Source organism: Xenopus tropicalis, chromosome 8 (genome assembly GCF_000004195.4).
Source record: "Xenopus tropicalis strain Nigerian chromosome 8, UCB_Xtro_10.0, whole genome shotgun sequence".
NCBI lineage: Eukaryota > Metazoa > Chordata > Amphibia > Anura > Pipidae > Xenopus > Xenopus tropicalis.
The window spans coordinates 52,553,444-52,697,622 of record NC_030684.2 but is presented as its reverse complement, the minus strand read 5'-3'; the positions used below and the strand labels follow the sequence as shown (position 1 = coordinate 52,697,622).

General features: G+C 39.2%; 1 protein-coding gene across 1 annotated transcript; it reads left to right on the top strand.

Annotated features, from left to right (window-relative positions):
• Positions 1–78,258: 78,258 nt before the first annotated feature.
• tnmd (tenomodulin) lies at positions 78,259–138,954 on the top strand. Its single transcript, XM_031892082.1, has 8 exons — positions 78,259–78,473; positions 78,858–79,001; positions 79,102–79,239; positions 110,075–110,215; positions 114,443–114,544; positions 120,054–120,207; positions 123,993–124,159; positions 137,127–138,954. The coding sequence occupies exons 2-8, from the start codon at positions 78,960–78,962 to the stop codon at positions 137,334–137,336; spliced, it is 954 nt and encodes a 317-aa protein (XP_031747942.1). The 5' UTR covers positions 78,259–78,473; positions 78,858–78,959; the 3' UTR covers positions 137,337–138,954.
• The last annotated feature ends 5,225 nt before the right edge of the window (positions 138,955–144,179 follow it).

Genomic DNA, 144,179 nt, shown 5'->3' with positions numbered 1-144,179 from the left:
ATCCCTTGTGCTGTTCACACCTTTTAATCTCTGTATTGTTCACCCACTGCATTGTTCACACCTCAGACTCAGGCTGTAATCACCCACATTGTTTACTCACACCCTAGACTGTATGAGCAGTGCCAGCATTGTGTCACTATATGTACTGTGTATGGCACACACAAGCAGCATAGGGCAGACAGAGCATGGCACACACAGGCAGCATACGGCAGACAGAACATGGCACACACAGGCAGCTAAGGGCAGGTAAAGTATGGCACACACAGGCAGCATAGGGCAGAGTATGGCACACAGGCAGCATAGGGCAGAGTATGGCACACACAGCAGCATAGGGCAGGCAGAGTATGGCACTCACAAGCAGCATAGGGCAGGCAAAGTACTGCCTGTGTGTGCCATACTCTGCCTGCCCTTAGCTGCCTGTGTGTGCCATACTCTGCCTGCCCTATGCTGCCTGTAGGAGGTGAACCTGGCAGATGTTTTTATCATTTTACTAAATTATTACAACATAATTTGGCACCAGGACAACAATAACATTCTTGTTCAGTGTTCCTGCCCACATGTGAAATCAATAGGCCATGTCACTGACCAAGAAGGAGATATGAGATTCTAGTACACAATTGGAGGCCAGAACATATAAAGAGGACCCCTTCAACCATGCCCCACAGGTGCATTCCTAGGGTGCAATGGTGGGGCGCATTAGTCAAGTACTTCTTCTGCCTACCCCTAGTCCAGACTCTCTTGCCCCCACCGCCACTTTTCACCACATGCTTCCCCCTTTCAACATCACCACATATGTGTGCACTTGTTAGCCAGGGATGGAGGGGGCCAAGATGGCCAGGTTGCTCAGAGTGCTGGCCAGCTTGTTGGTGTTTTGGATCAGTACAGAGTGCCTATATAATACTAATAATAATACATGGGCACCACTGGATTTAACCTTTCCTTGTCCCTGAATTGTGAATAAGTTATTAAGAGAATTTTCTGTAGGAAAATATAGCCAACCGGGACCATGACAGTGTTTCTAATGTAATAAATATACAGTATGCATCCTGTGAAATTAAAATATTAGCATTCTGGGGGGGAAATGCTATTTTTTTCTCTTTGATAAATATTGTAATGTGTCATTATATAGCAAATGACATGCTTATCATACATGTGCAGCCTAGGAAAAAATGTATGACATAAACTGCAATGTGTTCAACGTAATTATATAGAGCAGCACATTCATTATAACTCTACAGCTTTCATGAAAACACTATTATACAACTCATCGCACTAAATTAGAGGGAATGATATTATGCACCACAAGTCATTATAAAGGTTAGATTTCCTGCTTCTTTACATAGCATAGTTATATTGGTGTATGTTTAGTATACTGTATACATAGTAGCACAGTTGATGCCTGTGTGTTGCGACTGTGTATATGGCCACTCATTATCAATGTACAATGTTATCATCCTATAATTGCCCTTTTTATTACCTAATTTAAGACCCTGAGATATTTCAGTTGTTTTATGTTTTTTTTTACACAACATTTTTCACCTAATCCAACTCTAATACATATATGGTCAGGCAGTTTGACTGGTTAGGGTGCATCTATGATCACCATTGTACATAGATTGTTTAGACTGTTTTGCAATATCATCACATTGTTGCTGAATTGACAGGACTAAAAAATCTGATCTGCCACTGCCTCTTCTCTGCTCTCCTTACTTCCATTCCGCTTGCTCGCTCCATCAACTAGATGAAAATATTGGTGCGGATGGCTAAATCAGCCAGTACCTTACAACTCAACCAGTCAGGTAACTGCAAAGTTAGCCCAAGCATGGCCACCTGCGTAGTGTTTTGAACTAAAACAAGCAAATGCCTTAAGGTGGCCATACACGCACCGATATTATCGTACGAAACCTCGTTTCGTACGATAATCGGTGCGTGTATGGCATGTCGGCGAGTCGACCGATATCGCAGGAAGCTGCCGATATCGGACGACTCGCCGATTGGACAAGTTTGAAAATTTTGATCGGGCGCCATAGAAGGTGCCTGACCAAAATTCTCCCTTCAGAGCTGAATCGGCAGAAGGAGGTAGAAATCCTATTGTTTCTACCTCCTTACCTGACGATTCAGCCCTGAATGGTGTGTGGTGGATCTTACGATGTTTCGTGCGACCGATGGTCGTACGAAACATCGTCAGATCGCCACGTGTATGGCCACCTTTAGGGATTTATCCTGTCACATGCCCTGAGAGACTGTAGCGCTAATTCTAAACTATACTAAGGATTGCAGCTGTAAAGCAAGGCAAGAAACTGATAAGGCTCTGAGATGCTGGATTAGATCTTTGTTTTCTTATGCTTTTGTTGATTTTGTTGATTAGTGCCTAATGAGATATGCATGATCGATTGCAGAAAATGCTCTAATATGACTTGTTCTACTAAAAAAACAAAAAAACAATAAAAATGTAAGTTACAAAAAAAAAAGAGGGGTAATTGGAAGTCCCCATGAAATAGGGACCCATGGTAACCTTAATCTTGCATCCAACTTGTAAACATGGGCACACTTAATTACATGTTTTGGAGAAGACACGTGTTGCTGACTACAACTGTTCTGAAATCCTGGGACACATGCTGCATTGTTGGTAAAAACCATGGAAAATGCCTCCAAAAACGGCACTTTGCTCATTCACAAATCTACCTATATAGTCACCAATAGGCAGCTATAGTGTTTATGATATTATGATATAAATGTGTCACTGATGGGTTTATCTATATATGTAGAGAGATATTAGGTGAATGCTGTCGCCCTCACCAGTGCTCATTAAGCATTTCATGGCTCAGCAGACTAACTTATAGCTGCACCGTTCAAAGCTGTGATGTCCGCAGACAGCAATATTAAACTCTGTGAGCCCCTTGGGTCGAAGCTGTTGGATGACCACAATCTATCAGAATGTAGAAAGCAGACAGCATAGCCTGTATCTGGTGTGTTTCTAATCTGTATCTTCACTGCTAGGTGACACAGGGATGCAACATATAACAAGCATTACTATAATAGAACAACCTACCGTCATCACCAGCTGTGCCACTTTATATATCAGAGGGGCAAACACCCTTATTTTCTCTTCTATTGATTTTAATTTGGTTTTTATTGAATGAAACCGGATGAAACAATAACCATTGAAGGCATGGTATGTAAGCTTGGTGCTGACCCATGGAGCACACTATTTGCACAAAAATGCATACTAAAGTGTTTCTGTTTCAAAATATGCTGTGTGTGTCAGCCTACAGCCTGACGCAGTGCAGACACTGGAGCAGGATTTGGCGAGCAGTTCAGCTTATTGGTGTTTATATGCAGAGAGAGCTACATGTGAGTCTTAAAGGGGACCTGTCACCAGAAGCTGCATATTAAAAGTTCTTTTCAAATTAAACATGAAACACAAATTCCGTTTTTTATTAACAAATCTATACCCAATATAAAGGCATTTAAAAATCTCAGCTGTCGATCTTATATTGCATGCCCCCTTAGAGGCAGGGCTGACAACTTCTTTCAATTTCCATTCAGCACTCACTTTCTCCTTCCTTCTTCACTGTCTAACTGTGTAGCCAGTGCATGGGCATGACCATCAGGTCCCCCATTCTGGCACATACATAAGATTTTGGGGTGATAAAAAGCTTGCCTTAATAACACAAAAAATGTCCACAAAATGGTGCCTGCCTGCTTGCTGTGATTCTGTAATTCCAAGACTGAAAAACACAAGATTAATATTAATTACATAGTGTAAGTGAAGTTTATTTTGCTTTACAAACACAACAGGGAATAATTTGTAATTATTTTTAGGGTGACAGGTCCCCTTCAAATCCTATACTGTCCTTGGCCCTGTGTATTTTATTTGTATTAGCACCTTGGTTTTGTTGCTGCACATAATAAGCACCTACAGTACTTATGTTTATTACAAAAGAGTTATGAATAACTTGTCCTTATAAATGGTGCTTACCAATGTCATTGCTTATAACTGGGGATGTCACTTGTGCCACATGGTCATCGGAACAATAAAAATAATGTACCCCCTATTATGTTAGAATTTGCCGTTATACAGTATGGCCATGAAACTCCTAAGTAAATTCAAATATCCCTATATTTTGCATTATGGAGTATATTATTATTATTATTACATATATAATAATATATATGTAATATATAAATATACAATACACAGTGAAACCTCAATTTTACATACCCTGATTTTAATTTTTGACTGTCTGTCTATCTATCTATATATTGTTTACTTATTAAAAGAAATTGTCAGCTGCATTCTCTCGCCTCCCATTTGCTATATATTATTCATCCTCCTCCATTTTACATGAGTAATAAGCAAAATTCCTGCTATTGTAGCCATTTTTATAGCTGTTCACACAGTGAACTGCAGCGGTTACAAAAGAGAAAGGCGAAAAAAAATTCTAATTACAACAAGACGCTGGAAGGGTTTTGGGTTTTGGTGCCGTTACACAGCACTTCAGAAAACCATTTCGTCGCAGGAAGTGGTTAGAAAGTACTGCCTCTGGTGTTTGTGTTTTGCTTAAATAAATCATTTTACCAGTAAGGGAGTAAAGGGGAAACTTTCTCTGCGTGTGGTTGTTGTTGTTTTTTTTTTCCCTGAAACCTGCTGAAACATAGAATTTAAAGATTACAGATTATCGACACAGGACAGGTTCTTCTTTGATGCAGAATTATTTTTTGAAGGTATGCAGAAACTCCAGCGATTCCATTCCACATCACCTGCAGGCACAATAAAATGGCTAGCCTCTGATGGGTTTCCAGAATCGCTAATTAACTGCAAGCACTTGGGTCAGATGTTCGCTAAGCTGATTTAATTACCAAACCAACATTATACCGCGCCTGTCAGCAGTAAGGGGAGCAGACGCCGTGCTGTTTGTGTGTGTGTTGTGAAAACTAAATATTCAATAGTTCTGCTCCCTCCAACCTTCCTGAGGTTTATTGTAGAACGGGGTAGGAATGGGTGGCTGCCAACAAAAAATATGGCTGGGAGATCAGCTGATGAATCGAGAACAGAAGGAAATGTGAAAGTTGGACAATGGGGGATAAGGGAGACAATTGGATCACTAAGCTGGAAACCGCTTCTAATTACAGTGTGACTTGCTGATACTCCACAGCAGCTGCTAATGAAGGGCTAGTTTATGAACACACAGTATATTAAATCTGGCCAGGATGGAGACTTAGCAGTCTATTTGATCAGCGTGTGAATATAGAGCAATTTTAATATAACTATTTGGATAAATTGCTCATTGGGAAGTATACAGATCTAACACGATAAAATAAATGTACTGAAATGTCTAATTCACCTATGTCAAAAAAGTTTTCTTCATATGCTTAGATTTCAATAATCTAATAATCATATTATACCAACTGGATACAATATGTCCCAAACTGTTGATGCAACCCAAACCATCAATCTGTAATTTTGCCTGGGCAGACATTAATGATTACCTAGTGTTCCTTATAGCCAGTCACCGCTGTTAGTCTGCATTAGGCATTGGCTGTCTAGACTTTTCTTGATCAGTGTTAAGGTGGTCATGGTAAGATCGCCAAGCAAGCGGACGTTCTCCCAATGTCCCCAACCTATGGGTGGGCGATATTGGGCTAACCCTGGGGCCAAACAATTAAATTAGTATGGTGGTTATAAGCACATGGTGATTGCACCCAAAATGGCTCTCCTGGATACACCTGAAGCCCAGCTTGAAGGTCAGTTAGGGTTAGATCCTAGCGTTCCCTAGGATATGCTTAGGGACCAGGCCCGGATTTGTGGAGAGGCCACAAAGGCCCGGGCCTAGGGCGGCAGAAGTTTAGGGGCGGCATGCCGCCCCGCCGCAAGAACATTTTTTAATTTTGCTCCCATACGGAGCAGTCGGGACCTCTCCCCACTGCTCCGTATGGGAGTTAAAAAGAGCGTTCGCGCATGCGCAATGGGGAGCTGGCGCATGCGCAATGGGGAGCTGGCGCTTTGCGCATGCGCAGTGGGGGCGCGTTCGCGCATGCGCACCGGGGTGCGCGTTCGCGCATGCGCATGGGGGACTCCCACAGGGGCGGCCTCGGGGCGCACCGGAGAGAAATCCGGCCCTGTTAGGGACTCTCACATGCAACTCCAAACTGTACTGTTAGAGGGACAGATGAGTTTTTCAATTGAAAGGTAAAAGCTGTTGCTCTGTAGAGAGGATTAACTAAACTGGGTTAAGCCCTAACCTCTTGATGAACCATTCTGAGGCAACAATATTTCATAATGGATATATAATTTAGAAATACTGGCTAGAATGAGGGTGTCCCATAATCCTAGCTGGACAGCTTCTAAATGATATTGCTGAGCATTTGTCAAAGGGTGGTGTTTGTAGCGAAAGAGATATCACCTAATACAATGCTCTTCTCTAGGTCTCATTTATCAAATGGAAAGGGAATTTCACCGTTAGTTAAACTAATACCATGAGTTAATAAGTCAGTGGTATTTTTTTTATATCCTCTGGGACATGAGAAGTTCATTATGGCATTGTCTCATTATGACTTTTTAAGAAAACAATACTGCAATTTTATTCATCATTAAACTATTTTTGAACAATGTTTTGTGGCTTTATGTTTTATCATTATCCCTGTTTTAATAAAATTGTATGTATTTTTAATTACAGTGGTCTGGTTTATTTCTCCCAATCTGCCACTCTGCTGTTTTATGGCATTAGAGTCTGATTTAACCCACACTGCTGTTCCTCAGTTAATGAGCAGGAAATAATATTCATCATGTAACCATATAGTAAAAAAGCTGCTGCTTGTGCAAAAAAACAGAGTTGTCATCACATCCACTAAAAGAAGAAAATCAGTTTGCAGAACAGAAACAGAAAGTCATATGCAGTTTTGGATAGGGGTGCCAGGGGCCCACCAGAAAACCTTAGACTGTGGGCTCACTCTCCTTCTTTCTTCACTCAACTTCCCTTCAGTTCTTCTCTTATATAGACATGGGGAATGGTATAGACATACAAAGCAAATAGCTGGGTGGGCAGGAGGGCCCACTGGGAGTCTTTCCTGGGTCCTGGTATTTGCTTTTATGATTTGTCTGACAAGATATTAATTTTACTAAAAGAGAGCCATGCAGTAACAAAACCTTTAAATATTGTCCTAAAGTAGCACATTACTGGGTGCCATGCTGGACTATGCTGGACACTACCATATGTATAGGAGCAGGCACTCAATGAGCAGTCCTCAAGGCAGGAATACTTTAATAAACTGACCTGACTTTCAAATTCCTGCCTTGAAGAGTTCTCATTGAGTGCCTGCCCCAGTACATATGGTTGTTTCCGTTACCCTAGCAGGGCAGTGCACCTGGGCCTCCTTCTGACTTTGGTGACTTTTGGATCAATTCATCTTGCTGGACACTATTTTATATGTAACATTACAAAAAGACCAAAATATCACATTTGATTTTAAAACAGTTTTCTTCCTGTTTTGTTACTTATACCAAGGGTCGGGACCTGAATTTAAAACTCTGTTTTCTATTAAGCAACAATCAGCTCCCTTTATGATACATGCATTACTCACCTCCACTATTGAATATATTGAAATTTCCTTTGTTATAGTTCCAAGCTGGTTTTAACAGGCTCAAGGAACATCACCTTGCTGCTTCTTTTGAGAATTTCCTAAGCTGAAATTGAATGCTTGGTCCCTAGGTTTCCCTAGTACTGTGCAATTATTCAGCTCAGGGATATTTTTCACTGGCTATAAGCCACATTATTGCTACCTGCCCAATCAAATTCCTGCTGTGATTACTTCGACCTGACTGTTTCTTTTCAGTCACGGCTGATATCATTAATCCCTGGAGACCCATTCGTTTCGGTAAAAGGTAGGCTAATATTCACGTTCTTTTTAACATGAGACAGCACAGCACATTGTTGCATTCATGGAGAATAAAAACTTTAATAAATTTTAAACTCTGGTTACTTTTATTTACTACTGATCTGAGGGAAGCACTATCTAATTGCATTATATGTGCACGTTACCCCAAAAGTCACAAGATCTGTATGCTAAATATATTCTTCCCAGGTCTGGACTGTTATTCAAAATCGGCCCTGGCATTTCAAGTACACAGAGGCCCAAACAGGGGAAACCCCAGGTCCCAAGCATTCTGGGTAATAGGTCCCATACCTACATACCCCTTAAACTATGAGGCTACAGGCTACCCAGCCCAGCAATCTGTACATGTGTGTTTTGGAGCAGTGGGTACATATAGATCTTCAGTCTATTTTAATGTGGGCAGGAGTAAGCACAGCATGCGGATTGCAAGTTGTGCACCAACTGTAAATAGTGTAAGGCTCATTCGGAAGTAGACATGGAATTGTCTTTCAAACCTTGAAGAAGAAAAGATAGGTTGGTGAATAAAAGGGTGAGGATACTAGTTCCCTGTTATTGCTTGCCTAGAGATTTTGTTGCTACTTTTATAGTAAATCCCATCTGCTTGAGTCATTTTTGTCATCCGGAACATCAAAAGACCCCTGTCTGCCAACAATTACGCTGCGATTATAGATGTGATCAAAATGTGATTTTGCCCTAAAGGATTTAAGATAAATATGCTCTCAACTAAGATGCCAAAAAAATGTTTCTCCATTTTAAAAGTGCTATAAGGTATATAACACCCACCTTATATATATATAATATATCTCTATTACTCTGCAGCCGCCTTAGCTAAAATGACTGCACTGATCTAGGTCTACAAAAGATTTAAGTAAGAAGCTACATAGGTCCCTGGTAAGGCCTCACCTATAGTATGCAGTGCAGTTTTGGACCCCAGTCATTAAAAATGGTTATTTATGAGCTGGAGAGAGTGCAGAGATGTGCAACTAAACTGGTAAAGTTGACGGAAGATTTAAACTGTGAAGGTTGGGGTTGTTCTCAATGGAAAAAAAAGGCACTTGAGAGGGGACATGATTACTCTGTACAAATACATTATAAGGGATTATAGGCAGATAGGGGATGTTCTTTTTTTTACCTGCACCAGAGGCCCCCATTTTAGATTAGAGGAACGGAGCTTCCATTTGAAGCAGCGTAGGTGGTTTTTCACGGAGAGGGCTGTGAGTTTGGGGAATGCCCTTCCTAGTGATGTTGTGATGGCAGATACTGTTAATGTCTTTAAAGGACATGTAAAGCCTACATTTTACTACAACGTATATATGCTGGGCACATCACTCCCACCCAAATGGTATCATGTGTACTGCATATATCCCCTCTGTTTGCCAGCAGCATCACATTTTCCTCTTACCAATAGCAGCTTTCACCTTGTGGCCATATTACCTCTGACACATTATCAGTTACCTTTAAGTCTGCAAACAGCATTCCTGCACAAAAAAAACCCCTATTTAGTGTACATTTTATCAAGAATGCAGGCTCACACAGACAGAACTTACTTTGATAAAAAGTTCTGTTTGGATTGAGCACTGTAACGGTTAAGCTGAGCTCAGGAGAGTTGGTTGGGAGAAAAAATAGGAGCAGACAGCTAGAGCTGAGTTTCTATGGGAAACAGCAATGCCACGTATTCACTGGCTGCTAGACTGGTGGGTGTGTTTAGTAATCTGAGCTAGGAAGAACTGAGCATGCCCAGGAGCCAACAGCCAAAGTAAATTCCTGAGGGGGGGGCCGAGTGGGTTACTGGAGGAGAAGGAAATCTAAGTGATTATGAGGATGCTGCAGCCTTACTATTAACCTTTGAACAACCGGAGTGTCGGGTATTTAAACATTTCAAAGAGGCTTTCACTGATTATATTTTTGTGTGTGGGGTTTACATGTCCCTTAAGAGGGACCTGGATGAGTTCTTGAACAAGCATAGTATCCAAGGCTATTGTGATACTAAAATCTACAGATAGCATAAATATTGGTATATATAGTTTGTATACGCATGTGTATATATAGATCTGTATCAGTATGTGTATATATGTGCACTGGGGTTAATTTATAAGGGATGAACTTTGGTCTTTTTAAACGAACTTAACTACGTAACTATGCAATGCAGGGAATTGAAAAAAAAAAATTGTCAGTTTTTTATTTTAATAAAGGCATAATATCTTTCCGATCTAATTAAAATATTTTACCTTTTTGTTCACTGTTAGAAATGACAACTGACAATAGAGCACAAATGAGCAGGGAACCTATATCAGATAATTCTGCCCAAAGCCAAGTGTTGTTTGACTCCTCTAGACTGTAGCCAGTGATCTTTACACATACTGTATACTCTTTTTCTCCCTTTTTTCTGATGCTATGCCCCTTGTAATGATAACAGACTCCTGTCTAGAGAACTCAAAATGAGGGAACCTTAATTGGGAGTTTGCCTGTGTCTTGAAATAAACTGAATGAGACAGTCTTGTTACCTCTGTCATAATGAGTTGGACTGAAAGAGTGTTTGTTGAAGGTATTGAGCAGTATTGTCAGTGTGGATCTCTCATTATTTCAACTGTGTTTGCAGGATCTGATGCAGATTGTGAAACGCGTTTCAGCTACCGGTGTGTGTCAGGGCGAGAGTGAGAAACAGGAGGAGAAGGTAGGAGGATGACGTTTTTGGCAGCATTTTGTTTATTAGAACATTCTTCCTTGGACTCGGTAACCCATAAGAAGTATGGTTTTGTTTTTATCTCTTGAAATGTAGATCAGACCATATTACTAATAAATACAGTACTGCATTTTTCTTGCCAAGCATAATACTGAGGCTTCTGCAAACATCTTGTTCCTTGTTTCTTGACTGTGAAGATAAAAAGCCACGTCTGTCTGGCTTCTTGAATTTGGATTGAGACTAACTTATTAGAAGACTAGTCTCATTTTTTTTTTCAATGTGACAAATAATTCCGACTTCTAATAAGTTTTTCAAAAAGCGTAGTAGTTCTGTTCCAAATAAGTTGATATGACCTTTTGCAAAACATGTTTTGTTTCATAACGTTCTAAATAAAGGCTAAAAACATCTCAACAATAGCTTAATGGTAGTCATATTAGACCCTGGGTGTGGTTATACTTAAGCCGTGATGCCAGGGGATCTAATAGTCACAAAGGACAAACAGGACTGAATGTAAAGCATGAGCATTAAAGTCATTTTGGCATTTTACTGCCAATAGATTTGCCACATTAGTGCCATCTAGAACACTATATTTATTCTGCAGAAAGCATTACCATACTTGAGTAAAGAGCCCTAGGAGCTTTCTCTGTTTGTTTAAGATTGCAGCTGCCATTTTAGCTTGGTTCATAGATTCCTGCTGCAGCTATAGATTTTTTAGCTTAGATTACACATTCCTAAGGGTGGGGGAGTGAGTTTTATGAATTCTTATGGGAGGGGGGAGCAGGAGCGGGGAGAGAGTGGTGCAGACTCTGGCCCCGGGAATGAAGGATTTTTCTGAGATAGCAAGTCAGATACCCTAAGAACATGTTTACAAAAAAGGAGACAAGAAATCCTGTGTTTCTTTTGATAGAGAACTCATTGCAGCTTTTCTTTGAGTGCTTATGGCTGTATTTTAGTGATGAGCAAATCTGATCTGTTTAGCTTTGCCATAGAATTCGTGAAACGGCACAAAAATTTGCAAAACAGCGGAAAATTTGCGAAATGCATCTGTCACACAATTTTTTTGTTGCCCACGTCTTTTTTGTCGCCCGTGTCTATTTTTGGCGCCCGCATCTATTTTTTTGTCGCTCGCGCTGTCTTGACGTCACTGCGCCTTTTTTACGTGACTGCCCCAATTTTGACGTGCTGCTACGTAAAAAAAAATTCCGTGCAACGAATTTTCCCGTGCCGAATTTTCACGGAAGTTTCGCGAAACAATTTGCCAATGGCGGAATGCGGAAATTCGCTGCGAATCCATGCCTGGCGACCAAATTCGCTCATCACTACTATATTTACATAGAGCTTTCTGACAAAGCTTACTTAGTTTTTTACCTTTACTTGTTTAAATCGAGAGTTGAGAATCTATGTTCAAGCAATAGTTAAGCTTTTGCAGATTGCTGCCATATTTTAAAAAAAGTCTGGTTGCAATACTGGAAACTTATTTTAGTCAAGAAAACCATGGCCAAGAATTAAGTCAAAGAAGAGGAATCAGTAACATCATGTTTTTATCCCATTTTTTTTATTTGTAAACCTTTAATTGCCCAAAGAATTGAAAGTGTTGCTTTACAATGGCTTATCTTAAAGGGGTAAGATGAAATCACCTCCCTCACACACCCTGGCGCTCCAGTAGTAGAGCGCACAATGCTGGAGGAATTGGCACCCTCCCAAGCAGCAATAAACAGGAAAAAGCATTGGCACTCAGAGCAGGTACTAGCAGGGCAGGTCCTTGCAATGCACTTCCGCAATAAAATTTGCAAGGGCTTGCCCTGCTAGTACTCTGAGTGCCAGTGCTTTTTTCTGTTTATTACCTTAAAGGGGACCTGTAACTCTAATTAAAGTTTACTAAATTATTTGTTTCCTTCAGTCTTGGGATCCACAATCACAACATGCAGGCAGGTGCCATTTTGTGGGCTTTTCAGTTCAGCTTTGTGTATCCACCCATGCCTAGGATATACAATTGTAGCCAACGAGGAGGGAGGGGTAATGTAAGGAGTGCAGAGACATTTACAGTAGGAAGTGCTGAATAGAAAGTGAAAGGAATTGCCTGCCCCACCTCTATGCCTGAGGTACAGATGCAGGGCAGGCAATATATGATTGACAGCTCAGAATATTTTTATACAGTTTTAACAGGTATGGATGTGTTAATAATAAAAATAATTTGTGTTTCATGTTTTATTTGCAGAGGACTTTTATTATAGAGCTTTTTATGTGTGGGTAACAGGTCCCTTTTAATGTTAATAAACTATACGTATTTATAATAAATTATATTAATCGGCATACTGTATTCCAGCACAAGCCGTGTTTATTGGGCTCAAGTTGGACATACTGTTCCTTTTATAAAAGTAGAGCTATAAAGTGAAAATAGTCCTGAAGAATTAGTTCTAAAGAAGGATAAGAGAGATTTGGAGGTGATATAGGATTTAACAACAAGCAGCAGAGGTGTTTAAGAAAGTGAGAAATTGAACATACTTGTGCGCTTATGCAGTCACTGGACTGCTGTGGTAAGGAAAGATTAAGAGAGGAGAAAGGAGGGAGTCATAAGAATAGAATAAAACTGAATAGAAGACATATCTGAAAAGAATAAGGGGGTAAGGTAAAAACAGGTACAGGTGTGGGATCTGTTATCCAAAAGCCTTTTATCCAGAAAGTTCCAAATTACAGGAGGCCATCTCCCATAGACTCCATTTTAATTAAATAATTCACATTTTTAGAAATGATTTCCTTTTCTTATGTATTAATAAAACAGTACCTTGTACTTGATGGTAATTAATCCTGATTGGAGGCAAAACAATCCTATTGGGTTTATTTAATGTTTAAATTAGTTTTTTTTTAGTAGCCTTTAACATATGATGACTCAAATTACGGAAACGGGTCCCCTACCTTTTTCCACTTCTACTGTAGTTAACACATAGGAGATACAAAGAACTGTTGGCTTTCAAATAGCTGACTAGTATATGTTACGTGCGTATTGTTTAATATTGTTTAATGTTCTCAAGTCTTATGAATGGCTGTATCTTGGCAATATGTTTTCCTCAAGCCAATAAAATATATATAAATCATTATGAGGTGCTTTACAATAGGCAGTTACTCTCCTTCCACAGACATGTAGAAATGATCCAGCAGACTCTTGAAGTTGTCAATCAATGCAGAACCTGGAAGAGGGAATTCTCTACTGTGTGACCCTGAGAATTTGGCCGCACACATTACAGATGGCAGATGTGCATATAAACTACTTTTTGCAGCATGGTTTATGTACAAGGAGCTCATTTTGCTAACACACCAGTTACTTATTCTTTGTTACCATCTGTGTGGTTTATCATAGTGGCTTTGTCTTTCCAACTCTCATGTATGAATCTTTCTACTCTGGCCTTCCTTCCAGAATTCCTTGCCATCTGTTTTTATACACTGTTACATAAATTTGCTTTCCCGCTACTTATATTTTTTTTCGTGAACAGTTGTTTTTGCTGTACAGTCTTACCGTAAAAAAGAATAGATTGGTGCTTGTGATGCATAAAGCTATAATGGTGTTACTTGGGATCTATAAAATAAACACTTCAGATTACATCCAAACACTCAGAACAACCATTAACAAATGTGAGTGAATAAAGCAACTTACAGAGATCTCCTATAAACTCATTAAACATTACTGTGTATGGCAACAGAATGGTTAACTCATGTCTCTAGTGTGGGATTAATGTAATAAAAGGTTAAAAGACTGATCAGAAGGTAGCATTTCTTGGCTTGCAGTTTGAAAGTAAATATTGGATTGGTTGTTCTGGATCACATTACATTATCCCACCTACCCATGTTCTTCCTGAGCATTGCCCTTGATTAGTTATAAGCACGCAACTTTTTTTTACACATGCATTATTTTTTTTTTTTCTCACTCCAAATACATTAAAGTCAGTGGGCTTCAATATTTTTTGTCACAGCGAATTTCTGTAGCAGTTTCGCAAAATAATTTGCCAATGGCGAAATACGGAAGTGTGCTGGCCAAAGCACCAAGGGAGAACATATATTCATGTATTACATTCTCAGATGCTGTGCAGGAGAATAAATGAGAACCCAAATGTCCATAGGTTGTCCTGTTTTACAAATATTTGAAATTATTTATAAAACCTCTTGAGGCCCCTTTATACTTCTGGGCCCCCCTGCAGCTGCAGGGTCTGCTTCCTTTGCAGTTACTCCCCTGCAGGGGCACCTCTGGATCTGCTGCGCATAAATAAAAACTGCAACATTCTGCATTCTTACCTTAAGCAATTAGGGGCTGTGATCACAGGTATAAAAAGTGCAAATGAGCTCTTTATAGTAAATACAAAAGGCTTAAAGCAGGTAAAGTGCTTACTGGGGGCAGGCATTTTTACCATCATCATACCGTGCACCATGGTTCAATAGGCATTGCATTTTCCTGTCTTTATTCTGACATTTGTCATTTACCTGTTTTGCTGTTTTTTCCTGAGTTAGCCTTTTAACATTGCTATTTGACAAGTAAGAACTTCACAGTGATTGGTTCATCTGGCTCACAGACGCAATAGCCATGTACAATATGCTGTAATTCTTTATAAATCTAATAGAAAATAGCAATAAGCATTTCACATGGACATCCAGCATTAGGCCTCTCCTATATTGAATAAACTGAATGATGCCCTTTAGCACAGACTGAAATGACAAGAACAAATTGCTGTTTGGGACTATACAGTATAAGGCTCCTATGTAGTGCCATTTATCATTGTTGTTATACTGTAGGCAAAGGAAGGCAGGGCAGAGACTGTAACCCCTTCAACACTTTCATCTTGCCAATATCCCTTGCTCCTGTCCTCTCCTTGTTCCTGTGATTCACCCTATCTCCATACACTCTTTTGACCCAGTCTTTCTAGCCTTACCGTGGCACTCACACATGTAAAATGGTAAATGATCCACTGGGGAAGGCACCTCTACTAACAAAGCTAGAACATGCGGAATTCCTGCATTTGGCATCTTTGTAATTGTTTCACAATCTGCAAAGTAAATAGAAATTCTTTTTTTCCGAATTGCTTCACCAACAACAAACCACGGAAAGTCATCAAATCTTGAAACTGGATGAATCCTTTGCAGTCACATTTAGCAGAGAGTAAGAGGAGCAGAGAAAGCATTGCCAAGGCATTATTGCGAGCCTACGTTTGTGAGGGCATTACTAAAAACTGTGCCAATGATAAAAACTTATTGTCACAGTACTGAACACTGCTGGAAGCCTTTTATATACTGCCTAGGATGTCAACCTTCTATATCTATGAACTATTCTTATGCATAACATTAGCAGTAAGTCTTACTTTTACCAGACAGCCAGTAAATTACAGGCAAGGTGGCAACCCTGCGACTAGTAGATAACAATGAATCTTTCTATGCTCACTGTATGCCCTTGGCTCCACCAAACATTTGTCCACAGGATGGCATTGTTTTATTACTTCACAGTCTTTGAATGTAGTTATTTTTTTTTTTTTAAGAAACCGGCCTCTGCTCTCACTTAACAGAAATGCACATAATTTACTGCTATCTATACTAAATATCCTAGAAAAATACTGTATGGCCAAATTAGGACAACCCTCCTAATTACTGCAATTGGGCATATAGGTTATTGCTTTGCTGACACCAGTGCCACATTATTATATAATAACATTCTTGACAATTTTGCCTCTTCTGTAACAGGTGTATGGGGTGGGAGTATACCAAAATATCTATTATTGCTGGTTGGTAACCTTAGACCTATTCAATGGGATTCAACTCCTGCTATGGCACATTGTGCCAACAGACTGATGAAGACCCTTTTCTATTTCAGTAGGAAAATTGTATTGCAGACATGGGAATAGAATAACACAACTGGGAAGCACAAAGCCCTGACCTAAAACCAACTGAAGACCTGTGAGATGAACTGGAAAGTGTATTTGAGTCGGACACGATTACCCAGAGTCACTAACCAACGTCTAACTTGTTAATGCATGCATTCATTTGGTGGAATTCCTTGCTGGAAGAGTCGAGGGTATAGATGGGAGATCATTCTACCTATTAATATATTTTGTTTTGTTTGTTTTTGGTCGTATTGTATTCCTATAGCTTTACTTTGTCGGAACAGTACCAAAAAGCTGATACTTTAGTTTGCAATGTCAATACCCAGCGGAACATAAAAACTGTTTATTTGATACAATATACTTATATGTATATATATATTTATATGTCACATACATTTTAATATAGGTAAGGATTTTATTGTTCCATAACTGAACAGGAAATTAGTGTCTAAAAAAAAAGATAAAAGAATTGTGTTATTATCAAGCAATTTACAAGCAATAATATGGTTACCTGATTTATTACTGAAATGAGATAAAATACCTTATGAATCTTTCCTCATCCGTGCATCATTTAGAATTTAAATTGTTTGCCTTCTGGGGGGGCTATTACTATAATTCTTCTGTGTTGCTATTCTGTAAAACAGCATATACTGCATTGCTAGTTAAGAATCCAGAATAAGCGATTCTCACAGCTGGTATACTAGTGCTTCTGTGTGATGTCTTTTGTGTGGATAGTAGATACAATGGAACAATAGTGCTATCCTGGAGTGTTGGTGGTGGCATAAGTATTTGAGTCTATGATGGCACTCATTGAAAAAAATTGTGGTTGTACATTGCTGCTTTAGGACATTGTGCAGTCGCATAGGTTGACCTCAGCCCAACATTTGGCTCTACTCTCACCGCTGAGCATGATAATCTTCCCCATATGATCCCAAACTGCAAGGACCTCTCAGTTATCATCCCTGAGAGATATGCACAGGGTTTCGAAATAATGAATCATTCCAGGGGTCCCAGTGGATTGGGGCAGATTGGGGTTAATTAGAAGGGGGTCTGAGACCTTTGCCCTGCTAAAAACACTATCTCTGTCGTATTGTTATAAAATAGATAGGTAATAAGATATTATATGCAATTCATTGTTTGAAAACCCTCTGAAAAGACACCTGCAGTTAATGTATGATTTAATTTAATTTTATTGTTTAGGTTTTTTTCCCCCCAGAATACCTGAAGCACTATTATTTTGTCAGTTCTGGAACTACATTCAATGGGAGTAACCCCAGTAAGAGGTGTGTTACATTTATTTGGATTGCAAGTTCTTAGTTTGCTCAGACTTTACCTGTAGATGTGCATTAGTGCATTAAACTATAACCCTACACTGCAACAAGAATTTCAGAGCTTTTAGTAAAAGGTCACACTGTCCTTGACTTGTAAGTGATGTTTTCTGCTATTTTTACATAGAAACCCTGAAACTGACATTGCACTATGGATACCTGACAAATCCATTAACCCAGGGATCCCCAACCTTTTATTGCCGTGAGCCACATTCAAATTGAAAAAGTGTTGGCGAGCAACACAAGCATGAAAAATGTTCCTGGGGGTGCCAGTAAGAGCTATAATTGGCTACTTAATAGCCCCTAAATGGACTGGCAGCCTACAGAAGGCTGGGTTTGGCATTGTACTGGGTTTTTATGCAACCAAAACTTGCCTCCTTACCAGAAATTCAAAAATCAGCACTTGCTTTGGGCCACGTGAGCAATATCCAAGGGTTTGGGGAGCAACATGTTGCTCACGAGTCCCTGGTTGGGGAACACTGCATAAAGCAGTTCCTAATATGGATGGGAAAGGTTAGAGTTGGAGTTAGCCTTTTTGCATTATTAATTCAAATAGCAACATTTAATATCACATAACAGTGAAGGAAAAGCCTGTAATAGTCTTTAAATCCCTTAGTCCCAACAGTTTTCATCTGGGTGAGGATAGCACCCCCCTATATGAACCTTTGTGACCCCCATACCTCTCTCTAACTGCTGCTCGATCTGCGTGTCGCTTTCCCATGCTTTTATCTGGGGGCAAGTGTATCTTTGCTCTTATGTCCTGGGGTTTATAGCAGTTTGTGTTCATTTACCATTTTATTTGTCCCTTGTTAAACAATGGAATTAAACACACTGTGTGGGTTTGTAATTCATTTTTTTTCTGTTAGAAAAAGAAACTCTGGGTGGTTTGAATGGTCTGTAATTTGTTAAAAGCTATTAAGTCGAAAACTTTATCAACTACAACCATTTTGTTCTTTTCTTCGAACGGCACAGCAATTAATACTTTGTATTTCGCAAGTCTAACAGATTTCCCTTTGGTTTCCATTGATTTTGCTCCAATACTTTTGTACGCTATGAGTGAGAAGGATTAAATTAGCATTAATTTGTTCCATTACATTTATGCCTCTACTCTCCAAGGCGTGTATGTGATTACTTCATGCATAAATGAGCTGGGCTAAATCCACATAAAGCATTCACATGTCTGTATGTGAAAAGGGATTGTTCACCTTTGAGTTAGTATGATGTAGAGAGTAATATTTGCAATTGGTCTTCATTTTTCGTTATCTGTATTTTTTTTAGTTATTTCACTTTTTGTTCAGCAATTCTTCAGTTTGAAGTTTCAGCAGCTATCTGGTTGCTAGGGTCCAAATTACCTTACCAACCAGGAAGTGGCTTGAAGGATAGGCTGGTATATTAATAGGAGAGGTCCTGAACAGAAAAAAGAAGTTATAAGAAGTAACAATAACAATAAAACTGCAGCATCACAGAGCAATAGTTTTTTGGTTGCTGGGGTAAGTGACCCCCCATTTGAAAGCTGCAAAGAATTAGAAAATGAAGGCAAAAAAAGGATAAAAAATAAATAATGAAGACCAATTGAAAAGTTGCTTTAAATTGGCCATTCTATTACATACTAAAAGTTTACTTAAAGGTGAACCACCCCTTTAACAGGTATAAAAAATAGCTTTTGCAATGGCCTTTTTTACTTTTTATTATGGAAAATTAATTTTCTAACACATTGAAAGCATTGTTAGCAGTTTTATAAGACTTGGACTTTGAAAGTGAACAACCCCTTTAATTACTCAGAAGCAATGACAAACCTCCGCCTTTCTGCCCGTACTTACACATTTTTATAAGAAACCGTAACTTCTCAGTTGGAACAATATTACTGGACAGGGGACACATTCTTAGGTAACAGGGGTGATTTTATGGTGATACAAAGGGAATGTGGGAATGTTTGTTTCCCTAGTTCTTACTAGCATGCCATGTTGTTGATTAAAGGATGGGATCATCACACAGAGGATGATGTGTGATTTAGAAATGATGACCAGATGGCTTTCTGTTCAGTGTGACATATTGATGCCGTTTTTTTTCCCTGCCAATTGCAATCATATTGCATTTTGGTTTGTAACCAACCAGCTCATTCCCTCCCAGTTCATAAACAATAATCGGTGCCAGTTCTCTTCAGAAAACTACCTTTACTTGTATCTGTGCAACTTACATGGTGCCGAAGTATCTATAACTTAATATGTGCAAAACAGTGTATGTTATATATATATGTATGTTTAAAATGCATCTAATCCATTTGCATCAGAACAGGTACTGTATTTAATTTCATTATTTTCTGCAATGCAATTCTTCTTATAACCCTAGAGCAGGACATACATTACTCTCCAAACACTATAATTACTGTAGTTCTATATATCCTGAGGGACAAATTTACCTGAAAAATGATCCACAACAAGAATATACTTCCATACCTCCCCTTACCACATATAATTTATAGTCTCTCCCCCCACCACCAATACTATGGGCAGGTTATAAACACAAACATACATATATACACCCACACAGACACAAACAGACACACACACAGACACATACATACACACACATACACACATATACACATATACACACACATATATATATACACATACCTGCTGCTAATCTCTCTGTACTACATGTAAAGGGTAGACATTGCCACCTTCTTATAAGCACACCCTCTGAGGATAAGTTGGTGCTGATTTTTACAATTTGCACTCTGCATTTCACGCTACATCTATATTAATTTTATATTTATTTCTATATTACTCACAAGTACAACTATAGCCCTCTTCTGCTACTGAGGGAAGACCTGTAATGGTTTTCCTTTTTGGCAATCTCCTTTAGGGCTCATTTACAAGTGCAGTGCACTTTACCTTCAATGCATTTTCCCTCAAAATTCCAGTGTATTTGCAGGTGAGCAAAGATGTGTGCCCTCTATAATTGTGCCTATGTTAAAATGTGCACAGTTGCAGTTTGTGGAATATCAGATGCAATTGTGTTCAAGATTGTCGGGATGATGTCATTTCCGGCATTCAGTGTTATTATTAGTGTTTTATTTGCGCCGCACCCTTTAGGCATAAGTCTGCTGCACCTATTGACACAACCTGCAATGGGAACCTGAAAGATAGTGGTAGCTCCAGGGTTCCCCTACATCAGTAGGCACTTTTGCATATGATTCAACCCAGCAGACTAGGCCAGCAAAATGGTGCTTGAACAGATACGCGCTAGTGTAGGGAGCATGTTTAGACACAAGTCTTTTGCACTGAGACTGCAGAGGTTAATGAGCCCTCTGGGTCTCCACTAAAAGAGAGTGCAGGTGCAAATATACATTGGTAGTGATGAGCGAATCTGTCCCATTTTTGCTTCACCATAAAATTCGCGAAACGGCAAGAAAATTCGCGAAACGCGGAAAAATTTGCAAAAGGATTTTTTCGCGTCTTTTTTTTTTTGTCGCACACTTCTTTTTTTTTGTTGCCCACAATTTTTTGATGCGACCGTGCCCAATTTGTGCAGTGATCCCCAACCAGTGGTTTGTGAGTAGTGATGAGCGAATCTGTCCCGTTTTGCTTTGCCATAAAATTTGCGAAGTGCCAAAAAATTTGCTTTCAAAACACATTTGTTATGCCTTTTTTTTTGTCGCCCACGGTTTTTTGACGTGACCGCGCCCAATTTGACGCTAGACAAAAACAAAATTTATGCGCTACAAATTTTCACAGAAGTTTCGCGAAATGCGGAAATTCGCTGCAAATCCATGCCTAGTGAAAAAATTCGCTCATCACTATACATTGGCATGTCTCCATCCAGGGTCAGGGCAGACTATGCTATTATATGCTATTAAAACTTCTCAGTTTTTCACTTTATTACAATTACATTTTTAGAAAAATTCTGCTTTGACTTCCACTTAGATACATTACAACCCATACCAGTACTAAAAATTGCATAAGGGTTATGTTTAACATATAAATGCAGAAACACTGATCACCCATGCAGTCAGATTGACCCATTGGGGCATGGATGTAGTCCTCAGCCAAACAGAATTTTTCTTCTAGACCAATATTTAACTAAGCCTTAATCAGATATAGATAGTGACAGACATCAATTTTGGGAATACTCACAAGCTTTATGGGCTGACATTGATACCAGAAAAGTCTATGTTGTCAACCATAATCTGAATGTGTATGGGCACCTTTACGCCTTACACCTTTACTGTTTTTGAGCCAAAAGGCCAGTAGCATCAGTAGAAGTGCTTCAGATTAAATCTTACTGTTTCACTCATCTAAAGCGCATGTGTCTTATTTTTGCTAGCAAGTAATTGATCACATGCCCATATATACATACCTGTATTACTACAGTATATCATGTCATCATTTCTGTGCATTTTACCAGCGTATGGCCTACTATTACTGCTTTAAAAATAATTTAAGCTTTGTTTCATGCATTTCATTTAGAGAGAAACTATTTAATTGGCCAATTAAAATATACTATGGATTAAGTTTGATTCCATATCAGTGACAGACATCTCCCCATACCTTCCATAACCTTCTGTCCAGATGTCATAGATGACATTTATTTAATGCACTTAATTCTATTTATAAATCATTAGTTTGTCCGGTGCAGCACTACTGCAAGAATTCTGGTGAAAATAAGGCGCTTTCTGTTAACCTTGGCCAATCAAAAGATTTATAATTGTTGAGGGGCTGCTAAACTGGAAGTAAAGATTTTCTCTGTTTGGTACCTTGGATACAGCACTTGTTAGAGTTTGTGCAGATGCGAGGGCTGCAGCTTAAGGACATTATGTGATTATTCCAAAAGCAACGCTGCACTCATTTGCTCTAATGCTTAAAATATCTGCATGTGACAAGTTCATTAGAGAAACATTAAGTGAGGTAGAAAACACATGAGCATAATTGCTTGCACCAAGGAGGCTGCAAACGACTCTAACAAGGCTCAAAAATGTAAAAGGGCCGCATTAAAAATATCACTTAACACACTGTAAGAGTGTTGTTATACAGCCAAAAGAATGGATTTCTTTTCAAACGCTTAAAAGGCAGATGTTTCAGCTAGGCGTTTCCAGTTTTCGGCTTAAAGAGAAATTGACACTGACTGGCTCTTAATAAAGGTGCCAATTTCCTCCCCAAGATCCCATGCTCACATGTCTTTAATCAATCCTTCTTTGGAGTGGTACAGTTGCTTAAATATCAGCCCACAACATCCTACCACAGCCTCTTCTCATTTTACTTGTGTTTATTAAAGTTGTTGTTTGCATCTTCTTCATCGTTATCCAAGGGTTTTGAATTATTCAGCTTTTTGTTCAGTTTGGCTTTGCAGCAGTTGTCTGGTTGCTAGAGTCCAATTTAACTTAGCAACCAAGCAGTGGTTTAAAAGAAAGACAGGAATATGAAGAGAGGATGGCCCATATAGAAAGACAAGCAATAAAAAGTAACAATAATATTAAAATTGCAGCCTCACAGAGCAATAGTTTTTGGGCTTAGGGGGTCAGTGAACCCCATTTGAAAGCTGGAGTCAGAAGAGCAGTGATCCCCAACCAGTGGTTTGTGAGGAACATGTTGCTCCCCAACCCCTTGGATGTTGCTCCCAGTGGCCTCAAAGTAGGTGCTCATTTTTAAATTTCTGGCTTGGAGGCAAGTGTTGATTGCATAAAACTCAGTGCAAAGCCAGACAGAACCTTCTGTAGGCTGCCAGTCCATGTAGGGGCTACCAAATAGCCAATTATAGCTCTTATTTGCACTCCCAGGAACTTTTTCCATGCTTGTGTTGCTCCCCAACACTTTTTCCATTTGAATGTGGCTCACGGATATAAAAGGATCCCTACAGAAGAGGAAAGTAAATAATTCAGAAACTATAAAAAATAAACAGTGAAGACCAAATGAAAAGAACAGGCCATTCTATAAAATACTAAAGGTTAAACTGAAAATGAACCACCTCTTAATGTAGGTGGTCAAGGGCATTACTTGACTACACAGGAGGGACCCCATCAATAGTTTATTAGGTCTGAACATACTAATAACTCTGCTTTAGGGGGTCAGGCTTACCCATTACATTTTCAAGAAGAGCTATTTTATTAGTTTATTTGTTTTTACTGCCCCCTCCAATAAATAACCCCAGGATACTGCTCCACTGTTTATGGATTGTACCCTAACTCTATAGATATGCCAAACCTGTAGGCAACACCATAAAGTAACTGCATAGGACAAAGGTAGGAGTCCTAATGACTCTTTTGCATTACTCCACTACACACAGCATTAGACAATTGAGGGTCAAGAGCACCAACTACCCACCTTACTGCTTATACGGGACTCTGTATCTTCCCCAAAACCCAGCACCACCAGACAAAGGGTTGGTGGTTAGTGATGAGTGAATTTTTCGCCAGGCATGGATTCGCAGCAAATTTCCGCATTTAGCCATTGGTGAATTGTTTAGCTAAACAACCGTGAAAATTGGGCACGGAAAAATTTGTTCGTACAGAATTTTTTTTCGTTGCACGTCAAATTGGGCACGGTCACGTCAAAATTGCAATCAGTCGCACAGGGACCAAAAAAATTGTGCAACAAATGTGTTTTGCAAATTTTTGCGAATTTTATGTCGAAGCAAAATGGGACAGATTTGTGCATCACTATTGGAGTGACTTAAAGGACAGTGAGTTTCACATGTGCACATTTAAAAAAGTTTTGTTTTTTTTAAATAAGATATTTTGTTAAATGTTAGTTTTCTGGTGGTGGCCCCTAGGATACCAGACAGACACTGCTGAAAACATTCAGGTTCTCAAAACAACCAGAGCCCATTGGCAGAAACTGAAAATGATGTGAAACCAAATAAATACATTAGCATGTGTCTGTTTCATTACCGGATTGAGGTTTAAATGTTTCAGCTCTTTGTTACTTAACATACCAAGGAATATTTTACATCACAAAAGTTACAGTAGCAGTAGCAGCTGGTTTATGAGTGTATATAATGTGCATGAATCCCTTCGCTGTGCCGCTCTGTGGGTCTCTTCTGTAGTAAAGAGATTTAAATATTCTTCATTATTAAAATTAGCTTCTACAACATCTGGCTAATTAAATGTTATGATGTTGCTTTGTTGGCATTCTTGTCATATTTTCATTGATACCTTTTTGCTTGAGAGACACTTCCTCATTGTAGTTGCACCGAAGCGTAAAGGAATTCATTTTCGGATTTTAATAAACCGCGGGGTCGCCGGGTATTTGTCTGATTTAAATCTTACAATACGTGGAAAAGACCAGCAGCTGAAGTGCCAAAATGTATGATCTGAGCTGTAAAAAACACTACAGTGTGAGGCCATGCATCTCAAATTTGGGGTCTGAGACTTCAGTTTCATCTCATAAATATGCATAGGAATGTATATTTGTATTTAGAACGTGCCACCAATGTGCAATGTACTTCTCAGAATGAGACAATGCAAATAACCGAAAGGCGGGAGAAAGGTAAAAGGAACACCATTAAGCTTGTATACCTTCTATAGGAAAATACATTTATTCTGGTGTTCTAAACCAATTGCTAATATGTGTACAGATCCATTTACTAACAATGGTCAAATATGCCCCTGTGCAGCAACCCATAGCAACCAATCAGTGATTTACTTTCATTGTTATATCTGGAGTAAACTGATTTCTTATTCATGGCTAGAGGGTGTTATTAGTATATAATCATGGGATCCATTATCTGGAAACCCATAATCCAGAAAGCCCAGAATTACGGAAAGGCCATCTCCCATAAACTCCATTAGAATCAAATAATTCAGGTTTTTAAAATGTATTTCCCTTTTCTCTGTAATAATAAAACAGTACCTTGTATTTGATCCCAACTAAGATATAACTGATCATTATTGGAGGCAAAACAGCCCTACTGGGTTTAATTAATGTTTTATTGTTTTTTTTATTAGACTTAAGTTATGGAGATCCAAATTATGGAAAGATCCCTTACCCAGAATATTCTTGGTCCCGAACATTCAGGATAAAGGGTCCTATATTTGATACTACAGTGTGATGCTCAGAGCCATACACATACACAGAGTTCACATTAGACACAGTTCCAGGGCTTATAATAAGATTATATGGAATTATTATCACAACCAATGTTTCAGCTGGCCCTCCAGTCATTACCAAGGTTGCTGAGCTCCTGTAACATTTCAATTTTGTCTTTGTTTTTAGGTTTGTAGAAGTCATACATTTCTCTTCTCTGTGGACTGATGGTTATCTTCAGTATAAGTTCAGCTAAAGCCTGAAATGTGAGAAAATGTAAATAAAGTTAGCAGCCAAGTTAGTTGCTGTATAAGACAAACATATCCAGCTGGCTATTATATCTCCAGAATAGACTCAATGGATTGAATAGAAGTGCATAATGATGTAGTGCCCTGAGAACAGAAACTATTGGTTAGTGAGTGAGATTGCTCTAAGGGGTATATTCATCATGCTGTGTAAAAAGTGGAGTGAGGCATTACTGGTGATGTTGCAACCAATCAGCATTTAGATTTCAATAGTTAGAAAAGCAAAGCATCTGATTCGCTGCTATGATCAACATCACCGATAATGTTTACTCCACTTTTTACACAGCATATATACATTATATATACCCCTAACAGTCTGGCTAACACATATTCCATAACTCTGCACCTATGTGTAGTTATTTGGGAACATGTGCTAATCTGCAACTTAAAGGAGAAGGAAAGTCATTATGCCATTTTACTGCCAACAGATTTGCCACATAAGTGCCACCTAGAACAAAATATCTATTCTGCAGAAACCATTACCATACCTGAGTAAACAGCTTTAGAAGCTTTCTCCTTTTGCTTAAGATATCAGCTGCCATTTTAGGTAGCTTCCTTCCTGCAGTCTCTAGCCATTATAGCTGAGATCACATATTCCTAAGGAAGGGGGGAGGGAGTTCTTAGCATTATGGTGGGAGGGGGAGAGAGAGAGGGAACTGCACAGACTCTGGCCCCAGGAATTAAGGCTGTTTTTGAGGGAGCAGCATTACTGTAAGTACAGTGCAGCACTACTGTAAGTGCTTATGGCTGTATTTACATAGACCTTTCTGATAAAGCTTACTTAGTTTTTACCTTTCCTTCTCCTTAACGTGATGTTAAAGTCTGCATATGTGCAACAAATACAATGATATCAAAGGACAAGAGGTGGCATAGTTGTTTCCCCATGTACATAACACCTGGCCCAAGGAAGAGAGTATCGATAATCCAACACTTCCAACGCTGCATATGTACTGTACAAAACCTACAGCATTAGCTTAAATACATTTTTGTGCACAGCAACAAGCAATGCCGTCTTGTGGTACAGTGGATAGCTTTAAGAAATGATATTGATGATGTTCATCCCTATTGAGTATCCAAAAGCATGGTTATATGGTGAATTTCAAAACAAATAAAGTTCAATATATATTTTTTTAAAAAGTGTTAGTTATTATCATGGTTGGGGGGTATAAAGCATGTTATTATTCTGCCTTTAGTGCCACTGAGAGTTGTTTCCTTTTAATGCCACTTGCAAAGAGCAGATGGTAAGATAAATGAATAGGAACCATACTGTGATCAGAAATCCATCTGGGCTCATCTAACTTCATTTCTGAAACCATACTCGGTATTTAAGGGCCTAACTAGGAACTGTCACATATTGCAGATATTGATATTTTCTGAATTTCATACACAGCCCTGTTTGCACAAGTAATATATCACTGACTAATCACACTATCTTGTTCAATGCAATACTTGCTGTTTCCCACTGTTACCATACAGATAAATATATACTGTATATACTGCACATACATACATGACTGTGTTTAATGCTGTTCTACTGCACATGAAATGCCTGTTTAATATGAAAAAAATAGCAACCCTGATCTTTGCTTTGTACCACACTGAACTGCTGTTTCATTTGCTCATCAAGCAGAATGAATTGGTTAGTAGAACTGTAGGCTGAATTTACATTGCCAACATATTTAAAGGAGCTTCATTACCACTTGACAAAATGACAAAATGTAATGAATCATGCTTTTCTAAACAACGTGCTAAAATGATAATGGTTGATAAATTTAGAAAAACCTCCGTGTTTGTACCATTTCCTACAATAGAATCCGCTAGCCCACTGAACTGCAAATTGCTATCTTTGCACTTGACCTTTTCTAGATGGTTTCACCACGAATAGCACTTCTGATATCATACCTGTAACTTTTCATACAGTTGTCAACACCTCCAGGTAAACCTCGTTTATGTGATGATCTTTTTTGCCGGAGCTACAGCGAAATCTCACACTGCCAAGAAAATCACATCTCAGCAAACACACAGCAAAGCTACCAATCCTGGCTAAATTGCTAGCAGGAACACTAGCCCTGACCTGTAGAATGCAAAGGATTCTCTCCTTTAAATGAGTAGCTCCAACCCAGAAAACAAAAATCAATAAGGTTGGAAACTCATGATGCTGTCGTACTATGTACAGGGTCACAGAATTTAGCCTTCACAGTTTTATTCTGCTTTTATGACTGCAGAGACTTTTCCCTCCCTTCCAACCTTATCCCCCAGTATATCCACATGACACAAGAGAAAACACACTGACACCATTCTTTTCGTGGGTGGGGTTCGGCCACAGCTTTATTAAAGAATCCAACATCAGAAATAGTCCATGTATTTCAAACTTTACCAAAACATCACATCAAACTTTTTCGCTGTTATTATAATGAATGCCGGCCACTTCTAACGCAGGGGGCATGTGGAAACCACCAAACAACACCCGAAATTAAATGGCCAAGGACTATCACCCGCCCTTTGCTGTGACATACCAAATATATATAAACATGTAACCAATATTTTAATAAAATTTCTTTTTTTTTGGAACCTGAAAAGGAAAACAGAAACATGTAAAATTGAATAAACATTACGAGCCTATAGCTCCCTAGCTGAAAGCGCTTAAACAGGGAGGGGGGGAGGGAGATGCCGCTCCGTGCTGCAAGGATGTGAGACGCTGCTGGGAGAGCTGGCAGGGGGGTGAGTAGGAAGTCTCTCCTTTCCTGCCCGGCATCTGAGCAGGGTTAAATCCTCATGTGCTGGAGGGAAACAAGCCCTGGCTGGCTCCACAGTCCCTCAGCGCTTTCTTGATGTATTTCAGCACTGTCTAAGAGTGTTGAACATAAAAAAAATCCTATTGCAAAAATTTGCCTACTGAGATAACAGCATTTGATAGATTTGGCTTAAAGAGATAAAAATAAAACACCAGAAAGCAGGCAAGAAAATGTTAATGTAGTCCAAATATATTGTCAATTGGGTTCAGCACAAACAAATGTAATATAGTCCCCTTTTAATTGCTGCACAGACTTAATAATAAGTGTTGGGAGAGATTGAATAAGTAGTTTCTGAAGTTCGGATGATATTATTAGAGGTATGAGGATCTATTATCCAAAAATGCTCAGGATCCAGAGTAAGGGATCTTTCCATAATTTGAATCACCGGAGCTTTAGTCTGCTAAAGGTCATTTAAACATTAAATAAACCCAATAGGAGTATTTTGCCACCAATAAGGATTCATTCTAGCTTAGTTACTAACAAGTACAAGCTACTGTTTTATTATTACAGAGAAAATGGAAATCATTTCTAAAAAATGTAAATTATTTGATTAAAATGGAGATTATGAGAGATGGCTTTCCCATAATTTTTAGATTATGGATCCCATATATGTATTATTATTAGCACTCATTATGAAATGAGGCAGTCCCTTGAGCAAATGTAGCAGCTACGTGCAAGACTAGCACATGTATTTATTTAGTATATGCTACTATGGATCAAGGCTACATAGGCAGCAACTAATTACAGGGTCAGGTTCCAGGCCAGATACATTCTGGTAATCTCAAACTTATACAAAATATGAGAACACACCCTGTAAGGAGTGCCCAATGGCACTCCTCTCTCTGCCAGCACCGCATCCAAAATGGCAGCGCCCATGAGCGCCAGCGCAGTGACATTAGTGTCCAAGTGCCTTATGTCATTGCATCTTATCTGGTGTGAAAATTCTAATTAAATTGATGCTCAGTACCTGAATTCAATATCCATATATAGGACTTTCTTCTGGGTGCACTATAAATTGCTTTATTGGACTGATTTACTGGTTTTGCCCCTTTTTCCTGATCCTGATTCTGTTGACTGCCACGTGAACTTGCCTGTGCCTGTATATCAGCTAAAGACTCTCATTAACCCTTCAGACATCGCACTTTAGACTATTTGTATTGGCGGTACCTAGGCTTCCTCCTTGGTCCTTTTCCAATCCCAGCAAGAGTCAAGCAGGCCCTGACACTCCAATAGATCATTATGCTCCTTCAATCCTTTGTCATATGTGCACCAATGAGAAGGTTTCTTGTCTTCATGCATCTGTGGCATCTGAGGCTGTGGAATGCTCTGCCGGGTGATGTTGTGATGGCAGACCAGCAACTACATGTGCACCTGGGGTTCATTTGGAGGGGCAGAAGTTGATGGACTTTGGTATTTTTTTAATTTGACTTCAGACAATGACATCACGGGCCGGGGAAGAGTCGGGGTCATGATGTCACAGGGCAGGGAAGAGGTGGGGCAGTGGTGTCACTGGGCAGGGCTATGACACAGTGATTGGCGAATCACTGAGTCAATCTCAGTGAGTCCTGCCCAGTTTTCCTAATTAGGAAAACAGGACAAATTAGGAAAACCAGGCAGAAGGTTTTGATCTGGACAGCCCTTCCGAAAACTGGGCTGTCCGGGTTAAAAAGGGACAGGTGGCAACCCTAGATGCAATCTGTTGACAAGACCACATCAAACTAAATCTCCTATATAGTTCTACACATAGGGTGACAACTTAGCACACTATACACTGCAGCATTTAACTACTGCCACTGATAGCAACTGGCATCCAGCAATTGAAAATCCTTCATGTCTTAAAAACCATGGCTTTTTAGAAGTCTAATTACAGCTTTTTTTATTCCCTTACATTATTGTAAGTCTTCCTACTTTCAGCTAGAACATAAACTCTGCAAAACAGGGACTTTTCTCATTAGGGTAGCTATTAGCCCAAAATTTAGTACTAGGAGGCTGGTTTATTAACATAAAAGCTAAACTGCACATGTTCCAATAGCAACCAATCAAGTTTTGCTTTCATTTCAAAACTAATTGTCAATTGGTTGCTACTGGCAACTGCATTTGTGCAATTTAGCACCCATGTTAGTAAATGAGCTGTTAGATATACTGTTCATATTTATTTTGGTTGCCTTTATTCATTCACAGTACATTATTCATAAAGTATTTTGCAAACCTTTTTATGCTGGTATGTTTATTAAAATGCAATGTGCACTGGTAGAGTTGTACAGAAGAACAAGTACAAAGGCTTTTTAAAGGGACTCTGTTATGATTTTTAAAGTGTATTTTTTATTTCTAAATTACACTGTTTACATTGCAAATAATTAACTTTACCATTTAAAGTTTTTTTCTCAAACCAACGAATGTATTTTTATTTTATTTGTATTTGTTTACCGGTAATATAGGTGTGTAGGCAGCCATCTCATTGTGCATTGTGCCTGAGCCCGAGCTTTCAGAAGGAGCCAAGGAACTGCTTTCACATACCCTATTGTTTCTCTTACTCACTGCAACTGAAGGAGTTATGACTTGACTGAGCTGGACTTTTTACTAATAAGTGCTATTCTTGTATCTACCACTAGGTATGGGAAAATCTGTAACAATGCAGGTGTTAGGGAGCTGCTTTCTTGCTCCCTGCCCATTGTTCCTTTGATCGGCTGCAGGGGGGGGAGGGAGGGGGGTGATATCACTCCAACTTGCAGCTCAGCAGTAAAGAGTGACTGATGTTTATCAGAGCACAGGTCGCATGGCTGAGGGCTCCTGGGAAAATAAGATTATGTCTTGCCCCATGCCAAATTTTAAAATTTAATAAAAAAAAAATTACTTTTGCTCTTTTAAAAAAATAAGAATTCTGCTGAAGCAGCACTATTTACTGATGCGTTTTGAAAATAAAACATGTTTTCCTGTGACAGCATTCCTTTAATAAATAGGAAATGAATCAAATATTGTTTGACTTGTTTGACTTGTTTGACTGTTTGACTTGTTTGACTTCTGAGGCTTTGTTTGAGGAAGGCATAAAAACAGCATGGCAACATACCAGATGTAGTGGGGGCATTAACCAGTAAGTCTGCCAAGTCTGCCAAGCTTCTGGTCTGTGTGTTGTTACAGTTTCATTATGTAGGTTGTGTGGGTGGGCGTCACTGCCTCAGTTTATAAAATGTGTTTATTAGTTGCAATAATAGAGGACATATGAGCTGATATGTTGTGTATGTGTTGCATATACACTCCATATGCCCTACAGATGTTCTAGGTAAACACTGTCAGGGATTATTTTAATTATGACTGGATGCTGTTGATTAAGTAAAGTCTATGGGGCTTATAAACATTCATATTTTTTTCTTTTCCCCCCAAATCATATCTTTTAGTCTTAAAAAATGTGTATTTTACCAATTACTCAGAAACACAAATTTTTCGTTATTTATCAGATGTAAAACCACTAATACAAAATACTAATACAAACCACCCCATCTAAAAGCCGGTGGGTTCTTGTAGAGGTCAATGGCAGCTGTTCTGGGTAAATTGTAACAATGTTTAGTTAATTCATGGTTTTAGTGATTTTATTTGTTTTTAAGCGCACAAACGAGTTAAAAGTTAATATAAAATTCTCCAACAAAGCATGGTCTTCCAAACCGGTATATCATTGAACAAAATGTTGCACCCAAAGGAAATCTGCTCTATAGGAGTCTTATAAATAATGCTTGTAGTAGTAAAAATGCAAAAAATGGGCACGATCCACCATGTTTTTTTTTTACCCTTCATTTCAGAGTGCAGAGATCTGCAGCTGCCCCCATGAATACAGCTCTGCTGAACACAGGTACTGGTGTATTTATGAGGGGCCAGCAGGTGGATAAGGACAGGGGTGGCCTGCACCCAGCAATGCTTTTGCTCAAGGCTGGATAAACTCAAAATGTTGTTGCTCTTGCCCTTGATGTGTCAATAAAGGCATTTTAATCTTTAATGGGGTACTGCCCGATGCATATGCTTTGAATTGAATCCAACATTTGGGAAGGCTGCTGGGGAATGTGCACCCTCAAATGTATTCTCCAAAATGGTGTGTGCTCCCTATATGCTCGCTTTTGCTCGCCAACACCTGGTGTGTATCAACAGATCAATCTTTAGGTATCAGAGGCTACTCTGCCCTATCCGATATTGCCCACACTATGGAGATCTCATCCACTGACAGAGAAAGGTCCCAAACAGTGCATTCCTTATCCAGCTGGGATTTTATACCCTATGCTTATTTTCCCTCTAAGTTGTCTTTGGCTAGTAATCTATTTATCTATCTTTTGAGCATTCTCCAATCTATGCATTTTATATTAACGATCTAAATCCATCTATGTCTATCTATCTATCTATCTATCTACCTATCTATCTGTCTATCCAATTGTCTGTCTATATATATTGTGTGTGTTTGTGGATCAAATATAAAATGTTTGGCGCAGGCAGCTATGTGTTTGATGTTAGCAGCATGAATATGATAAGAGCCACTGCACTGCATACTGTTAGAAAGGTCGAATTCAAAATCATTTCATCTGAGCAATTTTAGTTTCTTTAGGGAGAAGGTTGGAAGTATGCATGTCTCCCACTGGATTTTTTTACAAGTGAAATCAATGAAGGGAATAAAAGACATATGTTTTCCATATTTTTATGCTCTGCTAAACCATAAAATTAAATATTTTACAGACAGAACTAATAAGTATGGTTCCGTAATAAAAAAAAAGAATATGCCACAACATTATTAAAATCTAGTCCACATGGCCTGGCTACAATAACTCTCTGAGACTGTTACAGTGCAATTCATGGTAATAATTAGGAGGAAGAGATTAAAGATTAATGTTTACTGCACTGAGCCGTCTGTGCTTGTTCAGCTTCACTTGTTCTGACTACTGCTAAAAGGAAATCAGAGCAGCTTTTATTAATTGTGGGGGCTAAGAGCAAGCAGGGTGTTTGTGGTCCTCTGTGGGCTCCGTCTCTGACCTACAAAACTGCTCCTTGCTATTCCATATGGCAATACACATTTGCAGTAATAGCTGCGGGCTTACAGAAAAATGACAGACTAAGTAGATATGCCTTTTTTGGGGTGCTGCCATATCTCCAGCCGATTAATAGATGCATTGTATAGTCTTCATTTCCCGGCCAAAAGATTTATTTGTTCGGAGTGCCTCTAATTAAATAATACATTGTTCTCTTGGTAGCATGCGGGTTCCATACAAAGGTGCCACTTGTTATTCTCTGAATCCATACAAGAAGCATTGTTTGGAAGGTAATATCTGAAAAACATATGCTTTCTATTTAGAAAGTTCCAAATGATTAGGAAGCCCTGCTAATTTCAGGAGTTTGTGTTATAAGCACAGCTTTTTAAGAGCTTTTTTTGCATGTTTATTTTTCAACATGCATCTGACTCAATACCAAAATGTTGTACAGAAGCTTAAAATAACAGCTTTCCCAGGGTGCACTGACACCATTAAAACTGGCAACAAAAGTTCCTTGGTTTTAACAAAATCCTATTGTGAAAAGGCTGATCTGTTTACAGCTGCCATGTCCCAGCTTTTTTCATTTATTCCCAGTGTTTATTAAACATTTTCCACACTTTGCTCAGCACAGGCAGAGAGTAGGCAAACACTTGGGAGGTGCGTTCCCAGCTGAAGCAGCAACAGCAACAAACACTTCATATCTCAGCACTGACGGTTACACTCTGAAACAGTCTTGCTGTACGGGCAGGAGATTTAAAATCATTGGGTAGAATGGGGTCACTGGGAGCAGCTCAGTTGGGAACTGGCTAATGGAGAGACCATTAATCAAGGTTTGCAGGTTGAAAAACTCATGCAATAACCAATATGAAACAACTGTACCCAATTTACCAGGCACAGAGATCCATCATACTTTGAAATAACTATCTCCCCTTCATAGAACTCTTGCAGTTACTTTCCATTTTTTTATTATTTTTTTTTTTTTTACAGTGGGCAATAAAAAAAAAAACACATTTCTATTGAAAAATTTAGTGAGTAGGTTTGAAACGATTTTTTTTGTTTTGAAATCTGGGTTTGTAATGAGTTTCTTTAATGTTCACAAATCCAATCTTGCTTTGCCAAGCAAAAGTACACCTTCAAATAAATGTTGTTTCTTCAAGGATCAAACAAGGCAACCCAGAAGCCTTCTCGGGCCCCTATTGAAACCCCAGTGCTGAATATGAAGCCCGCACTGTAACTCCCAAAAGATAACACCAAACGGTAATACAAATGACATGTTCTTCCTATACCTAAAGCATAACATTTTTGTAATGACCCTTGGTGCCGCTGGCATGTTCTGATATGCACAAAGGCACCTTGTGTTCCTGTTATGCTTGTGAGATGAATGGCAAGAAAAAGCATAGGGAAAAGCAAGTTGAAAAGAAACACTAAATACATAATACATGCAGATACAGACTTGCAATGTAAAATAAAATTATGTGACCATATTATTGATAGGTGAAATCTATGTATAAATTAGCTCATAGCTGGTGATCAGTTCTGCCAGTGAACCCATAGTATGTTTCACCGCAGAGTGGAATGAAAGTATGGAAAATTACTGTAGAATAATTATACACACTATACCGACAATGGAAGTTCTTCAATCTATTGTAATGTCAAATAAAATTAAATAAACTTTCAAATTTAGAATAGATTAAAGAGTCAGCTCAGACCTAAAGGGGAAATGATGTAGGTTAACAAACATAAGCTAATGGACATAATGTAAGCTGATGACGCTGAAAAATGACCCTACCAGAGATGGTTTCTGGAAAGGTTTTCACTATGACTGAACTAACCGTACTTACTGACTGAGAGATCTGTTTGAGCTGTCCAGTGAAATTAGCCTTTTTATAATATGGGACCTGAAAAATAAACACTTATCCCAATTTCTGAACTAACATGGTATCTAGATAACCCAGGATATGTAAATACATGGTTCTAATAACTTAGAAAAAGAGCAAAGATTCAGTGGGTCTGAATTGCATCAACTGAGGATAAGGATGTTGTATTGTGCAGTCAAAAGCATGGACATCTGACTAAATGACAGCGTTTTCAGGATGCAACTATCATGTCCACTCTCGGCTCCAGACCCTTGTTTTGCTAGCATCTAATGATAGCACAGGCATATTGGATAGTACCATTGTCAGGGAAACTTGAGTATGGAACTTGCTACAAGAAGCCTATCTGATGTGTAACCATGTAAAAGCTTGATTAAACCCAGATTGACTATATTGTAAAGAAATGGTTAACAAGCAGACTGAGACCTTTAAACACAAGGTTCTAGACTGGGTAATTCCTGGCAGCTATGGTAGGCAACATAGTCAGCTTTGTCCTTCTGACTTAAAAGCAGCCTGAATACTGTTGCACTTTTTTTTTTTTTTAGTTAAATCCAAGCTCTGTCCAGTATACTCCAAAGTAGTACACTTCAAATGTCTTAAGAAACCAAAATTGCACAGCAATCTCCATACATTAATGTAGGGATGCATTAGGTTAATAGTTCCAAGGCTTTAAATCCCTTACACTTTCTATTCCCTTAGTCAGGCAGAAGCCACTGTATTTAAGTTTACTTATTAGCATATCATGTTATTGGCCAATACATGCAGTGACCACTTCCTGCACACTCTAATATATTGTTGGGAAAGGTCCTTTTGGCCTTTATCTGTTGAACCAGGTGGATGTGTTTGGGGGGGCCTTAAGTCAGCACGGCCCAGTTCTATCCTTGTGGGGCACCCTTATAGTGTACAGGGACCCCATAACGGTTTACAGGACTAGCAACTGTTATAGCTTGTGGACTTTGAATGTGCGATTATCATGAACAGCTAGAAAGAGCAGCCTGTGCTCCCACAAGGATTTGATAGCTGGAGGTATGGCTCCTCTAGGCTCTGCTTGACCAAGTGAAGGGACTGCAGAACTGACAAGGGAATCAGGCTATATTCTTGTCCCTGATCCATTTCTGCTATAGGGAATTCAGCCCATATTTGCTAGATATTCAGAAAGTGAACTCTAAACTTACAAGGCCATCTCCATATGGTGTCACAGATGCTTGCTCTATTGTGATTGTACTTGACATCTTTCCGTACAACCTTAGAGGGATTGTAAATATAACCCTGTGGAGCTTTGGCAATAAAGCCTCTTACTTTTGCTTGCAAGAACCTCTGATGTCATCTATCTTTATTTTTATTTTACAAAGCAGGACAAAAGGCGTCATGCCACAACACCCTCACCTTCTTCTTCCACTTAGCGAAGGCCCGTCCTGTGTGAGAAATCCAGTGTGACCCATGTTCTATCTTAACTAGCCAGGCAAGGCCTGCTTTAGCCAAGATTGATTGGAAAGATGGATTATTATTGGTTACTTTCCTGGCATCTGTAATTAGATTTTGGTCACTTAGTTAGGGGGACAATATATTGGAAGGTTATGTAAAAGCTTCACGGATTACGTAGAGGAAATTGTGTTGATATGGGGCATTTGATTCCATGCTCCCATTCATTTGAAAGCGCTCATACCGGCAAATAAATAAGGCTCAGTGGAAAGAATAAAAGGGACGTAAAAGCCTTACCTGCATATAGGATACATTGCTCTTCCAAATGAAAAATATTAGCATTTTCTTTGTCTTACAGGAAAACTCTATAGTTCTGCAGGGCATACTGTTGTTGACCCTTTAAATTAATAAATAAATGAAAATACTTACTCAGCCCGAGGCTGAAAGTTTCCATGGACTGAAAGGACTGAAAAAGATCCTTTATTCATAATGTGATCGCCTACACTGAATTAGCGGTAATCAATACTGCGTGCTTTTGTTAGCTGACTATGACTGGCAGGGATTCATTTCATTGTTTTATAAAATTGATCCCATGTTCTTAGGTCTTTCCACCTACGGCTTTGCAGCTGTTATTAAACTACAAGTCCCAGTATCCCATGGGAGCAGTTGGCATTTATACAGGAGTTCATTGTCGGGGGGACTACAGTTTGAAGACCCCCAAGGGAGTGAATGGTGTGAATCTGTTGCTGGTGTATGCTTTTTCTTCTTAGAAGTTGGATGATTCCAAACAGGAAATAGAGACAGTTAATTAAGTACTGTCTCCTCTCTAAATAGTTTGGAGTCTGCCACCAATACACTCAGCAGTCCGTCAGATAGAAGGTCCAGATCTCTTTCATGCCGTAAAACACATCAGTTCAATTTAAAAATCAATGCCAGGCTTGACAGGAAGCCAATGCAGTTAGCATAGAGAAGAAATGATTTGCTGTGATCTTTCTAAAGGCATGTCCAATTTAATTTTATTGCCTTTAGGTGCGGGTTGGGAAGCTCACCACATGTGTGAAAAAAGAAAAATCTTCAGCAACCGACGTAAAAATAGTTTGTATGCTTCTTCGTGTCAGTGTGTCAGTATTTATCAAGGTGTCTTTTGCACCATTACTCAGGAAACGTTATCCGCTGTGTCTAACATAGTTCAGCTGCTGCAGGTATTCAAACAGCATTCAAAACCATGATTTTGATGCTATGTAAATCGGTAATGTAACTCACATATTCTTTTGCCACAAGAAGATGTCATTTTCAGCTCATGAAGCCCAATCCTTTCATCCAAAATATTTTACAAACTCAGATAACGCAATAAGTTTGTTTTACTTTAAATGTATTTTTATATTATGCCAATAAAAAGTTACTTTTTGTCTAGAAAAGACCTCTAGACGGCTGAAAGCTGCCACACAGCAATGACCAGGAGGCTTTAAAGCAATATTTATAGACTACCACTAATGAGTTGTGAATTTGCTCTCAGAAATTTGTATGATAAATTTGTTTTGTATCCCATTATAACTGTGCCAAAGCTACAGTACTATGAGAAATACTAGGGTATACTAGGGTACAGGTATCGGACCACTTATCCGGAAACCCATTATCCAGAAAGTTCCAAATTACGGAATAGCCATCTCCCATAGACTCCATTGTAATCAAATAATTCATATTTTTAAAAATGATTTCCTTTTTCTCTGTAATAATAAAACAGTACCTTGTACTTGCTCTAAACTAAGATATAATTAATCCTTATTGGAGCCAAAACAATCCTATTGGGTTTAATTACTCTTTAAATAATATTTTAGTAGACTTAAGGTAGGAGATCTGAACTACGGACCCCTTATCCTGAAAACCTCAGGTCCCGAGCATTCTGGATGGGTCCCATACCTGTACCCGTACTGGGGTGATTGCTAACAGGCTGCAAGGAAGGTGGAAGGTCTTAACCCATTTGTTTCTCACCAGACAAATAAAGGATAAAAATAATTATGTTAAAAAATGTTAATTTATCACAAATTCTAAATTCTCACAAATATATCAGAATCGTTGAAAATACATGTCCTGTCCAGTAATTCAGTAACATTCACTCGTACAATGGCTAATTCTGCTATAGGACCCACATAGTAGTTAGTGGGACATTAAGAATAATTTATGACCACAGGAGCAGAGTGAAATTTTGGAGAAAATGGCCTGTCATGCAATTGTGGCCGTTGCATAAAAATGAACACAATGGCGCTTCCACACTCATCCAATTTTAGTGAAAATGTTTTTATTTGGGATGGCATCATTTCCAGTGCTCTGCATCAAAATGACACCAGAGTGTGATCCTTTACATGAAAGTATGCTGAGCCTATTGGCACTGGCCACCTGGGCCAGAACTAAAGGTAGGCAGAAAAGGTACATGCAATGGTGGGAGGGCACTGGGCATGTACCTCTTTCCTCTGTCTACCTCTAGTCTGGGCCCATCCTTCCACCCTCCTCCCACATCTCAAGTGATCTTGTCCCCTGCTGCAACGTCACTTGTGTTTGTAAGAGAGCGCCCCCTGCTTGTCTGCATGCGTGCACACTCTTCTACATGCGCTAGTAAGCAAACATGGGTGGAAGGCAAGGCAGCTGGCTAGCCGACTGGGCTGCTTAGGGTGTCAGCTTGGCCCGGCACTGATTAATGCCATCTTAGAGGTGGTAGTTGATTGGTTACATATGACTTCATTATGTACAAGTGACTGGGAGGCTCAATGAAAACTGCAAGACTGAAAAAAGGGCGCAGTCGTGTCAAAAAAATTCAGGCGTCCAAAAAAGACACAGACTTTCGCAAATTTTATGGCGAAGTGAAACGGGACAGATTCACTCATCACTACTGCAGATGCTAACATGTTTGTTCAGGACATGAGAATCCATTAAAATTGTGAAGGGAGGGAATGGATAAGTAGTAAACATAATCTGGAGGAAAACCAGTTGATAACTGCACTACAAAAAAAAAACTTGTAACTGTGTTTCATGTACAGAAATAAAATTCTTGGTAGATGGCCTGTTACGGCTGGGTGCGTCAAAGCAGGGGCCGGGTAAGTTTGCAATTCTGTCACTGGGCGTAACAATTGAGGAGGTAGACCCAGTGGGGGGTCTGGAGGACAGGAGAGCCAGACCGCAAGGTTCCTCCATTGCTGTATATACATTTCTGCTTGATGCCGGTTCTTAGGTAGTAGTGTGGGCAGGGAGCGGGGACATATGTGTGCTGAGGGGATAACTCAGGGCGAAGGTCTACTCTACTGGCCCTTCCAAAGTTTTTTTTGGAGAGGGATGATGGCACAGAGTAGTTATGCCACTGTATAAATGGCTAACTCAGCTCAATTAATCATGATCTATGAAGTCATGAGGGCACATGACCAAAGTGAGACAGTTTTACAGAGGGCTGAAATGCCCTATAATGGTTTGAAAAAATATTGGCTAGTAAGTAGAATTAGGTGCAAGTATAGTAGTGTTCAGATTCAGTTTGATGAGAAAGACTTTTGATGGGTAAGACTTTACCACTTTACCAATGGTACGGGGACATGGGATCTAGTGCTAAGAGGTACAAAATTCAACAGCTCCAAGGGCATCCAATATGAGCAAGCCTTCATTACCTAAGATTGGTGATTTGCCATGCTTTATAATAGCTTCGGGCAAACAAAATATATGTTCTGTGAACCTGCAAACCCCCTGTAAAAAGTCATTGTACTTGCACAAAAAAAATACATTACCTCCAAGCAGGTCTTAGAAATGTGCAATTAAAATTCCCAGTGCAATAACTGTCTAACAAAGAATATTAAAATATGAAATGCAAATGTGTTCATATTTATGCAAATGTACATTACTACATTCCATACATTCCCCCAGTGTTTCACAATCCACTCCAAGCACTTTCCAAGTATAACATTCAAACAGTACAGTTTTCTATTTATTTTCTGTTGTGCTAATATGGTATCCAAGCTTTGCTTTATTGGGTAGTGAATTATAGATAGGACAGTGGAATTAAACTTTTCCATGTACCGATCCAGTTAATCAATATACAGCATATTCAGGTGATGGATTAAATAAACATGATGGTGATATGTAACGAGGGTAGAGGGCTCTTCAGCAGGCTGAAGGCCATAACATACATTGGAGGAGCAAATCCAACCCAGTTCTTCATGTACATGCCATTCATTTTGAGATTTAGCCATTTCACTACTAGAGGATCAACTATTCAACTTCTAAAACTTAAAGTAAAATGTTTTCTCAGAGCACCAAGCCACAAATAGCTCACTTCAAAACTACCCTGCTGGGAGAGCTCTACATTTAAACCTTGTTTGCTGAAATAAGATGTCCCTAAAAACAAAGATGTCTCAGACATTTATGCAAATAGATTGCATTCTGGCTTAATCAAGCAAATTACATGCAAATCCCCGAGTATATAAATTTGCACTCTATCCTCTAGGACTCAGTGGCCTTGGCTACAGGACAGATTTTGTTGAATATGAATGTTTTGGTTTTTTTTTCTGGCCAAACATATCCAGAGCTTCAAATCAGATTTCAAACAGAGGGGGTATCATTCACAAACACAAAGGGGTCTATTTATTAAACTCCGACAGGTACGAATGACAAAAAATTTGTATTTGATCGTACTGTACTGTGCGTATTTTCTGCGACTTTTTCGTATAGTCGCACAACTTTTACGTATTTTGTGCAACTTTTTCATACTTTGCGTCAAAATTTGTGTGACAAAATAGTATTGTTGCGCCAAGTACAAAAGTTTCAGATTCATTCAAGCTTTGCTATTGTGACTTTCCTTTGGCCAGGTTGGAGCTGCAGAGTGCCATTGAGCCCTATGGGAGACTTTCCTTTGGCCAGGTTGGAGCTGCAGAGTGCCATTGAGCCCTATGGGAGACTTTCCTTGGGCCGGGTTGGAGCTGCAGAGTGCCATTGAGTCCTATGGGAGGCTTCCAAAATCATGCACTGAAGGATCAAAGTCAGAAAGGTTTTCCTGCTGGTTACGATCGTTCGGATATGAAAATTTTGTGACTTTCGGATCGCCAATACGATATTATCGTGACTAATACTATTTTTTCATAAGCGTTTTCGTGATATTTGTGATCATCAGAAATTATCGTATTTAATCCAAATTTTGGATCCTAATTCGGGATTCGAACTCTTACTTTAATGAATAGACCCCAAAGAGTTTGAAGTCAGAAGTGCAAAAGCTTCTCTATATATGCCCCTTTATATATGCCCCTCTATATATGCCCCTTTATATATGCCCCTCTATATATGCCCCTTTATATATGCCCCTCTATATATGCCCCTTTATATATATGCCCCTCTATATATGCCCCTCTATATATGCCCCTTTATATATGCCCCTCTATATATGCCCCTTCACTAAATTGCTAGTTGTGTGCAGGTAGGCAAGTAATCCATAAAATGATCTCCTGCCTTCAGGAGGTGTTACTTCCAACGTGTACTTTATGTGTTGCGCAATTCACACACATTGAATTAAAGAAAAACCCAAAGGCATGATTTTTACACGATCCAATAATGAATAATAAACAAATATTACATAACCTTTTCTTGGATATATTGCCTTTATTCAGTTTCTCCCAGGCAGACCACCTTTGCATTTGTGACCCTCTCTCTCAATTGAGTCATCCAATAGCTGGAGGAAGGGTTGGATGCTGCTAGACTGTAACTCTCAGCAAATTCAAATATTTGAAAGAATAAATGGTCTTTGAATGCCAGTGATTACTGAACATCAATTGGGTTTAACAAATAGTAAGACAACACTTAGGGAGTGATATATATAGGATCAGTACCCATTACCATCAAAGGGGAACTCCACCCAAACACAACTTAAGCTTTTTGAAGTAACTCATTTTATAGTAACTATAATTTCAAGCAACTTTGCAATATACATCAAATTAAAAAAATATGCAGCATTTTCATTATTTTTTTATGTAATAATATGGTTGGGAATAGTTCCCTAAACCTAGCCACTGGCTGACTACTTTGAGAATCAAAAAAAAAAAAAAAATAACAGTAGTCCACTGTCCTCAGCCTGTCTCCTCCAAATTAAACAAATTCCCTGCACAAGTGTCTATAATGGAAGTTACATCACAGTGAAGTGCATTGTGGGTTATGTAGTTCCTGCATGCTGCCTGTAACCTGTGGAAATGGTATTTATTTATACATTTTCAAGGAACAGATTACAGTGATAGGTATCCGTTTAATGGGATATTCTTCTCTTAGGATCCTTTTAGAATGTTAATATAGCCTGATTCCGTTCCTTTCACTTTAGATAAGGTATCACCCAGGAGAACTATCTAACTATTCTTCTTAATGGAGCTGATGCTGATATTTCTAGCTAACCTGTCTAGCTCACAACTCCCAGAGAGTGCTAGAAGTACTGTAAACCTGCTGTCTACTTTCTACACCTCATTTACAGGGTTACTTTTACCAACTTTACTTACATCACAATATTTGTATTGGGGCCTTAGGGCCCAGCTTCAGGTGGAGTCCAAAGAGGAGGAGATATATGTTCCCTCCAATTATATAACCTGGTACCAAGAACTACAATCACAAGATCCCTGGGCCAGAGAAACCTCCATCCCACAGGGCACTGTAAAGTCCCCTCTAAGCCACTGATTGCATAGACCCTTATAGCAGATGAAGGCATGCAAATCTATTGACATGCCCATGATTTCAGAGTTCAGGCATGTCAGACATTGCACAAATATACAATGACCCAATGCCAGAAATTGTAGAGGAGTTTGTATATACTCCCCATACTTGAGTGGAATTCCTGCAAATATTTAGGTTGCTTTTTCTCAAGATCCAAAAACATACACACAGGTTAACTGATGAAATTGGCCCTAATGTGTGTGAATGTAATAGGGACCTTAGATTGTAAGCTCCACTGGAGCAGAGACTAATGTGATAATGTATAATCCCTGTTGAGCAAGACATAATATGCTGGCACTATATAAATTAAGGAAATGTTAATAATTGCACAACCATTAACATATCTATGATATTTAAAGAGTTAATATAAGTGTTGGAAAAAACCCATTCCTGAGTATTACAATATACAGGCTGGTAAAGTAATCTGTATTGGTGAACATTAAATTGAATAGTTACACCTCTCCCAACAATGACTTCTGCATGCTGTATCTATTGTAAAACGTCATATCTTAAGCTGACTGTACAGTATATGTAAAGATCTGCTTTACATGTTGTCAGAATACACCAGTGCTGCGTGTAAAGGTGGCCATACACGCTAAGATCTGCTTGCTTGGCGAGGTTCCCAAGCGAACGGATCTTTTCCCGATATCCCCACCTATGGGTGGGCGATATCGGGCTTATTCAGGCTAATTCGTTTGTTTGGCCCTGGGGCCAAACGATCGAATTAGAAAGATGGGTATAGGTGCAGTGGGATCAGGGACCACAGCGGCTCGTTGATATGGTCTCCGATCCGACAAAATTTTTAAAAGTGCTCGATCAATACCTGGCCGATTTCAGGGCAGATATCAGTCGGGCTGGCCCCTCGTTAGTGCCCATACACGGGTCAATAAGATGCCGAGTAGGTCTAAGGGACCGATATTGGCAGCTAGATTTGGCCCGTGTATGGGCATCTTAAGTTGTATTCATTCATATAAGTGGAACTGATCTGCTAACAAGGTTACGTATTGTAATACGGACAGCACACTAGATATTGCCAGACCATGGCTGCTGTTTTAATTACCATTTTCATGCCCCTGAAGTTCCACTGGATGGTCCAAAAAATAAATGTTTTATTGTCATAGGTTAAGGAATTCAAGCACCATGTAAAATAATCAAATGCTAGGCAGGTTGAGAATTGTGTGGATGTAAATATAATTATACAAATAGTTTAGACTTTAAACAAGAAACACTTGCAAAATCAGTAAATGTACTGACCAAAGTAGAAGAATATTTTTGAATGGCATGTAAAGACAAAACCCATGGAGTGTTACTAAAGTAAGGCCAATCAGTTATAACTGTCTCTAGAAATCTGACAGTCAATCATTTGGTCCATCAAAGAAATATGTGTCAAAAGAGTCTTCCGTGAAGCAGGTTTATATGGAGATATGTCTCCAGAGAGGCTGGTAGTGGGGGCGATTAAAAGCAGAGAACTGGAAGCACCAGAAGGCAGTTGACGTGATCTGGTTACATTATTATTATATATACTATTGTTTATTTATTATTAGTGTTTTGAGTATGGCTTTGGCTGTCACAATGCATATTATTGCATCAGGAGGCAATGACATATTTCTTTAAATATCTATATGCATAATGTATATAAACAGAAAATGACCCTTGCGTGCTGCGCCAGTTGTACTGAGGAGGAGTGGTGTTTTTAAGGCACCAAAATCCCAAAGGGAAAAACAATACATTCTCCAAAAGTCCTCAACAAGAATTATGTATGAATGTTTCCATCAGACATCGCTGACCTTCATTTGATTGTACACAAATATGAGCAGGGCTAGAAAGCACCAGATAACATAGTAGCATACTGTGAACCATTTTTAGTGCCTCTCATTCACTACTTACTTTACTGTCTTTTTCAGCTTATTGAAGATAAACATCTGTATCTTCTTCTTCCTCATAAAAAGTCAGCAGTCATACATTATTACCTAGCAGCCCTCTACAGGGAATTTGTGATCTCCGGGATCAGTTAGTTGACAAATAGGAGAAAATTAGGCCTCTTCTGAATTTCTAAAATTGAACATAAAATGATAAGAATATGTCAGCTATCTACTGTATCCCTCTCTCTCCACATATATATATCCCCATGTATAATTCTATCATGCATCAGTTTTTATATGTGACTTAACAATTTAAGTTTTTTGAAAAGTAAACATAACTTTAAACAACTTTGCAATACACATCTATCAAAACATGCAGCCTTTTCATGATTTTTAATGTGCAGGTATCGGATCTGTTACAGAAATTACAGACAAGTAATCTCCCATAGACTCCATTATAATCAAATAATTCACATTTTTAAAAATGATTTCCTTTTTTTCTGTAATAATAAAACAGTACCTTGTACTTGATCCCAACTAAGATACAATTAATCCTTATTGAAGGCAAAACAATCCTATTTGGTTTATTTCATGCTTAAATGATTTTTTAGTAGACAAAATATGTAGATCCAAATTACTGAAAGATCCCTTATCTGGAATTGTAACACCAAAGTTTTGTCCCTCCTCCCCCACCAGGATTTCAAATGATGCAGAAAGAGAAAATCTGTTTTGCAGCTGGGTTGCAGCATATAAAATTGTATTTATTCATACTTTCTGAAGATTACAGTAATAGGTAAATTAAGGGTTTCTCTGTTATATGGGGCTCTTTAACAAATTTTGGTTCGGAAGCCAGAGTTCCCCTTAAATCAATGGAATCACTGAAGCAATTTAACCTTTAATATTTCATCTGTTTTCTTTATCTCATTAAAATAAGGAATCAACTTTTTTCCTTTTTCTTTTTTCTTTCAGGAGATTACAGTAAACAGACCAAAACTGACTTAAATTCAGCAGTGGCTGACAGAATGTTATAAACTGAGACACATGAGAAACTGAAAGAATGATAATAAAACTGAGCCAGATATATATTAATAATACTATTAAAGATGGCAGTGTATGTACTGATATTGAGTCAGATGGGAAAAGGAAAAAGAGCATAGCTGCTCCTATCTGCAGAGCAGTTTCATGAGGAAAGCAGTCAGGAATTGCGATAAAACAGTCTGGCTTGCTGGTCAGAGCAACCTCTGCCACTATATGCTTTTCTTTGAGCAACTGCTGGTGTGTGCACAGGCTCATCCTTTCCCAGTTGGTCCATGGTGATGTACAACAAGCATCTGCTCACCTTGATGGCTGGGTATTGCAATATGTTTCTAACTTCTGAAAACAAACATAAATGACCACCTAGTAGGGTCCTACACATCTCCTTTTGTGCCACTAGGGCAGATATTAAATATGGGGGGCTAATTTATCAATGTTTATCTGCTAAGATCTTACGGTTGTCATCACAGGGCTAAGATTTCCCCTCTTCTATACTAAATAGTGGACACTAGCAGAGAGTAAACAGTAACACAGAGAGTAAACAGTCAATAGAAATGCTTAATAGAACCTTAATTTTCATGTATTTCATAATTTATACATGCTCTCGTCCTATCCCAACTTGACTACTGTAACCTGCTACTTAACGACCTCCGTAATCCCCATCTCTCCCCCCTACAGTCTGTATTAAATACTGCTGCCAGAAATCTCCTCCTCTTAACCTACAGCACTTATATTCTACTATTTGTGTCTGTAAGTTACCCTCCCATTTACACTGTAAACTCTACGGGGCAGGGACTTCCATCCTCTTGTCTCTTTGACCCCCCTGTATGTATTAATCTATTCTACTATACAGCACTGATACATAAGTAGCTCTTATAAATAAAGATATACATACATACATAATTATTCCATGGTTTAACCCACTCCTTACTCTTTCTTGTCAGAATTTTGGTGTTTCTATCCTAGAACCTAGACTATTAGGGGTCATATTGGCATAAGGAATTTATATAGTGTCACCCTCAGGGCCCTCAGTCCAGTTGAAGGCAATTATTTTATATATGTACGTTATTTTTGTGTGTTAGGGACATTCGCCAAAGGTAACAAAAAGACTGTCTGTCTGTAGATATCTGGTTACATAATTTTTCACATTCTTTAAAAAAAAATACAATTCCATTTCCAGTGTTGCTATTAGCTTAGAGCTATCAGTAAATCAAATGATGTCAGCCCAGGGGTTCCAAACCTGTGGGTAAATATCTAAAAAAAGACAATAAAAATAGACTGGTATTTAGACAATAGTGAGGTAAAGGAGATACATAACTAACTCTAAACTAAAACTTCTGTTGCAGATTTATCATATAAGAGAGTGGTGCAAACCCATAAGGTTGCAGGTACGTATGCAAGTGGATTGAGCAAAGTGCAATTGCCTTGTTTTTTGCTTTTAGGGTTGTAATGAAGCACTGCCTCCCCAGTAAATCCCCACCTTCAATTCACACCAGGCATTAACAATTCAAGATTCTTCAGTACCATATTTGATAAATGTGACCCTTAATCTGGGTCTCATCCAAAAAAGGCGAAAAAGTCCTGAGCAGTGATTCTGTCACCATTACTCAAGTGCTTGGCCTGAAAATGCAGCCACTGCCTGCTGCCAGGAACAAGAGAAATAGACAGTGCTGTTAATGGGTTAAACTAAAATACACCAACAGCACCTTTTTAATGGCAAGGTATTCCATGTAATATCATGCATATTTATAAAGGTATGTAATGATTTTATGCAAACGTGTAGCCCAGTATAAAACTGTGGCATTAAGTGAGGTATTAGCTTTAAACAGATGCATATAAAACCAACATAAGCGTAGACATTTTTATGCAGCATTTTACTCCTCTTTTTGCTGCCTGAATTTGTCCCATTGTGTTTAATGGACTACGTCATGTCTAGAGCGGTATAAAATAACGGCATCATTCTAGGCACTAGTCTGGCAATAAAACAATACACAACTTTATAAATAAGTCAATTTGCTCTTTGTAATGGATTATTCCTGTGATTGCAATGCATAGCAATAACTCACGTAAGGACTATATTGAGGCTTTAAAAATACGCTGTACACTTCACACCAACTTTTACTTATTTTTTGGCATCAGTTAACAATGTTTAGAAGTACAGTGTAGTAAGTGAGCCAAGAGTCTTTGCAGCAGTTATGGCCATGGCTACTCCTTAAAATCAGTTGGAGTGGACCCTGCATGAATAGACATTTATCATTAGGCATACAGCGTACTTGTATGTATAGCAATAGGGGAAGAGCAGAACTAATGCATAATTCTGCTGTATTATTGCATTATAAAATGGTCAAGTGCTTCACAAGGGGACTCCTCAATTGACCCTTCGCCTTGAGGCACCCCACTGAACCCCCTTGTTACATATCTTAATGAAACACCAGGAGACAGAGATGGAGAAAATGGCCACAGCATTTATTCACATTTTATCAAATAAATAGGACCTTGCCAGCCTAACCCAAGGCAATATTCTAAAGCCATAATTCCATAAGAGGTCGCTACTATGCTCTGCCGTTCCTCGCTGAAGACTTGAATGAGTATTAGACTGCCTCTACCTACAGAGAGGATGGCCCCAAACTCTGCTACCAGCAGGAGCTGCATTACCAACCATGAGAGAAGTTCAGCAGCCCTGCTGCCGGTCCTGGATCTGCAGTGTCTCGATGATAGGAAATCCAAGCAGGCTGTCACCTAGCACAAGCAGTAGTAGCGTCTGTATCTATCAATCCACCGTGCAGTCACAGGAGAGAACCTCCTTTCTCCCTTTGCTAAAATGACCTGTGCAGTACTCTGGCAAGGTCCTACCGCTGCTGTGACAAATAAAACTTAAAATATATTATCAAATATCCACAATTTTGATCCAGAGGAAGGCAAAAAACCCAACCTGAAGCTAGTGCCAATTATGCCTCAAGAGGGAAAAAATTCCTTCCTGACCCCCTGGGCAATCGGAAACATTCCCTGGATCAAGGAATCATTAACATGTATTAAACACAAAGCTGACTTTCTAGTTTATACCATATAAAGATACAGAAAGCACAATATAACAATGCATTCAGGTAAAATTCCACATTCAGTTATTAATAGATAATATGAAAACCAAAAGAAGAGAAACTCTTGACATTTCGCAAAATATGCAAAAAGAGGGAGGGTGGGTGGGTGGGATGTTTCTACCTGCTCAGAAGATAAGGAAGTGAGTGCTTTTCTGACATCACATCCCTCTCTTTCTCCACCCCTCCCCAGGCCAGCCTTCTCCTGCCTTAACTGCCAATCTCTAAACATAAACCAGTGTAATCTGGCTGCTGGTTATTCGGATCCCTTGTCATGCAGCCCCTGCACTTATATCTCCAGGGCTTTCCTTTCCTGGTTGATGAAACTACCAGTCTATAAGGAAAAGTTCTTTTAGTTAGTTAGAAAAAAGATAAAGATGTAGGCCAGCACTGTGCAGAGAATCATACTTTGCAGTGAGCTACAGTAAATGTTGTCATTTATTGCAGCTCTGTTCCACAACCAGAGGCCAAAATGTACAAATAAATAAATACATGGATGAATCTCAAAAAGAACCTGCCAAACTTTGGAGACTCTTCTCAGTGTCATTACGCAGCAGAGCCATCCAGCCACACTCTCTTCTCATTGTCTCTCGTCTCTTTCCTCACATAGTTCAGTTTTGTCAATTGCCAAGACCAAAGAGGAGCCATCAAGGCTATCAAAGAGGGGCCACCTCAGAGAGGTGTGATTTTCCACTACAAACTTTTCCATCATGGAACATGCTGCAAAAGTTCCAAGTGCTGGTCTTGAGCTCCTCAGGTTCACTGGACAAACCTTTGTCCTGCACTCTATATCCCTATCTGTGAATACCCCACACTATGTTACTTGTTGGGATGAAGACTGCCCATGTTTACTCGCCTCACTATGTCTCATCTCTCAGGCAAACTCTACTACACTACTATTACAATAGCTAGTTCAACACACAGCAGATTTCCCACATGGATGTTACATGGGCCAAAGCCTCTTATAAAGCTCTAACTCTTTAGACCTTCCCAGGAGAAAAGCCAGAGAGTTCCAGAGGTTGGCGAACTGGTATCCCTGGAGGGAGAGTCATTAGGGCTTGGTGAGTAGCCTGAGTGCTCACAAGAGTAAGAGTCACCGTGAATGCCTGAATAATTCCAGAGTGTGGAAGTAACCCTGTGAGAGTCCCAGAGAGAGGACATGTTTTGAATAAGGTTGTTGAAACTGCTGATGAACTGTGTTCCTGTAATCTTTATGTTGGGAAGATTTTGCCAAAATAAACCTGTGTGTTTGGTGGCCCTGTCTCTATGCTCCAGATCCTCTGCTTGCCTGCCAACCATACCTAATTTCCCCTATAAATTACATATACAGGCAGATGGCATATCTATCTGTCTTTCTATAATACGCGCTGTATTCTACAAGGACTAAAATGACAGCAACATTCCAGGTTATGTTGGTTGTTCTTTAGCCCTTTGTTTTTCTTGAGGAAAGTTTCTGCTAATAAGGCAGTTCCAATTTGTATATATAAATGCCCACAGGGATTGTACTTGCCAAACATGAAACTCTGTAGGGCTCATTTACATTTGCAAGTGCAAAGCACAATTTGAAGCACAATCATCAATTTTTTTCCTAAAATACAGCATTTTTTTCCCGGAATTCCAGCATTGTTGTGTGTGCAAAGGGTTGTTGAATCTGACACAATTGTGTTGTGACTGGCGCAACTGTACCTGGTTTGCCAGAATTGGCTCAATTGCGTGTGCACTGTTGCAAATCAGGCGCAATCTGGTATCATTTCTGGTGCTTGGCATGTAATTGATGTGTGCCCCATATTATTTGGTGCAACTGAGCTGCATCGATTGACACAGGGTGCTGTTATATTTATATATAGGCACCTGAGGGCCTGTGCCTAGGATGACAGCTTTAGGGGGCAGCCTTTAGGTGCCTATATAACTGATTACATATTTTTTTTTAAAAATCCCATCACAGGAGACTTTCTGGATAAATCTGGCAGCAGAGCTGAGGGGTGAGGGGCATCAGGTTTTTTGTTGACAAACCAGAAGCGAAGTCAAATGCAGTCGTGAATGTGACGTCACTTCCAAAAGTTGGGGGTGCAGTTAGGTTCGGTGCCTAAGTTGGAACGTAAGGCAGGAAGGACTAAAAGGCAAAAATACTGAGTGCATTTTGCTACAAATACCATTAATGACAGTTTTTATGTGCAAAAAATGCAAGTTGCCCAATGTGCTTGTTCTTATAAATGAGCCCTCATATTTTGCTGTCTGTATGGGAAAAATGTAAATAGACTCCACTTACAAACAGTGTATTTTTTCTTTATTTTGCTAAATATGCAAAACAGTGAAGGTTATTCCAAACCATTAATTACTGTTCTCTGTATTATAATGTATCAGAACTCTCCTTAGTGTAACTAAACTGAATAGATAAATATGCATGTACTTGATAACTCTATTTGCATCTATCATCTATAATTTGGCTTTATCTGATATGTATAACTTAATTGAATGTATTTTAATGCTTCCTATATTAACTCTGTCTTTTACTATGAAAGTATTTTTGATGTTTATGTATAAAGCAGAGCAATATGAGCTTCAGTATATTAAGGAAGGAAAGTAAAGCAGTACCCACTAGGGGGCCTTCTCGTTTAATAATTCCTGGCTTGTTCTAACTTGGCTCAAACAAGTCACCAACCATAAGACGCTGAATTATTCATATTCTCCTAACAGTAAGGTAAAAATATTCCCTTTGGACAATACTGTGTTTGTTTATATTGCTTCTGTTAGAAAAAAAATGTATTAAAAAGGTGTGTGCCTCCCCAACACAAATATCATGATGGCTGCAAGTGGGATATTAAAGGCAGTACGCATTACTGTAGATTCTAGTCTGATAAATGAATGCATATAGTTTTAAATGGAGTTGAAATAAATCAATCTACGTTGAAATTCTATTGATTTATTAAAATATGTTCATGACTCAGTAAAATCATTTCTTTGAAAATGTTCCTTTCTCTCGTTACCCAATTAACTTTGCCAGATCTCATTTTCTGGATTATTGAATGCCATGTAGGGGGCATCATATAGCATATTCCCTGCCATACTGCAATTAGCATTGCAAATCCAGCTATATTACTCCTAGAGGAGAGAACAATCATTTGTACCTGTACACATCTTTATATAACCTGGCTCTTTTGGTCAGTTCACCAAATTTTACTGACATGGTTTCAGGCTAACCCTCAGACTTTAGCAAGAATGATAATTTGCTGCCACGTCAGCAATTTGCTAAAAGACTAGTGTGACAAATTAAGATAAATTATCTTTTTGCAAGACCAGATTCTTCCAGAGAATCTTTACCACTTTAGAGTATCAGAACATTGGATGGAGCGCACAGTTCATACCACAGCCATTTATTAAAGTGGTGGTGTCTCTGGATAACCAAAATACTAGAGAACAACAAAGACAAAAAGATTCAGATTCGTGGCACTCAGACTGTTTTTATTATCAACAAATTGTCTTTCCAGACCTCCCATTGGTGTTGTGAACATATACAGCACACACACCCACATACTCATATATATATATATTGGGGCTCAGACTTATTAAAAGGAAGGGCCTTGACTGGGTGAGGAAGGTCAGGCATGTGCAGGGGATAGAGATGGGGGAAGGGCAGTATAGGGTTAACTGCTGGATGGCCAGAATAGAAAGGACAAGCAACATCCCACCCTCCCGCCCTGGTTTTTTTTGTGGTAAGTTTACAGGTGGGGCATTGTAATTGGATACAGATGCCTTATTGTCACAGCTGCAGAGGAATGCTTGCCAGGTGTGCGGGCTTATGCCCCAGTTTTAGGCACAAGTGTGCCAAGGTAAATATGGTTTCCTCGGACAAGGGTCCCAGGATGGTGGTTTTATGGTTACCTGCTCCCACTTGCCCACCTGTTGCTCCTGTGACAGGCGGCCGGCATGGCAGGTAGCCCAGTTGTTGGTGGTCTTCCGGTGGGCAAGCATTCTGGGTGGGGATAAAATGTTGATACAATGTTGATTCTTACTGTAATAAATAAAGCTGTGGCCTGTTTTTATCCCAACCTGGTTGTCCTTATTGCCTCCTGGTGGTGGTGGGGGGGGGGGGGGGTGTTGGAAAAGGTAGTTTGGGAACCCTTTCAGGTTAAAAGAAAAAGCCAACACAATTGACGATGCACAGTCATCCACCTTCCCTTGTTAAACCTGTCTAACATCCAGTTACCAGTGAGACAATAAATAAACATGTATACAACATCACATTTTAAAAACAACTGAACAGTTGGGAAAGGGAAGTGAAAAGTCAGTGAGTCTGTACCTAATACTTTAATTTTAGACTAATCCTTTATTTTTAGAATAAAGTCAGAGTGACATCATTGTGTAGTGCACTAAAAGGGGCCACAGTGTCTCTTATTAGGCCCATCCATGTATCACAGCCAGTGTGAACCTGTACAGCGTCACCAAATGTGTTCCTGTGTGATTAATAGGGGGCCCCCAACAAACTGATTACTAGCTGTATTTAACCACTGCAAATCCCCAGGGGAATAGTCAAATATGCACAGCGGGCATCAGGTCTGGACTGGGCTTCACTACAGGCCCTGGCATTTCACATACACAGAGGCCCACACAGCCCCCTGCCAGCCCATTATATAGTGACTGTCTATGGTATCTTACAGTAGCCCCTCTGGCATTTGTCAGAATCCACAGGTTGCCAGTCTGGCCCTGGACAATGTTTAGAACAGTCTCACAATCATGTCAGTTGTACTGAACCTTAGCATTGTCACAGGTTTCCTCCCAAGGCTATTGTATCACCTCCTTGCTTCATATCTGTCCCCAGTAACAGGAAACAACCTGCCAACAAAACCTGCTGGTCATTCCTTTAGCATCCTTTTGCAGTATATTCCTGTATTTTGCAGAATTCCTATATTTTCCTGAGTGCTGCTAATGCTAATAAAGAGCTGCCCCACACAATGTTGCGTCCACCGCCGTACATTACTGTAACTATTTGTCAGCCATATCAAGAGCTCTGGATAAAGTATACTTATATCTCATAGGAACCATGTGAAAGTACATCTGGAGTTTGAGAGTCAACTTGTGATGTGGAAAAATTTTATTGTCCTGAACCAGGATCAAGAGTTTGCCAGCATTGAGAATTTAAAGTATAGTGACGGTAGCATCATGCTGTGGTACTGTTTTTCATCAGCAGGGGTCTTGTTAAAACATAAGGAAGATTGCCTGGTGCAAAATATTCCTTCTTAAGAATTTCTTCTAATATAAACAATGTTACATTAAAAAAAAAAACATAATTTGAGTTTCAATGAAAATATTTAAAAGGACACAATTTAAGCATAGGATTTGTTATTTAGCAAATGAAATACGTTTGCAAAGCAATGTATATTATTGCGATAGGCAGGAAACTGTGTATGTTACCAAAGGCTCGGGTGCTGTATACACAGCTGTACACGAGGCACCTGGAAACGCGTTACTGTTGTATATTTACATATTCTTGCGAGTACATAGAAAACATAACTAGAATATTCTCAAAATCTATGATAATGTGACCAGGTGTCTGAAAAAAAATAAATTATTGTTAAAATGAACATCCCTTTGTCTAAAGAGATCTTGTAGCGTATGTTGTGTTTTCTGAGATATTTCAAATGATAATGCATATGTGATGCCTGAAAAGACAACATTAAAGGAGAAGGAAAGGTAAAAACTAAGTAAGCTTTATCAGAAAGGTCTATGTAAATACATAGTTACATAGTTACATAGTTACATAGGGTTGAAAAAAGACCTGTGTCCATCAAGTTCAACCCATCCAAGTAAATCCAGCACATCTAACCCACACCTACCAATCTATACACTCACATACATAAACTATAAATACAACCACTAGTACTAACTGTAGATATTAGTATCACAATAGCCTTGGATATTCTGATTGATCAAGAACTCATCCAGGCCCCTCTTAAAGGCATTAACAGAATCTGCCATTACCACATCACTAGGAAGGGCATTCCATAACCTCACTGCCCTCACCGTGAAAAACCACCTACGCTGCTTCAAATGGAAACTCCTTTCCTCTAATCTAAAGGGGTGACCTCTGGTGTGTTGATTGTTTTTATGGGAAAAAAGAACATCCCCCATCTGCCTATAATCCCCTCTAATGTACTTGTACAGAGTAATCATGTCCCCTCGCAAGCGCCTCTTTTCCAGAGAAAACAACCCCAACCTCGACAGTCTAACCTCATAGTTTAAATCTTCCATCCCCTTAACCAGTTTAGTTGCACGTCTCTGCACTCTCTCCAGCTCATTAATATCCTTCTTAAGGACTGGAGCCCAAAACTGCACTGCATACTCAAGGTGAGGCCTTACCAGGGACCTATAAAGGGGCAAAATTATGTTCTCATCCCTTGAGTCAATGCCCTTTTTTATACAAGACAGCACTTTATTTGCTTTAGTAGCCACAGAATGACACTGCCTGGAATTAGACAACTTGTTATCAACAAAAACCCCTAGATCCTTCTCCATTAAGGATACCCCCAACACACTACCATTCAGTAGATAGTTTGCGTTTATATTATTTCTAATATAATATAAGTTCTGCATAACTTTGCACTTATCAACATTGAACCTCATTTTCCAGTTTGCTGCCCAGTTATCTAATTTTGTCAAATCGCTCTGCAAAGCGGCAGCATCCTGCATGGAACTTATAGTTTTGCACAATTTAGTGTCATCAGCAAAAATAGAAACAATACTGTCTATGCCCACCTCCAGGTCATTAATAAACAAGTTAAACAGCAAAGGACCAAGGACTGACCCCTGCGGTACTCCACTAACCACACTGGTCCAATTAGAAAATGTTCCATTTACAACCACTCTTTGTACTCTATCCTTCAGCCAGTTCTCTATCCAATTACAAATATTATGTTCTAGGCCAATATTCCTTAATTTGATCATTAACCTTCTGTGAGGTACTGTATCAAACGCTTTAGCAAAGTCCAAGTAGATGACATCAACTGCCATTCCAGCATCAAGGTTCCTACTCACCTCCTCATAAAAGGCAACTAAATTAGTCTGGCAAGATCTGTTACGCATAAAACCATGCTGGCACAAACTAATAGTATTGTGAACTGCAATGTATTCAAGTACCCTATCCCTTATTACCCCTTCCAAAAGTTTTCCTACTACTGATGTCAGACTAACAGGCCTATAGTTTTCAGGCTGAGAACGGGATCCCTTTTTAAATAACGGCACCACATTAGCAATCCGCCAGTCTCTTGGCACCATGCCAGACCTCAATGAATCCTGAAAAATTAAGTGAAGAGGTTTGGCAATCACAGCGCTCAGCTCATTTAATACCCTGGGATGAATCCCATCCGGCCCTGGACCTTTGTTTACCTTTACATGTTCAAGTCTCTTTTGAATTTCCTCCCGAGTGACCCACGCGTCAGTAGCTAAATTACTAGAACTGGGCATATTACAAGGGAAGCCTTCATTATCTGGCTCCTCAGATGTATAGACAGATGAAAAATAAGAGTTCAAAATTTCAGCTTTTTCCCCGTTTTCATCAACCAACGTACCCCCCCGTGATAATAAAGTTCCCACCCCTTCTTGCTTCATTTTTTTACTATTCACATAATTAAAAAATAATTTTGGATTCTTTTTACTCCTAGCTGCAATATCCCTTTCCATCTCTATTTTAGCTTGCCTGATAGCTTTTTTGCATGCTTTATTTGCTTCCTTGTACCTGATGAAAGTTTCCGCTGTCCCAGCTAACTTGAATGCCCTAAAAGCACGTTTTTTCTTACCAACCTCGACAATAACACTTTTATTCAGCCATAAAGGTTTTGCTTTGCGATGCCTCTCCTTGCTTACTAGGGGGATATACTGTTGTGTATACCTACAAAGCAATGTTTTAAAGATGTTCCATTTTCCTTCTGTGTCTAACCCCATGAAAAGCCTTTCCCAGTTGACACATTGCAGAGATGCCCTTATACTGGCAAAGTCTGCACGTCTAAAATTGAGTGTTTTAGTTACTCCCTTATAGAGCTGTCTCTGCAGCATTATCTCAAAGGAGACCATGTTGTGATCACTGTTCCCCAAATGCTCACCCACACAAATGTTAGAGATAAGTTCATTATTATTAGAAATCACCAGGTCCAAAATAGCGTCATTCCTAGTGGGTTCTTGAACTGCCTGAAATAAAAAGTTGTCATTTAGCATATTAACAAACCTACTAGCTTTTTCTGACTTAGCCACCCCATTACTCCAGTCAATGTCCGGATAATTAAAGTCCCCCATAACAACAACTTGACCCAGTTTTGAAGCCTCCTCCATTTGCAACAATAGCTGGGCCTCATCCCCCTCATCTATACGGGGGGGTTTATAACATACACCAATGATCATTTTCTTTGTGACCTTCAGCCCTACTGAAATTTCTACCCAAAGAGATTCGACGTTTTCATTGGTAATGTCTTTATTACATGGCTTTAAGTCTGACTTTACGTAAAGACAAACCCCTCCACCCTTTTTAATCTCTCTGTCCCTCCTAAAAAGTGTATAACCATTTAAATTCACAGCCCAGTCGCATTTATCATCCCACCAGGTCTCAGTGATACCTATTAAATCATAATTTTCAATACATGCAATAGCTTGCAGCTCCCCTAATTTACCCGACAAGCTACGCGCATTAGCCAGCATGCAGCGGAGATGATTACTTCTCCCTCTGATGTTTACATTAGCTAAGGGAGAATTAGAGCTAAGGCAATTATGAGACTGCTTTCCTTGTAACGGAAGCTCCTTATCTGATAAACTATATGCCCCCCTCACTCCTCCCCCACAACCCTTTGCTAGTCCCCCTACCCCGTCTACACTAATTTTCCCATGGAATTCTAGCTCACCCACCCCCCCCTTGTCTAGTTTAAACACTCCTCCAACCTCTTAACCATTCTCTCCCCTAGCACAGCAGACCCCCTTCCATTGAGGTGCAATCCGTCAGGGCTGTATAGATTGTACCCCAAGGAAAAGTCAGCCCAGTGCTCTAGGAACCCAAACCCTTCCTTCCTACACCAAGACTTTAGCCACGCATTTAGCTCCCTAAGCTCCCGCTGTCTCCCTAAACTTGCACGTGGCACCGGCAGAATTTCCGAAAAAATGACATTGGAGGACCTTTGCCTAATCTTAGAGCCTAGATCCCTGAACTCACTCTTTAAAGTCCCCCACCTACCGTTCATTTTGTCGTTAGTACCGATATGTACCAAGACAGCCGGGTCATGCCCAGCCCCTCCCAATAATGTGTCAACCCGATCAACCACATGCCGAACCCTGGCACCAGGAAGACAGCAAACTGTCCGGTTGAAGCGATCCGCTCGACAGATTACCCTGTCCACTTTCCTAATGATCGAATCCCCTATAACCACCATCTGTTTAGGCCTAGCTCTGCTCTCCTCCCCATCACTACTAGTGAAACTGGTCTCCCGGCTGTTAGAGAGATCAGCCTCACCTAGAACCGCCAATCCAGAGTTCACACTCCCATCTTCTTCACACAATCTGGCAAATCTGTTGGGATGCGCAAACCCTGGAGCAGCCTCCCTTTTCCTTTTCCCCACACTAGATTTTCTAACTGTCACCCAGCTTACTGCCCTATCATCCTTTTGCTGCTCCCCTCCCCCCCTACTATCTGACCCCACTAGTTCTTGTTCAGTTAACAAGAGACCCCTCTCAAGATTGTTGATTGAACGCAGTGTTGCGACGTGTTCCTCTAGGACTCTAACGCGAGCCTCTAAAGTGGCAATTCGCTCACATCCACAACAGAGGTATGCACTTTGGAACTGTTGTTCCACAACTGCATACATGTGGCAGGCTGTGCACTGTGTCAGACCTTCAATGTTGCTACCGCTCATTCTCCCAGTTACAAGAACAGTTAAACAAAAATAGGTGTAAGGACTTGTAGTAAATACCTTGTTTTACCTTGTTTTTAACTCCCTTAGTGTTTAACTCCCTGAGTTTATAACTCCACTTACAGAGTCCCACTTAAAGAGCAAACACTTACAGAGCACCTACCACCAGAGCAAGCTCCACTGGACTGCCTGTGGTTCTATTTATGCAGTCTGTAAAGGTGAACTAATCAAACCCCACCCTCCTCAAGCTGAGGGTAATTACAAGGGAATGTAACCTGCTGTAAGCCTATGGATCCCACAAACTTTGTAAATTAGCTCCAAAAACAACAATTACTTATGAAAAAAAATAAATAAAACCCAACAGTAAAAAAACACAATGGTTTTGATAAAGTTAGTAAAGAATACTTATCCCTTTTTAGTTGAAATGAAAGCAAGTTGATTCAACCAGCCACCAGCCTGTTAGTACAGCCATAAGCACTCACAGTGTGCTCTATCAAAAGAAATCCCTCCCCACCCTTAGAAATGGGTGATCTGAGCCAATCAGCAGGAAGCTACCTCATAGTCTTACAAACTGCCCATGTACATGGGTCTTGGTCTCGGTGCAGGAGCGAGGCATTATGGGAATTTTCTTTACAGAGTTCAGCGGGTTTTTTCCTATGAATCCTCTGATCATCTGAACAGGTGAAATATGGGGAGACTAAGGGAACTATTAAGAGAACTGAAGATATGCCTGCAGCTTGAGATTAACTCTTTATTAGCGTTTCCATCTGCATTTTCAACCTGCTGCACATGCCCTGGGATTCAGAAGAATGAAGGGAGATGGAAGAGGATCACTTCCTCGCAGCTACCCCAGGCTGCTGTGGTTTTCTCTCAGGAGCACCGGCCAGGGGTAAAAGGTAAGTCATTACAATCACTGGGGGGTAACTAAAATTTGCACCCCCAGTGATTATTACCTTTCCTTCTCCTTTCAGCAGGGCCAGAATAGTTGACCAGAACACAGGGAGAAATCCCAGTGGGCCCCAGTACTGTTCGGCCTTGCTTGTCTACATGTGGGTAGTGGAGGCAGTGGATATGTGCAGTGGGGGGAGGAGCACAGGGAATTTGGGTTGGTGTCGGCGGGTAATGTGCAGGAATGGGGTGGGCAGGTGAGGGAAGCCAGTGGTGTGTGGTGTGGAGAGGTATCGTGTGGGGCGAATAGGTTTTGGGAGTCAGTAAAGTGCTAAGGGGAAAGGTGATGGCAGTTGAAGGTGTGCAGTGCAGTGAGGTGCACAGGGTGCATCAGTACTTGAAAGATGCTCAGTTTAAAATGTGTTCTGCATTGTAATTGGACACTGAACATTGTTCCATTGGAGTCTATGGATAAAATTCTCCAAGCCACCAGTATGGCAGGTCCGACTCAAACCACAAACAAGCAGCTATATGAATTCATTGTCAATTCTGTCATCTCATTGTTGTTGTTATAATAATATCTAGCATTTATACCAGAAAATGGTGTCAAAGTGGTGTCAAATAAATGACATAAACAAGACTAGAAAGACACAACAGCTCAGTAAGAAACACTGAGCAAATCTGCACCAGCACAGTACTCAGTAATGACAGCAACCACTTTGTATGGCTCATTACTAATGTAAGCTCAATCACAAAAATGTGTGCATGTAAACAATATTTTAAAGGAAGATTTCCATACATGTTTCTTTTTACTTAGCCTAGTCTAGTGCCAGAATGTCAGTGAAAGGGCCCTCTGGAACTGACTTGTGTATTGAGGACGTTTAACTCCCAGGCCTCACTTTGCTGGTTGCACATTCAATGGTATGTAATGATTCCAATGGTAATACTATTTCTAGCTGTTCCACGTGGAAACAATACATTTGGCAAACCACTGGCACTGGAATTGTGGGAAAACCCTGCATTATGCATAAAAAAATATTCACCTGTTTTTTTTTTAATCTTTGCAGCTTTTTACTTGCTTTTGTTATTGTGCTTTTGTGTATGTATGTATGTAAATATATATGGTAACCTTTTAATATACTTAATTTGCCACCACTACCAGCTATTCACATTTCACATTTTGTTCTGAGGATCACAATAATGTCAACTGCGTGCCACAGGCATTTTGATTTTTCTCAGACTAAACTACAGTTTTTTTTGGCATTTTCTTAACTTTTCACAATTCAGGGTGTGATAACCTATTGTCTGACATAACTGATTGCTGAGATTTCTCCCAAGAATGATTATGGAAACAAATTGGCTAAATTTGTTAGCATATTGCAGAGATGACTCTATACCTAAATGCGGACAAGTGTAGAAATGTCAAACCTAGATGTCAAGTGATATATTATAACTCTTTGTTTTGGTTTTCACCATTTCTCCATACTGAGAAGAATAGCTTTTCAATGAGATAATGGGTTTTTCTAGGTTATTCCTGTCCAGAGAATTCCTCTTTCTGTGTAACTATTTACTTGGATAAGTAAGGAACCATCTGTAGTACTGCATCCTTAGGCTTTGACCTCTGACAAACTAGCGGCAGAGCACACATTATATATATAACTATCACTGTAAGCCTTCACTGAGTGCTTGTGAATGTCTTAATGTCTTAATGCCTGCCTTGGCTGTCCTAGTTGGAACATTCAACACCCTGTAAACACCAAGATCTTATGGATCCCTAGTAGTGTAGGATGCTCTTCAAAGTCAAAGTTGCCTGACAAAGACAAAACACACCTAGGGTGGCATCCTAACATTCCTTTAGGCTCTCATGAAGGGTAGGGGATATGGAAACTGCTAATTATGTATAATGTAAGCAGTTCTGCTTGTGGGTAAAATGGCTGGAATCAGCTGCCTTTGTTTTTCTTTCGATGTGCATATGTTTAATTTACAATGTTCATGTACAAATTATGTTATAATAATACATACAACTATATAAACTGTTATATATATTCAGATAAACAGTGTTAATTTAATTTGATGGAACTGATGCTTGCTAATCTCACTTGTGTTACATGACAGATGTTTATTATGATAATGTACCCCTTTATTTTGAAATATAAGGATATTAGAAGTGACCTTGCAGTGTCAGTACAGGTATGGGACCTGTTATTCAGCATGCCTGGGACTTGGGGTTTTCCAGATAAGGGATCATTCTTTAATTTGGATCACAATACTTAAAGTCTACTTCAAAATAATTTAAATATTAATAACCCAATAGGATTGTTTTGCCTCCAACACAGATTATTTATAGCTTAGTTGGGATCAAGAACAAGGTCCCATAACTGTACCTGTATAAAAGAACTCTACCTGGGGTCTTCTTTGAAAGACACATTGCAAAGTACCAACACATTGAGTCAATTTTTTGAACTTTGCATCCTAACTTGCATGCTGCTAATGACCCGCTATAGGGTTGTGTCATTTGGTGAAAATAAGAGTGAACTGATACCTAAGCCCACATGAAGATTCTGTGGCAACAAAACTCCACAGAAACTGCTCTAACCTGACTATTTAATTACTTCTTAAAGGAACAGTAACACCAAAAAATGAAAGTGTATAAAAGTAATTACTATATAATGTACTGTTGCCCTGCATTGCTACAGCTGGTATGTTTGCCTCAGAAAGTCTACTATAGTTTATATAAGTTAGCTGCTGTGTAGCCATGGGGGCAGCCATTCAAAGGAGAAAAGGCACAGGTTACTTAGCAGATAACAGATAAACCCCCATTATATGGGGCTTATCTACTAGTTATCTGCTATGTAACCTGTGCCTTTTCTCCTTTTTTCCAGCTTGAATGGCTGCCCCCATGGCTACACAGCAGCTTATTTATATAGTAGCTTTTCTGTAGCAAAAACACCAGTTTTTTGCAGAGCAACAGCACATTATATTTTAATTACTTTAAAACACTTAAATTCTTTGATGTTACTGTTCCTTTAATGGCTAAAGCCAAAAACCACTTTTCACTACTAATACTTTTTCATCTCTCAGATGCTTTTGACACTGTTGATCCACCTCCCCTCCTCCAGTCCCTCCATCCTCTTGGCCTGTGTGACATTGTCCTGTCCTGGTTTTCATCTTATCTCAAGAATCATTCTTTCAGTGTCTTTTACAATGGAGAATCATCTTCTCCCTTACCACTTTCTGTTGGGGGTTCCTCAAGTCCCTCTGTCATTTTTATTTTGCTCATTACTTCGATGTCCCAATGCTACCTTAAAGTAAACCTCTCTAAGACAGAATTGGCTCTCTTTCCCCCATCTAACACCCATAACCTCCCAGAAGTATCTGTCAAGGTTAACTATTCTCTATTACCCCATCTTTCCAGATGGGGTGGCTTGGGGTTATCCTCGATTCTGCACTGTCCTTCACTCCACATATCCAGTCATTTATCAAATCATGGCACTTTTACCTAAGAAATATTTCCATAATATGATCATTTATCACCCAAGAAGCTGCCAAAATTATTATTCACTCTCTCATCATATCATGCTTGGACTACTGTAACTCTCTATTAGTTGGTCTTCCCCTTCAAAGACACCTCTCCAGCTCATAATAAATATTGTTGCCAGGCTCATACATCTCAACAACCACTTCTCCTCTGCCATGCCAATCCCCGCACTGGCTTCCGCTTCCATCCAGAATAAAATTCAATGACCCTCACATTCAAAGCAGTTCATAACTCTGACACCACCCTACATCTCTGAACTCATCTCTAGATACACACCAAACCACTTGTTACACTCCTTTACTGACCCGCTCCTTAACTCCCTTAACTCCTATGTTCTGTTTGACTTTTTCCAATCTTTCTTTATTCAAAAGATCTCTAAAAATACAAACCGGATTCCAAAAAAGTTGGGACACTAAACAAATTGTGAATAAAAACTGAACGCAATGATGTGAAGGTGCCAACTTCTAATATTTTATTCAGAATAGAACATAAATCACGGAACAAAAGTTTAAACTGAGAAAATGTACCATTTTAAGGGAAAAATATGTTGATTCAGAATTTCATGGTGTCAACAAATCCCAAAAAAGTTGGGACAAGTAGCAATAAGAGGCTGGAAAAAGTAAATTTGAGCATAACGAAGAGCTGGAAGACCAAATAACACTAATTAGGTCAATTGGCAACATGATTGGGTATAAAAAGAGCTTCTCAGAGTGGCAGTGTCTCTCAGAAGCCAAGATGGGTAGAGGATCACCAATTCTCACAATGTTGCGCAGAAAGATAGTGGAGCAATATCAGAAAGGTGTTACCCAGCGAAAAATTGCAAAGATTTTGCATCTATCATCATCAACTGTGCATAACATCATCCGAAGATTCAGAGAATCTGGAACAATCTCTGTGCGTAAGGGTCAAGGCCGTAAAACCATACTGGATGCCCGTGATCTCCGGGCCCTTAAACGACACTGCACCACAAACAGGAATACTACTGTAAAGGAAATCACAGAATGGGCTCAGGAATACTTCCAGAAACCATTGTCAGTGAACACAATCCACCGTGCCATCCGCCGTTGCCAGCTGAAACTCTACAGTGCAAAGAAGAAGCCATTTCTAAGCAAGATCCACAAGCTCAGGCGTTTTCACAGGGCCAGGGATCATTTAAAATGGAGTGTGGCAAAATGGAAGACTGTTCTGTGGTCAGACGAGTCACAATTCGAAGTTCTTTTTGGAAATCTGGGACGCCATGTCATCCGGACCAAAGAGGACAAGGACAACCCAAGTTGTTATCAACGCTCAGTTCAGAAGCCTGCATCTCTGATGGTATGGGGTTGCATGAGTGCGTGTGGCATGGGCAGCTTGCATGTCTGGAAAGGCAGCATCAATGCAGAAAAATATATTCAGGTTCTAGAACAACATATGCTCCCATCCAGACGTCATCTCTTTCAGGGAAGACCCTGCATTTTTCAACAAGATAATGCCAGACCACATTCTGCATCAATCACAACATCATGGCTGTGTAGGAGAAGGATCCGGGTACTGAAATGGCCAGTCTGCAGTCCAGATCTTTCACCTATAGAGAACATTTGGCGCATCATAAAGAGGAAGGTGCGACAAAGAAGGCCCAAGATGATTGAACAGTTAGAGGCCTGTATTAGACAAGAATGGGAGAGCATTCCTATTCCTAAACTTGAGAAACTGGTCTCCTCGGTCCCCAGACGTCTGTTGAGTGTTGTAAGAAGAAGGGGAGATGCCACACAGTGGTGAAAATGGCCTTGTCCCAACTTTTTTGGGATTTGTTGACATCATGAAATTCTGAATCAACATATTTTTCCCTTAAAATGGTACTTTTTCTCAGTTTAAACTTTTGTTCCGTGATTTATGTTCTATTCTGAATAAAATATTAGAAGTTGGCACCTTCACATCATTGCGTTCAGTTTTTATTCACAATTTGTTTAGTGTCATAACTTTTTTGGAATCCGGTTTGTACATTTATTTAGAGAAGTTTATCCTCATTTAGTTTAGCATAACTCCAGGGTGCTACTAAAAGCAGTATCATGTACTACATCAAACTCCTTGCCTAATTCTGATCTTGCCCATTCCCACAACCTGTGTCTCAACCCCTGCTCCTTATAGACTGTAAGCTCTTTTAGGAAGAACTGTCCTTGCTATACTATACTGCTTGTATCGGTTATTGGTTGCTTTGTATGTCATTCTGTATGTTAAAATGTATAAACCCACTTATTGTACAGCCTTGTGGAAAATGTTGCCACTTTATAAATCATGTTATTAATAATAATAATTATTATTATTATTATATGGTACTAACACAGTAGTTAAACATATAATGGCAAGATTAGAATGCTGGGAAATGTAGTTCTTTTACTTCTTCAAGGCTTCATCTTCCCCCAGCAAAGCATTATGCTAACATTTATCATTCATACCTTCCATTTTGTAATAACTGCAGGGGAAATTTCCCCATGGAGTGTAAATTGTTCAAATACATAAAAATAGTCTCCTAATCTTTTTTAACCAGTTCATATTCTCCCATTAGCTTCTCATATTCTTACCCACTAAACTTGCCAGGTCAGAAACTAAAATCCAAAAGCTGCAAAAATGAAATTCAGCTGTATTTATGTTATATGGGGCTTTGTGATTACTTTTTTTTTGCAAACATATGCATTCATAATGCCGTCATGCAATATTTTTTATAGAATTGATTGAGCATTTTTGAACCAAAATGCAATCAAATCTGTAAATCCCACCCCCCAGATAAATAAAGTGGGTCATCATTATCTGTGCTGGAGATTCTGCTGCGCAAGATTAATGTCATATCTTTAATTACTGATTTGTGTGCCTATATTTCTTTAAACTTAAAGGACTTCTCTTTCTGTTATAATCATTTCAGGAAAAGGGAAGGGGATCCATAGCTCGTTTTATGAGGCTTTCATGCCTGTGCAAAGTTAATGCAGTTAAATACCAAGAAGCCTTTAAAACATGTTTTACTAGAGATTCCTTTTTTGAGTTCAAACAGGTTTGGTAATTAGAAAGGAGCATTATAAATATCAGCCCTTAATCTTTTCAGGCAAAGCTGTTGAGGAATTTAGCAAAGGAGATGCAGGACTTTGACACTGAGAAAAAGAAAATTGCCAGAGCGATTTGTCATGCCCTGGGAAAGGACTGCTTAAAGGCACATCAATGCTAATATGTATGTATGCATATGCAGATATGCAGAGTGGAACTGCTGTTTAAGTTGAAACTGCAAGTCCTCAAATGCAACCTTACACAGATATTACAGAGTTGCATAGTTAATAGGCTTAAAAAATGACTATACAGTATGTCCAACATGTTCAACCGTCCACTTCCTGAAACCTTATTGCATACAATCCTTCAGTTATACCTTAGTAAAGGATAATCTATTTGAAAGAGCATCCTAACTTCCTTTACTAGTTAAGTTCACCAGATAGCTGTGCTTGCCTGCCAATAAGTATAGTAGCGTGGGTATCTGCTGCAGAGTTAGCCAGCACAGTCCAGGTTAAAAATATAATGAAACAACATCATGGTGAGACATATTTGGAGCAGGGACCACTGAATTTAATATAGCAAGGTTCCTTTATAAGGAGCTGGCATAAAAAGGCTTACTTGTGAGGTCACAAATAAATACAGTGGCTTGCAAAAGTATTCGGCCCCCTTGAACTTTTCCACATTTTGTCACATTACAGCCACAAACATGAATCAATTTTATTGGAATTCCATGTGAAAGACCAATACAAAGTGGTGTACATGTGAGAAGTGGAACGAAAATCATACATGATTCCAAACATTTTTTACAAATAAATAACTGCAAAGTGGGGTGTGTGTAATTATTCAGCCCCCTTTGGTCTGAGTGCAGTCAGTTGCCCATAGACATTGCCTGATGAGTGCTAATGACTAAATAGAGTGCACCTGTGTGTAATCTAATGTCAGTACAAATACAGCTGCTCTGTGACGGCCTCAGAGGTTGTCTAAGAGAATATTGGGAGCAACAACCCCATGAAGTCCAAAGAACACACCAGACAGGTCAGGGATAAAGTTATTGAGAAATTTAAAGCAGGCTTAGGCTACAAAAAGATTTCCAAAGCCTTGAACATCCCGCGGAGCACTGTTCAAGTGATCATTCAGAAATGGAAGGAGTATGGCACAACTGTAAACCTACCAAGACAAGGCCGTCCACCTAAACTCACAGGCCGAACAAGGAGAGCGCTGATCAGAAATGCAGCCAAGAGGCCCTGGTGACTCTGGGGGAGCTGCAGAGATCTACAGCTCAGGTGGGGGAATCTGTCCATAGGACAACTATTAGTCGTGCACTGCACAAAGTTGGCCTTTATGGAAGAGTGGCAAGAAGAAAGCCATTGTTAACAGAAAACCATAAGAAGTCCCGTTTGCAGTTTGCCACAAGCCATGTGGGGGACACAGCAAACATGTGGAAGAAGGTGCTCTGGTCAGATGAGACCAAAATGGAACTTTTTGGCCAAAATGCAAAACGCTATGTGTGGCAGAAAACTAACACTGCACATCACTCTGAACAAACCATCCCCACTGTCAAATATGGTGGTGGCAGCATCATGCTCTGGGGGGGCTTCTCTTCAGCAGGGACAGGGAAGCTGGTCAGAGTTGATGGGAAGATAGATGAAGCCAAATACAGGGCAATCTTGGAAGAAAACCTCTTGGAGTCTGCAAAAGACTTGAGACTGGGGCGGAGGTTCACCTTCCAGCAGGACAACGACCCTAAACATAAAGCCAGGGCAACAATGGAATGGTTTAAAACAAAACATATCCATGTGTTAGAATGGCCCAGTCAAAGTCCAGATCTAAATCCAATCGAGAATCTGTGGCAAGATCTGAAAACTGCTGTTCACAAACGCTGTCCATCTAATCTGACTGAGCTGGAGCTGTTTTGCAAAGAAGAATGGGCAAGGATTTCAGTCTCTAGATGTGCAAAGCTGGTAGAGACATACCCTAAAAGACTGGCAGCTGGAATTGCAGCAAAAGGTGGTTCTACAAAGTATTGGGGGGCTGAATAATTACGCACACCCCACTTTGCAGTTATTTATTTGTAAAAAATGTTTGGAATCATGTATGATTTTCGTTCCACTTCTCACGTGTACACCACTTTGTATTGGTCTTTCACGTGGAATTCCAATAAAATTGATTCATGTTTGTGGCTGTAATGTGACAAAATGGGGAAAAGTTCAAGGGGGCTGAATACTTTTGCAAGCCACTGTATATACAGGTATGGGATCCATTATCTATAAACCCGTTATCCAGAAAGCTCCAAACTATGAGAAGGCCAAATCCCATAGACTCCATTTTAATCAAGCAATTACATTTTTTAAGAATGATTTCCTTTTTCTCTGTAAAAATAAACCAGTACCTTGTACAGGTATGGGATCCCTTATCCGGAAACCCGATATCCAGAAAGCTCTGAATTATGGAAAGCCTGTCTCCCATAGACTCCATTTTAATCAAATAATTCAGATTTTTTAAATTGATTGCTTTCTCTCTGTAAAAATAAAACAGTATCTTGTACTCGATCCCAACTAAGGTATAATTAATCCTTACTGGATTCAAAATATTCCTACTGGGTTTAATTAATGTTTTATTGATTTTTTAGTAGACTTAGGGCTCTGGCACACGGGGAGATTAGTCGGCCGCGACAAAACTCCCTGTTCGCGGGCGACTAATCTCCCCGAGTTGCCATCACCTGCCATCCCACCGGCGAAAGTGTAAGTCGCCGGTGGGATGGCACACACAGCGGTGCGATTTCGGCAAATTGCTGAAACAGCCTCGCGAGGCAACTTCGGCGATTTGCCGAAATTGCGCTGTCGCATGAGGAGGTGAGCAGGAAACTCGATGCTGGAATGGCAGTTGATGTCATCTACTTAGATTTTACTAAAACATTTGATACTGTACCTCACAGAAAGTTAAGTTAAAATTGAGGAATATTGGCCAGAACATAATATTTGTAATTGGATAGAGAACTAGCTGAAGGATAGATTACAAAGAGTGGTGGTAAATGAAACAGTTTCTAATTGGTGTTGTTTGTGAAGTACCGCGGGGGTCAGTCCTTGGTCATTTGCTTTTAAACATGTTTATTAATGACGTGGAGGAGGGCATAGAGAGTACTGTTTCCAATTTGTAGATGACACTAAATTGTGCAAAACTATAAGTTATGCAGGATGCTGCCACTTTGATAAAAATTGGAAAACTGGCAGCAAAATGGAAAATGAGGTTTAATTTTGACAAGTGCAAAGTTATGTTCTTTGGTAGCAGTAATATAAATGCAAGTTATACACTGAATGGTAGTGTGTTGGGGGTTTCCTTAATGGAGAAGTATCTGGGGTTTGCGTAGATAACAAGTTGTCTAATGCCAGGCAGTGTCATTCTGTGGCTACTAAAGCAAATAAAGTTCTGTCTTGTATAAAAAAAGGGCATTGACTCAAGGGATGAAAACATAATTTTGCCCCTTTATAGGTCCCTGGTAAGGCCTCACCTTGAGTATGCAGTGCAGTTTTGGGCTCCAGTCCTTAAGAAGGATATTAATGAGCTGGAGAGAGTGCAGAGACGTGCAACTAAACTGGTAAAGGGGATGGAAGATTTCAACTATGAGGTTAGACTGTCAGGGTTAGGATTGTTTTCTCTGGAAAAAAGGGCTTGTGAGGGTACTAGTACGTTCCATTGCAGACAATTAGGAAATTGACACTTTAGATACACTGTCTATTACATTCCGACAGAACTGCATTTGAGTCTCAGGCCTTACAGTCTAAAATACCCTGGTTTAGGTTTTAGTATGTTAATTCAATTAGGTTTCTGAATTAGGTTTCTATTCTATTCTTTTGTAACTCTCTCAATGGTATTGAATTAGAGAGGGTCCAAAAAAGGGCAACTAAGCTGCTAGAGGGTATGGAAAGAAAAAAATCAGTCTTTATTCCATCAGCAGTAAAAGGCACATGTACTTACCAATGGACCTACACTTTATGTGTTTCGTGGCATCCCGCCACTTCCTCAGAAGCATCAACAGTCCATACTAGGGAGGGGTTTTAATACCCATACTAATCATTCCCAATTACCACAAAAACATATTAACCCTTCCCTCCCAATTAAGTATCAAACAAACCCATCACATGACCATGTAAATTTAAAAATAGAGCTACAATGGCATACAGAGATTACAGATATTTATTTATGTCACCAGAAAACTGGAAATAGCGGAATGAATAGTAAGAGGGGCTTAAGGGGTGACATGATCTCTATGCATAAATATATAATTGAAACATATAATAATCTCGTTAATGCTTTATTTACCAGTAGGTCATTCCAACGGACATGAGGGCACCCATTCTGTTTAGAAGAAGGGAGGTTCCATTTAATTATTCGGTAAGGATTTTTTACTGTGAAGCTGTGTTGTTGAAAGTTGTTGAATTCCCTCCCTAAACCAGTTGTACTGGTTGATACATTATATAGCTTTAAGAAGGGGTTGGATGGCTTTTTAGCAAGTGAGGGAATACAGGGTTATGGGAGATAGCTCTTAGTACAAGTTGACCAAGGGACTGGTCCGAGTGTCATATTGGAGTCAGGAAGGAATTTTTCCCCCTCTGCGGGAAATTAGCGAGGCTTCAGATGGGGTTTTTTTTTTTGCCTTCCTCTGGATCAACTAGCAGTTAGGCAGGTTATATATAGGCATTATGGTTGAACTTGATGGACGTATATCTTTTTTTGACCTAACTTACTATGTTACTATGTATTAGGTTTCTCCAATGTCATAATGATCTCATAATGTAGGGCTGAATTTAGGTCCAGTGCCACCATTGGAAGTTGCAGAAGTGACGTCACATGCACCGGTGATTGCAACCTAGGGCCAGGAAGCATCTGGTGGCTGGGAAGGGTTTTTTTTTTCAAATTATTGATTATATATATGACACCCAAATATGACCCCCCCAAGACTGCTGCCCTAGGCACAGGCCCTCAGGTACCTATATATAGATACAGCCATGCTATTATAGGCTTCGACCCAAAAATATGAGGGGTTTTCATAGATTTTTTTTTATTAATGCAGTAGTTCTGAAACATCAGCTGCCTTCTCTTCCTAATCTTCTATTTTTTTTCCTTTGCTATTATTCTATTGATGGAGAACACATTTCTCCATGCTTCTATATTGACAAGACTAAACATAAAGTTAATTGCCAGGGTGATTTTGATTTCTGGCTGAAGCTGAGGACTTGTGTTGATTCAATTCATTCCCACATTGGTGATTACTTCCAAAAATAACTCCACGGAAATGTCAAAGGAATGCTTTCATCAGAATTGTATTTGATTAATTGTTTCAAGTAGAGGGGTATATTAATGTTAAACATCATCGTATGCCATATATAGATAAAGATTGTGAATAGAAAGTGGTTTGTATGTCAATTTCATTTGTCTGCTTTCTTCTCTTATCAATTTTTCTGGTTCTATCCAACCTGCAGTAATGAATGATCCTTCCCCATTTTACAAATGCCACCGGTGGTCCTGCAAACTCACTGCATCATGTTATTAGAGTTGGTACTCACAGCTCTAGGCTGCTGATGACTCAGGAAACAGCTCAAGCTCAAATTAACCAAACCTGTTTATTATTACAGATGAAAACAAGGTCTGCCATGCTTATTAAAGATATGTTACCCCCGAAAGCTTAGGGCTCTGGCACACGGGGGAGATTAGTCGCCCGCGATAAAACTCCCTGTTCGCGGGCGACTAATCTCCCCGAGTTGCCTACCCCTGCCATCCCACCGGCGAACATGTAAGTCGCCGGCGGGATGGCAGACGCGGCGGGGCAATTTCAGGGAATCGCCGAAAAAGACTCGCGAGTCTTTTTCGGCGATTTGCGCGAAATCGCGCCGTCGCGTCTGCCATCCCGCCGGCGACTTACATGTTCGCCGGTGGGATGGCAGGGGTAGGCAACTCGGGGAGATTAGTCGCCCGCGAACAGGGAGTTTTATCGCGGGCGACTAATCTCCCCCGTGTGCCAGAGCCCTTAGAGTGTTACAGATCATAACCCCTTTCTTTAAATCACACATCAAACCATTTGTCTATGGAGGGTTTAATGCCAAATAAATTGTGAATTAAGATAATGAGTATAAGGACAAAATAGCTCTTTATGGCAAGCCAGTAAATATTAGCCTATATTAAATATTAGCCTAATATTAGCCTAAAAAGCAACAACATTCTTGAAACCTGGGGTTACCAGCTTGCATTGTATTACAAGTGTCAGTGACACTGCACATGCTCAGTGTGCTCTGAGCAGCTGTTGAGAAGCTAAGTTTAGGGGTCATAAATCAGCAAGCAGAAAGTAAGGTTCACCTGTCAAAGAAGTTGATGCTACAGGGCTGATTATTAAATTCTGATGCAGAATGCACTGGTGTCTGACCTGCCATGCAATGTGAATCTAAATTAATTATTGATCAGCTTTGTATCATGATTTTATATTCTATATATACACAGTATATTGCAGGTCAATCTCTAAACTCAGGAAATTGAAAGCAGCACGGAGCATGGGGTGTGAATCAGGAGAATCAAGACCTGCAAGCATCTTCAGATTCACAAATCTTCACTGCTAAAGGGCCACAGTCACCTTGGGATGGAAGAGAATCTCAAAGCGTACAGTAATTTGCAGCATTCCTAGCCTTCTTCCTGTTAAGTTTTAGTTCTCCTTTAATACTTACAGTTGCCTATATTTTAGACGTGTATATTTATGCTATATTTATATATTATAGGATCCAAAATGATAAAATGTAGTGGCGATCCAAAAGTCACGAAATTTTGTATTCGAACGATCGTAAACGGAGGGAAAACCTTTCTGACTTTGATCCTTCTGTGCATGTTTTTGGAAGCCTCCCATAGGACTCAGTGGCACTCTGCAGCTCCAACCTGGCCAAAAGAAGCCATGATAATGAAGCTTTAATGAATCCGGAAATTTCGTACTCATTGTGACAAATGAGATTTTGTTGCGTTAAATTTGTCACACAGTACGAAAAAGTTGCGCAAATTAACTAAAAAAATGCAGAAAATACACACAGTTCTATAAATTAGAAAAAATACGATTTTTTTGTATTCGGAAACAATCGTACTTTGATAAATGTGCCCCTAAATCAATGAACACGCAGTTGGTCTATTACAGGTTCTGTAGTCATTCTAACAATACTAAACAGCTCAGTCATATTATACGGACTATGTCAGCACAGAACTCTTGCTATAACCTGGTTTAGACTGAAAACTATACTATTTCATACATGGAAATGCTACATTCCATAAGTGGCATTTCACATATTGATTCAATTGCTACTATTTTATAAGCAGGAATAACAGTAAATGTTTAGTCGCCTTCTGAGATGGAAAATTATTGGTTTTGACCACATTTTATTAAACTACACTTGGTTGAATGTTTGCATTCCCTCATATAGTCTGAAGATGTGTATTATAGCTTGCTGTTGCTTGTTTCCTAAGCTTTGGCAGAGTATCTAGCGCTGTTGAAAGCATTCACAGATCCACGTGTGCAGATATTTTATCAGCCAAACCACACTAACCAAACTCTTACTTCCACTGTGTTAATTACATTTTAATATAAACATTAACATCTTTTGAGGAGTGGCCTGATGCAAGGCTGATAGGATAGACATTGTATCACTCCATGGAGATACTACTGTAAAGCAACAACTGCCTTAAAATAACCTGCCTCCAAATTCCAACAGGCTAGAAGTTTGTCCCTGAGATTTACACTGGAGGGGATCCTGACCACTATATCAAGAACTTAAAACCTAGTAAATCCTTCTTCCTTGTGGTCACAGTGTACTCTGCTCTGCTAATAAATATTTCTGCAACCAATTTACCTTTGTAATTCCACACGTGTTTTGTGTATACTATCCCTGTGTGTCAATTAGACCTTTGTTCATGGTTAAGAACCTCTGCTGTCCTTATATCCAAATAAAGCAACATAAGAGGTACAGATCAACACCACTACCTTCCTTTATACACCACCATGATTTGGGTACAACCTTTTCTGTAACTCCTCCCTTTTTCCTCATTTTTTGTTATATTTAAATATTAATAATATAAACATGAGGCTTGCTACAAAAACTAGTGAGATTCCCTATCCGTCAAACATGGTAGTCACATCTGCAATTAAGAACCTATTAAAATCGTGAAAAATCTTTACTTCTGTGGAGACAATATAAAATAGAGATGTTTGACCTGAATGTATTTTTTTATTTTTTCAGATGAGCGAGGGTTTACTATGTTAAGTGAAGAAGCCAGGAAGACAAACAGTTTTGTTAATCATTATTAAAGAAAACAATGGAAAGCTGTCCTACTGCTGCCATGGGAATAGAAATAATGGCAATCTTTGGCATGTTACCTAAACAAGATATAGTACTGAGCAAAAAAAAAGCTAATCTCAGAGGATGATGGAAAGTACAGAAAATAGGACTACAGATACAAATTCATTAATCTGGATTGTTCTTTAAGGTTTGAGTGAGGACAGTACCAATACACTTTCACTCATTCACCATGCTAATGAATCATAATAATGTACTAGACTTAGTCCTTGAAACCAAATTATAGGTTGAACTCTTTAAGTGTAATAGATTGTACAGTATAGAATCTATGGAATTGACACAGAAGTAACATGTAAACCAATAGAGTCTACCCTTCCAGGCTACATAGTGAAAACGCATTGCTGTGTGCTTGTACTTACAGTAGAAGGTACATACTGTATAGGGTTTATGTTCTCTAAGAAACATGTTTAGACTATACAAATGGCTTGCACCTACTGTAGTTTTTTTTAGCTAGAGAAATAATACATGATAAAGGAAACTGAAATAGGAGTCTGCGACTTCCCTTACAATATAATATTCCACAGAAGCTACTTGCCTTCCTGGCCAAGTTAAATATTTGAAGGTTTCCTAGGGCATTCTGGCTTTCTGTATGGCAGCAACAAACTTTAGATTATCAAAGAGTACCATATCTGTGTAGTTATTCCAGATTCTTTGTACAAAAGAAAAACGTAAGAAACACCTTACAGAGAAGTACATCATATTATTCTCCTGTTTAGATGTATACACCTTAAAAATACATTTGCTGAAAAAGAGCCCAATAAATAGAACGTGAAAATGCATCATTTGTTGCAGAATAAGTCAGAACAATCAGCCTCTGGGAGGAATGTGAGAGAGGTAGGCAGGGAATAAAAGAACAAAAAAGTGGGTGGCTGGGTTGAGTATTGGAGTCAGAAGACAAGTTACAATACATATCTAGTAAGATGTGGAAGAGGTATATTACTAAAGAGGTGGTGTTACAGCAAGGTGAGTCCCATTTTCAGGTTGGAAAAAGTTGGGGCTCATTCTCATGGGCTAGCCATGGGTGCAATTCCGGGACCAGATAAGTCCTATTTAAAGCTGCCATACAATGCAATTATGGTCTCCCTGCGACCATTTCCCCCACTGACGTTCAGGGCTGAATCATCAGATATGGAGGTAGAAATTATAGGATTCTACCATGCATCAAAAAAATTTAAACCGCCTAATCAACAAGATGACTGATATCAGCAGCCTCATCAATCCGCTATACACACACCAAATATCGTACGAAACGAGGTTTTGTACGTTAATATTGGTGCGTGTATGGCCAGCTTTAAACTTTGAAGATTATCTGATGGATACACAAGTGCTCCCTTTGTTGACCATCTGGTTGCATAGTGACCACTGTTTAGTGGAGAGGGTTGCATTGAGGTCCCTTTCCCATTTTTGCATGTAATGTAATTACAGTTATCAGATGGCTTCTCAGTTCACTGGCAGTTAGTGTCAGCTTCTCCTCTGCTCATCAGAAGCAGGAAGTGCCTACGTGAAACTAGTTTTATTTCTTCTTTAGTTTCCCTCAGGTCTACAAAAAAGTCATTGGATATTCTTATTCTCTCCTTGTAGCTTATATGACATAATCATATTGGTCCTGTCTTAAAAATTGGCAATCCTGAATCCATTATCTACAAAATAGGTTGTCATGTTTTCATTCTGGATTCAGCAAAACCAAATTAACCGAGGTTGATCACTTTCAAACTCCTTTCAGGTGTTTATCTCCTGCTCAGGAGCAGAAGATGATTCATTATTTCTATCCCCCAGCTCAAACTTGTAAAGTCACTGGTGCAATAGCATTTGGAACCATTTCCAAACCTGTTATCTGGAATAAGTCAGAACCTTTCGGCACATATATACAGTAGCAACTTTGCCCAAATGCCATCCATTTCTACTTTGTACTACTTTGGAAGATTAACACAAATAGCACTTCATCAGTGACTCTTTGAGAGATTAACATATCAGTAATGACCCTCTTATGCCAGAGGAGCACTGAAACTTTATTACAATGTGTTTTCCAGTGATCCCTCTACCCCAGAAGAGACATTTGTTTCTGTAATGTAATAGGACTGTAATAGGTATCCATGAAAGCAGAAGTGAGTGCTCAGTGCACAAATGCTGGTAAAATGTCCAAGATACTTCTGCTGTTTTTGTGGTGTCTCGTCTTATTCTCTGATTAAAATTGATTAACCATTGTTAACACCATAAACCTTTTGATGCTATGTGAGGTCCACAGGTTGTAGTGGTACTGGTTAATTCAGAAATGTTAAACAACGAAGAAGTAATAAATGATAAAAATTTCTGTAGAAAACAAAGAGTGTCCCTAGTGAACAGTTTTTCCTAAGAAGCATTAATGGAACAAGTCATAACAAATAGACAAGTCATAACAAATTCAGATGAGTGAATTCCCTCTTTTACTGTAAAAAAAATTGATATCTTGGATGCTATTTTACCAGGGTAGTGAATCCATTTCCAAAAGGCATTTTAACCAATTTAAGTTTTTAAGAAATACCACCCCTCATGGAAACTTGCTGTCAAATATTGGATTGTATTTCATTTGGCAGCTCTACCTGGTTATGAAGTACAGAAGTTTTAAGAAACTAGAGGCTACTACGCCTCTGAAGAAGGAAGAGCTAGAGAAGGTTTATGCTGGGCAACTACAAATTAATCTGTGTTAGGGCTAACTCTTCCTTTTACTGCAGTCTTAATAGAATGTTATCAAATGAAAGGAAAATCAACAAAGAATCTGAAAGAAACCTTTTAGGATATAATGTCCCTACAATGACTGTTACTATACCAATGGCATTTACTCACTGACTACTTGTGTAGCCTCACAAGGTTACGTTTTTCTCAAGGTAAGATCTAATCGTGACAACAAAGACATATGTTTAGATACTTGAAAGAAAAATTCCATCTAAACATATAAATCATACGTGTTGAGACCACAGCTCCTGGTTGACCAGATGTAGAGCATGTGATTATGTGATCATATTGGTTTACATGGGGATACTTGGACTACAACACATTGAAATATTTACTCTACATTTTTTTTTTGGTATTTGAAAACCTTGTAAAAATTAAGAAACAATTCAAAACAAATCTATAGAAAAATGTGTTGCATTTTGTAGGCTGACCCTCCTTTGGAATAGTGAGGAGCATTATTTTGCAGAAGCCTCCTATAGTAAAGGAAGGACTGAAATGACATATCATTAAGTCACTGTAATACAATTCCCCTTCAGTTGTACAGGAAGAGAGAGCCAGCTCACTCTGAATTATACAACTGCAGCTATTGCTTCTCTCTCATCTTTCACTGCTGATCCTGAACTGTCTCTTCAGAAACTATGAAAAAGGGACAAACTTTTGATGATCTTGGAGTTTCTGATGTAAGTTTGGTAATAATGTAATTTTTACCTGTCAATCACATTGTCACTTTATCATTGATAACACTCTAAAAATCTTATTTTTTCCATTTCTTTTATACAGGTAGAAATATCCAAGCTGAAAAAGGTGAATTTCAAAAGATGTAAAATTTTGGCAGTGAGCATTTGTATGCTAATCCTAATTTCTCTTGTCCTGCTATTTTTTGCTGTGAAGAATATTTGGTACCACGTTCCTAAAAAGGTAAGGATCATTCTGCAATTTCTTATACTTTGCTCAAATTGTTATCTATCCTCAAATTCATAATTCAAATTAAATTGTATATTGGAGAAATTAAGTAAATTACATTTGTGCAATAAGGAGTAATGAAACAATATTACCTGCAAATGACAAACATATCAGTAATATGCACTAAGGTATAAGGCAAAATAAGCCTATTATGATATATTTATAGGAGTTTTGTTCCGTTTTTGTTATTGGTTGCGCATTAAGTTTATTAGTATAACATACAGACTGATTGCGCTACTTTCAGTTATAGACATGGTGAATTCAAATAGTTTTAGTGCTTGATACTTGAGATATGAGTTAACCAGTTCACCATTCAGGTGCTACATTAACCACTTTTTTCTGTTAAACAGAAGCCTGATGGTGCAAATTCAGACAATGTTAACATTTTTTTTTAGCAAGTTAACTTTATATTGCATGTTTTCCCTATGGGATATTCAACTGATAATCTGCTAAAACTTGCAGCAAGTTGCATTTGACTGTCTTTTTGTTTAAAAATTTGTTATAGCCATCCTGCTACTTTATATCCCATATTTCTGGAGACAGTTCATATTACCTACTGACAGACATTTGTGAGACTTAAGTGTTTTTCCAGATCTTTAACAATTCTGCCAGATATGTGTGGAAAAATACTCAGTATGCCACATTAGAAAGAAGCCAAATAATTCTGATGCAGTAACTTATTTGTAATTAATATCTGATATTTTGTTTAAATTTTGAATTCATTATACTTATTTTCCCTAGTAATATTTCCGATACCTGCTACAGGGTTACAGTTTATCACATGCCCACAAAACAGGGATTATTTAAAAAAATATTTTCTACATACGGTTTTTGTAAGCATCATATTTTCTAAATAAATTGATTTGTACAAATGTAGATTTTCCAGTCAACTCATATTTATAGTAGGTGGGGGAAGTACAAAGTGATTGAGAGATAAATAGAGGTATTTTATACATGTGGAACACTCCTATTGGAGGATTTACGCATTACTTACTCATAGCAGGGGGCAGGTAGTAATGTCACATGGGGCGGAATGGTGGTGGGGGGAATGGGGGTGGGGCCGTGATGTAAGGAGGAGGGGCTGCAGTCATCAATTGGCTGATCTCACATCAATTAAGAAGAGTCATGTCCCCATTTCCTAATTTGGAAAAACAGGCAGTTTTGACTCGTGACTAATACATACATTTACATGCATACATTTGCACCCAAGGAACAGACACCAAGTGGGTTTATTAGGAAGTTCAACAGCATCTTCTGGGGTGCAGAGAAGAAACAGAAGTAGAACTGAGTGGGGTTGCACCATAGTTACATATTCAGCCACAAATGCACTGTTAGCTTTCGTGGCAAAATGGCCCACATAGGCTCTGTTTGCATGTAATTAATGTAAACAATCAACACAATTTGTAATAACCCTATACCCTATACGAAATAGGGTTGGGGATGACACACAGCACTGGTAATAGGGAAATGTAAACAAAGTTGTAAGGGTAAATGACTCCTTACCAAAAGAAATAGTAATCTGTAGTAGTTGGATTTGGAGTGCCCGAGGACACCAGTAATTTATATTATATCACATATAGATATATATATGTTTATGACAAAGTGAAATCCGTTTCAAAGGAGATATAAGGGAATGTGCCAATAAGAGATATGGTGGCATAGGACTGCCATACCTTTTTCTACAACTTAGAGCCCGATGCCCCATGCTGGTCAATCCTCCAACTAGTCTAAATTCCGACTAGTGCAGCCCTCTTTCTCCTGTGGAACATGGAGTAACACATTAATGAAAAGTAATACATGGTAATGGGTACTACAAAAAAGTAAAAAAAAGAACCAATAATCAAAAAAAGTGGTAAAGAGCAAAACAGCTTGCATCATGTGCACATCAGAGCTGGGCTGGTGGAATACTTGTCCCAGAGCAATACTGTTGCTGTTAAATCCACATTTTAAACCAACCAACTTCTGGGAAGCATTTATCTAAAAGGGCACCTCGCAAGGGATAGTTTTATGGAGGGTTAGATCCTCTTTAACTCTTGGGAACATTTTGGAGGATGCTTAAGCTTGTAGTCCACCAAAATTTGAGTAAAGTCTGGCAGAGCAACAATGTTTAGTGCCCGCTTCAAGCACAGCCAGGGCAGCTGCTGATCAGATCATCTATACATTTTGGGACACCTACAGTAAGCTCATATATAGTCCAAAGATCTCTAATAAGAATAACACAAACAGCACACATGGAGTGAGTAGGTACTGTTTTGCCTCCATGTGAGGAATCATTTGTATGCAAAACAATTTAAATCCAGGAAACCAAGGTTCTTATTAAAAAAAAAAGTCCATTAGCGACAATTAGTGCAACATCAGTTGCAATGCTTAAAAACAGAGGTGGAGCTTCACCCTATAGGGAAGGGACCTTTTTAAAGACCCACTTTTAGATCTAACATTTGGGCATGCCATGTCCTTAGCATGGTTACAGGTCTGTTCCAACAGATATAAATATGTCAATAATGACCAATAATAACCATTCAGTCATAGTTCCAAGAATATGTAGGGCTACTATAAAGGGAACCCAACACATCCAAAAGCAAATGCACTACAATAGTCATTATTCAGATTATGTAGGACTTTAAGTGCCCTTGACACATTATGCCCAATACATCAATGAGGACCAATCAGGAGGTAACTATTAATTGCCTAATGTATTTTAAGTAACTATGAAATCTTACATGCTGTGTGCTAAAAATGTTGTAATAAATATGCACATAAGTGGTGGATGTGGTGTATTAGGTCCAGTTGGAGGATATAAAACCTAGATTTTATGTTACATTTTTAATTTTTTGAAATATAATTTCTGTAACTATCCAATCATTTGCTTTTATGTGAACCTTTTTTTCACTGTAATTAACGGTTACATAAAATCACACTGGAGCTATAAATATTTTCATGAAAAATTACGAGTAATGCTTGGTTTCCCAATCAATGACACTCGACCCCATCCCCTTGCTATAAATTCTTCTGGTAATGCCACTGAGGCTATTTGCTTACAGTAGGAAGCAGGCTCATCTGTCTCTGTCACACTAAATGACATTCATATAGTTTTAAACATATAAGGCAGGATTGGCACTAGTGATTTTTTGGAGCGTTGGAAGGGATAGCTTTATGGCAGTACAATAACAAATGGTCTGGAAGGTTTACTTTTTTCAAAAACAGTCTAGGGAATAAGCACAAAAATCAGTGTAAAAACTCCTTTGCAGATGGTTAAAATTATCCCCATAAATGTTGCAATGGTCCGATATTGGCCCCTCCGCCGGAATGTATTATATAGCTTTTGTCTGGCATCTATTAATCTTCCGGCTTTTCAAAATTTTCTTTCGACATCTTAAGTATCCCTTTTAGGGAATTATTGCTACTATGCTGAACGCAAAGCTCTCGTTTCAAGCCCCTGCTGAAAACTCCTCTGGTTTTTTCCATTATGGTCTGGCAGGTGAACACGTTTCAGGGGAAGGAAAGTCACTGCAATTCTGTTAACACCACATGAATTTCTAGTACAATGTGATGCTCGGGGAGGGAAAAAGCGGCTTGAGAGCCTCAGCAATGATAAAAGGAAAGCATAAATACAAGCCTGCTTCACTTGCATGTCAGCTTTTCAGTATAAGAGATACATTAGCAATCCTTGACTATTTTTGGGAGGTTATTTTGTTGCAGAAATTATTATATGCAGTGCATGATAATACTGGGAAGTTTTATGCAGCATTTTGTATAGACAAGAGAGAATCCGGAAGCATGCAGTCTTACCTACAGCTGCCTATACCATATAAGTAAACTTTAGATATAGGGGCTTATTTACAAATGAGTGAATGCACAGTAAGTTGCATCTACCTCTTGCACTAGGTTCTGGAATTGTGCTACTTCCTGCATGCAGTGTAAGAGCAACAGCTTTAGCTATTGGCCCAAGTCATTTGATGACACTCTCTAAGGCAGTGATCCCCAACCAGTGGCTCAGGGGCAACATGTTGCTCACCAACCCCTTGGATGTTGCTCTCAGTGCCCCCAAACCATGTAGTTATTTTTGAATTCCTGACTTGGTGGCAAGTTTTGGTTGAATAAAAACAAGATTTACTACCAAATAAAGCCCCTGTAAGCTGATAGCGTGCATAGAGGCTGCCTAATAGCCAATCTTAGCCCTTATTTGGCACCTCCATGACCTTTTATGATGCTTGTGTTGCTCTCCAAGTCTTTTTACATTTGACTGTGGCTCACGAGTAAGAAAGATTGGGGATCCCTGCTTTAATGGAACCTAGGAATTAATGGCAGGTCCACGGGTCACTGACTTTTCCTTAGGTCAGTGTCTGCATGATGAGCGTAATCCATCAGAATAGAGCATATATGCATGAAAGTACTTCTGAATAGCATGCTTAGTTTTGCATACAAACCAGCACCTTGCCATTGTGTTCCTAAATAGCTCCAGCAATCATCGATGAGTGATTCTTTTTGCCAGGTGTGGCTTTAAGACAAAGTACCACTTTTTAGTAATTATTTTAGCAAACTTGCTGCAACAATGTGTAGTGAAAAAGTCACAAAAAAGCAACTATAGACCCCAATGTATTCAGCACAGAAAAGGTTGCTGTGAAAAAAGTTACTGCCTATAGATTTGTATTTTGCATTGAAAAAGGTGTCTCGAAAAGACGCTCCTCTGACTTTAATGCATTTTGGAAGTTGTCGCTCATCAAATTCACGTATCACTACTCATTTACTATACAAGATCTGCAAAAGGTGCCATATTTTTACAGCTGATGTATACCTTCTTTGAACTGACCCTTCTGCTCCCCATGCAAGGACAGCACCCGGAGTTAAATTATAGATGCAAGAGAGTTCTCCAATGAGAATTATCCTTAATAGAGATATGTCATCTTGTTATCTAACATATTGGTAATTACAGGTTTAGTTAGGTGTTCAGAGAAGAAAAGTATTTAATGTCTTTGATAGTGATTGCATGAAGCCAAGAAGGGAGAGGAAGGTAAACAGGACACACAGGATTCTCATTAGTGGCTACTCTTGCTGCTAGAGGTATCTGGAAAATAGTTTTACCATGCAGTGTTTCAGTGATACTTTTCATCCCCCTAGCTCTTTAAAGTAGGCATCTCATGTGAGAATCTTTGCACGTGCTATGTCTGTGCAGGAGAAGTGCTATGTCTGAGTCAGGCTAAGTAGTATTTGCACTACTGCTTGGCCTGGCCCTTCCCCCCCCATACTACTTATCCAGCAATACCCCATCCCAACCACCCTCCTGGTTTGTCCCCTCTACCGCTGCCCAGTTCTTTCCCCCCTCATTTGCAGCAGCTGTTGTCCACTCGCTCCTCTCAGTTCGATGCTCAACCATCACTCTCCAACCAACCCCCCGCCTCTACCCCTCTTGCTCCTTGTAGATGCTTGCATAAAGCAGAAACTTGCAAACTCACCATACCGATCATTTATTTGTTTGCACTACTCAGGATTGCACCCCCTTGCCTTTGCGCCCTAAGCAGCTGCCTATCCTGCTTTTCCCTAGTTCCATCCCTGGTGATCTTGTTGTCATATTATGTTGTTATATATTAGTATTACTTTGCAAAACTTGGAATTAGACTTCAGAAGGCAGAGATAGTGCTCTTTGCATGTTCTGAGACAAAACAAAAGTGATTTAATAATGAAGTGAAAGCATTACTCCAGGGAAACAGTAATAGGTGTCTGAAATTTCATGTGACTGCTGTAGAGCACAAAATTGACTGTAACAGTTGAGTGAGACACATGGAGACAGAGAATTGTGCTATATAAGCTTTTCCTAACTGTGATTTTGAAAGAAGCCATTTGGCAAATCTCTTACTTACGCAATAAAATGATTGTTCACTATATGGTACTTCTTTCTTTTATATAACTGCTTTGGGAAAAAATATAGTACCACTGGATCTGAGTGCAATTTTATTTAAGTGCAGTACGTCATATCAGCCAGTCAGTACCCAGGAGTAAGGGGGAGGGCACATGAGGGTGCAATGTTCAATTTTTTACCCCAAACCCCCCATGCATCTTTGGTGGTGGATCTGGTCTCTTCTCTTAACAATTACATTTTTGGATTTTTGTTTGCCCTTTCTTTGTCCTTCAGAGCTTGCAGTTTATGTACTTAGAGAGAAACCTGCATTAATGTAGAGCTGCCGCAGGGTAGGCTCTGTGAAGACTGTTTTATGTTTGTATTTGTTATTTTGAAAAAAGATTTAATCTTTTGGCAATGATCATATGAAGCAAAGGTGCAAGCTAAATCCTCATTGGTGGATACCCTTGCAGAGATTTGGTGTGTTATTAGAGGATTTCTCTAGCCCCAGCTAACATTTGCCAATAGCAGCTTCCCTTCATATTGTCCAGGGCTGAGGAAATACCATCTTTGAAGGTCATAATCACCACATATTACTGAGGCCAAAGAGACTCATCTTTTTTTCCAGCCTTTTTGTATAGGTTTCCTGGCCTAAAACCTCCTCACTGTAGAAGATTCCTAGAAGTCTCCTATACCTTTGGGTTGCTCTTGGCTGGACCAACTAAATATTGCATTAACCATTTACAAATTTTCACCTCCTAACACAAAAAAAGTTTTACTCTGACTGAGGACCCTGACACCTCTTGCTCATGCTCCTGCACAGTACATCAGATAGATAGATAGATAGATAGATAGATGATAGATAGATAGATAGATAGATAGATAGATGATAGATAGATAGATAGATAGATAGATAGATAGATAGATAGATAGATAGATTTGCATATATTTGGCTACCCCTGCAGAAAAGGTAAAGAAAATGAGAACACTTAATAAATGTACTTTTAGCTCTGTTGGTTTACGTGGAAATAGGGAATTGTTAAGCAAACTCAATGTATATCTGCCATGCAGTAAAGTTGGATAAAATCGGATTGTTAGTTTTGTTAGGAGCTTTAAGAAATATATTTCTTTTCTCATCCTCTAGCACAGAGATCCCCAACCATTTTTACTTGTGAGCAACATTTCAATGAAAGAAAGCTGGGGAGCAACACAAGCACAAAAACCTTTCTAGTAGGTGACCAATAAGGACTGGCAGGCTACTTAATGCTCTGTTTAGCAGTTCACATGGTCTTTATGCCTCCAAAACATGCCTCTGGGAGCAACATCAAAGGAGTTGGTGACCATCATGTTGCTCACAAGCCACTGGGGATCACTGTTCTAGCAGGTTAGATACTAGAGCAGGAAGCAGTAGGAGCTTGTCAGTGCAGAGAGTGTGGATGACCCATCTGCTTAAAGGATCCTAACAGTGGCCAAATGTTGAGCAATTTAATGCAGGAAGGAGTATGGTGAATGAAGAGTTTAGCAGCCCTAAGGGCTCTGGCACACGGGGAGATTAGTCGCCCGCGATAAAACTCCCTGTTCGCGGGCGACTAATCTCCCCGAGTTGCCTACCCCTGCCATCCCACCGGCGAATATGTAAGTCGCCGGCGGGATGGCAGACGCGGCGGTGCAATTTCAGGGAATCGCCGAAAAAGACTCGCGAGTCTTTTTCGGCGATTTGCGCGAAATCGCGCCGCCGCGTCTGCCATCCCGCCGGCGACTTACATGTTCGCCGGTGGGATGGCAGGGGTAGGCAACTCGGGGAGATTAGTCGCCTGCGAACAGGGAGTTTTATCGCGGGCGACTAATCTCCCCCGTGTGCCAGAGCCCTAAATACTGCATTTGAATAGTGCATGTATCAGTTTTATCTACAACTGATGTTTGCATTAGCCTTATGTACAGTGTTATTTACTGTTGGGACAATGAAGTGGGTTGTCTAATAGAAAAGTAGTTGAAAAGTGATTAAGAGATAGATTAAAGTGCTAAAGGGGAGAAGCAGAGGGCAATGATTAAGTGAGGATTGATAAAAGGAGAAATGAGGAGGTATGAGTTAGGTTGCCACCTGGCCAGTTTCCTACCAGTCTAGCAAGTATTCCAGCCAAGGCGGTATTACAAAATTATCAACAATGTACTTGTAATCCACAGTCGCTCATTCTCAGCCCATCTCTGATCCACACCAAACCTCTCCCCCAGCTCATTGTCTTCCCCACCACAGTTCTTTAACCCTTCCCTACTCACCAAATCCCTGCCCAATCCAGCCCTTTACATCATGACTCCACCCTCTTTCAGTCATGGTTCCATCCCCTCTACTGCCAGATGGCATACACCTAAACCATTACCTTCAGGCTCTAATACATAAACAGATTATGTTTATCCCAACTTTACTGGAAAATAGAGGGTTAAACAAACAAATGTTTGTAGTCAGTGAAACACATGCTCATATCTACCACAGGTAAAGAGGCGTCTTAATAGGAACTGAGTCCAATTTTCAAATAGAGAAACACAGACAACCTTGGCCACCATGATGTAAAAGTATTATGATATATATGGACACCTTATGCTGTATATGTGGTGCTGCGGTAGCTTCCCTTCCACCTGTAGTTATGGATGGAGCTAATGACATCATTATTGCCCCCCCCCCCCCCCCCCCCAAGCCAGTAGTACAAACAGGGTTACCAGCTCTTCATTTTTTGCATACTAGCAGGCACAGCATCGGCCCCTTCCCACAGGCACAGGATGAATTTCAGTGCAAAAATGCATAGTTTAGTGTTTTGACAATGAAAAGGCAATCAACAGACAGGAGCAGATTTGCCTTTTCTCTGATGGCGAGTCTATACCAGTGGAAAAATACCATGTGTGACTTACCACTTGAGTAGTGAAAGGAACATTACATTTTGTTTCACACTTTCAACTGTATGCATAAAAAAGTTAAATCTGAGCAAAGGCACCCTTGACAATAAAATATGTATGCATTCTTATGTTTCTTATATACCCTTAAAGAATTAATAATGCACAATTGGATGCCATTGTTTTGTGCTTTAGAGCCATGGCATTAGGAGTCTTCACTGTAATATTACTAGGATTCCTAGAATTCCTAGAATATCAACTGTATTTTAGGAACAGAAACACCAAACCCAACGCTTAGGCAGCCAGCAACAAGATTGGTACAGCTCCAAAGTATATTTAACTGTTTTGTTATTAAAAAAAAAATTGTTAGACAGTGGCACTATAGTGCATTATCATTATATTAGTATCACTCAGTAATCTACCCTATGGTATTATCATAATACAGGTCAAGGGCTGATGAATGCAGTACTCTCTGTAACCCTAAATAGATTGTGCACCTTGTTCAGGAAGATTTATTTCATATGAATCAATAGAATGAAATCAATCTGTGCAGTGTTTGGAAATAATTTGTACAAAGACTTACATTGATTCTGAAAGTGAATAATATTATTGAATAGCTGCTTTGATGTGATCTTTCATGGCTCCCTAAATTCACCCAGGCATTTGACTGAAGCCCATATCTGGGTAATTTGGCCCACAACAGTTTGCTGAACTATAAAAAAGAGATAAATTGCCAGCACTGGGCATTAGTTGGATATGGCAGCTTTCCCAAGTTTGAGAAAGGATTAAAAAAATCTAGCGATTAAAGGACACCTCTCTATAGATATCAGCATGAAATGATAGCCAGAATAGGGTGGGGCCAAATCAGCAACACAGGGCTGGTAAGTTGTTGATCAGAATAAACGTCTCTACTAGTGATGAGCAAAATGTTTTGCCAGGCATGGATTTACGGTGAAATTCCACATTTCGCCATTGGCAGCTTTTTTTCATGAAACGGGTGCAAAAATTTGATGTGGCAAGTTGCTCTTGTGTAAAAAAAAAAAGTCACAGTCGCGTCAAACAGAATGGCAGTCAAAAAAGTTGATACCGAATTTCGCTAATTTTCTGCAGTTTTGCAATTTTTTTCACAGTTTCCGAACCGGAATGAGACAGATTCGCTCATCACTACTCTCTACCTTTTAAATTCACATTGCTCACTGTACATGTGCCTTGATATGAGTTTCTTGTTGTACTCTTAAGGCTAATGCCAGATAGAAAATCATAGGCCTGGAATCAGCCCCTACTCTGGCATCAGCCTTACCCTGTCCCTACACCCAGAGCCATTGTATTGGTCACAGTGAAGGCACAAGGAGCCGATTTTGGCACCAAAATGTGTGAGTATGCATTTTGCCACCATTCCATGTGCCTGCCCCAGGCGTACACAATAGCTTCAGGTGCAGAGAGCTAAGGGCGAGGGTGTACTCACCTGCTCGATGTAAAGAACGTTACACCTATTTCTTACTCTTTACAGGCTCATATCATAAGTACAGAACACAAAATATAACTAGATATAAATAATGATGAAGAAACACTTCCAAGAAGAATAAACATTTCTGGAAACATGGTAACAAACTCTGTGCAGCTTTTAATATTTAATACCAAGAAAAATTAATTTAAGCCCATTAGCAAAATCCCTTAACTGACTTTAGCACTACCTACCTTCCCAGTAGACTTGTAGTAAGCACACTGCAGTTTTAATCATGGCTCATTTACCTTTTTAAATGGATAGACCTGTCAGGATAAAAATGTATACTTTTGCCTGAAAACATTGTGTAAGGCTGAGTAAAGCTGTGTGGTTTTACTCTACTGCTGTTAAAGCTATTGGCACGTTTTATGTTTGCGTGAAAGCATCCATTTCCGGGTACTCTTGTGACTGTTTCTCGTTCATTCGTGGCAACAACAGCAGCCCTGTTTTGTTTTATGACAGGGACTGTAGATACGCTCTCAGGATCCGTGCCACTGTCCCACAAGACAAAGCAGGATCAAATGACTTTATCCGAATGGCTCATTAACATTTACTGCACTGCTGTATGGAATGCCTGTGGCTGATTTAACACAGAGTGGAGGAGACACGAAGGTTTAGCTAAGGAGAATTGAATGGATGTGGTAACCTTATAAATAGCATATTAAATATGAATCTCTAATGTAACAAAGAGCAACATAAAACTGCTAATAAAAAATTGATATAATAATACATGGAAGTAATTATGTGATGACTTTACTTGTTTATTTGTAAAGCACCATTAATAATGGCTAGAGGTATCAAGAACAGATATTGAAATTTCATTTTGTGCCAATAACTGCCATTAATATATTAGTCTGAAGACTATTCTGTACCATTTTTTGATCAAGTTCTTGGGACAAAATTCTGTCAAACACTCTCAATATGCATGAAGAGGATCCCATTACTTCTACCTAAATTTAGAGACTTTGAGACACCGAGCAGACATTACTGGGCTTATTTCTTTCATTAAACTGGATTTTCCACCTTATTTGCAGGCCACTGCGAAATTGCTTCATGCCACCAAATAATACCAATAACAGGAGATTTTATAGAAATCTTCCGTGGCTTGATGGGAAAATATGCATGTGTAAAGTGATGAAAAGGAAAGTTAGAGGAAAGTTTTGGCACATAAAATACATTTTCAGTATCATAAAAACTGAGTAATACAGAAACAAAAACATGTTTATATGTAGTATCCAAAAGTGATGCATTTAGTCATGCCTCAACTAATTACAATGCTGAAAATTGGTCAAATATAGGGATTCATCACATGGTCTAAGAATTTAGTATTCATTCCCTTCTAGGACATTTGCCATAAAATGACAGTGAGGGACAAGAGAAATGGCTGGTTTATGAGTACAAGGAGTGCAAGGGACAGCTTTTTAAAAAGTAGACAACTTTGCAATATACATCAATTAAAAATATATAGTCTTTAAGTCAAGAAAATCATCAGAAATCAGGGGGCCCCTCACAACAAAATATTCTGGGCCTCCCTGCCACAGGGCCCCTCCCCCAATGGCACACAGACATAAAACAAAGGACACACAGACATAAAAAGTATCAGAGCCCCCCTAACACAGTGCCCCCCATACACAAAGTGGCCTAATGCTATGCTGGCCAGGACCCCCCATACACAGTGCCCCCCAAAGCCAGTGCCTACAATTGCCCCCATACACAGTGCCCCCATTTTCCCCTGAAGACAGTGCCCCCATACACAGTGCCCCCAATTTCCCCCCCCAAAGACAGTGTCCACATACACAGTGCCCCCTCAACGCTATGCTGGCCAGGGCCCCCCATACACAGTGCCCCTAACTGCCCCCCAAAGACAGTGCTCCTATACACATTTCCCCCCGAAGACAGTGACATCCGAAGACAGTAGCCCGAATTGCCCCCATACACAGTGCCCCCAACTGTCCCCTGAAGACAGTGCCCCCTAACACTATACTGGCCAGGGCCCCCCCCATACACAGTGCCCCCCAAAGACAGTGCCCCTAATTGCCCCCATACACATTGCCCCCCAAAGACAGTCTTCTTTGGCTTTCTTCTTTAGCCTCTTTGGCAGCGGCTCCAGCGACTTCAGGCTCCTCCATGAGACAGGCCCTTCTATAAGGTTGCCCCCGTGCATACGTGTGACGTCAGTACGCATGGGGGGCAACCAATTGGATTAGATTATGGATGACAGGGCCCACAATAGATTACAGGGGGCCCAAGCCAGTCAGAAAACTGTAGCATGACTGGGCCCCCTTTAAAAGTGAAGATTGCCTGGGCCCAGGACTACTGTCCCTCCTGTGCCCCCCTGATGGCAGCCCTGAATATTTATCTAAGCCTAGCCCCCTGTTCTGCTGGTCGCTGATGTCCTCCCTTGACGCGTTCAGGGGAGGACATCAGGCTGGGGCCCTTGCGGGGGGGTGCACAGTGGGGGACCTGGCTGGTGGAGGTACCTTGGGGGGTGCGGGGCCCCAGTGGCGGTAGCCCTGGTGGACCCTGCACCCTCCAGTATGACCCTGGCTCTAACGATGAGGCCCCCACTGCACAAGAAAAGGTAAGTGCTGGGGGGAGAGTGGGGGACAGATTTTTTTTTATTTTTGGAGGAGCAATTTTGGCATTTTTGTCACCTTTTTTAATAAATAAGGAAACATTTCATGCTTGTTTTAAATTTAGAGTTTAGTTGTGGTAGAAAAAACCTCTAAAACTACACAAATGCAAATTTTGATAAGTTTGCCCTTAACTGTCATGGGACGGTGCATTATTTTTGCATGCATTAACCCACTTATAGGGCCGGATACAGAAGTGTTCCAATCCAAACACTGCAGTTGCAGAAGAAAAATCTAGTGCTGGAAAGATCTAATCAGACTGATATATGATGTTTACAAGCTGATATAACAGCTCTGCAACTTACATCTCTGCTTTTATAGCTGCGGATCATCTGAGATAGAACAATCAGCCCAAGGGCAGAAAAATTCTGTTTCTATAACACAACCTGCAGTCTCTATGTGCCAGTTAGAAAAACCTGTCTTCTATTTTAATATGTTAAATTGCTAATTATGAACACATATTCAGCGTGCAGATATCTTGCTTTTAAACATTTCTTGCTGTGTAGAATGTGGGACTGGGAATCTGCATATTTTGGTCCCTTCTTGCTCATTCCTTATGCACACACTGAAAATCCAAAAATCTTCTGCTGCTCCAGTAATAACTGTGTTCTTTTATTTGAAGTTGGTTTTCTGAACCTGATGCTCTTTTATCTGCAGATCAGCTTCCATTGTGTTAAGGATGCGTGTGTATAACTGTTCGTAGTCCTTCTGTGCTCCTGTTTCTTTTATAGCATGATGGTTATTAAGTGGTCATGGGACGAATATACCTTTCTGCTTTAAAAGAGGCAAAGCCTGTTACTGTACACATAAATGTAGAGAGTATAAAAACACAAACATCTGCTAATGGACAATGGGACCTCAGTAGAGTCATGAATGTGAAGCACTTGATTTCCCACTACAGATATAAAATAAATCTGCAGTGTGAGTTGCACACAACTCCACATATGAGAGCTGAGGATATAAGCAGACAGACACATTGGGTTCATACATTTGTAGAGGTTGGTGCATGGGGATTTTGAAGGGGAGAGGACAGTAGCCCCAGCACAGATTTTACACTTGTTCTGTGATATTCTAATTGATACTCTCACACATTATACTCTAGTTATACTCTTCAAACCAGGACTGACAATCTGTGGATTCTGACAAATGCCAGAGGGGCTGCTCTAAGATGCCATAGACAGTTACTATTTATTGGGCTGGTGGGGGGCTGTTGGGGCATCTAAGTACTTGAATGCCAGGGCCTATTTTAATTCCCAGTCCAGACCTGATACTCTAGTTAATCCACTTACACTTTCTGGTTATCAGATAGGGTTGGGGCTGTAATTTAATTAGATACGTAGATACGTGGTGTAAAGGTTTTCCCAACCTTTATTTGAGGTAGTCCTCTAAAAAAGTTTTGCCCAGCTAAGAGTTGGGCCTGATTTACAGGTTAAGGTATTTCCCTGGCTATTCAATAACTGGCCAAGGGTGCCAGGATTCATAGTTTTTAAAAGGGGAATCCACCACATTTTGTCACTCTTTGATGCCCACTTGCTAGACGAGGTGGTGTGCTGAAAAGCCTGGGGTGGGTGTAGGTGTAAGTGCTAGAAAGTTTTATAATAGCTCACACTAGGATAAGAAGGAAAGCAAGGATCAGGGCAGTTAATAGAACAGCCAGCGGCTCCAATGAGGAGACCAGGAAGGGTAAGTACTTGGCCTGATTTACAGTTGAAAGGGTAAGTGTTTCCTTTTTTTAGTACTTGCTAGATGAGGTGGTGTGCTAAAAAGCCTGGGGTGGGTGTAGGCCTCAGTAGGAGAAGTAAGTGGTAGAATGTTTGGAATAGCTCAGACTAGGAAGGAGAGGAAAGGAGTAGTTAGTAGAGCAGCCAGAGGCTCCAATGAGGAGACTAGGAAGGGTTATTACCCTGTGTGTCAATGAAGCCAGTGTTGGGAATCAAGCAGTTAGGGTCAGGAAAAGAAGATTCCTGGAGTAAGGAACTACTGTGAACATAACAGAACACTGAGGATTGGTTCACCAATCTGTGAGTGTCATCTGAGGAATAAAACCATTAGCATTTATGGAATGATTGATGTTTTAACCATCTAATAAGCACCAGCAAAGAGATTTTGTTTTGAAAACCACTGGTACCAAGTTAATTGAGATATCAAATTCTTTATGTGGATATCCTTTCCTCTCCAAATATAGCCAGGGCCCACCTGAGAGGAAAGGGTCACGTGTAACCCATGCTCTGTTGGGGGCTGGATGGAGTTGCAACTGGCACCAGTGAGTCTGAGTAAGGCTAAGTTAGGTACAAGGCACCAGGAAGCAGGTCATTATCAGATAGACAGATAGACACCTATTCTTTATTTTGGATGTTAATAATTGCTAATAAGTACTTGAACAGCTTGAACCATACAATGTGCTGACTAAGTATTCACCAAAGCATCTTAATAACACCAACCTGTGGTCTGCTATGTTTCTTCCAAAACCAACCTGATTTAAATCTGGTTCCATATATTCTAATAGCAATACTAATGCATTACCCAGCCTTGTGAAGAATGTGCCTAGAGACTGCAGTCAGTTCCAGCTCAGCCTCCTTTGACAAAAGCAGTTTCAGATACAGTTCTAGCAACTGATGAAATATTCTCAGACTCGCTGGAGAAATACTGAAGCACATATTTTAGCCTCACATGCTGAATGATTTAAATACCTTGGGTTTCATTTCCCTCCTCTTCTCACTTTGCCAACAACTTCCTTTTAAACTCTGCTTGCTGGATATGAGGTGGAAACATAATAGCAGTCACTTTCCATCAAATTGTACAGATGTTATTTATAAAATGTATTGTCTCATTTTTGTTTATCACAAGGTACTACTGAAATCTTCAGCTTAGCATACACAGGGATAACCTGAAAATCCAATCTGCTACGGAGGGAGCTTTTTACTTATTAAGATCCTTCAACCGAGGGACAACATAGACTTTCTAGCCTTTAAGGGAGCAGAAATGATTAAAAACAAGTTGTGTGTAAAGATTTGTCCTCATTCACAGAGAGATATAAAAGATTTCATAACTCAAACAAAAATAGCCATTTTTTTTGTTAGGATGAGGAAAACAATATCTTGAAAGCCAATTGTATTCTTTTAAAAAGCAGCAAACATGTTCCTGTGGTGCAGGAAAGTAACGGTTTCTAAGCACAGATATATTCTGGCCAGCCATCTCTTTAATAAACCTGTTTATATATGTAATTTAGAGGATATATAGATACAGAATACATAGATATAGAACTAAACTACATTTTATTATAAGGCAATTAAATTAAATATAAGGTAATTTTGGGTACATTAGGCTGGATTGAAACACCAATTGCATTGGGTTGTTAAATTAAGTACAATGTCCATGGTGGTGGGCACCTACCTTGGAAAAAGAATGGAATAGGCAGAAGCAGATATCCATTCAGTATACTAATGGCCAAAATAACCCCACCAAAGGGGCCATTTACAAACAGAAAGGCAAAGTGCAAAAACAGGTGCAATCCACCATTTTTGCACTTTGCACACTGCCAACATCTCTGCCTCACTTTTTCTCAACTCCCTTCACCTCGGCTTCCCATCACTATAAGGCATTCCCAGGGTTTTTGTCAATTACCCGTTCAAGTTAGAACTACGCAGGTGCAGTAAGAATTCAGTAATGTCAGCAAGGTTTTGTGCACATGCCTAATAATGTCACCGGGGTCTCTGTACAAGACACACACACACACTTTTCAGCAGAAAGTTGAAGTCTTTGTTAACGTCTTTCCTCTTGAGCATTAGAGAGATGAACACACTATTTTTAGGGGAACAGGGATGTGCAAAAAATATGAATATAATGAAGATCATATGGAACATTATTAGCTTGTTCAAAGAAATGTCTAATATACACATTAACATGGAATGCTACGTCCAAGTACATAATGCCCACTTGGCAACAGGCAACTCTCTTTAATTCTTTCAACCCAATCTAGCTGGCCACAGGACATTTACTCCTTTATCTCTGTTAGGAAGGACCCTTGCATACAGTGAGTTGCAGCTCATGACCACAGTACATACTGTTCAGTTTATAGAGTGGGAATAGCGGGTAGAGGTGTATTTACCATATAGGCACTCAATGGCCTATCCCTGGACATTGAAATAACCAACTTTAATGGGAGATGTGTAGGCACTCTCAAAAGTTCTAGATAAGATTCCGCTAAACAATCCTGGGCAAGCTCATTTCTTGGGTACTCTGAACCAATCAAACACCGCAACCTAAGCTAAATCCATCTGTAACATGGGGACTTATCAGAACTGATGATCCCTCCTGTATTCCTGTATATTAATCTAAAACAAAATTCTCTTCACAGATAGTGGGAGAAGGATGTCTTGATATCATAAAACAGGCTCTGAGTGAAGTACAGTGTCTGTGGTATGAAGACACCCAGGGTCTTTTGCTTAGTGTTTACTGTAAATAAACAGCCAGCCTCAGTGTCTGCTGTCTATTGTTTTTAAGTTAAAGCCTGTATGTGTTACTACTGGTAAAATGGAAATATCAGTATTTCTGTGCAGGCCTACACATCTGAAAAGCCTACATTATAGTTACATATCACAACAAAAATAATTTATATTTTAATCACACTACAGCTTTGGGGGGGGGCCCTTGGATGCATATATGGTAACTTTCCAAAAAGTTGGTGCCCAGGGCAGCACCAGACCAGAATACGCTCCTGATAGCAGTAGGTTTCCAGGACCAGTAATGGGAAAACACAAGATTCTTACAGTCAATTTTGTTCCAGTTCCTGTTGTGCCATAAAATAGGTCACAATCACCTTACATTCCTCTCCCCCTTGTGTTTTGTTTTATTCCTCTTACTGTTCGGTCATTAAGTCATGGCCATCAACAAACAACCATTTGTTGTAGTCACCATAATGAAATACGCCACTATACACCTCTGTTTGAATTCTGCAGAATGCTTTCCAATGCTGGGCTTTGCTAAATGTATTGTTAAACAAGCACATGGTCTGATTTACATCCTGCGACTATCACCCAAGGCTCGGAACAAGCTGTTTTTATTTGTACAGTTAATTCATAATCAAGTTCCAATTAAAGCATATTGCAAAATGAAAACCTGTTTAGAGACTATAATCACATTAGGATCCACAGGCCAGGCCATGAGAGATGTGTAAGTTCCCAAACTAATTTCTGCCCACTCTGGCATTCTGCTAGGAGATGGGGAAGGGATATAAGTATGTACAAAGGAAATAATTACATCCAGATGTGCTTCAGCATTGTCACACATTGCATTGTCAATTACGCTCTTACAAAAGGTGCACCTGCCGCAAAGAATCTGTAGTGCGTGGTGCAGTAAACAAAGCTAATTACTATATCTTCAGGATGTCAACACACCATACCAGTTGGATATAAGCTTGGATTTCACTGTAATAACATCTGAGAATTGCAGCTGATTTGGAACCTTTATGTTTATAGTGGTTAAATTGGAGCAAATATTTCTTTTTAATTTTAAAGATGATCCTTGTGAACAGATTATGTACTTATTTACTTGCCAATTTCAGTGCACTAAGCTTGCAAACTCATTTATTATTACCATTATTTCCATGTCTATTATCAGGTTTATTAAATATCCTGTGAGCTTCCCGTAGGCTTTAAGTTTATGGTTGGGAATCATTTCTAAAGAAGCATATTTACAAGTAATTGATGGCTTACAACTGAGAGTACAAGGATCGACCCTTGGAAATATCATACTTATGACTAACAGTTTGACTCCTGGTAATAAAGTCTTGGAAACATATCTCTGACCATAAGATGACAGGTAAATGGCTTGTTCACCTTTGAGTTAACCTTTAGTATGTGTAGAAAGTAATATTCTGAGACAATTTCCAATTGGTCTTCATTTTAAATTATTTATGGTTTTTTAATTATTTAGTTTTTTGTTCAGCAGCTCTCCAGTTTGGAATTTCAGCAGCTATGGTTCAATTTAACCTATCTACCAGCCAGTGGTTTGAAACAGACACAGGGATATGAATAGAGGAGGGCCTATATAGATAGATAAGTCATAGACAGTAACAATAACAATATAATTGTAGCCTCACAGAGCAATCGTTTTTTTTGGCTTCCGTAATCAGTGACGCCCATTTGAAAACTGGAAAAAGTAAGAAGAAAAGGCAAATAAAAAAAAAAAAGATAAAACATAAATAAGGAAGACCAATTAAAAAGTTGCTTAGAACTGGCCATTCTACAACATACTAACTTTAAGGAGATCTACCCTTTATTATGATGTGGAACTATTGAAGCTACAGATACTTCCACTTAACAGAATGGCAATTAGTTATTAGTAACGTATTTGTTATGTAAAGCACTGCATACAATTTTGATGATATATAAATAAATATGTTCGTACATACATTTATAAAGTGACAACATGTTCTCCAAAGGTTTTAAAATGTTTGATGCCTGTACTTCCAGTGATGTCAGACTCTTATCCAATGGATCGATTCACCGTGTTTGCCATTTGTTTGTATAATATGACACATAGCTAAAGGTGGCTATACGCCGGCCAATATTTTTTTATATCTTACCAGTTGGCCTGGGGACTTAAGGTGCCCATACACTATAAGATCCGCTCGCTTGGCGATGTCGCCAAGCGAGCGGATCTTCACCCGATATCCCCACCTACGGGTGGGCGATATCGGGTAGCAAGAAACTTAAAAAAATAAATAATCCGATCGTTTGGCCCTGGGGATTACAGTTGTGGTTATGGGGCAGTCGGTTCGGGGACCGCATCAACGAGCCGATGCGGTCCCCGATCCGACTGGATTTTCTAACCTGGCCGATCGAGATCTGGCCAATTTCAGGCCAGATATCAGTCGGCCAGGCTGCTCTGTTCTGCCCATATACGGGCCGATTAGCTGCCGAATCGGTCCAAGGGACCGATATCGGCAGCTATAGTCGGCCCATGTATGGGGACCTTTATTGTATAGATAATTGGCCAAATCTATGGCCACCATCCTATTGTTCTGTTTGTTCAGGCCAAAAGCCCAAACAATTGGAACAGCAGGAAGTGTAGAGGAGCTCTGGCTACTGCACAATTTGGGTGATGAAGAATCATGGGAGGGTCATTTCCGCTACATCTGGTGTTCATTTTTGGCTTAGTTTCTAGAATTCTTTTTCCTGTCTTCAAGGCAGCACAACTGTGCATATAGATGATCTAATTCCACCAATGAATATCTCAGATCTGAAAAAAAAAATCTTTGGTTATTGAATGAGTATTTATATAGATTGATTAACCTTCCCTCTAGTAAAAGGTCAGTGAATAGATTTTCATTTTGATAACAAAAAAAAATGTTGCAATAATACACTATATATATAAATATTTTTTCTTGTTCACAAAATGAAACGAATACATATATTAAATGGAAAAGACCTAGCAGTAATAAATAAATGTCTTGTTGGATTTAAATCTTCATAATATGATTTTTTTTTTAATGAGACTGTCACTCCTTAGAGATAAGTAAGTCGTGAATTTTCTTTGAGGTCTTCATTAGGCAGGCACATGCAATAGAGGATATTTTAAAGAAGAGAGGAAGATAGATTCATTTTCCAATAAATTCTAATACAATGAGCAGTGGGTTTGAATATAAATGTGGCTTTTCAACAGGCCCAGTAACAATGCATTTCAGATTAGCCCACTGAATTATTTTATGGATAAGATTCTGCCTTTTCCCTTGTCTCCATGCATGTTGCCAATGGTATTGATTCAACATGAAATTTGCTGTAATGTCTGGTGCACTTACAGTCGTAATAGCACTAAGTCTTCTGTAATGCATTATCTTGAGTGATAATGACACAAGAGCCTACATGTAGTGATTCCACTTGGAACAGGATTTGTCTTCAGGTAGCGGCAGTCGCTAAATAATCACGTTTTTATTGAGCAACAGTACCATCATTTCCAGAGTGCCGCCACTCTTATATATGATATGGTTTTTGACCCAAAAACATTATCTAGTTGTCTCTTCCACATTGTGAATGAAAACTAAAGAACATATATATATATATATATATATATATATATATATATATATATATATATATATATATATATATATCATACATACATATGTTTGTTTTGTTGCTATGCGGCATTTCCCAGAAATCTTAAGCATAATATGAAGGGTTAATTGGGATTACATCAATGTTGCTCAACCACAACAATTCTCAGAATACTTTAACATATAATGATGGCTTTCATTATGCTGAGAGGTGTACTCCAGCAAAATCAGAGCTGTTTTCTAAAGCATAATGAAAACTGTAGTCCAGCAACCATAGGGATTCCTAAAGCAACACAGCAAGATAACACTTTTTTTTCTGAGTCCTCCATGACTAGTGGCCCTGGTAATTTATATTTATCAACATTTTTTTGAGAAGTAGGAAAATTTGGCCAATTTATTTTCCGTCACAAGAAATTCCCTGGCTTTTATAGGAAAGATATTTTTCCAGTTTGGAGAGGTGCACACATTTCATTGGAATTTCTTTATAACAATGTTTCCAAAGTCTTTTATAAATGGACTCAAATAAGCCAAACTACGCAAATTAATGAATCAGCCCTGCGTTAAAGTGCTGGAAATGAAACATTGTAAACAAAATAGAAAGATTAAAACAAATGTGAAACATTTCATTTCCAACAGCTTACAATAGTGCCCTTAGTGTTTCTGTATCTGTTCATCTCACATTTGGGATCACAACCAGATAGGGAGACTGAACAGTTAAAGGGTATCTCTCCCATTGTGCCCCTAGCTCTCCAGCATGGTTTAATAATCATTGATGACTTTTTTTTTTTTTTGTAACTTCATTTTTATTGATTTTTTAGTTTTCCAGAAGGGAAAAAAACAAAAAGAATCATACAAACAATGCATATGAAATACAATTGAATGGGGTTATTTTCAGACAGAGAGGTGGGTAGTGAACGTACATAATAGGTACATGAATAGTAATATTATCGGTTCCCCTTTGTTCTAGTAAGAGTAGAGAACATGGAGAAAACTGTACAGGAAAGGAAAGGGAGAAAGAAGGGGAGGGAGAAAATGAAACAATCAAACAGTGATAGCCATTATGTTTCTACTTGTAGTTTGGTAGATTTCGTTCATGATGCTATTTTAGTAGGTTTAACGGATTAAGAGATGGTATGACCTATTGGGGATTAAGTTTGTATAGGGCACTGTCCAATTCTCAGAGTGGTTGACCTGACCCCCTTTTTTCCTTTTTGTCATGGTGATACCCATATAAGTGATAGTAATAGTCCCAGAGCAGGGTCATCGGGTGGCATCTTAATCGGGGGGTTTAGCTAACAATTCGTAGAGCACCCAGATCACTAGAAATTTATTGACTTTTTTTTGTGTGTGAGCTAAACAGCTTTCAAAAGACATAACATTGATAAGCCTTTTATGGACTTCTGCTATAGCTGGTTGCTGTTTTCCACTTTGTGGCAATTGCTGTTCGTGACATTGTTAAGATGTGGTTGACCAGCTTTTGTGAAGGGCTTGATAGCTCTCTTATTCCTTGATGACTTTTTGGGATACATTGTAACCTGTAGTCTGGCACAATTTGAATAAAGTATGATTAAGTAACAATGAGTAACAATGTTTAATTCCCATTTAATGTAGCACTTTCTAGTGCTAGTCATTGTACTTTATACTTCAGTGTGAGACCTCAAAACAGGCTTCAAAATGGTGACTATCCCATACTTGATCATTGTTCTTGTCACCTAAAATGAAATATATGCTGCCCAATCTCCCTTTCTGGCCTTAGGGCACTGATGTAGAACCGAATGCACATGCAATAGAATGTATAAGAGACAGTTAGTAGACAGACCATGATAGTGACCTTTGGTAGAAAGTCAGCAGTTAGTCATGCCTCCCTTTGTTTTTTTATGTCCCATGTACAGTAGATTTCCACCTTAGATCAGTTAAATATATGCTTTTGTAGCTTGCTCATACCTAGAGAAAATCCCAGTTAAGGTCTTGCAAGACATTTAGCCCATGTGGCTTTCCTGAAGCCCCACTTGTCTTGAATACACATCTGCTAGCTCAGTATGCAACATAAATTGTTATGTCAGCAGTTTCCCATGCTTATTGCATTTATCATGATTCATATTGTTGCTTAACAAAATCTAGTAGTTGTGCAGGGTGCAAGTACAATAATTAACTTGGTTACGACTGGGTTAGATGTAATTTAACTGACAAATCCCAATGAGAATTTGTTCCCAAATGACTACAGAATGAACAAAAGCATGTAAATACCACCTTACCGTACTCAATGCTAATGCTGCCATCAGAAAAGGTAAAAGTGCCAATTCAGCAGTCATTTCCTAGTGCAACTTATTGCTAGAAAACAGAATAAAGCAGCACAATCCCTATATCCCTATTCATGTTTCTTCTGAACTTAGAGATTTAAAAGCAAATAAAAACAGCTGCCAAAAATCCATTATTTTAAAACATCTACCCACTCACCCTCCTTTGAAAAAAGATTTTTTTGAACTCAGTTAGGTATACTGCAAGTCTTTTTAGATGAATACTTTGTTGTCATTACAGTATGTTCCTGGCAGGGGAACACATATTGAACATCTGCTAGGAGTACTATTTTATAATTACACTTTTCAGAGACTTGTGAGATTTCTAGAGAGTGGCATGAACTTGCACCTAGTTTGGATTTTGCTGTGTTGGAGCATTTCAGATGCTGGAGAAGGTTCTGTAAGAAAGATGCTCCCTGCTGCTCCGAAACACTAAGAAAAAGAAGGGAAGGTTATATATTGATGTAGCATATTGCAATATGTACCAAACACCAAGTGAGTCTAATGATGGACGAAGCTGTTCCAACTTCGAGAATTGCTGTGCTTGTTTGAATCAAATGAATATTCAGGGCCAGATGAAAGAAAAGGAAACAATGCAGGAGGACTTAAGATGCCAACCATAGCAAAGAGCACACTGGGGGGAGGAAGCATTGTTGTCTGCAATCGGCCCTTCAGTGAATAGTATCAAACAGGCTGTTTAAAATAAGAATAATGAGCATTGCACAAAACACTATATGGCCAAAAGTATGTGGACACCCCTTTTAATTACTGGAGTTGACTAAGTAAGCCACATTCTTCACTGGCACTGGCCACCACTACATTATAGAAGGACATTTTTGACAATTCTGTGCTTCTAGACAAATCTAGTGTAAAGCCTTTCCAGAAGAGCAGAGGGTAAAGGCAGAGACAAGACCAGCCTCATATTAATGCCACTGGTTTTGGATTAAGGTATTGGACAGGCAAGTGTCCACATACTTTTGGCTATATACCATATGTGAGGTCCTTGTACTAGCTTCACTTTGCAAAGATTTGAATTCTGTACCAGGATATGGAAATACCACTTGTTTGGTAAATTGTAATTTTTAGCACTTGGTGCCTATTCATAGAAAATAAATGTTGTGATAAAGAGTAACATCTAAATATTAAAAAAAAATGTTTAATTGTTTGATGAAACGGTCATGTAAAAAATAATGTAACACTTTCCACTACTGTATGTGTATATATATATTCTTCCTATATGTTCTCCTAAAAGTGGCCAAACTACACCCTGATTTAAGGGTTCCACTGTTTCACAGCTGAACCTATTGGTGTTCCTCAACAGTGTCACGGTCGGCACCCTAAACCAGAACAGATGCCAAGTTCCCTTGTCTCGGCTCGGCTTCACCAGTGTTGTGACCGCCTTTGGCTTCGGGAGGAGCCCTCAGCTACTCAGATGCCACCTGGACTTAACGAGGGGAACGAGGCAGGAGTTCTGGCAAGCAAAGGGGCACGACTGTAGATAAAGTCAGTTAGGCCGAAGATCACGGTACAAATAGGGTTAAACAAGGTCGTCGTCAGGCAGGCTAGGTCGGGGCGGGCAGCAATCAAGGATAGTCAGACAGGCAAGGGTCAAACCGGAATAATCGATACAGCAGGATGAGACGAAAACGTAGTCGAAGTACAAGCCGAGGTCAGATATGGAAAATCAGGATAGTCAGGAGCAAGCCGGGTCAAAAACACAGGAAGGCAACAAGCAGGATACAGGAACAAAATACACAAGGCTCAAAAAGGCACCAGGAATCAAATCCTATCACGGGCAATCAGTAACCAAAGAAAGGCCCTTTAAATATTTCAAATTTGGCGCCATTGCGCGCTGACGTCATGCGCCGTGCGTCATGACGTCATTCGTCAGCGCGCCTGCGCCTTTAAACATGCGGAAGTGCGCGCGCGCGCACACTATGGAGGAGCAGGCACAGAGGCAGAACGGCGCGGCGGGCGTCCCCGCCGATGGCAGCGCGGCGGGCGTCCCCGCCGCGCTGGTAAGTGCCTCTTCATTACATTACCCCCCTCTCTAGGGGGGGCCACTGGACCCCCAGGCTTCCCAGGAAACCTTGAATGGAACTGCTTCCTGAGGCGATCAGCCTTGATGTCATCAACTGAGACCCAAGAGTTCTCCTCAGGACCGAAGCCTCTCCACCTAGTAAGATATTGAAGTTTACCTCTCACACGGCGGGAGTCGAGGAACTCTTGGATCTCATACTCAGGCTGACCTTCAATCAACACTGGGGGAGGAACAGACTGATGGCGAGTGTTAGCAGCAGGTTTAAGGAGAGAAACATGAAAAGTATTAGAAATTCTGAAATTAGGAGGTAACTGAAGACGGACAGAAGATGGGTTAATTATTGCAATGATGGGATATGGACCAATAAACCTGGGACCCAGTTTGGGAGAGGGAATCTTTAACTTAATATTCCTGGTTGATAACCACACTAAATCCCCCACCTTGTACTGGGGAGCCTCCCTACGGGATTTGTCAGCAGCTTTTTTCTGGGCTAGGGAAGCTGCCGATAGTGAATCATGAACTAGCGACCAGACTTCAGAAAATCTTAAGACAGAGGAATTGGCAGAGGGTACAGGGGAATTAGAGCCAGAAAAAGAAAATGCTTTGGGGTGTAACCCATAAACGATAAAGAAAGGAGACCTCCCTGAGGAGGAATGGGTAGCATTATTGTATGCAAATTCTGCCCAGGGAAGCAGTTCAGACCATGTGGACTGGTTATCGGATACATAGCACCTGAGATACTGTTCAAGGGACTGGTTCACCCTTTCAGTTTGACCGTTAGTTTGGGGGTGATAGGCAGAGGAAAAGGATAATTCCGTCCCAACCAAAGTACAGAAAGCACGCCAAAATTTAGAAACAAATTGAACCCCCCTGTCAGAAACAATATTTTCAGGAAATCCATGAAACTTGAAAATATGCATAATAAATAAATCAGCCAGGGTCTTAGCAGAAGGGAGATGTGGAAGAGGAATAAAATGAGCCATTTTACTGAACCTATCAACCACCACCCAAATCACTGTTTTACCCTGAGAAGAGGGCAACTCTACAACAAAATCCATGGAAATGTGAGACCATGGTTTCTCTGGGATGGGTAAGGGATTTAACAGACCCTGGGACCGATGATGAGATGACTTAGACCTTTGGCAGACTGAACAGGAACTGACAAAAGTTTTAACATCCTGTTTGAAGGAGGGCCACCAAACATGTCGGGACAATAAACAAATGGTTTTTGCAATACCTGGATGACCCGCCACCCTAGAATCATGAGCCTCTCTTAATACTTGCTCCCTAAGTACCTCAGGAACAAACCATTTACCAGATGGGGTTTCAGCAGGAGCAGAAGACTGTAAAGGGGACAATAAGGAAGAGAGGTCAGACCTCAGGGTTGCAACAATTATTTCCCTGGGAATGATAGGAGTGCACTCACTAGAGTCGGAGGAAACCGAGTCGAAACTCCTAGAGAGTGCATCCGCCTTGGTATTCTTTGAACCGGGTTTGAAAGTTAAAGAAAAATTGAACCTTGAAAAGAATAAAGCCCACCTGGCTTGCCTTGGATTCAGGCGCTTAGCGGATTCAATATAAAGTAAATTCTTATGGTCGGTATAGACCGTAACTAGATGTTTAGCCCCCTCTAAAAGATGGCGCCATTCCTCGAAAGCCAATTTCACGGCCAGCAATTCCCTGTTCCCTATGTCATAATTGATCTCTGCAGGTGAAAACTTTCTAGAGAAAAAGGCACAGGGATGCATCTTGTTGGTTATCGGATGTCTTTGAGACAGGACTGCCCCAGCTCCTACCTCAGAGGCATCTACCTCTACAATGAAAGGGAGAGCGGAATTGGGAGGTCTAAGGATAGGGGCAGAACTAAACTCTTTTTTGAGGGTTTCAAACGCTTGTACAGCCTCAGGAGGCCATATACTGGGATCAGCGCCCTTTTTAGTTAAATTCGTGATGGGAGCTACAATTAGAGAAAAATTCTTAATAAATTGACGATAATAATTGGCAAAACCAAGAAACCTTTGTATAGCGCGTAACGAAAAGGGTTGGGCCCAATCTAGGACAGCTCTCACTTTACCTGGATCCATCTCTAGACCCTTGCCGGAGATAATAAAACCCAAAAACTGAACAGTAGAAACTTCAAAGGTACATTTCTCTAGTTTTGCATACAGATTATTCTCCCTTAGCCTTTTTAAGACCTCACACACATGTTTACGATGTTCATTTAGATTAGAAGAGAAAATAAGAATATCATCGAGGTAGACCACTACGAATACCCCCAGTAGGTCACGAAAGATGTCGTTGACAAATTCTTGAAAAACTGCGGGGGCGTTACAGAGCCCAAAGGGCATTACTAAATACTCGTAGTGGCCGTCCCTGGTGTTAAAAGCAGTTTTCCACTCGTCCCCCTCTCTAATGCGGATGAGATTGTATGCACCTCTAAGATCAAGCTTGGTATAGATCTTGGCTGTTTTAACCTGGTCAAATAACTCAGAAATTAGAGGGAGAGGGTAGCGATTTTTAATAGTGACTTTGTTTAAGCCCCTGTAATCTATACAAGGACGGAGACCCCCATCCTTCTTACCCACAAAGAAAAACCCAGCACCTGCAGGAGAATTAGAAGGCCGGATAAAACCTCTTTCGAGGTTTTCCTGGATATATTCCTTCATGGATTGGGACTCAGGTAGGGAAAGAGGGTATGTACGACCACGAGGGGGAGAGGAACCTGGAACCAGATCAATGGGACAGTCATACTGTCTGTGTGGGGGTAAGGTCTCGGCCGCCTTTTTGGAAAAGACATCGGCATAAGCTGAATAGGCTGCAGGTAACCCCTCAAGTGAGGTGGCTGCTATAGTTGAGGGAATACAGATACCCCTACAACAAGAACCCCATTGAGAAACCTCCCCAGTAACCCAATTAATCTGGGGGTTATGAACCTGGAGCCAGGGTAAACCCAAAATGAGTGGAGAAGAGGCACCTTCAATAAGAAAAAGGACTATCTCTTCAACATGGAAATCGTTCACACATAAGGATAAAGATACAGTTTTCTTATTTACTACACCAGACCCTAAAGGTCTTTTGTCCACCGTTAATAATCTCATGGGAACACTAAGAGGGACTACAGGAATGCCATGTTTAGCAGCAAATCTGGCCTCAATAAAGTTACCCTCTGCCCCAGAGTCCACGAAAGCGGACAAGTTAACGGAGCCCGTAGGCCAGGACAGTTTGACCGGTAGCTGAACCTTGGAGGCAAATTGGGGAGAGGAAACGCCTGCACCCAAATGAAGCTCCCCTTCTTCATTTAGGCTTGGGCGTTTCCCGGCCTCTTGGTGCATTGTTTGAGAAAGTGACCCTTGTCCCCACAATATAAACATAACCCAAGGGTCCGCCTGCGTGTCTTTTCCTCAGGAGAGAGATGGAATAGGCCTAGTTGCATAGGCTCCTCCTGAGGTGGAGACACCGGGGAAGCCGAAGACTTAACATTGGTCACTAAGTCAGGCCTCATATAAGTAACCCCAGAAAAATTAGTATGACCCCTTTCACTCCTTCTTTCCCTTTGTCTCCTATCAATCTGGATGGCTAGGGACATGAGATCATCCAGACTGGACGACAAGGGGTAATTCACCAGGCTATCTTTAATAGAGTCGGATAGCCCGATACGGAACTGACTGCGCAGGGCTGCATCGTTCCACTCAGTTTCTCCTGCCCACCGGCGGAACTCTGTGCAATACACCTCTGCATCCCGTCTCCCTTGGCGCAGTTTACGAATCGCCGAATCGGCAGATGATGCACGATCCGGGTCATCATAAAGGATTGCCATGGAATTAAAGAATACATCAAGGGAAAAGCGGGCTGGATCAGAGGGAGGCAGCCTAAGGGCCCAAACTTGGGGATCTCCCAGAAGAAGGGTCATAACAAATCTTACTTTCTCCTCACCAGAAGGGAATGAATGAGGGAAAAAGCTAAGATATAATTTACACGCCTCTTTGAAGACGAAAAACTTTGACCTGTCCCCAGAGAATTTCTCAGGAAATGCAATCTTAGGCTCCTGGGGTCTATAGGTGTTACCTCCCAAAGCAGATGCCCCCACAGAAGGGGAAGAACTAGGAACAGGTTGCTGCTGCGAAGATTGCGTAGTCTCCAGCTGGCGGGTTAGATTGTGGAAACCCTGCAGGAGATAATTCTGCTTTTGCTCCTGATCCTCCAAGCGCTGTAGCAGGGCAGTAAGAAGCGCTTCAGTGGTAGCAGATGTAGTGGGAGGAGCAGCAGCGGACTCAACGTGATCTTGGTCCTCCATGGCCCGTGATAATGTCACGGTCGGCACCCTAAACCAGAACAGATGCCAAGTTCCCTTGTCTCGGCTCGGCTTCACCAGTGTTGTGACCGCCTTTGGCTTCGGGAGGAGCCCTCAGCTACTCAGATGCCACCTGGACTTAACGAGGGGAACGAGGCAGGAGTTCTGGCAAGCAAAGGGGCACGACTGTAGATAAAGTCAGTTAGGCCGAAGATCACGGTACAAATAGGGTTAAACAAGGTCGTCGTCAGGCAGGCTAGGTCGGGGCGGGCAGCAATCAAGGATAGTCAGACAGGCAAGGGTCAAACCGGAATAATCGATACAGCAGGATGAGACGAAAACGTAGTCGAAGTACAAGCCGAGGTCAGATATGGAAAATCAGGATAGTCAGGAGCAAGCCGGGTCAAAAACACAGGAAGGCAACAAGCAGGATACAGGAACAAAATACACAAGGCTCAAAAAGGCACCAGGAATCAAATCCTATCACGGGCAATCAGTAACCAAAGAAAGGCCCTTTAAATATTTCAAATTTGGCGCCATTGCGCGCTGACGTCATGCGCCGTGCGTCATGACGTCATTCGTCAGCGCGCCTGCGCCTTTAAACATGCGGAAGTGCGCGCGCGCGCACACTATGGAGGAGCAGGCACAGAGGCAGAACGGCGCGGCGGGCGTCCCCGCCGATGGCAGCGCGGCGGGCGTCCCCGCCGCGCTGGTAAGTGCCTCTTCATTACAAACAGCTTATAGAGTTCATGAATTCTATGGGAGATGACCTTTCCGTAAGTTGGAGTTTTTGGATCATGGGTTTGCAGATAAGGGATCTCATACCTGTACCAATTGAATTATTTAATTTTCGTTCTGTTGCTGAATGTGCAGCATGAAGTGTGTATTTTTATGAAGTGAATACCTCCCACCCGTTAAAGGGCCCCCTTAAAAATCTATAAGGTTAGTTGATAAAGCATAAATGGTTTTACATATGGAATGCACACCTAGTCAGGAAATATACAGATTTTAGCTGTGAGATTATATACAACAGATAATGCTGTTAATTTAGAATACATTTCACACATTCATTAATTTATACACCATTTCTCTAATGACTGCTGAAAGCCAGAGCTAATCTGGAATGTAAAAAGAGAATCAAACCTCATATGCCATTACTGCCAGCTGAAACTGCATTTCAGAATGGGTGCCATAAAACATTACTGTCCTCCATTACTTTTTGTTTCTCTCCTTTTTGTTCCAATAGGTATATGATGTTGAATACAAATTCTTCGGTAATGGGGAAAAGACGACTCTACTGATGGAAATTGATCCAGTTAAAAAAACTGAAACTTTCCGAACTGAAAATGGCACCGATGAAGCTATCGAAATCCATGACTTCAAACATGTTAGTATTCTGGGGACTTCATATGTTTATTTTCCTGTAGGGAAATTATCGATTTTTTTTAGCTTGATAAATTACTTTTATCAATGACTTTCAAGATATGAGAATATCAATAGAAAAACTTAGATAAGTCATTTTTTTCTTCTTATACCAGAACAGTATATTAACCTTTTGTAAATGTATTGACACAGGAGCTATAGCTCCCTAAAACTGACTCTTTGCTGCCCCCTAACTCTCCGAAGAAGGTATCTCAAGCTTAATAATGAATGAAAGTGAATTCTCCAATGACTATCATCAATTTTAGCACTCGGGTTGTTATCATATGATGCTGTTAGCACAACTGTGATTATGGTGTATATCTGCCTTGTCAATGTTACACCATAATCAAGAGGATGTAGTGCAAGATAGAGCAAGGCTAAAATGTAACTAATAGCATTAGTCACAATCATATGAAACCAAGGACTGTGAGTCAAGTGTAAATAGGGGTAGCAGAATTTCCACTGGAGAATACTTTTGCATCATCTGTGCTGCACGCCCAGAGAGATACAGTACTGTTCAAATTTCACTGAATTCATAAGGGAGCCTCTAGAGTATAATGCATGGCATATGCAGAGGCTAATCACATCAAAGCATAGCAAGGCTGCATTCCAGCCACTTATCATTCATCCTGAATGACTGATCCATGGTGCCATCAGTATAATGCACAAATAAGTGTTGTGGAATAGCTTAAATGTGGCCATACACAGTTGGGCAGTTTAGTCAATTTTGACCTTTAATCTGTTCAAGCATAATCATGTCAGCTGATGTCAGTTGATTATCCTTTATTCCCATAGGATTACATTTGGTATGTCTGAACAGAAAATTTGTGCTGCATAAGTCCCATCACCAGTTTTATATGACAGGGGTAGTAGTTTTGCATTATGATCATTTTGATCAGCATGTGGAGGACATTGTCCAAATTAATGGATTAATACTATGGACAAGACTGAACAAAATCAGAGGGCTCCATAGGGTCATCTATAAATTGACTTAAGTCAAGTTTCAACCTAATCTACTATGACTTTATAATCAACTCATCAGTCAACTGATAGCCCATGCCCAGATTGGCAATCTGTGGATTCTGGCAAATACCAGAGGGGCTGCTATAAGATGCCATAGACAGTCACTAAATAGTGGGCTACACTTTGTACAAGTCCCCTTCCTTTAAGAACAGCAATGAATGCAGCGGTTCAGGTATCTCTTTGCTCCCACCCCCCCTTATCTTCATTAACCTTGGTGAAACTGGAACGGGCTGGGAATGACAGAGCTGCCAATGTATGGGGCGTCTTAATTGCTACATTGAAATAGGGTTTTACTTCTCTAGCAGACAGCTGCCATAATGTTCCGATCATGGGGTAGCTGCTCTTAATAATTTAAAAAAGCGTGCCCCCCCCCCAATCACAAGGGCCCCTAGGCTATAGCCTAAGTATGCCTAATGGTTAATCCGCCCTTGGGTGGGGGGGCTATTTGTTTCTCTGTGTACCTAAAATGCCAGGGTTAGTGAATCTGTCCATTAAATTCGCTAATTGGCAAGAAGATTCATGTAACGGCGGAAAATTCGTAAACGGCAAGAAGATTCAAGTAACGGCAGAAAATTCGCGAAACGCATTTCTTGCGCTTTTTTTTTTTGTCGCCCGTGCCTTTTTTGTCGCCTGCGTCTTTTTTGACTCCACTGCACCCAATTTTGACACGACAGCACCCTGTTTTTACGTCATAATGCCCAATTTAACGTGCAACACAATTTTTTTTACGCACAGTGAATTTTTACTGAAGTTTCACGAAACAATTCGCCAGTGCCGAAATGTGGAAATTCGCTGCAAATCCATGCCAGGCGAAAAAATTCGCTCATCACTAGCCAGGGTCTTTTTTGAATCCCAGTCCACACCTTCTTCTAATATAAATGTTGTATTTCTAGCTTTGTATAAGGGACTGCAGGTTTTTCTATTTTCAGGGCAAAATTGTTCCTGTGACAAAAATTTTGGCGTATTCGTAGGTAACTATAATGCTATGGGATGGGAATAACAAATATAATTTGTAGCTCACAGAGGATAATACAAGCAGATCTCTAGTTGTGAGGATTCACAAAGATATCATTAGTATTTTTGTTTGTGTATTTCAAAAAAAGGAAAAAACTTTTTGACATTAATATGTGACAGATAAAGTGGTACAGCAACTTATCAAGGGTTTGGGTCTCTAAAATCTGCCTGTTAGACCCCTTCAATCTGCTGTGTAACTGACAGGGCCGTGGGGAAGAGTTTGCTTTTATATATCAGAAAATTATTCAAAGCTGCACTATATCAGGTTCCCAAACTGAATAAAAGTTATAAATGATATTTATATGGTACCACAACAACATGAATCATCAATATTTGAGCGTCTCAATAGCCTGTCGGTTAAAATATTGAAATACTAGTTTGATTGAAAATGGTTTGAGTTATTGCAAGGTATTTTATTTGTTTTTGGAAAATTGCTTTGATCATTGCAAAAAAAAAAATACAGGAGATTGATAAACTGTTTTGCTGCCCAATTTCCATTCCTTCGAAATAATATATTTTTTGCAACATGATCCTATATTTTGCAAGTAGATTATTATTTTTATATTTTTCAATAGGGGTTATTTAGAAATGTCTTGCTAGGTCTAGTGACCAATAGACAGGTGCCTGCTTTCTGTATGCTAAATGCATGCTAAATGATCAGTTACAGCTCACTGCTAATTGGTTGTTTTGAGTTACTACAGGATAAAAGATTTTTTCCTAAAGGGGCATTGCTACAAAATGTAGTGGATGTTTATTTCTTTTTCACATAGCGTTTTTATAAATAGGTATAGGATCTGTTATCCAGAAACCTATTATCCAGAAAGCTCCGAATTATGGAAAGGCCATCTACCATAGACTCCATTATAAGCAAATAATTCTAATTTTTAAAAATGATTTCCTTTTTCTCTCTAATAATAAAACAGCACCTTGTACTTGATCCCAACTAAGACATAATCAATACCTATTAAAGGCAAAACAATCCTATTGGGTTAAATTAATGTTAACATTATTTTTTAGTAGACTTTAGCCACAGAGATCCAAATTACGGAAAGATCTCTTATCCAGAAAGCCCCAGTTCCCGAACATTCTGAATAATAGGCCCCATACCTGATTTTGTAGGAATTTTTAAATACAAATGGTTAATTGTGTGTTTACTCAACAAAACATTTTTTCCTACTGCAAACTAGGGGGCATATTAATTAACACTGAAGACAAATATCACTGGTGATGTTGCCCATAGCAATTAGATTTAAACGGTCACCTACAAATTAGAAAACAAAAGCATGATCTGATTGGTTGCTATGGGCAACATCACCAGTGATGTTTGTCTCCAGTGTTAATAAACACACCCCTAACTCATGCTGGTATCAGCCAGTCACAACAGGCGAAATCTGTCAGTGGTATACAGCAGGAATTTGCTGGTTGCAGCTATAAAAAAAAGTATTAGTTGGACCAACTCATTAAAGGAGAAGGAAAGTCACTTGGGGGTGCCAAAATGTTAGGCACCCCCAAGTGACTTAAATCGCTTACCTTGTACCCCGGGCTGGTGCCCCTGTTAGGAGAAAACCGCACCAGCCCGGGGTACCTGTAGCGAGAGCTTCCTTCTTCCGCGTTTCTTCTGCAGCGAATTCCCCCAACTTTCTTGATAAAGTTTGGCTTTTCACTCTAGTGTAAATGTGCAGCGCGCCAACGTGGAAGAAGGAAGCGCTCGCAGCTACCCCAGGCTGGTGCTGTTCTCTCTTAACAGGGGCACCAGCCCGGGGTACAAGGTAAGCGATTTAAGTCACTTGGGGGAGCCTAACATTTTGGCACCCCCAAGTGACATAGCCTTTCCTTTTCCTTTTAAATGACAGCAAGAAAAAAAAATAATAGAGTCTAGGGAATATTTACAAATGAACTGCAAAGTCCTTAAATCATGTGCCAATTTCCATTTTTTAAGTCATATGCCACTTTCAATTTTTTTACCAACAATAGAGTGTTTCCCCCAGAATACACTGAAAAACGTAGTCAGATTCAAGCGCTCGAAGGAGCATGAACGGGTCTTTGTGAATAGCATAAATGTAAGCAGTGTAGGCAACATGAAAATTCCCCCACCCTCATGAACAATGTATAACATTCTCCTACGGCACATTGATTAATAATCGTTTTTATTCAGGGCATTACAGGAATCTACTTTGCTGGTCTACAAAAGTGCTTCATCAAGACCCAGATTAAAGACATCCCAGAAATTGCTGAAACAGAGTTTGTAGAGCTTGAGGTATGTGATAACAGGGGCATTTTGTTAAATACAAATTGTAAAGTAAAAATGTATATTATATATATTATTATTATTATTATTATTATTATTATTAATTAGCGGAATAAGAAGGGGACTAAAGGTTCCAATTATGGATTGGTCTTTAAAAAAGAGCACTGAATGAGTTTATAGTTACAGAAGGTTTAACACATGTAAGCACAGCATTCAAGGCAAGTTCAATGTTCTTGTGTGTATGAGTCTCTAAGCCATTGGTTTTTCTGCAGCAAAGTTCTCTGTTTTGCCCAAATCCAGTATGCAAGAGAAAGAGCATGTGGAAAGTATAAGAAAAATATAGCTCTGCATCAAAATGTTGTGTCTGAAGGCAATTACACATACTTAGAAACCAAGGCTATGGAGAGCCCCATAAATGTTCCCCTAAGTAATATCTCCTTGACTTGTGGGAAAATACAAAATATAATATTTAAAGCAGAACCTGATTTTTTTATTTAGATAAAAGGATGATTCCACTGTCAAACACTTTACAATGAAAATATTTATGAGATTCTACATCTATTCTAAGTCATTCCATTTAAACTATACAATTGTTTCACTATATAGATACCTTGAATTCAAAAGAACCATCAATCATTTGCAGCATCCATTTATGAATACATTATAAGTGCGCTATATGTTTGCTCTGACATGTACATAAGCTGAGTATTTTATCAGACATGTCTGATAGAATCTTTATGATTTCAAAGATAAACCTTAAAGTAATACTGTTGCCAGTGATACTGAACAGATATTTTGATTATCATGTGTAGATCATTATATGATGTGACTTCATATAGGAATAGTATTGGTACTGCCAATGGAGGAACGCATAATTATTTTTCCACACAAACCCCCCGGTCCTATGTTACTGGAGGGGGGGCCTGCTTCTGCCAGTCACTCTGACATTTGTACTTCAGGCTACTGGAGGATTATGCTGTCACTAGCCTGGTGTGACTGACAGAGTAAACCATGTCTGAGCCCTCTGGAAACACTGGATGTGTAAGAATCTTTTAAACTTGGAGTACAGGAACTCATTTTGCCCATAGTTCAGGATGGATCATGGCACGCAACACCATTCCAGTGTAGCAGATGTGTTCCTTGTCAGACCCCATTATAGGAAAACAGTGCAAGAGGCATAAAAATACACAGACACCTCAATAAGGAACTGAGCTTTGCAATGCAACTGAAAATTATATAGGAGCAAGATATATTGAAAAATAACTATAACCAATGCAATTAGTTACGCCCGTATATTTTCAAGCAATTAGCACAATCATGCTCAACCAGTGGCTCGTGAGCAACATTTTGCTCACCAACCCCTTGGATGTTGCCTTAGTGCCCCCAAACCAGGTAGTTATTTTTGAATTCCTGGCTTGGTGGCAGGTTTTGGTTTAATAAAAACAAGATTTACTACCAAATAAAGCCTCCCGTAAGCTGATGTGTGCATAGAGGCTGCCTAATAGCCAATCTTAGCCCTTATTTGGCACCTCCATGAACTTTTATGATGCTTGTGTTGCTCTCCAAGCCTTTTTTCATTTGACTGTGGCTCACGATTAAGAAAGGTTGTGTTATCATATATTGCTGCCGATGGTATTCTGTTCTTATGGAGGATAAGAGAAAGAAGGTGATCAGGTAACACCTTGCTGTACTGTACTATGGCACTATCTTGTCACTTTACTGATCTGTAGCTGTAACTGACCAGGCAAGATATTCAGGTTCCATGCATCACAATAGGGAAATCGTATTAAAATACACAGCGCCAAGAAACAGGAAGAACCAAAGGATCTTTTGTAGATAATTGCTTTCAGTTACCTGTCATGTATTCGCCCATACCTAATGTAGCGATAGCAAGTAGTAGGATTGTGTTCTCTTAAGGGTAGACTATTGCATACTCTTACAAATACCCAAAACAGAGGCAATGTCAACTCAATGCATTATAGCTGGACCATAGGCAATTTGCTGTAAAATTTGGGAGAATTTTTTTCTTTTAGCCAGTGATTCTTAAAAAGATACTGACCCCAGAAATTAAACCTTTGTTTACATCTATCATAACATTGTCTTAGCATGCTATTTCTGATTATGCCTTACGAGTATTTGACCAGTGCTTTTAAATTACCCGTAAAAGGTTTCATGTTCCTCTATGAGGGGGCTGCCATGCTTGTGCCGTTTTAGTTCGTTCGTTGGCAAAACAGTCATTTTTACTTATAAAGCAGCCCTATCAGTGAAAAATTATCAACATGACCTATAGGTAACGTTTATATTCATTAATATTTTGAAGAGAAGTTTTTTCGTGTCACTATCACTTTAAGCTGTGAAGACAGTCCTAAACTTGTGGACTTGCTTGCAGTTCTCGAGCAGACAAAATGTGCCCTCCTTACCCCTAATAAATGACAATAAATATACAGTGTATTAGTAAGCAGAAATATGCATTGTTTAGAAGTGTACTTGAGTTTTCATTTGAGCTATCAGCGGTACATTATTCTCAGGCTAGGCTTGTCTGCTCCAAGCACTGGTGGTTTCCCATCCATAAGCGCAACCACTTTCAATAAATCAACAGAATATTTATAATTTTTTCCTATAAACTAATTGGGACAGGCATGTAATTATTTTGAATTATATATAAAAGAATACATTATAAAAGCAGACAGTGTAATAAGATTGTTCTTTAGAAAATGGTTAACACCCAATTAGAGCTAAAGCAATAGAATAGATGCCAACTGGTATTAATTTAAGGATTCCCATGTCTCTTGGAACCGGCCCATGACACTTAATGTTCTTTGGCAAGGTCTGAGTGGGATGCTGTAAATGTACTCTGAATCACTTAGCTGGACATATGGTATCAGATGCTGACACACCATACTGTGTCTTGCTTTGCTTAAATCCTATAGTATAATTAAGTATAAATTAGAAGTATAATTGTGGCTAAAGGCATTTTAGATTTTTAATTGTTTGTTGCTGTGTATATGATTTATTATACACCCTTTAATCTGATATTGATTATATAACATAAGTTATTAAGTGCTACAGTAAACAGTCCACAGTCTATGCTGATTTTTAGAATAAGTCTCAAAAAGATAAAAGCAGTAGAGAAATAAAGTAGGTAGACTAAATAGCGTCCCACAGAATAAGTTAATTAGCAACTTTCCACAGGGCTGTCTGGGTTTTCTGCCAGTGTTGTGGCCCAGGGAGGGTCAGTACCAGTAGCCTGGCACTATACATTGAGGTCTGTTCTCCTTATTTCTAGGCTAAAGGCAGTTAGCTGCTTTATACTCCTTTTTCTCTTTCTGCCTTGATTGTTCTCCAGGGGCTGTTAGATACACACATGCAGAAATTTCCTCACATAAATGCCGGTCTCAAAGTATTTCAGTCACTGCCTTTGATTAAGTTCTTGGGTAATTAGATTCTGGTCCTTGTTCATGTTCTCAGTTGATTCTGCATTTGTTTCAGGTATTGTTCTGTTTATTGTAGGTTAATAATTGGATTCCTAGCTTTTGATGCGTATTCTGTCAGTCTCTTTCTTATCAACATTAGTTCTGTCCACTTTGCTTGTTTCTGAACTACTTGTTAAATTTGTGGGGATCTCCTTGTTTCTGACCTGACTTTTCCTAGTCCTGGTCAACTGCCTTTTTACTGTTGCTTCCACTGAAATAATGACTCCTGCCCCATACCACCTTCCTTCTTGTTGAGCATTCTAGCCTCATGCTGAGAATGTTTAAATCCTTGTGCTAAAAACATGGAGGGGGTATTGGCAGAAGACTGCATTCCCTGCTTGTCCACTGGGTTTGTCCACTAGACACCAGTATGGAAATAGTTCAATAGGTGGCAATCGAGGCATTTGGTAAGTGGGGAAATGGCAATGTGTTTCAGGGAAACTTTGAAGACATAAAGAACACACAAGGACAAGATAGATTAAAATGTAGCATGAACTGGTGGGCCAATGTATGCTAAAGTAAGAAGGAGGAGTTCAGGAAGTCAGAGAAGAGCTCAAAGGAGAAAGAAAGGTAAATACTAAATAAGCTTTATCAGAAAGGTCTATGTAAGTACAGTCATAAGCACTCACAGAAATGCTGCACTGAGTTCTCTGTCAAAAGATTTGTTGTGTCTGTTTTCCTCTGCCAGAGACATGCAGCTCTCCCCTCTCCTGCCCCCCCTCAAGAATGTTAAGAACTCACTCCCCCCCCTTAGGAATGTGGCTCTGAGCCAATCAGGAGGAAGCTTCCTCATAGTCTAGCCCAGTGATCCACAACCAGTGGCTCCTGTCAACCTGTTGCTCCCCAACCCCTTGAATGTTGCTCCCAGTGGGCTCAAAGCAGGTGTTCATTTTTGAATTCCTGGTTAGGAGGCAAGTTTTGGCTGCATAAAAACCCAATGTAATTGCAAACAAAGCCTTCTGTAGGCTGCCAGTCATCATAGGAGCTATCAAATAGCCAATTATAGCTCTCATTAGACCCCCCAGGAACCTTTTTCCTGCTTGTGTTGCTCCCCAACACTTTTTCCATTTGAATGTGGCTCACGGGTATAAAAGCTTGGGGATCCCTGGTCTAGCCTATGAGGCTTCTGATCATCTGAAAGGGAGAAATATGGGGAGACTTAAGGGCACTATTAAGAGAACTGAAGGTATGCCTGCAGCTTGAGATTAACACTTTATTAGCCTTTCCTTCCCTTTAAAAAGTACTTTTCCAAACTTCAGGTCAGGTCAAGAGCAAATGTAGCCCATGGAAAGGAGAAAAAAAGTAAATTTCCAGGATTTAAATGAAAAAATGTGGATAGAAGGCAGTAGGATAAAATAGAGAAATTGGGATGTAGGACATTAAAATATAAACAAATAAATGATTTTCTGTTTGTGAATTAACCTTTTTTTTTTTTTTTTTTTTTTAAAAAGAATGACTAATAAATAGTTTCATTATATGTTTCTTACATCGCATTTACAGCAATATGCAGTATCATTAGGTCCTTTACTACAGCCTATATACAATAATATATATGAGTTGGTGTTACTCCAAACAATTGTGGCATATTTATGGATAACTAGGGTTCTGTGATGTTCCCAAGAGATAATAAATTTTATCGGACTCCCCCAACACTCAAATGTTTGATAAGGTTGACAAGTCCACATAAACATCAGTTTACAACACAATAGTTTGCTGTATTTGGCCAAGATCCTTATTCATTCACACTTAATAGAACTTCCATGTTGCAGAATCCCAGATTGCATTTTATTACAATGGTGTGCTCTCCATGTGTTCATAGCTATCTGACATTAATACAGCCGAAAAATGTGTTGCAGCAGTTACACATGTGCTATGGGGCCTCACTAGGAGGCCATTTCTTTCTCTTCATTACTGTAACAGTACAGGCTTGTCTATAGTCCCTTTAATTGCTTCTCCTTTGTTGAACCATTAAACCAACACATTTGTTACATAGTGAATCAAACTCATTATTAGGTACTAAAGTTTCACATATTATCATGTTATAGGGAAGTGAGATCACCACAACTATTTATGAGCAGTCTATGCTTTGGATCCCTGGAGAAAAACCTATAGAAGACAAAGACTTTATGAAGAATTCCAAAATATTTGAAGTTTGCAAGAATGTGTCTGTGCACTGGATCTATCCCTCCTCACTAACAGGTAACAAATGCGCTTGCTCTTATCATTCAGTAACAACTTGTAATAATTTCCATTGGCATCACAGATTTGAGGGTTTTCAGCCTTTTTTAACTGTAGTTTTAATGTTTCCCACATGTGAAATCTGTATGCTATGAAAGACATGCAAAAGACACATGTACTGTATCTACATACATCCAGTCATTTCCTGGAATACAATTATATTACAAGCAGTGCGTGCATCCACATCAGGAGGTACCCATAAGAATGGGACTACAAGTTCCAGCATGCATGGACAGCTAAAGGTTGCAGCTTTCAATAATACCTGTTGGAGGTGGGCTGGAAGCTTCACTGACTTCTATTACTGGGGTACTGAGTTGAGTTGACCCAGGCACTACCAGCAAGGTGTCTTGTTCTAAGTATCCAAATGAGTTTCTCCCACTGAAAAATAGACATGTTTATTGGCTTCTGAAGATTTGAATTCAAGTGTGGACAAGGGTCCTCAGATTGAAAGTTACACTGGAACTGATGTGAATGACAATCTCTGAAAATGTCTTGGTGCTATATGAATAAAGTTAAAAATGTTATGCTTTATATTTGGCTTGGCCATAATCTGTCCCCAGTTCTTGCTTTAAGAAAAGAATTTTATCTGCTCATCCTGAGCTGTCCCATGGCTGTCCTCTCTAACCAGCATCCCAAGGAGTGCCAGGGAATGTTGTAAATCCACAATGGCTGCTGCCTTCAGTGATTTAAAGCATGGTGGCAGTTGTAGCCATCTTATCTTCCAGATGGAAGCTAAGAACATTGTAGGCTGTTTCCTAAACCTGCCATGCTTACTTGCACTTAGACATATCCATGATATTCCCTAAATCCTACACAATTTGGAGCAAGCACTACTCAGTTGAGGCTTACCCTTCTACATTCAGTCTCTGGTTATTGAAGTATAACTGTTATCATCCAATGACAGCTACTAGTTATTGTTAAGGTTGCAGCATTTTACCCAGAGTCATTGCAGTGTTGCACCTGCAGCATTTGTGCCTAAGTCATCAAAACAAACATTGTGTTTGAGTTTTTATGTGAATTGGGAGCAAGTTGCAAGTGATATTTACGAATTCATAAATATATTACTTTCAGGTTCTCTGCGTTAAAATTATATTAGCATGCGATTCTTTTTGGCACAGGATTGCTCCACTTATCGATACTCTGCAATTACTGCGACAATAAGGGTAGTAGTACAGGTATGGGATCCCTTACGCGGAAACCCGGAAACCCGTTATCCAGAAAGTTCTGAATTACAGAAAGGCCATTTCCCATAGACCCAATTCTAAGTAAAAAAATTCTAATTTTTAAATATGATTTCCTTTTTCTCTGTAATAATAAAATAGTACCTTGTACTTGATCCCAACTAAGATATAATTAATTATTATTGGAGGCAAAACAATTCTATTGGGTTTATTTAATGTTTAAATTATTTTTAGCAAACTTAAGTTATGGAGATACAAATTACGGGAAGATCCCTTATCCGGAAAACCCCAGGTCCTGAGCATTCTGGATAACAGGCCCCATACCTGTACCTTCAGGGTTACACAGAATCACTAGGCACACTTTCATACAATCCAGCCAAAGTGGCAGGACAGACCATATTTACCATATTTACACTGCTTTAAAAAAAAAAAATGGGTCCCAGGGTTAAACATAGCAGAAACAATATTGTAAACCTCTGTGGCATATTAAGGAATAAAAAAAAACTCTATCCCATAATAGTGTTTGTGATGACATGTGTATGAGTGTATTAGATACCAAGAGCCAATTGAATAATAAAATAAATCAGCTTTAAAATTATCCAGAAACATTTAGCAAGCAACTTGGGTGCCAATCTGGAGGGGGATCACGATTACAAATCAGTAACATTTGCCGCTGGAACACTTTGTTCATATTCTAATCACTGGCAGCGCTTGCTGTACCCTGCACTCGCACTGTGGACTTTTGCCCAAATAGATACTAATGAGACACCAAAGTCTGTCACTCTGAATTCATGATAGTGACAGAGCCAATATTGATAATACCTGTGACCAACTGAGTGTCAGTAGCTGGCATTCAGCCATAACACTTTTGGCTCCCTGAACTTTGGGACTTCACATGCTGACTATTAACTTGGTACCATGGGTCTATTCTTTTATAAGAATGATTTGGTTTAGGACATGTTTTCTGCTTGCAACTGCTGACAGGGGAGAAGTAGCATTCTCTGTTTTGATCATACAAAGCACAAATAACCTTTATGTCGACTATTGTACATTGTATTGTACTAGCAATAATCATTCTTAACATGAAAACAAACTAACAAAATAATTTAATAATATTGGTTTTGTTATTCTTGCTGTTACCTAATGTCTCTTGTATGCACTGGGTCACAGACCGTGAAAAGTCAGATTCGCTATATGTTCTCCCCATGTCTGTGTTTCTTCCCACACTCCACACTGTTCAGTGATATAGAATCTTAGATTGTAAGTAGTGATGAGTGAATCTGTTCGCAAAACGCATTTTTGCCACCCTCGTCTATTTTATTAGTCGCCCGCAAAGCTTTTTTGACGCAACCGCACCCTTTTCTTTATGCGACTGCGCGGCAAAAAAAACCTTCGCGAAACAATACGCCAATGGTGAAATGTGGAAATTCCCTGAGAAGCCATGCCTGGCAACAAAATTTGCGCATCACTAATTGTAAGCAGGGAATAACTGACATGGTAACTATGTATAATAATATAGGATAATAATACAATTCCCAGCTGATGTCTAATAAGCTGAAGTGTAATGCACTTCTCTATGCATTTAAAGACAAGATCCTCTCCATAACTAGGGTTCCTACGGTTCATACTTCTGTGGTAATTACTGCAAAGGGTGGCATTTTATCAGGCCTGTGCTTCCCTACTTGCCCCTCCTTTAATTTGTAACTGTTTTTTCATGTATCTTACTTGCCAATTACTGACTTATTTTCCAGTTTTAGTCTTACTTGTGCCACACATAATACTGCTTGTATTGTTATATTAGGTGTACCTGAAGATCAGTTTTTTACTCCCAACTGCCCTGACTGGAAGTTCCTGCAGGGTCCCTCTAACCTACACACTAGTATCCAGAACTAGTGATAATGTCAGGGTGCTTCTATTTCATACACTTATTTCTTTTCAGGGCCAAGAGCTACCCTTGCTGTCTACCCATCTCTCACCTTTGAGTTGAGCTATTTCCACATCTTCCCTACCTCTCGCTAAGGCTGCGAAGAACAGCTTCTTCTCTAACAGGACTACACAAGAGGTGTCACTGGATGTGACTTAGGCTTAAGATGAAGTTTCTGTTTGCCAAAACCCTTGTATAGTGTCCCTGGGTCAGGGAGGACTTCCCCACTCTAGAAAGTTCTATGGAAATCCCCTATCAACCTTATGGGTTTATCTGTTGTACAAATGCAAGCATTGTATTTAACTATTTATGTTTACCTTCTTACATGTGTATGGGCATGGTCAGCCAACTCTGGGGCATTACCCTGCATTTTTAAAAGTTTGGATAAGAAGGGCCATCCTGCAGGGCTTCTTTGCTGCATTTGGGGAGAGGAGGGCCAGTAAAGTTGACCCATTGCTCGTGATCTGACTGAAGAAGATTATCCTGGTAATGACAGGCAGTAATTATTGCGCTTATACATGAGTGCAAGCCACCTATTTTTTACTCCACATTATGATGGCTTTAAAATGAATTACATTTTTTATGGTCTATCACATGCTGGGAATACAGAAAGATTTATCATATATATGTTTGTTTTAAAGATTCTGAATTTAAAGACTTTGAAGACTTGGAAGAGGGTGACTTGGTTTTAGAAAAAAAGCCTGCTTTATCCAAAGAAGTAAAACACGAGAAACCAGAGGTGCCACCTTCGGGCAATAAGCGTCAGGCTCGAGATCTGACTGAGGAAGACTTGCCGGTTAATGACTATGTAAGTTGATTTTTTTCATATTTTTGCTAGTTCAGGACATAAAATGTGGATAAGAATTAGACCTTATGCCAAAGGTCTCAATAACGTAGCTTACTGATGTATTGATATAAATGATATCACTCAGTTATCTCAGTTATTTATATGCTGTTCGTAAAAATAAATAAATGCAACATCAACAATGTATGAGCACAACAGGAAACCATTCAATAATTATTTCATTAGTGATTGTTGATTGTGTTATATCAGATTTACACATATTTAACAGTGATATTTTCAGTAATATAAGGCTATTGCAAGACAGGGGTTGTTTCTGAGCTTGTGGATATGAGGTTCTATAATTGTTTACATTTTTATTAGGGAAGTGGACATAAATAATAAAAAAGCATAATGGATCAAACTAAGAATAATAGGACCAAGCTACACTTAGGGGCAGAATTAATATTAAGATAACGTAAGGTTTACTGACATTGTATTGATTAAGAATTATAATAATGTCCAGATCACCCATACAAATAACAGCAATAAGAATGCTACAATTCTTCACAACCTAGTTATTGCAGTCTTTATTTGCTGAGTATGATAGCAGCTCTCCACTATAGCAGAAGTCAAATTAAGAGCAGGGGGTCATTTTGACAGTTTTCCTACAAATTCTGTAGCACAATCTGCTGTAGGGTTACTACTTTTTTTTTACTGGTTGAGACAATACCTGCCCATTATACATTTAAGTAATGAACAACTATAATGGAAAACAATCTTTTATGTTTGGCCACATCTAGTAACCCATATAAAACAATCAGATGTTTGGTTTTAAACAGCTGACCAGTAAACTAGACTGGATATTTATGACTTATGACTTATTTGATCACTGAATAGAACAAAACATTTCAAACCAGTTATCTAATAGGAGCTCAATAATATTTTTCTTCACAAAATGTTGGTCCTTATCTACAATGGCAGCATATTGTTATGATGGAAAAAATACATACCAAGGGCTATTTAAGTCTGCTATGCTTAATTTATGCTGTCTAAGCTTGGTACAGGTCACCCTACCTATCTAACCAATGACATTCCATAGTACAGGTATGGGACCTGCAGAGCTGTCAATCCCCCCCCCCCCCCTCGGGGAGTTTCCCAATTTTGAAGTCTCTCCCTCATTCAAGTACAAAGTCCTGTCTTATTATTACAGGTGTAGAACCCATTATCCAGAATTCTCAGGACCAAGCATATTCCGGATAAGGGGTCTTTCCGTAATTTGGATCTCCATACCTTAAATCTACTAAAAAATCAATAAAACATTAATTAAACACAATAGGGTTGTTTTGCATCCAATAAGGAAAAATTATATCTTAGTTGGGATCAAGTACAAGGTACTGTTTTATTATTACAGAGAAAAAGGAAATCAGTTATAAAAATCAGAATTATTTAATTCAAATGGAATCTATGGGAGAAAGGCTTTCTGGATAACGGGATTCCAGATAACGGATCGCATACCTGTACCAAGAAAAAGGAAATCATTTTTAATTAAATTTATTAAAATGATTAAAATGGAGTCTATGGGAGATGGCATTCCCATATTTTGCATTTGGAAATGAGTCAGGAGCTCCAATTATTTGTTACGCATTTAAAAAAGATTTTTATTATTTTAAACACTGTCGGTTCCTTTCTGGAACATTGGCTGCATAATGTGAAAAAGGGCGTAAATTAAAAATTTCACATCATGTAAGTGTGTAAGAAGTGCATTGATATGGACAGTACCAAAGCCTTTAAGACTTTAGTACAGGTGTGAAAAACATCTTTTCTCTGTTAATCAGTGAAAATAATTAATGCTAAACTCCTAATAGTCTTATGGAAAAGATCTTACATAGGCTTTTAGAGCTGGAACATCACTGAAACTGCTAACAGGACTGATTTGAAACCTGCATCATTAGGAGAACAGTAGCCGCTTGTAAATGGATTAGAAAGGAAAATGTGAATAATGAATTGATGTAGCCAGGCGGTGCATTTTGAAAGATAGATGACAAAGAGATATGGCTTTAATGTTACTATAAGTTACTGTCAAAGCACGGGCTTTGATAAGCCTTTATCTCTTTATATGATAAAATAAAAGGTGCAAAAAAAATATAAATCAAAAATCAAGTGCGCATCTTCCAAGTGATTCCTCAGTACGGTACATCAAGCAGCAATGGTGTACAACAGATGGGTCATCAATATTCATCACATATATAATACGCTGAGAAGCAGCTACCGTGTATATCATCTGCACCACAGTGCCAGCTTACACAGTGTCATTCTGCAGATGTTTCTTTTAATAAAGACATACGCAGATATCAGCCTGCCCTGCCCGGTACTTGTTATAGTCTCAACGAAGCACAAAGTAAGGGCAGGTCCTGGCTGAATGTGGCACTATGTGTGACGAAGCAAGGGGCACTACAACCATTAGAATCAGCATTTATGCATTATAAATAGAGATGAGTAATTTTTTTCACCAGGCATGGATTTGCTGTGAAATTCTACATTACACCACTGGCAAATGTTTTCGAAACTACTGCAAAAATTTGGTGATACACAAAATTCGCAGACTGAGGAAAAAGTTATGGTCACTTTCAAAAAGTTGCAGTTACATCAAAAAAGTGGTGGTCACGTCAGCTGTGTTTGTGTAAAAAAAATGTAATGCGGTAGCTGCAGTTGGCAAATTTTTTGTTGTTTCACGACTTTTTTACCGTAAAGGGAATCAGAACAGATTCACTCATCACTAATTAGAAAGAATCTGTTCTCTTTCACTGTTCTTTTGTGCATACTAACATAGAGACATTTTCATGTACAACATACAAGTGTGTTCCCAAGATGTCCATGGTTCAGCCGTATATTGTAGCTTGGGTTACAATTCCGTCCTACCTATTTTTCCTTAGATGTTGGGGAACCATACACTTTGTAGTTAAATAACAACTGGAGAGCCACATGTTCCACTCTTTTCCATGCACAAGGAGGATAGTCCATATTAACCTGGGATGTGCAGTACATACAGACAAGGCTTGAGGTATTGCTATACAGTCTACTTACAGTATATAGGGGCAGGTACCTAATAATTAGACATGCAGAACAGAAGAAAACAAATATAGTAAGTAACAAAGATTCAAGGAAGAAGTGTAAGAGCAATAAGGGGAGTAAAAGCATGCCTCTGCTCCCTAACTTGTTGGCCCTCCACCATCAATCATAAATACAGTGATGGTGAATGCAAGCAGGGCTATATTCATGGGGTAAGTGCCAGGTCTCTGAGCTACAAAGCAGAATGCAGAGTCCTGCTGCAATTCAAGGAGAGAAGGCAGTGTCCGAAGTGTGAAAAAATGGTAGATTGCATGCTGCCTACAAATCCCCCTTATGTATACTTACAGTATATGCAAAGGACGGATAATATTTTCTCATCTATGACCACAAGACCAATGCAAGATTTAAGGAAATGCTGGGTTTGGGATACTAAGCCAAATATATTTAGCAATGTCTTATTATAAACATATTTCCTTATAAGCAAATTTTGTTGTTGTAATATCATGCCCTTCTTGTATCATATATCTGTCGAGAACTGCAAACATGCCTATGAGCATACATACTCTGAAATGGCTGATTAAATATCCCTATATAGTTTGCTTATTAATTGTAACAGGAACAAATAAGCTTTCTTTAGAACAAATTCTCACACCACTCAATCAGCATTAATACTGTTAGGGGAAAAGATAACTGACTGACCTCCTACTCAACAACAGAGGAAACAAGACTATCACTTAAAATAACCTCTTTATATTGGCAACTGGATCACAATAAGTACAAACTGCAAACAAATGTACTAAGCTTTTTTATTGTTTATTACATTGCACTGTATAACTACGCTTAAAATATTCTACTGATCAGAAATACTTTATTCAGAAAAATCCTAAATATAGTAATGCCTACTCCTATCCTATTTAGACAAACAGTTCTACATTTATAGTCAGTGTGATGTTTCTATGTAATAAAAAGACAGTACCTTGTAGATAATGATACCTTAGGTAGCACAAATATATGTTGGTGGCAATGTATAAAGAAGCCTTAAGAAAATACATTTACAGAAAGATCTCTTATCCAAAAAACCTGGTAACATAGGTTTTGAATGAATTAGCATGGTCCTTTCAAGAAGCATGTGTTCTAGGTTTACAGTGCTTTTATCTTTGTAGAGCATGTTGGCATTTCTAAACTATAACAACTGGAACCTATTTGTGTTTTCACTTATATATTTATGAATGTATAGCTTTAAGCAATCTCTCAGCAAAACAGCTGCTTCCCTCCATGGGTGTTATTGTTTTGGACCCTTAAGGTATGATCACTTTCAGGACTCTTATGAAAACAGGAGGAAAGGATGGAGGTAGTTAGACTTTTATGACTTTCCATAAAATGGGAATAAAGAAAAGCCATAATGCACATTGAATTGATCAACTGGATGCCTGGCCCAAAATGGCTGGAAAAAAAAGTCTTTATAACAAAAACCACGGGAAACTTCTGTTGAACATATGTGCCAAATGTAGGATGCAATTCAGTTTCGGCAAATGGGCTATTTAAACAAATACAGCATTTGCTATTAAAGAAAAAGAAATGAAGAACTGCTATTTATTAAATCAATGTGTTTGTTTTACATTAATATGGTTATTTGGGAAATAAATACTACAAAATACACTATGTCCAAAAGTATCCAAAAACCTTCCTTTCCAATATCTCATTCCAAAACCAATAATATTAATAAGGTCTTCCTCCCTTTGCTGCTATAATATCTTGCCCTATTCTGGGGAGACTTTCCACTATATCTTGGAACATTATTGGTGGCATTTGCTTCCATTCAGCCACAAAGTATTAGTGAGGTTGGGTTAGTTAATGTTGATGATCTGGCATTCCAATCCATCCCACAGTTCAGTGTACAGTTGGCTTGAGGACAAGGCTCTGTGCAGGAAAATTACGTTTTCCGCTTCCAGTCTCAGCAATCCCATTCTGTATGGGCCCTGCTTTGTGTATGGTACATTATTTTGCTGAAAGAGGAAACTTCTCTGCAAATCAGGAAAGATGGAATTGGCAAGGATGTCATTGTACACAGTAGCCTTTGAGTGAAACCATGGAGAACAACCATGGAGAACAGTCCCAGGCCATACTTTACCATATTGCTTTCAAAAACAGTTTGAAACTTAGCAGTGAGTATTCTAACTGAGGACATGTGATCTTATATGGAGTGCCGAGGGTCTAATGCCTGAAAATATGTTTGATTACTTTTGGCCTTACATTGTGTTGTGATTTGATTGGTGTGATAGGTGTATGCAGGCCGTCCAAACTTAATTACAGAATTAAGAGAATGCTCCAGTGAAGATGCTGCTATGGAATCTCATCATTATATGAATATGTTGAGATATATGAGATTACAGTGACATTTTGGCTTGACAAGATTATGCTGTAATCAAATATCAGAAAGGTGGACACGTGTTAGGGCTGTTTACAGTTTCTGAGCTAGTGAAAAAGATGTCTTTAATGCTTCTAATTCCAATCATTTGAGTAAAGAACAGGGAGCTGGGTGTACTCAATAGCAAGATGTATTAGGGCTGGAACTATTAGTAGGCAGAAGAGGCCAAGGGCACAACAAAGGGGGGGCACTAGGCACATACTTTTTGCCTACCCCTAGTTTAGCTTTGTAATTCCAGATACTTGTCTAACTAAGGGGAGCTGTAATGCGCAAATGTGACAGCCAGTTCCACCTTCCTGATTGTCACTGTTCTGCATCACATGGCGCTTCTGATAGTCAGCCCCCCTTCACTGCCCCACCTTTGCCCACTCATCAGATTCAAGACTCAGAACGGCATCACCCTGCTCACTGTGGCAGGGGGGGGTCAAGGGGAGGGCTTGCCATCGGTGCTCCCTTCATTTAGCCCAGCACTGTACTGAATTTTATATAGTTCAACAAAAGCTGGATAGATAATACATGATTGAGCTACACTGTTTGTGTTAGATTTAATGGCCCATTTAATAAAAATAGTCAGCATGGCCATCATTTCATAATAGACCACTGCACCTTTTTTACATTTACAGAAAATAGAAAATGTCTATAAGTAAGAAAGACTGTTGTTTGTTTCTCTGAATACCTGTGTAGAAGTGTAGAAAAGCAGAGCAGGCACCAGTTGGTCTGGTCTGAGGCATTTATGACTAGTCTCTAATAGGCTATAGACATGGCTAGGTTCCGTCAATTTTTATTGCCCAATACCTAGACATTAATGGAAAAGGGAAAGAGCTGAGTGCTTGAGTCCTGTTTCTTCACAGCTTACTCTGGTATTTTAAAAGTTCCTAAATGATTTAAAATGCAAATTACTCAGATGTACTGCTTTCAGCCTCTGAGCGCCCGCATAAGCAAAATATCAGGAGGCTCTGCCGAAAAAAAAAAAAAGAGAGGCAGAATTTCCAATCACAAGCGCTAATATGAATGTGGAGATTTGGTCCAGTTCTATTGCACATTGCTGAAAAACCAAAGGCAAACATTATCTGAAGAAAAAAGTTCCAAAGTGCGCAGTTTAATCCTTGGCATATCTTAACTAAACATTTATCAATTATCCGACTTACGCTGAGCTCGGCAACTTCTAAATGAGAAAGTAAATAAATTATATATTATATTGAAATCTGGTCAGGGTTTGTTGGGAAGCTGATGAATGGTGTGGGAAGATATGCCAAGGATTAAATTGCACATCTTTACCACTTTTAGTTTGGAGAGTTTTTGTCTCGTAGAGTTTTTACCAATTTGGGTGGATTTAAAATTGTTTTATTGTCATACAAAGTCTTTGTTGAAATATGTAATGCTCCCCATGTAATAGACACAAAGGGCTAAAAAATATAGCAGACAATGCACCCTTACTTTTAAGATATTATAAGTCACCTAAGAGTTATAAGGTGTTATAAAAGCACAAAGCCACAGACCAAGGTAATTTTTATACAGGTCATGTTACTCTGAGGTTTTTAAATTTAATTTAATTTAAATATCTTTTATACATGTTACATATTATACATTTTATTCATTTTAATGTACAGGTCAAATGTTAAGGTTTTTTCCCTTTTCAAGGTTCTGAACTGTCCCCATCTTCTCTCCTCCTATCTGTTCCATCTCAACTCCCTGCAGTCAGACCTATCTCCCTGTAGCCTATCTATTGCACTTTTGTTTTATCCTGCACATCCATTCCTCTCATGGTACCATTGTTTTTGGATCATACCTTCTTACACCTGTCAGTTTCAGTCAACACCTAACTGAAAAAGTTCAATGGAACCATTGTGATTGGATGCCTGTGACTGTACTACCCTCAAGGGTTTAAATGCCGGGGAATTCCCTACCGGTCATTTGAACTGAAGAAGCCACTCGAATGAGTGGTGAAAAGTTTTCAAGAAAAACTCCAGTTGTTATAGATTTTCTACTACATATTGTCTTAGGTTATGACAAAACCAAGTAAGAATTGTGACTAAACTATAAAGTGGAAAGGAAGAGATACATAGGGCTAATTTATGTAGGTAGGCTCACGTTCTAGGTGCATTAATCGGCACAAAACTGCTTAAAGCAGCCATTTATTATCTTTTGTACCTGGTGTGTGCTGCATGTTGTGTCTGATGCACTAATCTAGCACTGATCTAAGTGCAATAGGAACATGGGAAGAGCATGCTTCTGATCAGAATCGCAGGTAGACGTAAGCACAAGTGAATTGCAAATACCGTACCTGAATGCATTAATGTGATTAGCACTTGTACCTAGCATATACAAATGAGACATAATAAGTCATATTCAGAAAATTTACCAGAAGAGAACAGTTCACTGATACATGATATTGTAACTAGAATGCAAACTATATAAGTTAAATGTAAATAATATGGCTAGCAATTCTCTGTATAAATCAAGTTTAACTTACAATTTTTCTTATGATTTAGACTTTTGCACACTGAGTTCTGTTTTGAAAAGCAGAGACCTGGGGCATGTCCTTTAGATCCAGCAGTAGCACTGCAGGATCCAAGAGAGGCAGGCGGGAGGAGGCACATAGGCATCCTCTTGCCCGCCTCCTACTAGCCTCTACCTTGCGAGTCATTCAGACAAGAAAGGTAGGGTCCTCAATGGGGCCCTGTCCTTATCACCTTCCCTAAGCCAGGCAGTAAGGACAAAGCTGTTGTGACATAACAAACTGTATAAGTTGGATGAAACTATTAGATATTTCTGTTTATGCTGAAATGTACCCCCTGCCCCCCTCCTACCTGTTGTAGCAAATGCATTGTGTAGGTTAATCTCATCTAGGTGTGTATTGTGTGTAGCCAGCCGACTCTGTCTGGCCCTCCCCATGTAATTGCCCCTATTGTGAGGGCACACAGAGCCAGACCCCATAGTGACACAATACACATAGTTACCCCTTGTGAGGGCAGTGCTCTGTCTAGTAAATGCAAAAGACTGAACTGGGCATGCTCACTAGGGGGCTTCCCATAGGCCCAGTGGGATTAGCTATGATTGGCCCCTCTGGAAGCTGCCTTTGGGTTGGCAGAAGGAGCCAAATCCTGTTTTGGTTTTTCGACAGGGGCTGCTCCCTTTCTGGCTACAAAGGTGGCTGCCAAGAGTTCCAAGGAGCCTTTTGTCTGGGGTGTAACCTTAGCTACGGCAGGACCCCCTCCCCTGTGTTCCCTGGAATCTACCTTAGCTGGGGCAAGAAGATTCCCCCCAACTGTGTGTATTTCCCTATTCCCTAAGGAACAAGAGTGCAGGCTGGCTACCACCTACTGGCTTATGGGAACCTGCTGATGGCTACTTGCCATTTCTCCAATAAACGCCTCATCCTGTGATACCAACTGTTTGCTCTTTGGGTCCTGCCCTATGTCTGGGAACTCACGGCCCTGAGGTTGTGACAGCTGTGCTGCTCTCTGTAGTGAGTGTAAGACAATTTCATCTGTTGCTCAGTGCAAAGAGAAATACGAAGAAGATAAATAGAGAACCTCAACAAAAAAGATAAACAAACTATTAATAATGACAATAAAGATCAAGCTTTAAAATCAATGTTTTATAGTTTGGCAAAGTGACTGAATCTATAAAAAGAGATAGCATTTTAAGGGCCAATAAAAATATACCAATCTTTTTCCAGTTGAACAAGTTGTTCAGTTCAGCACTGAAAAGAACAGTCCAGACCCTTTCCCCCAAATGAAATTTGCATTGGTGAACAAGGGTTCAGGCAGGTGTTGGAGCTCAGTGTTGCTGCCAAGCAGAACTATTGACACCCTTCATCTCTCACATGCTGAATATGTTTTTAGATAAATGTATAGACCCTAATTCAGTAAGTCAAGATTTAATAGAAATCTGCACCCTGATGGACTTGTTTGCTACTCAAATACTTGTTTATTCATTGATTAAGCCTTTAGATCTCTTTATGTTTATGATTTTAATTAACTGAACTGACCCAAATAAAATGTTTGCAAGAAAGTTTATTTAACAACGTGTCATAATCCCCGAAGGTCCTGACAGTCTTTACATCATCACCTGGAAAGAACTTGCTATTCGTACTGCAGGTTTCACCATACATGTACAAATACAGTTAAATAAACAAGGAGACACCAGTAACATATTTAAACCTGGTCAAACATTTGATATGCATGGTACAATGAAGTCTGTCTTAAATTTAACACATGAGCCAAAAATAGTAAAAGGATCTTGTATCTGACGCCAGCTTTACTCACTTTGGGAGGAGATAAGGATGATGGGAAAGTGTCAGAACGATGGAGGTTTATTGGCAAGGTGCAACCTGTAAAAGAGGTAGAAAAACATTTACAGGACTGTGGGAATGTCATTCCTTTAGGAACATCTTTAGTGTTTTTTCTTACTTGAGCATAAAAAGCTTAGGATAATTACCCTAGAACAGCACTGTTACATTTTTTTTTTAAGGCAACTTGAGTATCAACACTGAGAATAGAATAATGGCTTCTACATGAATCTTCAAATAGGGCTTTAGGATATTGGTTTTCCTGCCACTGAGAGGCACAGTGTACAGTATATGCTCTCAACAGGACTCTGCAAGCATCATTAAGCCATGGAAGTGCAATGTCCACCCCTAACAGTATAATTTCTTATTTATGGTAGAATAACATTGTTCCGTTGGTGGATGTTCCTCCTAGAGCTTTAGTGCAAATCCTGATGTGCCCCCATATGAGCAATACACATCAAGCCTGTACCTGCTGTGGTATCTTCTGCCTCCTGTGTTCCTCTTTGTTTCTAACTAGCCATTAATGGCCTGCCAATTACTAATGCAAATATGAGATTTCATTGAGATGGTTACGGCTGTACCTGAAGGCAAAAACTCATTGCATTGCATGTTCCAAAAGGAAAATTATAAATCATTTTTATTTAAATAATTGTCTTTCTTCAAATCCAATCAGTAAACCTCCTAGAGCTTTGTTCATAAAAATACCAATCCAGGGAAAATGTGCATGGTTAAAAATAATTAGTCCCAAATAATTAATTCAAGTGCTTGGACACATTACATATATTATGTTGTCTATAAGTCATTAAAAGGGCTTCAGACCACAACAGATGGTATTTACAATTCCATGAGATAGCTAATGGCCCTAGGTTAGAATGGCATTTGAATTCTTGCTAAATAAACAAACTAAAGTACATAACTTGCAGTATCTTCTTAGCTACTTGCTAATACTTGCCTTTATTATAGTTAATATGAATGAACCGACTGACTTAGTGATGTGGGAGTCTCAAGTACTGCTGAAAGACTAGGTGCCCAATGTAAGGGCAATTTAGGAACCATAACCTGCAACAATCCAGATGTTGCATATTCAGCATATTCGAACCACTTTGGCTAGAAGTCTTAGTATACCAACTGCTGGGCAGCAGGTAGGGCATATCTGATGTGTATACTAAATAAATCTAACTATTGTAAAATGTTATTTTAGAGCTGAAAACATGTACTGGGTTGCCAAATTCTAGGGATCCATTGCCTATGCTAGCTTTGGCTATCAGTATATTCTTCATTTAATCGGCAATAATACTTATCTGTGACAAGTTTCACATTCTTATTCTGTTTCTTGCCTCATGTGCTTTAAAAGAGAAGGAAAGGTTGGTGTGGGTGTCACATTTTTGGCACCTCCCAGTGATTGGGAGGAGACTCTTCTTTGATAAAAAATGGGCTGGACTGGGATACTAGTCTAGTGATCATCGCACCAGTATTTTGTAGACAGTTACCAATAGCCATACACTAGAATGCAAAAAAACAGTTCCCTGTACAAGCAAGAATATACTGCCTTATATTCTGCTTTCTGTAAAAGAGGGAGAGATAAGCCATCAGTAAGTCTAACATATTTTTGTTCTTTATACCCACTAGTTGTATTAAAGACCTTGCAGTAGAAAGTAATTGCATTCTTTCCCTAAAAGTACTTTCCTCAGCCTTTAACCTATAAAATATCAACTCTTTCGCTTTCAAATTTGTAAATTTCTTAAAAATTCCATTCATTTTTAAAAAGAATGGTTTCATATTAACCTTCCCTTCCCAGAGTTGATAATGGTTTTATGACTTCAAATCGCCTTAGTTTCTCCGAGCTTGATGTAGATTTAATAGACAAAACAGCTGTTCTTGTTGTAATTATATCACCATGCATAATATTTTTATGTGCGCTATACTTTAGAATACTTATATTGGTCAGGCAAAGCTGAATGTACAATGACAAGTGTTTCTGCATATATTTTGCAAAAGTGAAGGACTAAAATGTAAAATGAGACTAAAATGATCTGCAGGTAAGGCTGTACTAACTAGATGCACAAATAAGGTTTTTTACATTATTAACAGGATGATGCCAGGAGTAAAAAATATTTCTTTGCAGCTTTTGGGTCTTGGGTTCCACCCTCACCATCAGCATGCTCTAGTAGGTAGCCCAAATGCATTTACTGATGCAAGAATATTACCAATAAAGGAATAAAGAACTCAGATCAGATATTATTTTCTCTTTAGCATTATTTTGCATTAATTGGGTCACATGCCCTGCAGAGCTGAAAAAAGTTTATGAGCAGTTTTTTTAAGAACAGAACCCTAATTATTCTGTCCCACAGCTTGCTGCATGGTTAAATCCATGGTAATATGTTGTAATAAGCTGCAATTCATAGCCAAGCACAATTTGAGTAAATGATGGTTGAGCAACAGTGTTTATATTCCTACTAACAGTGTACAGTATGTGCTTCTCCATATCTGCCTGGGTTTTCTCCCATAGTTGAAAAACATTGGGAGTTTGATTAAATGAACTCTTGTGTTTTAATTCATGTGTCAGAGAAATTAGAGTAGAAGTCCCTTGGGGAATAATAAAGCTCATTAAATGCTATGTAATATAGTTACATACTTAATCTAAGTAGAAAAAAACAATAGCCCATCAAACTCTCCAAATGACCACCATCATACCTATGCAGACCTATCAATACATTCCCATATATAAAACTATATATACACATACCTATACAAAACTAACTGATCTTAAGATCACTGTAACCTTTGATAGATCACTACAGCCTTAGATATGTATATGTATACATGCTAGATAATAATAACTGTAAATACTGTACAGGCAGATTGTCCTATTGTCACTCTGGTTGGATACTGTGCTGTATGACCATAGATAGATGGCCAAACTCTTCTAGATCATTATATATGTAAGCACCGCTGCATTTCTGGTTGTCTTACAACACCATATATGCAAAATGAAGATCACCATCCCATATGAAAGTCAGGTTAGATGCATAGATGGACTAGATTGTATTTATTTAAAACACTGATACGAGTTACTCACAAACCTACTGATGGCCATCCAATTCCTTTAGAAATTAAGAACTTGATTACTTGGTCAATGAAAGTATTGAACAAAGTCACGGTCATTTTCTTTATAAAATTACCTTTTATTTGTATCCTAGAGAGAAGTTGGACTTGACTTTCACCCTATGTGGGACCACAGAGGCTTCTGCTGTGTTCACTGTCGTCGTGGTCAAAGATATTGCCAACGTGTGTGTGAGCCACTGCTTGGCTACTACCCTTATCCTTACTGCTATGGATCAGGACGCGTGATATGTAGAATCATCATGCCATGCAACTGGTGGGTTGCCAGAATGTTGGGTCGAGTGTAGAGAATTCGATGAAGCAGATATTTTGTTAAAAGAAAAAATAATATTTTGTACAATTTTGGGGTTAATTTGTAAAATGGGATCATTTTGAACTTTATAGACCTTCTTGTATCTATATACATTTTAACCCATTTTCTTATATTGTTATAAAAATGTATTGCCATTAATTCCTATATAAAATCAGCAAAATATCCTGTATTTTTTATTACCGATTTATATAATTTACTACATACAGTGAATCTTCACTGTGTCATGGTGCTTTTCAAAACATTTTCAAATGGCAGGAAGCTTTGACATACTGAAGTCGGTATATCAAGTAGACTACTAATTGATTGCTCCTTATCAGTAATTTACAGCCATGCCTTTCGACTTAGAGTCCAATTGAGTCTAGTTAAAAAGGAGCTTTACCATGCTGCATTTAGGTTATACATATTATATGCATTATACGTATATGAACATAAAATCCTGTGTTCTTTTCCTGGATTATCTAACCCATGCGCATGATTCAAAGGGGAAATAAACCCTATGTATAGGCAGGGTTTACGCTTTACTCCTTTTATTAATAGATGATATCAAACAATATCATTGCATTTCAGTATACCCAACATTCCATATTAGCAGGCACATATGTAAGCCATATCAATTGCTTTCTATAAGACAATTACATGATCATATGTCTCATGAGAACCATATCACCTACTTACATCCAACAGAAGATGTTTCTGTGTTGAAGTCTGTGGAAAGGAGACTATCATAGCCAAAGCATTAAATATGGCAATTCTACTAATATTTAGAAATGACATTATACCATATAAAAAGGGGGGCTTATAAACACATGAAGCTATATATTGGTAATGTATTTTATATATAATTGAAAATAAATTGCTGATTGCAACCTGAGTATGTATTTCCCTTTTGAGACAGACTAATCTGCACAAAGTCTGTTCCTTGTATTTTCTGTCAATACATTTTTATCTCACACAACGGAGGACTTACAATCGTCTCTTAAGTTAATGCTCTTTCAGGCTGTTCTTGTTATGCAAACGTACATTGAGAATGTAGCGTCCTCACCTTACATCTGAACCTCAGTGGCAATGTGAATATATTAACAGTTCTTAAATCCTTATAAAATGTCAGGGTTCTATGAAATTCCAATAACATCTTTAAGAAAAAAAATATATATTTACCATGTGTAAAGTATAAAATAGATATCTTCAATTTACTTTCTGTAAAAAGACATGCGTATGATAGCAATAGTCACTGCTTTACAGACATACTCAAATTAGCCACCTAGGGAGACTGCCTCGATAGAAAACCCCCAGTTATATGTATAGAGGTTCAGATGGTAAGAAACAATGTTCTTTGGTTTAAATACATCATGCTTTTAGAAAGTATTGTACTTAGAGAAATAAATAGAGAAATAACCTCTAATCCTCATGTTATAAAAAAAGCCCTCTGCCCAAGCAGCAGTAATATGAGGCACCTTAGATGGCAAAGTGATGTGGCATATATATATATATATATATTCAGTATATACACAGTATCACTGATATAGAGTGAACATCAAATCATTCTGTTTTGTGATGTCTATTTTTGTTTTCATTAAATGTTTACTAAGTAAGGCCTTCTTATGAAATTGCTTTGTTCAAAGTTTAGAATTCATGCATGCAGGTACCATAAAATGAATGATGTGGATTTCTTTATTAAACTGTCAGTCATACTTTCATTCAGTATGACAGCATCAGACTGTAATAATCATTGACTCTATGGGGCACATTTACTTACTCACGAACGGGCCGAATGCGTCCAATTGCGTTTTTTTTGTAATGATCGGTATTTGGCGATTTTTCGAAAAATTGACGCGACTTTTTCGTAGCCATTCCGAATGTTGCGGTTTTTTCGTAGCGTTACTACTTGCGCAAAAAGTCGTGACTTTTTCGCAGCTTTAGTGCCAAGTACGAAAGATTCGGATTCATTCAAGCTTCAGTATGGTGACTTTTCTTGGGCCAGGTTGGAGCTGCAGGGTGCCATTGAGCCCTATGGGAGACTTTCCTTGGGCCAGGTTGGAGCTGCAGGGTGCCATTGAGTCCTATGGGAGGCTTCCAAAATCATGCTAAGTCTGAACGTTTCGCCCGCCGCGTACGAGCGCTCAATACGAAAAAGTCGCGAGAAGATACGAGCGAATCGTAATGGCTACGCGCAAATGGTATTGGTAACGAAAAAGTCACGACAATTTCCGAAAAATCGCAAAAAATACGAAAAAGTCGCAAAATGTTCGTTTTCTAATCGGAATTTTTCCAATTCGGATTCGTGGGTTAGTAAATGTGCCCCTATATGTTGGCCTTCAGACTGTTACCTCTCAGCTCATGCCAGAAGGCCTCTGGCACTGGCACAGAAATGCACTGGCAACTTATGCCATGGCACATAAAAAGATGCCAACAACCAGGAGTTTAATGCTTATAGGTCTTAGTTTCTAAGGTCCTGGGTGCTCTCTATATTATTTACTTTTGCTGATTTACCAGTTCTAGATGTCCTGCCAGTCTGCCCTGATCTGAGTATGAACATAATTATGTGCTAGATTATGACATTGATTAAACCTTCATTGTTGGCCTCAAATAAGGTCCCCTTTATTCATACTGTTTTATATATAATACTGAGATAATTCATGTCCCAGTTTATAGTATGCCAAGTATACAATACAGTAGGTATTTATAGCTAACCTGTTACAAACTACACATCAGCTACATCTGAATTGCTGATTCCTTTTATTACTGTCTTTTTCCCCCACAACCCTAACAGTAAAACATATATGTGGAACCTTTCCTTCCTGCATTGCTAGGCTAACTGTGTGTTTTAATTAGGTGGGAGAGTTCTCTGCATCCTTGTTGGTCATCTCTTTAACCCTCTTTGTCTGTGTATCTCTCTCCTTTGCATCACTTCTGTCATACTCAGCATCTTCATGTATCACTGCATGGGTCGCACTTTTCCATTTATGCTGCTGATTTCTTCTCTGTCTGTGCTCTGTCCTTCAAGAGTACAATTTAAAGGTGCCATCCAGTCCCACCGGCCACATCAATCATGCTCGTGTGGCTTACTTCCTGAAATTATCTGGAACCTTTTACTTACCCCTTTAGTGCTGCTCCCTCCTTCCAATACAGTCATGTCAACTATTAAAGAAACCCTCTATAAAAATATTATATACACACAGAGGCTTATTTATCAGTTTTCCAATTTGTGAATTTTAGAGTTTTTCTTGCAATTCGAATAAACTCCAAATTTTACTAAACTGGGATGTTTGCTTATTTATGAAAAAATCTCCTTATTTTCTACTGGTAAAAACTGATTTAAAAAATGCACATATTTTACCATTTATACTACATGAACTCACAAGCTTTTAGATGCTTACGTTTTACATTCAACATTTTATGTGCTTAATAAATATCAAAACAATTATGTTTTAGAAACCACAATTCAAATTTGGGAGTTTTTGCATGGAAAAATGAAAATTCCAGCATTTATAAATCATCCCCATTGACTGCACTGTAAAATACTAATGGAGAATGAAGTTTGAAATAGCAAACTATGATCAGCAATGTAAGAAACTGTGGAACTCTTAAGAAGGATTAAATAAAGAGATGCAAACTTTCTACTTTGTAGTACAGGTATGGGACCTGTTATCCAGAACGCTCGGGACCTGGGGTTTTCCGGATAAGGGATCTTTCTGTAATTTGGATCTCCATAACTTAAGTTTGTTAAAAATCATTAAAATATTGAATAAACCCAATAAGATTTTTTTGCCTCCAATAAGGATTAACTATATCTTAGTTGGGATCAAGTACAAAGTACTGTTTTATAATTACAAAGAAAAGGGGAATCATTTTTAAAATTATAATTATTTGCTTATAATGGAGTTTATGGGAGATGGCCTTTCCGTAATTCGGACCTTTCTGGATAACGGGTTTCCGCATAAGGTATCCCATACCTGTAATTTCATTTTTAAATAGATGGTTGCTGAAGGCAACAATGGAGGGAAATGTTTGAAGCCTTGCAGGTAGGAGTGCCAGATGTACAGCTGCACACCTCAAAAATAATTATTTGGCTACAAAATAGAAATATATATATGTATATATACATATAATATACACTGTTTGTAGGTAGGATTGTGACTGAACTGCTTTAATTAAATGTTTTATATCTGTAATAGAAGATACATTTTAAAGTATTATGCAGTATAAATCTAGTCATGTAGCCTTCCCCATTCCATGCCTGTAATATTTATAATTAGAGAAATCAGTATATAAATATATATTTGAAGTATGCACTACACACCCTTCAGCCAGCCGTATCTGTGTCTTGCACATGGAGGTGATTCTGTTAAGAGCTAGCTAGCTAGAATAAATTAAATCAGCTCCTTTTAGCTATTTATTAGGTAAGTCTGCCAAATAAACATCTCAATGCCACAGGCAATATCACGGACCACTACTCCACATGCAAATGGTTATAGAAACCATTAATTTTTACATAGCAAACAACATTAAATTAGGAGTGTGAGGAAACAGTGCATATGAGTAATTTGTAAACTACAATAAAAAGGTACATTGCAGTCTGAAAACTAAGCTTTCATTAAAACACTGAGAATATAAAGAAAGCCCAGAGGTAGAAACAATAGGCAGTGCGTAGCCTGGAAAATTGTGAATAAGGCTGGTGAATAGATTGAAGGAAAGATAATGAAATGTAACAGAAAGCTTAGTTCTGATAATATGGAATTGTTTTATAATTTCACCTCATTTGCGCCTGGACATGGCCATTACCCTCACAGACCAACTGACCAAACTACTACAGCACTAGGTTTCTCCCCAGGCTGCTCTCATTTTAATGACACAAGCCACAATGCTTAGCACATACAGTAATCCCTTATTTTTAAACAGAATCTGCTTTGTAGCACATTTTTATCTACAAAGGCTGAAAATATACAGATAAAGAAGAATGCAAGCTTAATATTTAATAAGGGTAAAAGTTTAAAGAGCTTTTGTAAATTCTGAGACGATGGCTATGTACTTTAGAGCTTCAAAAATGCTAGGCTGCTAAATCAGAATTTATTGGTTATGTTTGGGAGTGTGGTTGCTTGAGTCACAAGAAAGGACCACAGGAACAAGGTTATCCTGATAATATAAATAATCAGATTATATACAGTAAATAAGCAGATAAAGTGCAGTACAGGTATAGGACCAGAATGCTCGGGATCAATGGTATTCCACATAAGGGGTCTTTCCGTAATTTGGATCTCCATACCTTAAGTCTACTAACAAACCAATAAAACATTTATTAAACCCAATAGGATTGTTTTGCCTCCAATAAGGATTATTTATATCTTAGTTGGGATCAATTACAAGGCACTGCTTTATTATTACAGAGAATAAGGAAATCGGTTTTAAAATTCTAAATTATTTGATTAAAATTGAGTCTATGGGAGATGGGCTTTCCGTAATTCGGAGCTTTCTGGACAACAGGTTTCCAGATAAGGGATCCCATACCTGTACAGGTATAGAATCTGTTATGTAGAAGCCCATTATCCAGACAGCTTTTGCTTATGGAAGTACATCTCCCATAGACTCTATTTTAATTAAATAATACTTTTTTTCTGTAATAATAAACCACTATCTTATCCTTGATTCCAACTAAGATAGAATTAATGTTTAATCATGAATGTTTAAATTATTTTTAGCAGACTTGACGTATGGAGATCCAAATTACAGAAAGACCCCTTATCTTGAAAACCCCAAGCCCTGGGCATTCTGGATAATAGGTCCCCCATACCTGTATTCTTAAAAATCTTGTTTATGAATGAATCACGGGAACTGATACAAATCTTAAAATAGTAGCAATAGTGGGTCAAAATCCATACAGACCATAAGCATTTTTGAGTTAAATAGGCTTGGCAAGAGACCACCACAACAGAATACCAGGATTCTAGCTAATGCAAACTGCAGTACATTTCCTGTCCTTTAGGTACAGTATTGGGAAGACTTGAACCCAATGTCCTTTTAAACTTCAGATTATCAAAAAATAATGAGCAATATATTTTGCAACAATTGCCACATGATCTACACAACACAACTAAAATTTGTTAAATATTGTATTGTTGCAGATTATTTAAATTTACATTTTCATTCATATTATTATTATTATTATTATTATTATTAACATTTATTTATAAAGCGTTAACATATTCCGCAGCGCTGTACAATAAGTGGGTTACATACATTGGACATACAGAGTAACATATAAAGCAATTAATAACCGATACAAGAGGTGAAGAGGGCCCTGCCCAAAAGAGCTTACAATCCATAAAATTGTTCCTACAGTTTAGCTCACTTGTGTGCAATGTCCAAACCTGGAGCACCTGGCATTTTAATGTTTCTTTTCTAAATACTGTACATTGATGGTCCTTCACCTTAAAGATGGCATGTACGTAGCAAAATGTTTGTTATCTAACAATAGTGCTGACTCACGAAAGTCCATTGTGGCTTATCAGAAACCGTCCAGCTGCCATCCACATATAAGTCAATAGGAATTACAGACGGAAGAACCGTGTTAGCGGTTTTATGAATTGCTCCCTTTAAATCTATTTCAGAGGAAATATTGGCTGATTCCTACCTCTGATAAGCTGCATAGTGTCGGTATCCTAAAAATGTTGGCTGGGGATGAAATTGTGCGAAAAGCAAGTTTGTGATTTTGATAACAAAGCAATGCAAAAAAACTAAAATTACAAAATCCAGATCCACTCAGTTGTTGATATTATGCATATTTAAATATGAAATGAGCTTGAAAGAAGGCATGTTCTTA

What these genes read in the sequence shown, in the direction of transcription:
- tnmd (XM_031892082.1), top strand. Translation starts at nt 78,960, where the DNA reads ATGAAAAAGGGACAAACTTTTGATGATCTTGGAGTTTCTGAT. An exon ending in ATGATCTTGGAGTTTCTGAT is followed by an intron (nt 79,002 to 79,101) that starts GTAAGTTTGGTA and finishes TCTTTTATACAG; the next exon opens with GTAGAAATATCCAAGCTGAA. An exon ending in ACTTGCCGGTTAATGACTAT is followed by an intron (nt 124,160 to 137,126) that starts GTAAGTTGATTT and finishes TTTGTATCCTAG; the next exon opens with AGAGAAGTTGGACTTGACTT.